This window comes from Oncorhynchus keta, chromosome 4 (assembly GCF_023373465.1).
Source record: "Oncorhynchus keta strain PuntledgeMale-10-30-2019 chromosome 4, Oket_V2, whole genome shotgun sequence".
Classification (NCBI taxonomy): Eukaryota; Metazoa; Chordata; class Actinopteri; order Salmoniformes; family Salmonidae; genus Oncorhynchus; species Oncorhynchus keta.
In genome coordinates this window covers 54,537,067-54,678,382 of record NC_068424.1, presented here as the reverse complement: position 1 = coordinate 54,678,382, position 141,316 = coordinate 54,537,067, and the positions used below count along the sequence as shown (strand labels likewise).

The following is a 141,316-nucleotide window of genomic DNA, read 5'->3' as shown; positions in this document are numbered from 1 at the left end:
GAATCGGGGCGTTCGTGAATCGGCTCTTCAAATCTAGAAATGTTCGGTCTGCCTCAGAAGACCAACAGAACTTTCTGGTGCAAGACGTCAGTACAGTTAAAGGGGCGGCCACCCGGCTGTAATCACGGATAAACCTCCGCTAAAAGTTTGCAAACCCCAGGAATCTCTGGAGCTGCAATCTCGTACCGGGCTGGACCCAATCCCGAACCTTCTCTTGGTCCATCTTGATCTCTCCCCTGGAGATGATGTACCCGAGGAAGGACGTCGTGTGGGCGTGAAAATCACACTTCTCAGCCTTCACGAACAGACGGTTCTCCAATAACTGCTGCAGGACCTGCTTGACATGCTGAACGTGGCTAGAAAGCTCCTTCGAGAAGATGAGGATATCATCCAGGTAAACGAACACAAAAATAACAATCATATCTCTCAGAACCTCATTCACCATACTTTGGAACACAGCAGGAGCGTTGGTCAGTCCAAACGGCATCACCTGGTACTCGAAATGTCCCATCGGAGTATTGAACCCAGTCAACCACTCGTCCCCCTCTTTGATCCGAACCAAATGATAAACATTATGTAAATCAAGCTTCGTAAAAACCGTAGCACCCTGTAAAGAATCGAAAGCCTCAAGGGCAGGGGATACTTGTTCTTGACCGTAATATCATTCAATACTGTTCATGGCTAACGATCCGGCAGGGAATGGATGTCAGGTCCGGGCTGATGAAGAGGAGAGATGATGATCAGGACCAGGTGTGCAGATAGCTGATGGGATACAGGTGCGGGTAATCAGAACTCCCAACTGGCTACATTGCCCGGCAACCAGACAGGGTGCGTTCCAGGACGCCAGAAAAAACACTCCAGGACAGAACAAAGGCAAAAAACAGACTCAGGAAACGGGATTTGTGACAAGGTGTGCCTTGTTAAAAGTCCATTTGTGGAATTTCTTTCCTCCTTAATGCATTTGAGCCAATCAGTTGTGTTGTGACAAGTTCGGGGTGGTATACAGAAGATGAGGACCTCCACAGGAAAGGAAAACCCAGAATGACCTCTACTGCAGACTACTGAAGAGGCTTGCTTGGGCCAATAAATACGAGCAATGGACATTAGACCGGTGGAAATCTGTCCTTTGGTCTGATGAGTCCAAATTTGAGATCTTTGGTTCCAACCGCCGTGTCTTTGTGAGACGCAGTGTGGGTGAACGGATGATCTCCGTATGTGTATTTTCCACTGTAAATCATTGAGGTGTTATGGTGTGGGACTGCTTTGCTGGTGACACGGTCTGTGATTTATTTAAAAATCAAGGCACACTTAACCAGCATGGTTACCACATCATTCTGCAGCGATACGCCATCCCATCTGGTTTGTGCTGAGTGGGACAATCATTTTCCATCAACAGGACAATGACCCAACACGCATCCAACCTGTGTAAGGGCTAAATGACCAAGTACGAGAGGGATGGAGTGCTGCATCAGATGACATGGCCTCCACAATCACCCAAACTCATCCCAAATGAGATGGTTTGGGATCAGTTGGATCGCAGAGTGAAGGAAAAGCAGCCAACAAGTGCTCAGCATATGTGGGAACTCCTTCAAGACTGTTGGAAAAGCATTTCATGTGAAGCTCGGGTTGAGAGAATGCCAAGAGTGTGCAAAGCTGTCATCAAGGCAAAGGGTGGCTACTTTGAAGAATCTCAAATATAATAAAATATATTTTGATTTGTTCACCACTTTTTTGGTTACTACATGATTCCGTATGTGTTATTTCATAGTTGTGATGTCTTCACTCTTATTCTACATGGTAGAAAATAGTGAAAATAATGAAAAACCCTTGAATGAGTAGGTTTGTCCACTATTGACTGGTACTGTATATATATTGGTTTTACAATTTATTTCATTGCAGAAGTAACTTTCTTGCTCTGTACTAAAAACAATCAATGCAGAGGATCAGTAACTTACATGAGTCTTGGTAAATGAGATCATATCCTAAGAGTATGCATGGCAGTATTGCATCCTTATATTTAGCATCTTCACAGGCTGAAAAAAAACCTCAAGAATCAAAAACGATCTGTACTGGAATGACTGTACAGACTATTTAGTCATTGAAATATCACCATTTGGCACTCTTCTGGGATAGTGTGAACCAAAAAATGAAACTTTTACTTAGTCTCACCAGTGGAATGGTTTGAATCAGACAAAAGGTAGCCTACGTCAAGACCCACTGGGCAAAAACTGGTTGAATAAACGTTGTTTCCACATAATTTCAACAACACAAATTCAGTGTGATGACGTTAAATCAACGTGGAAAACTGTTTGGATTTTCAAAAAGTCATCAACTTAAGGGATTTTCAGCTTTTTTTCACCCAACTTGCAACCTAAATCCAATTATTTATTATTTCATGTTAAATTCACGTTAGTTGACAACTCAACCAAAACTGGACGTTGAACTGAAGTCTGTGCCCAGTGGGGAGTCTGGAGTGTTTAGTGTTTTGTTCCACTCAATAACAGCTGGGGTGCAGAATATGTTGAATCCCCTCAAGTGGAATAATAATAACTCCCATAGAGAATCATACATAGCTTCAGACTTACATTTAGACGTGACTTACATTTAGACGTACATTAAAATGCAGAGAAATCAAATATATGGCAGTGATGGAATTTACTGTAAATTCTAAATGACTGCAGGGAAAGATCATTAAAAAGTTACTGCCATTCATAAAAGAGTGTGAAACATAACTTTTGACCCATACCTTCATCGAAACCACAATTTCTCTTTCCGGCTGCTGTGTAGCCTCTTTTCAGACAATCTGTAAGATTTGCATACAGGAAACTCTAATGTTTATGGCTAGCCATTACATTGCACAATAAGATGTATTGATAGTACCATAGATTCAAATGGAAATGGTCAAATCAAATGACAATGGCGATATGCATTGATCAAAGCAACCAAGAACAACGGTCATTAAAGATACAACGTGCAAAGTTCAGTGCTGTGTATGCATTTACCTGACACCTCGTCCACAGGGAAAATGCTGCCAGAGCTCTCAACAACCACCTCTGTGAACAGAAACATACACTTTTCTTGCGTTGTCTTCACATTAAAGTTACATTTCATTTCTTTGGAATGGCTGTCGATGACTCGCCAAAAGAAGAGAGTTGCATCAATGACACTGTTACAACATGAGCTGAGGTGAAGAAATGCATAATGCTCAGATGAGCACCTACCAGCTAAGACTGCCTACCAGCTAAGACTGTCATGACCACCAGTAGATAAGCACCTTTGAACATTTTTCTTGATGTCTTGTAATCCACACACACCAGAACACTTTGTAAATCCAACAATGTTAAGCTTAAAGAGGAAGTACAGTGACTCACTGGGCTACAATCTGAGTTATACTGTCAAATCAAGGTTTAAAAAATCAGTGAGTTGTGTTCAGCTCTGCCTCTACTCTCTACATACCTATGCGAGTGAAACCAAAAGCTTGTCGCTCGTCTTTTGATGGAATGTTACGTAACGTAGTCAAATGTGGGCTAAGCACAGCAGTAGTAACCTCTTCTCTTTTATTGCGCTACAAGTGGAGTACTACTTTCAACGTCAATTCAAAGGGATAGGTAGTAACTATCACGAACCACCGAGGTAAAGACAGTTTGAAGTTTGATATTCGACGGATATTCGCGCTTAGCCTCAATAGCTTTCAAACCACCTGAGCCACAGAAGCCAAATAAGTATCATGATGTTGGAAAAATTGCGCACAACATTGCACAGGTCTTATTTTCACGATTTGGACATGAATTCGCTTTCCAAAGCTAATAAACCTGTGGAAATGTGAGCTGCATTTTGTATTCCAAGTTGAATTAGTTAGGGAGTGTAAACAAAGTACAAACTATTTTTACATTCAAATTTCAACAGCTCCTTGGTCATGTGACCTACTAAATTCAAACAAGGTTCAGAATGTCCACTGCCCTTCTATACTGCACACCCTTTAGTTGGTCCATTTTCAACTCATATGACCTTACATACATTTTTCAAAATGTAAAGTTTCAATATCTCCTTGGTCGTGTGACCAAGTGACTTCAAACAAGGTTCAGAATGTCCACTCAGTGAGCCTACATATTGCACACCCTTTAGTTTGTCCATTTTCATTTCACACGGTTTACATGAATTTTTCCAAATGTAACATTTCAATAGCTCCTTGGTCATGTGACCTAGTGACTTCAAACAAGGTTCAGAATGTCCACTCAGTGGGCCTCTACATTGCACACCCTTTAGTTTGTCCATTTTCATCTCACAAGATTTTAAAATAATTTTTCAAAATGTAGAATTTCAATAGCTCCTTGGTCATGTGACCTGGTGACTTCAAACAAGTTTCAGAATGTCCACTCAGTGGCCCGACACATTGCACACCCTTAGTTTGTCTTTTTTTTTTTTTTTATCTCACAGGGTTTTACATAAATTTTTCCAAATGTAGAATTTCAATAGCTCCTTGGTCATGTGACCTGCTGAATTCAAACAAGGTTCAGAATGTCCACTGACTATACCTTCATATCGCACACTCTGATGTTTGTCTACTTTCATCTCATGCTATTAGACTTAAATCTGTAAGCTTTTCAGGCCTTCATTTTACATTGGTGATACATTTTTTAAAAATTAAGTCAACAAATAATCCATCCTCACAATAACTATCTTTCACATGGACACGGAAAAGATCCACAAATGGCTGTATGTGGTATGGATCAAGGACAGGAGAGGTGTTCATACAGAGGTACTTAAAGGAAGGTGCACAGGTAGGCCTCGTGAAAAACAGTGTTTCATATGCTCTTTTTAATCACAGTAATATGCAGTGATTTGTCAGTCACAGTGAGCTTGATAACGTGAAATAATCCTTTTCATAGCATCACTTTCATATACTGTACATTAAGACAAATCCTTCTACGTTGAGTATTAGAACGCAGTTTACGTAACCTGATAATGACTTGATATTTGAGTGCATTCACAACAAGCCACCTGCACACAACTTACAAAATGCAATAGTGCATTTGAGGGTTTGTTTTTCTGATGAAAATAGTTATTTGATGCATGGCCTACTATTTCTAACTGGGAAAATAAATTCCTATGTCTTTTGTGAGTAAAATACTTTTTCCAAAATTGATTTAGGTACATATTTATGAAGAGGTATGAGGGTTGTGATATGGGTCATTTAATAGTAATATAATTTAAGGGATCAATACATTTCTATATTGCTTCCCCAGTATCTGCATGAACCATCAGGCCAAGTGTTTTTGGTTGACCCTGCTGGACAGAAAGAGAAGGAGGAATCGGAACACGCTGCATTCAAATTCAGGTCTTAGTTATTCCATTTTATTGGATCTAATACATATTATCATTTTACATACATTCATAAGTGTAATACTCTTTTATGACATACTGTGATAAACACTCCTGGCTGCTGGCTCTGTCACTTTCAGACATACGCAGAGCAGACTTGAACCACAGGGGTTCTCTGGAAAGAGATAGTAATCCAAAAGGCACAGACACACCCCTTGACTTTCAATTGGCACCGTTGACCTATACGTATTCTCTCCTGATTGGCTCTGTGGTGCACAGTCTGGCAGTCTGACTAAAGTCTGGCAGTCTGACTAAAGTCTGGCAGTCTGACTAAAGTCTGGCAGTCTGACTAAAGTCTGGCAGTCTGACTAAAGTGCCAGAGGTATGAGGAGAGACATCATCCCTTGTATTTATGGGAACAAATATTTCCTAACACTTTGGATCCTTTTCTTGGACAGTTAGAAGACACAATGCATCAATGCAACAACAAAAAATGTATTACTAATTACTGTCCATGAGTAACCTCAACCTTGTGGGTCTATGGGTGTTTGTGCCAATAAAGTGCCAACTCAATTCTACCACTGACTAGTCTCTCATACCCATATGAATGGGGACACAGGGCAATAGTTTTTTAATTAAAAAAAAAATCTAAACCAGACCTTTTTACTGGAGCACACTAACCCCTATTTGGGTCTCTTTTCTTGACACATAGTAGCAGTTTACCAGATAAGAAGTCAAGAAGATCAAAAAAGTAGATTATTGTAAGGATGTATTACATCCTGTGCTGGCCCCATTGTCATATCCATTCTGGATTCTGAGTGCCCTCAATCTCACCCTAATTATCATGGAACCTACCAGGTACAATCCCAAATCCGTAAACTCGGGCACCCTCATAGATATCATCCTGACCAACCTGTCCTCTAAATACAACTCTGCTGTCTTCGTGGTCCTTCTGTAGCTCAGTTGGTAGAGCATGGTGCTTGTAACACCAGGGTAGTGGGTTCGATTCCCGGGACCACCCATACGTAGAATGTATGCACACATGACTGTAAGTCGCTTTGGATAAAAGCGTCTGCTAAATGGCATATATTATTATTATTATTATTCAACCAGGATCTCAGCGATCACTGCCTCATTGCCTGCATCAGTAATGGGTCCGCGGTTAAATGACCACCCCTCATCACAGTCAAACGCTCCTTAAAACACTTCTGCGAGCAGGCCTTTCTAATCGACCTGGCCCGGGTATCCTGGAAGGATATTGACCTCATTCCGTCATTAGAGGATGCCTGATTGTACTTTAAAAGTGCTTTCCTCACCATCTTAAATAAGCATGCCCCATTCAAAAAATGTTGAACTAAGAACAGATATAGCCCTTGGTTCACTCCAGACTTGCCCTGCACTAGCATCGAATAGTCCCCGCGATATGCAACTTTTCAGGGAAGTCAGGAACCGATATAAACCATCTGTTAGGGAAGCAAAGGCTAGCTTATTCAAACAAAAATTTGCATCCCGAAGCACTAATTCCAAAATGTTTTGGGACACTGTAAAGTCCATGGAGAATAAGAGCACCTCCTCCCAGCTGCCCTCTGCACTGAGGCTAGGAAACACTGTCACCACCGATAAATCCACGAGAACGTCAATAAGCATTTCTCTAGGGCTGGCCATGCTTTCCATCTGGCTACCCCAACCCCAGCCAACAGCTCTGCACCCCCCGCAGCAACTGGGCCAAGACCCCCCTCCGCTTCTCCTTCACCCAAATCCAGACAGCTGAAGTTCTCAAGACCCAAACTGTTACAGACCTATATCCATCCTACCCTGCCTTTCTAAAGTCTTCGAAAGCAAAGTTAACAAACAGATCACCGACCATTTAGAATCCCACCGTACCTTCCCTTAGGCAATCCAGTTTTCAAGCTGGTCACAGGTCCACCTCAGCCACGCTCAAGGTATCATAACCTCCATTGATAGAAGACAGTACTGTGCAGCCGTCTTCATCGACCTGGCCAAGGCTTTCGACTCTGTCAATCCTCAAATTCTTATCGGCAGACTCAACAGCCTTGGATTCTCTAATGACTGCCTCACCTGGTACACCAACTACTTCTCAGATAGAGTTCAGTATGTCAAATCGGAGGGCCTGTTGTCCAGACCTCTGGCAGTCTCTATGGGGGTGCCACAGGGTTCAATTCTCAGACCGACTCTTTTCTTTGTATATATCAACGATGTCACTCTAGTTGCAGATGACTCTCTGATCTACCTCTACGCAGGCGACACCATTCTGTATACTTTTGGCCCTTCCTTCGACACTGTGCCATACAACACTCCTTCCATGGCCTCCAACTGCTCTTAAATACTAGTAAAACTAAATGCATGCTTTTCAATCGATCACTGCCCGCACCCGCCTGCCTGACTAGCATCACTACTCTGGATGGTTCTGACTTAGAATGTGGACAACTATAAATACCTAGGTGTCTGACTAGACTGTAAACTCTCCTTCCAGACTCATATTAAGCATCTCCAATTCAAAATGAAGTCTAGAATCGGCTTCCTATTTCGCAACAAAGCCTCCTTCACTCATGCTGCCAAACATACCCTCGTAAAACTGACTATCCTACCGATCCTTGACTTCGGCGATGTCATTTACAAAATAGCCTCCAACACTCTAATCAACAAATTGGATGCAGTCTATTACAGTGCCATCCGTTTTGTCACCAAAGCCCCATACATTACCCACCACTGTGACCTGGATGCTCTCGTTGGCTACTCCTCGCTTCATATTCGTCGCCAAACCCACTAGCTCCAGATCATCGATAAGTCTCTGCTAGGTAAAGCTCCGCCTTATGTCAGCTCACTGGTCACCATAGCAACACTCATACTCGTACCACACACTCTCCAGCTGGTATATTTCACTGGTAGTCCCCAAAGCCAACACCTCCTTTGGCTGCCTTTCCTTCCAGTTCTCTGTTGCCAATGACTGGAACGAATTGAAAAAAAATCACTGAAGTTGGAGACTTATATATCCCTCACTAACTTTAAGCATCATCTGTCAGAGCAGTTTACCGATTGCTGCAACTGTACACAGCCCATCTGTAAATAGCCCATCCAACTACCTACCTCATCCCCATATTTGTTTTTCTGCTCTTTTGCACACCAGTATTTCTACTTGCACATCCTCATCTGCACATCTATCATCCTAGTGTTAATTGCTACATTGTCATTACCACTGTGGCCTATTTATTGCCTTACCTCCGTACTTCATTTGCACACACTGTACACAGATTTTTATATTGTGTTATTGACTGTACGTTTGTTTATCCCATGTGTAACTCTGTGTTGTTGTTTTTGTCGCACTGCTTTGCTTTATCTTGGCCAGGTCGCAGTTGTAAATGAGAACTTGTTCTCAACTGGCCTACCTGGTTAAATAAAGGTGAAATGTAAAAAAAATAAGGCTGTAACATGTTTTTTGGGGGAAAAAGTCAAGGGGTCTGAATACTTTCCGAATGCACGGTATACGGTGGAGCTAATGGCAGTGCTGTTGGCCTTGCAGTGGGCGAAGGAAGTCAAGCCAGACAGCAGTTATTTGCTCTGATCCATTTGCAGTGTTGATGAGTCTGCAGTCCTTAAGCTAACGTAGCAGACGATACCAGCTTTATGAAGTACTACAAACGCATGGCAGGGTTAGACAGATGGGTATACAGACCAGATTTACCTTGGTCCCAGCCCATGTGGAGGTTGAGTGGAAAGAGGCAGTTGATGTACTGGCTAAACAAGCACTTAGTAGTGGGGATGTTGATGTAAGTAGTTTCAATGAGCAAGGCAAAAAGCCTGATATGGACAGTAGTGATGCAGAGAGAGCAGGAGCGGTGGAATATAGACACTAAGGGCTGGCATGTATTCCAAGTAAAGAGGAAAGTTGGGGATGGCTGGAAGAGACAGAAAATGGGATGCTATTTTTCAAGATTCAGGGTGGGACACAGCCGGTTGAATAAGACTTTAACTGTGGTAGGAAAGCATCCAGCAGGAAAGTGTGATTACTGCCAGGAAACAGAGACCGTGGAGATTGTATTGATACGGTGAGGGCAGTATGAGAGGGAAATAGAGAGGCTGAGATCCAGTATGAGTGAGAAGGGGATAGAGGAAAAGATTTTAAAGAGTATACTGAGTAGAACATCAGTAGATACCGTCTCAAATCGGGGATGGCAGGTAGGATTTAGTTTCTCCCTGTTTCTGGCCCACACTCCAGTACTGTAGATTGCGACAATACACCATAACGCTGGATGCTAACCGCTGAAAACTCCACAGAAGAAGACGAAGACGCAGGCCTACACTCCAGCACCGTAGGTGGCGGTAATGTACCTATAACGTTAGATGCCAACTGCCGAAAATCGTGACCGAAGTAGAATAAGGAGCAGGGTTGCCATATCTGTGGTTTTCTCGGGAAATTTGGCCCGTTCGAAAATAATGTCGCGGGTGAAAATGTATTACCAGTTGTAGGTAGTCTATTTCGATTGTCATTATGGAGACAGCTATTTCCAACCTTTTTCATAAAACATATTAATTAACGCGCTAGAACTGATGCGCATCAATAAATTAGGCGACAATGCACAGGAAAACGACTTTAGGCGCATTAGATAAATCCGTTCGTAGGTGGTTTTTAAACTGCATTCTAATGTCGACATGTTTATGGAAAACCATATCAAACGAAGAGGTTTACGCATGCTCAGTTCTTTGCGTGTCGAGCGCTGCACGAGTGAACATTTGTAAATTTAAGTTATGGAACTCCCGAGGGTGCTTCTGATGTAGGGAAAAGTCCACAATGAAACGGAAATTGAATGTGGCGAATGGTACATTTGCATCTTGTGGGTCATCAAGTAGGCTATTAATTTATATGCCTGTTTCGGCTACTGTAGTAGCCCAACATTTGATACAATAAATATGTTGAAATGATATCACTGAAGTCATTGCAAACCAAGTTGTGGCACTTGTGTAACCTACCTGGAGCTGGCAAACGGATTTAAAAATAGCCTCTATACCTTCAGTTTGTTGTTGTACCATTGTGTTATTATGCAATTATTAATGGACATGTTTAGTTCATGAAACTGGAAGTTAAATTGTGATCATGGTTGTGATCATGGTCCCAGTTCTGTCGCAATTGTTGATCAACTGTTGTTATGATGCATTAGATTAAAGTAAATCAGTCAGATTAGGCTACAGGTAAAACAAATCACTGGCTGTTATTGACAAGCATGGGCATATTCAGTTCATATCTATATTATTAATATATAATTCAGTAAAATGGCGACCCCATCCTCAATAACCTACTCCAGCAGGCTATTGGGCAACAGAAGCACCTTGCTATTCATGCTAAATAAATGAGTCTGTTTGAACTAAGCAAGATATTACATTGTATATCTTCCATCTTACCTAGGCTACTGTAGGCTATCAGGGACAGTGGCGACCTGTCATGTTTTGAGCCCCACCTTTTTTAGCTTTTTGTGGTTGCCTGTTTTGCATGTTATTTGGGGATTAATCGGTGTCACATATCAGGTTGCAAACAATGTAAAAAATAAATAAATAATAATTTAGTTAATAAAGCCACATATGAAAATGTCTCTCTTTTGCTTTCTTGAGTAAGGGAGCTCCAAAATGCAAGTGTTTCAGCCTAGCTCGGTGCTTTCTGTAGTGGTGGGGCAGCCATCGGAAAATACGGAGAGTAGGGTTTGGTAATGTTCTCCAGTTGCGCCATGATTGGCTCAGTGCACTGTCACTCATGGTGACACTACATCAGCGCAAAATCTACGGGGAGAGCTTAAATCCAAGCCCCTTGGGTGCTGCCATAGAGTTACATTAGAAGTACCCACCCAAAAAGGCTCAAGGTCATTGGCCACAGATAAAATGATCTCAAATCACGTTATATCTACAGTAGCTTTGATTGGACTGATCATGTCAACATCATACTTTCAACATTTTAGCTAGCATTCATCATCATGAATCAAGTCGACAATCTACTGGCAAGTCCTTTTCAATCTTTGTCTTATGAAGACAAATTATGACGAGGAATTATAGATAAAAAGTATCGGTGCTTATCGGCCATTGGACAAACATTAAACAACAAGTTGAAAATCGCAAATTCATCAATGAGTGGTCGGGAAGGAATCAGTGGCTAACTGCAAGCATTGCAAAGCAATCACTAGCTTGCTCTTCAGTGGAGTAGATGTGTGAACCAAGGCTGTGTTTAAGGGTCTATTTTCCAGGCTTAAAAGGATAAACATTCAACATGGGCCATGCTGTCAATCCAGCATGACTTCTGCCACGTTCAAAACAACTGGAAAATCTGAACTGGGAAATCTCAGACTTCAGTAAATTCAAGACAACTTGGAACTCTGGAGAAAAAAATTGCTCCGACTGGGAAAATACATTTTGAACGGTCATCCAACTCGGAATCCAAGTCGGGAACTTGGGCCTTTTTCTAGAGCTACGACCTGAAAACAACTAACGTCATGATTCTACCCTGTTTTTTTCAGAGTTCCCAGTTGTCTTGAAAGCACCAAAAATCCAGAGAATGCCAGACCATGTGCCTCACCCTAATCATTTGGTCCCTTTTCCCTTCATAATTTAGCCTACTGTTCTAACATGGCGGTGCACATGTAGCCTATAGCCAGTAATGAAAAAAGTACCCAATTGTCATACTTGAGTAAAAGTAAAGATACCTTAATAGAAAATGACTCAAATTAAAGTGAGTCACCCTGTAAAATACTACTTGAGTAAAAGTCTAAAAGTGTGTGGTTTTAAATATACTTAAGTATCAAAAGTAAAAAATAATTTTAAATTCCTTACATTTTTAAGCAAACCAGATGGCACCATTTTCTTGTTGTTGTTGTTGTTTTTTACAAATAACCAGGGGCACACACCAACACTCAAACTTCATTTACAAATAAAGAATGTGTTCAGTGAGTCTGCCAGATCAGAGGCAGTAGTGATGACCAGGGATGTTCTCTTGATAAGTGTGTGAATTGGACCCTTTTCCTGTCCTGCTAAGCATTCAAAATGTAACGAGTACTTTTGGGTGTCAGAGAAAATGTATGGAGTATAAAGTACATTATTGTATTTAGGAATGTAGTGAAGTAAAAGTAAATAGTAAAGTACAGATACCCAAAATAAACATAATACTTTAAGGTATTTTTACTTAATCTAAATGACGGATTACCTCTTGTCCGCTCGTCATCCCATCATATGCCATAGTTTGTACATCTCAATTGTCAGTAGAAACCCAATTTGTTTAAGCAAGTCAGCCATATCAGCTATGTTTTTTTATAGGCAGTAAATTAGGCTGAAATAACAGTTTTTCTGCCAGACAAGGCTCCGCTGATAGCCATGTGTAGCAGTGGTAAGGTGTTGGGACAGCTAGCCTTTATATAGGCCCTAACCACTTGTGGGCATAGTTTGTCACTGTTATAGTTCAATTAATTAATGTATTGTAAAGTGTTGTGTTTTTGTAATGACTTTTGAGTTTGCCCCACCAAGATTTACATGCCAAAATCGCCACTGATCAGGGGCAATGGGCAACCTGCATCTAGCTAACCAAACCATGGCAAAGGTAAAATACAATCATAAATCCAGATTCGAGTCAGTAGGCCTGGGTTATGTCTATTGAAATGACAAGTCAATCACGCAAATAAGTTGTAGACTTAACATCTGGCACATAACAGAACAATTGACAGAAAATAGCCAAACATTATTTTGAAGTTCATTCAAGTGTTTCTTGCATAGAGATTTTGAGATCCTCTGTCCAACTTTCATCCCTCAAACCCTCCTGTTGGATGTACCTATAGTTAAACACATGCGTAAAATTGATTTATTTACAAGTATAATAAGGGTGAATTATCTTTTTATTTGCTACATATTCGACAGGGTAGCCTAGTGGTTAGAGAGTTGGACTAGTAACCAAAAGGTTGCAAGTTCAAATCCCTGAGCTGACAAGGTACAAATCTGTCGTTCTGCCCCTGAACAGGCAGCTAAACCCACATCATTGGAAATAAGAATGTGTTCTTAACTGACTTGCCTAGTTAAATACATTTTCAAGTCAAGTTAGCTCACAAAAATTAGGCCTATTATTTTGATGGAAAAGCGAATATTGCTCATTACGTCGATATCCACCTCAATTCGCTCGAAAACTTTATGGAAAAAGGTTTTATTGGCTAAATACAACTTCTCATGCCGTATTTATTGGTCTCGTTTTATGGCTTTGTGGGTGGGTTTCGGTTAGTTTTTTGCTATTTTATTTTTAAAGAACTGGCAACCCTGTGCAGGAGGCAAGAAAGAAAACGCTGCTTCGAAGGGAGGACATAAAGTTGGATCTATTTTTTTCCTTTGGCGTTTCGTCTCTTGGCTTATCTGCATTCTTCTCGGTTGTCGTGTAGAACAAACAGTGTTTAGTTATCGAATACTTCAATATTCGGATTTCAGCGACTTCACGGTGCGTAGCTAGCTAATGTTAGCTAGTTACTAGCTAACGTTAGCGCTTGAGCTGTTCTTGTGTTGTATTCAAGAAGGATAGCGTCGCGACGATCATTAACTAGCTAACCGGCATTGCTACAGTTTGGTTTCGGGGTATTCACTATTGCAATAGTAACGTTAATCGCCTTAGTTAACTAGCCAGCTACCATCTAGCTAAAGCTTTAGTTTAGGCAGCAATGTAGCTAGCTAACTGAACCTCGAATGATGGGTGGGTGTGCTTTTGTCCTTCCTCGTTCCATACGAAGTTCGGCTGTCTTGCTCAACGGTCTATTAGTTGGGAGTAGTGAGGTGGTATCTAGGATACTACTTAATTACTAATGTTAGCAAGAAAAAGTGTAGTCTTTCAGAAATTAGACTAGTTGGCCACTAGGTCTATATGATACTGCTGACTAATAACAGTAGCTAGTGTCACTGATAATGTGAATTTGTTAAAACTCAGTCAACATAGTTAACTAATGCTGTACATGTGTAACAGTTGAATATCTGTCTGGTCCAGTTCCCCAGATCGATCGTGTGATCGTCACGGCAGCGAACTCATGGCGGACTCGGTGGAGACGTTCCAGACACACCTCACCTCTGTCATGGACAGTTTGATCCGAGCGTCGGTGTGCGAGATCACCAAACTGTTCCAGGACACGGTGAACGACTTTCTGGTGGAAATATCTCTGAATAGGAATGAAATGGAGGCTCTGAAACTCCGACTCCGACTGACCGAGAACAAACTGAGAAATGAACGCAAGTACGGGATGGGGTGGGCAGAGAATCGCCGCAATGCTGGTTTGATAGGGTCGGAGGACGGTGGGCGGAAAAAGCGAAAAATTGAAGTGCCCCGTAAGTGTTCATATTTAGTAAGTACAGCCACAAAAGCATCACGGACCATATAGTCGTTTTTTACACATTTGTCTTGCCCTATGTATAAAACTAAAATAAAAAATGGTATTCTTCATATTATAATTGTTGAAATGATATGTAATTGCATATCAAATTAACACAAGTTGATTACTTGTGTAACATTAAGTCAAAAGCCTGTAATGCTTGTGTGAAGAGGTACTTGTTATGTTGGAAGCCATCTGGCAGAAACTGAGCCTTCTCCCTCCCTTTCCTTTCTACTCCTCTGCTCTCCCTCCCCCATCTCCTCCTCCTTCATGTTCTCTCTGTTCTTTGCCTCTCTGCTCCCTTCCTTCCTCTCCCCCTCCCTTCCTCCCTGCCCCCCTCCTCCATGCCCCCCCCCTCCTCCCTGCCTTCCTCCCTGCCCCCCCCTTCCTCCCTGCCCCCCTTCCTCCCTGCCCCCCCTTCCTCCCTGCCCCCCCCTTCCTCCCTGCCCCCTCCCTTCCTCCCTGCCCCCTCCCTTCCTCCCTGCCCCCCCTCTCTCCCTGTCCCTCCCTCTCTTCTACTCTCTCCGCTCTCCCTCTTCACTCCCACCCCCTCCTCCCTCCTTCACACTCACTCCGCCGCTTCCGCTCCCTACTCCGCCTCCTCTCCTTCATCATGCTATTTCCCTTCCCCCAACTCTTCCATTTCTGTCACGGCTCCCCTTCATCTCCTTCCCTCCTCCACTACTCCTCCACTCTCCCTCCTCCTCCTCTTCATGTCCTCTCTCTGTCCCTCACCTCCCCCACTCCTCTCTGCTCTCTCTCCCTCCATCTCTGCTCTCCTTCATAATGCCCTCTCTCCTCCCTGCCCCCACCTCCTCTACTTTTCTCTCCGCTCTCCCTCCCTCTTCACTCCCACCCCCTCCGCCCTCCCTCCCTCTTCACTCCCGCCGCCTCCTCTCTCCCGCTTCTGCTCCGTACTCTGCCTCCTCTCCTTCATCATGCTCTCTCTCCCTTCCCCCAACTCCTCAATTTCTGTCACTGCTCTCCTCTCCCTCCTCTCCTTTATGCTTTCTCCCGCTGCATGCTGTCCCTCCTCCTGCTCTCGTTCAACATGCTCTCTCTCTCTCTCCCTCCCCCCACTCTCCCCTTCCTCATGCCCTCTGCCTCTGCTCCCCCTCTCCTCTGCCTCTCTCCCACTCCCTGCCATCCCTCCCCTCCCTGCTTTCCTTCCTCTCCTTCATTTCTATCACTGCTTCCCTCTCTCTCCTCTCTCCTTCATGCTCGACCCCTCCTCCTCCTCTCACCCGATCCATTCCCTTCCTCTCTCCCCCTCCACAGGAGGAAAGCAGAAGCTGGGTCCTGCATTTGGAGGCGTGTGGGAGGAAGGAGGAGGAGCAGCCGGGGAAGTAGCAGGGGGAGGCTGGAAGGAGGCACGCCAGATGTACCTCATCCATGTCCCTGGGGACGAGGAGGAAGAAGAAGGAGAACTATTGGAGGAGGGCTGTATTTCGGGAGAGGGGGAGGAGACGGACATCATCAAAGAGGAGGTGAGGGAGAAGAGGAGTGCCAAGGAATCTGAGTGTGGCACACAGTGTCAGTGTGTCAGAGACGACTAGTTTACAAAAATAACAGTGCGTATCATCTGTGTGTGGTGAGACTGAGAATGTTGTTAAACTGCTGTTTTCTGAGTCAATGAGACACACTGCAGCAGATGGTGTGGATGGTGGAAAGCCACTGATTTGATATTCAACTGCAGAAGTAGCTCAAGCACTTGTTCAGTAGGGCAGTCAATGTTAAGTGCAGAGCGTTGTAGACACTATACATGAATAGAATTTTGGGAGCGAACACAGTTTTCTATTCTACATGACTGAGATCATGCAGTTGCGTCTATGCAATGTACAGATGACCTTTATTGTATCTCAAACTGTTTAAACTTGACACTTTTAAAGAAAATGCCCTGTGTAAAACAGGACCCTCGTTGTTTGTGGCACTTGTGAAAGTGCACTTCGCATGCACAAAAATACTGGTTGTGGTCGTGCATTCTGCATTGCATTATTGTGTAGTATATGGGGCTGTACTGGTGGGTAATGTAGTTTATTTTTGCTCTGTCTGTAGTCCGGTGATATGGTGGATGGGGGTTACCAGCCTGCGTCTCTGCGGCTGATCAAGGAAGCCCTGAAGATGGACCCACCCAACCAGAACTGCCATGGATCCAGAACCCACAGCGAAGGTACTGACTCCAGCTGAAAGCTCAGAACCAAAAACATGATGATCACACCTCCTGGATAGTGATAACCTCAATGTGAACACAGTGAAGTTTTCTTAAGTGTCTGCAGTACAATATGTTTGCATACACCCTCATAGTACTGCTCCTCTAACAGACTCTCACCCTCCTTCTCTCGGCCCAGTAGGAGACATGGAGCTCAGCCCTGTGGCCCTGAAGCGGCCCCTAGCCGTGAGGCCTGAAGAGGGGGATGAGGAGGAGTGGGACGTGGGGTCCCCTCCAACGGAGGTGTCAGAGGGGGCGCTGAGTGTGGTGGACCTGAGTGGGCTGGAGACGGCCCTGAGGGCAGAGAGGGGGCGCGAGCAGGCAGCCCTGAAGATCCCCCCCACAGCAGGCTCCAACCATGGCTCCAGGACCCCTGATCCGGAAGTAGTGGCAGACAGTGAGTTCAGCCTGGGCCAGAAGTACATTGGTCTGGATGGGCTGGAACAGAAGGGGGAGCTGGAAAGTCCCACAGCCTCAGAGAGGGACTATGGTGATGCCCTGCAGGTTCACGGTGCCCGTCTGAAGGAATTACAGGGGTCACTGCCAGTGGGGGCTGGAGGGGAGCTGCAGCCACGCTGGCCCAAGAGGCTGAGGGATGGTGAGGGGATGGGGGAGCAGGGAGGCTCAGACGAGGGCCTACATCACCTGTCTGCTCCGGGTAGCGTGGATGACAGTGGTGAGGAGGAGACAGGGGACCTGATGCATTTCTGCATGCAGTGCGGCGGGGGCTTCGCCAACGAGGCTGAGCTTGAAGAGCACCCTTGCCCCCTGGGGGACGCCCACCTGCAGGAAGGAGGGACAGAGAACACCCTGTTCCCCTGCGCCTCGTGCGGCCACGCCTTCAGCCATGCCTGGGCCCTGAAGAACCATGAGTGTGTGTGCGCAGCCGAACGGCCCCACCGCTGCGAGCTCTGTGGGAAGGGCTTCACCCACTCTCGCTCGCTGGAGAGGCACCAGGTGGTTCACACTGGAGAGAGGCAGCACTGCTGCCAGCAGTGTGGGAGGAGCTTCAGTCGCCTAGGCAACCTGGAGAGGCACCAGCGGATTCACACAGGCGAGCGTCCGTACGGATGCGAGGCGTGCGGGAAGCGCTTCAGCAGGGTAGAGTACCTGAAAAGACACCAGCTGATCCACAGTGGAGACAGAGACAAGGCCGGCAGCGCTCACCAGTGCTCCCAGTGTGGAAAGAGCTTCGGCGAACCAGAGCAGTTAAAAAACCATGAGTGCTTTTCATAACATTTTGAGACGTTTGATAATTGATATTTACCAGGATTTCTTTGGAGAGGGAAAATTGAATTTGCTGACTAGGGTAGAAGTTGCTCCCTAATCAGAGAGAAGATCAACATAAGATAATTTTAACCTAGCCTCAATCCCGAAGTTTGCCATTAGAAATCTGTAAAGCTCTGACCTTGTATCAGTTGTTGGGGACACATTCTACCTACTCCAAAAAAGTGGAACAAAGACCATGCTGGTCATCCAGGGACAGGTTGAAATGAACTGTCGTGATTGTGCACAGAGAAACCTGTGCTTTTATTTATGTTTCTCAATACATTGTATCTTTTACTATAAGAAATTAGTATCTTCACTGAACATCAATCATGACCTTGTTGATCTTGACTATCAATGATAATAACAATTTGGTATTTTGTACTATTTGTTTTTCAGTATTATCCATCAGGAATAAACATTTGACTATTCAGTGACCAATGGTCTCCTTTTATATACCGTCAAGTGCTAAGTGTTTGTTTTCAGCTAGAAAATTGTGAAGTTGAGTTATGTCTCAAACATTCACACAAGGTGTTGTCGGATTTCCAGACACATTTCTTTATTTCTGTGTACTTCGAAGTGTCTTCTACCAGAGAGGAAGAGGCGACGCCAAAAGTTTTACTCTGACAAAAATCTGTCCAAGAAGTAAGGAAGTTTTGCATGGAGGTCAATGGGTGTCAAATTTCGTACACAAAAAATGTAATTGCTCATTTGCTACATGAAGCTTATTTGATTGAATATAAGTTTCGTGGTGGTTAGGTTCTTATGAATGCACTGATGTAAGTGAACGCACAAGGCACAAAATAAGACTTAAAGAGTTGTGCCTGTTGTCATAGAGATAGATGGAGGACTCATCATGGATATAACCTGTTTTAGCACGGACATTGCCGTTGAGGTCGAGGTCTTTACCGGTCCAAAACATTGGAACCATTCCGCAGTGGGCTTGGGGCTTTCCCACCAGGATCCAATATGCATCAATTGTTTGTTTTTTTAAATATAGAATCCTGTTCTGAATGGACCCGAGGACAACTACACCTGTTCTGTATAGATCTGGTCGGATCCCGACCTGGTCCGAGTAAGGGAAGCAGCCCAGAATTATTATTATTTTTAACCTACTTTATTAACCAGAGCTGATAAAGCGCGAGAGGGAGAAAAATGGGCGGCTCTAGCTGGCAGGGTAGCGATGTACACTGGGAGGAGGGAGGAAGAGACGAGAGACCGTAACCAACCAATCAGACTCGTGCCATAAATGTCTATCTCTTTACTGCTGCAGCAGTCGTGTTTGGACCTGTACTGTTCCTTCCGGACAAGTCAGTTAAAATGACACATACTCCAGACCTGTGACAGTCAGGTTTCGGGCACAGGTGGATCCGTGAAGACCTACTTTGAGGGCTTTCACCATTTTAATGTAGTCAACTGGGTAGGACTTCCCACTTCATGTCCAACCAGGAGGGATCAGACAATCTTGAAGAAGAAAATTGAGAACTTCCAAATTGAGATGCCCATGCTGAGATGCCCACTGCCCATGCTGTCACAGACACCATGATGGCACGGATACAAAGATGAGTCCTCTATCTATCTCTAAATCAAATCAAATGTATTTATATAGCCCTTCGTACATCAGCTGATATCTCAAAGTGCTGTACAGAAACCCAGCCTAAAACCCCAAACAGCAAGCAATGAAGGTGTAGAAGCACGGTGGCTAGGAAAAACTCCCTAGAAAGGCCAAAACCTAGGAAGAAACCTAGAGAGGAACCAGGCTATGTGGGGTGGCCAGTCCTCTTCTGGCTGTGCCGGGTGGAGATTATAACAGAACATGGCCAAGATGTTCAAATGTTCATAAATGACCAGCATGGTCGAATAATAGTAAGGCAGAACAGTTGAAACTGGAGCAGCAGCATGGCCAGGTGGACTGGGGACAGCAAGGAGTCATCATGTCAGGTAGTCCTGGGGCATGGTCCTAGGGCTCAGGTCCTCCGAGAGAGAGAAAGAAAGAAGGAGAGAATTAGAGAACTGTTGGCCTGTCGTTCCCACACGTATCTGACCTCTAATTGATTAGGGGTCTGGGAGTCCTCCCCAGATTTTTGGGGGGCATCTAAAGCTCATTTCCTGCATTTCTACATAATCCAATATGACCCATGGCCATTCTAGCTGTCTGTATTTAGAACAACAAAAAGTATGCAAAAATGCCTCCAGTCATGAAGCCAGGTAAGCGATCATTGTTAAATATGTTTAAGTGATTGATAAGACGAGATCAAAGGTAATTCAGAAATCTATATTGTGTTGTACCTTTAACCAATAGTAACCAACAAATCAAACCACTCTTTAAAAAATCATGTACAAAGACTTTTGATTGCGTTTATTAAGACATCCTCTATATCAAATTTCAGCCAGACCGCCCAGCCAGCATCAGAGACCTGCACGCCCGACCCCCACCAATCTAGTCAATACCTCAACTCTCTCCCAAAACATTTTCCCCACTTAAAAAATACAAAAAAATATTCCTAAGGGAAAGGTTTGGAAACAAAAGTGGAAAAAAACAAAAACAAAAAACCACAACCACACATGTACATTAACACACAGACACAGGATATCATATAATTAATCTCATTGGCCTAATAGGACTGTAGAGCTCTTTTTACTTGCACTCAAAATAGCTAGGTTGCCCCGTCCTGTCCCTAGGGGTGAGTGGTGTGAAGTACTTAGATAAAAGTACTTTAAAGTACTACTTAAGTCATTTCTTGGGGTATCTGTACTTTACTATTTATATTTTTGACTACTTTTACTTTTATTCACTACATTCCTAAAGAAAATATTGTACTTTTTACTCCATACATTTTCCCTGACAACCAAAAGTACTCGTTACATTTTGAATGCTTAGCAGGACAGGAAATTTGTCAAATTCACTCACTTATCAAGAGAAGACTTGGTCATCCCTACTGCCTCTGGGCTGGCGGAATCACTAAACACAAATGCATTTTTTGCAAATAATGTCAGAGTATTGGAGTGTGCCCCTGGCTATCTGTACATTTTGAAAACAAGAAATTGGTGCCCTCTGCTTTGCTTAATATTTGGAATTTTAAATGATTTATACGTTTACTTTTCTTTTGATACTTAAGTATATTTTAGTATTTACATGTACTTTTGATACTTAAGTATATTTAAAACCAAATACTTTTAGACTTTTACTCAAGTAGTATTTCACTGGGTGACTTTCACTTTTACTTGAGTAACTTTCTATTAAGGTATCTATAATTTTACTCAAATATGACAATTGGGTACTATTTCCACCACTTCAAGGGGTCCACCACCATGCAGCACCCTGACCCAACACACCCCACTCAGCTTTAGGATCTTAGTGAAACATTCATTATTGGTTTTGGGTGGCATCCAGACCGTATAAATGTTGCCCAGTATACCCTTAATCTTATAATACGGCAAATATAGTGATATATAACTTGACATTTCTGCCATCCATTGTAAGAGGACAACCAACAATTTGAAATAATGGCAATGCATTTCTTAGATGCTTGGTTACATAGTTTTGTTTGATAACAGTCTCCAGTATCAACATTTCCAAGCAAACAAAAACAACAAAAACAGGGAGAATCTGACATACTCTGAAAGACATACTCTGCCAGAATTCAGCCAACCTCCACAAGACCATAAACATATGCAAATATGTCCGCTTTTGTGTTGTACACCTCCAGCAGAGGAATACAATTTCTGAGTGCATGTAATTAAGTTACACTGGTATATAAACTCAGCGAAAAAGAAAACATCCCTTTTTCAGGACCCTGTCTTTCAAAGATAATTAGTAAAAATCCAAATAACTTCACAGATCTTCATTGTAAAGGGTTAAAACACTGTTTCACATGCTTGTTCAATGAACCATTGACAATTAATGAACATGCACCTGTGAAATGATCGTTAAGACACTAACAGCTTACAGACGGTAGGCAATTAAGGTCACAGTTATGAAAACTTAGGACACTAAAAGAGGCCTTTCTACTGACTCTGAAAAACACCAAAAGAAAGATGCCCAGGGTCCCTGCTCATCTGCGTGAACGTGCCTTAGCCATGCTGCAAGGAGGCATGAGGAATGCAAATGTGGCCAGGGCAATAAATTGCAATGTCCGTACTGTGAGACGCCTAAGACAGCGCTACAGGCAGACAGGACAGACAGCTGATCGTCCTCGCAGTGGCAGCCCACGTGTAACAACACCTGCACAGCATTGGTACATCTGAACATCACACCTACGGGACAGGTACAAAATGGCAACAACAACTGCCCGAGTTACACCAGAAACACACAATCCCTCCATCAGTGCTCAGACTGTCCGCAACAGGCTGAGAGAGGCTAGACTGAGGGCTTGTAGGTCTGTTGTAAGGCAGGTCCTCACCAGACATCACCGTCAACACCGTCGCCTATGGGCACAAACCCACCGTCGCTGGACCACAAAGGACTGACAAAAGGTTCTCTTCACTGACGAATCGCGGTTTTGTCTCACCAGGGGTGATGGTCGGATTCACGTTTATCGTCGAAAGAATGAGCGTTACACCGAGGCCTGTACTCTGGAGTGGGATCGATTTGGAGGTGCAGGGCCGTCATGGTCTGGGGCGGTGTGTCACAGCATCATCGAACTGTGCTTGTTGTCATTGCAGGCAATCTTAACGCTGTGCATTACAGGGAAGATATCCTCCTCCCTCAGGTGGTACCCTTCCCCTGGGCACATCCTGACATGACCCTCCAGCATGATAATGCCACCAGCCGTACTGCTCGTTCTGTGCGTGATTTCCTGCAAGACAGGAATGTCCGTGTTCTGCCATGGCCAGCAAAGAGCCCGGATCTCAATCCCATTGAGCACATCTGGGACCTTTTGGATTGGAGGGTGAGGGCTAGGGCCATTCCCCCCCAGACATGTCCAGGAGCTTGCAGGTGCCTTGGTGGAAGAGTGGGGTAACATATCACAGCAAGAACTGGCAAATCTGGTCCGGTCCATGAGGAGGAGATGCACTGCAGTACTTAATGCAGCTGGTGGCCACACCAGATACTGACTGTTACTTTGTTCAGGGACACATTATTCCATTTCTGTTAGTCACATGTCTGTGGAACTTGTTCAGTTTATGTCTCAGTTGTTGAATCTTGTTATGGTCATACAAATATTTACAAATGTTAAGTTTGCTGAAAATTAATGCAGTTGACAGTGAGAGGACGTTTCTTTTTTTGCTGAGTTTAGTACATTACTGCAGTAATTTATGTCTGAGGTTATATGAACATGACCGGGCATTCAAACATATTCATTCATTCATTGTCACACCCTGACCATAGTTTACTTTGTATGTTTCTATGTTTTGGTTGGTCAGGGTGTGATCTGAGTGTGCATTCTATGTTGGATGTCTTGTTTGTCTATTTGTATGTCTGGCCTGATATGGTTCTCAATCAGAGGCAGGTGTTAGTCATTGTCTCTGATTGGGAACCATATTTAGGTAGCCTGGGTTTCACTGTGTGTTTGTTCCTGTCTCTGTGTTTGCTCCAGATAGGACTGTTTAGGTTTTTGCACATTTATTGTTTTGTTAGTTATTTCATGTCTAGTTCCTTTATTAAAGAACATGAATAACCACCACGCTGCATTTTGGTCCGCTTCTCCTTCACCACAGGAAAACCCTTACAATCATCAATAGCTTCTACCAGGTCCTCCTCACATTTGTTTTACATTCTTTGTGTCATCGAGAAAAGCCTTTATCAACCCTTTATCAACCCTTGTTACAGTTTGGAGGTTTGTCAGACTGCCTTAAAATAGTTTCAATATTTGAAGCATCTGGCTTGTCCTGTGTTTGCTGCACAGAGAGAATAACATGTTGTATCTGCAAAAATTCACCTCAGCTCCGTTACAGACTGGTCTTCCCTGGCTGCCTGACCCTGCTGAGACCCGTCACCATCGGATAGCTTCCCACAATAAGTTGGGTAAATTTTGGCCCATTCCTCCTGACAGAGCTGGTGTAACTGAGTCAGGGTTGTAGGCCTCCTTGCTCGCACATGCTTTTTCAGTTCTGCCCACACATTTTCTATAGGATTGAGGTCATGGCTTTGTGATAGCCACTCCAATACCTTGACTTTGTTGTCCTTAAGCCATTTTGCTTTGGAAGTATGCTTGCGGTCATTGTCCATTTGGAAGACCCATTTGCGAACCAAGCTTTAACTTCTTGACTGATGTCTTGAGATGTTGCTTCAATATATCCACATAATTTTCCCTCCTCATGACGCCATCTATTTTGTGAAGTATATCAGTCCCTCCTGCAGCAAAGCACCCCCACAACATGATGCTGCCACCCCCGTGCTTCACGGTTGAGTTGGTGTTCTTCTGCTTGCAAGCCTCCCCCTTTTTCATCCAAACATAATAATGGTCATTATGGCCAAACAATTATATTTCTGTTTCATCAGACCAGAGGACATTTCTCCAAAAAGTACGATCTTTGTCCCCATGTGCAGTTGAAAAACGTAGTCTGCCTTTTTTATGGCGGTATTGGAGCAGTGGCTTCTTTCTTGCTAAGCAGCCTTTCAGGTTATGTTGACATAGGACTCGTTTTACTGTGGATATAGATTATTTTGTACCTGTTTCCTCCAGCATCTTTACAAGGTCCTTTGCTGTTGTTCTGGGATTGATTTGCACTTTTCGCACCAAAGTATGTTCATCTCTAGGAGACACAACGCGTCTCCTTCCTGAGTGGTATGACGGTTGCGTGGTCCCATGGTGTTTATACTTGCATACTATTGTTTGTACAGATGAACGTGGTACCTTCAGGTGTTTGGAAATTGCTCCCAAGGCTGAAGCAGACTTGTGGAGGTCTACAATTTTTTTTCTGAGGTCTTGGCTGATTTCTTTTGATTTTCCCATGATGTCAAGCGAAGAGGTACTGAGTTTGAAGGTAGGCCTTGAAATATATCCACGGGTACACCTCAACTTGACTCAAATTATGTCAATTATCCTATCAGAAGCTTCTAAAGCCATGACATCATTTTCTGAACATTTCCAAGCTGTTTAAAGGCACAGTAAACTTAGTGAATGTAAACTTCTGACCCACTGGAATTGTGATACAGTGAATTATAAGTGAAATAATCTGTCTGTAAACAATTGCTGGAAAAATGACTTGTCATGCACAAAGTAGATGTCCTAACCGACTTGCCAAAACTATAGTTTGTGAACAAGAAATTTGTGGAGTGGTTGAAAAACAAGTTTTAATGACTCCAACCTAAGTGTATGTAAACTTCCGATTTGAACTGTAAGAAAGATCAGGGAATTATTTATGTATTTCTGGACAAATATTTAACCCCTTTTATAGGCACTAAATTACTTCCATACACATTGCATTCTGAAAGTATTCAGACCCCTTCACTTCTCCACATTTTGTTAAGTTACAGACTTATTCTAAAATGTATTAAATAAATGTTTTTCCTCGTCAATATACACACAATATCCAATAATAACAAAGCGAAAACCGTGAATTTGAATTTTTTTCAAATATATTAAAAACAAAAAAAAAACGTATTTACATAAGTATTCAGACCCTTTGCTATGAGACTAGAAATTAAGCTCAGGTGCATCCTGTTTCCATTGATCACCCTTGACATGTTTCTACAACTTCCACCTGTGGTAAATTCAATTGTTCTGACATGATTTGGAAAGGCACACACCTGTCTATATAAAGTCTCACAGTTAACAGTGGATGTCAGAACAAAAACCAAGCCATGAGGTCGAGGAAATTGTCCGTAGAGCTCCGAGACAGGATTGTATCGAGTCACAGATCTGGGGAAGGGTACCAAAACATTTCTGCTGCATTGAGGGTCCCCAAGAACACAGTGGCCTCCATCATTCTTAAGAATTTTGGAACCACCAAGACTCTTCCTAGAACTGGCTGCTCGGCCAAACTGTGGGGGAGAAGGGCCTTGGTCACCAAGAACCTGATGGTCACCCTGACAGAGCTCCAGAGTTCCTCTGTGGAGATGAGACAAACCTCCAGAAGGACAACCATCTCTGCAGCACTCCACCAATCAGGCATTTATGGTAGAGTGGTCAGATGATAGCCACTCGTCAAAAAGGCACATGAAAGGCACAACTCTTTGGCCTGAATGCCAAGCTTCACGTCTGGAGGAAACCTGGAACCATCCCCATGGTGAAGCATGGTGGTGGCAGCATAATGCTGTGGGGATGTTTTTCAGCGGCAGGGACTAGGTACATGACGCCCCTGGTCAAGCGTGTGGGAGTTTCAAATGGAGATCAGCCGTGTCAAGGCTGAAAACGAAGCCCTGAAGGTGAGGAAGAGACTTGCGGGACTTGCGATGCAGTGAACTTAACATCATGCCTGCAAAGTAGTTGTAACAGTGTGACCACCACCAGAGAAACTTGCAGCTCCCCACTGGGCAAGAACTGTCTCAATCAACGTTGTTTCCATGTCATTTCAACAAAAATATGAAATGTGATGATATTGAATCAATGTGGAAAACTGATTGGATTTGCAAAAAGTCATCAACATAAGGGAATTTCATCTTTTTTTCACCCAACTTTTAACCTAAATCCAATAACCTGGTGATATTTTTTGTTGACTTCACATTGAATTAACGTTAGTTGACAACTCCAAATGTAAATCGAAACTAGACAAAAAATGACGTCTGTGCTCAGTGGGTCACTTTCATGACAGAGGCTGTTCAATCAAAACGTACCTCGTACCTTGGGCCTCATGGCTACTCAAGGATGCACATGCACCAGTTTGGACGGGAGTCATCCCAATGAACCTCTAACCAATCTAGTCAAACTGATACTTTCCCCTCCTCATCTCCCTCCCTCCCTCCCTGTAGCTCAGGGGTTTCAAGGGAGCCTAGTGACAATGAACAGGTTATGGACTGCCCTCTCTTACCTCCAGCTGGATGAGAGTAAAGGAGCGTGGCATGTCATCATTAACAGAGAGGTGAGGTCATCAGGAGGGCAAGGACTGTTCCGATACCAGAATTAAAGCCTTTATGCAGAATACAGTTCCAGAGAGGTTGTGATGCAGTGTTAACTGTTGTGCTTCAGGCTGATGATGCTGAGCTCTATGAGAAGCCAACACCAGCTGAAGACTCTGCTGTGAATCATGTAGAGGAGCAGGTGAATCCAGAAGATCTGTGTAAAACACCCCTCAGGCCGTTCAGTATGTGTCAGTTGTCTCTCATTCTGTACTTGTTTGCTACTGAGAGAAGGGAGTTGGCTATCCCCCCCTGTCCAAATCAAATCAAATGTATTCATCAAATGCGCTGAATACAAGTGTAGACTTTACCATGAACTTCTTACTTACGAGTCTTTTCCCAACAATGCAGTTAAAAGTAAGAACATTTATAAATAGATCAAAAGAAAATAGTAACACAATAAAATAACTATAACGAGGCTATATACAGGCTATATACAAGGAGTACCGGTACAGAGTCAGTGTACTGGGGTATGAGGTAGTTGGTGTGGTTGATTGAGGTAATATGTACATGTAGATGTGGTTAGGTGATTGATTGAAGTACTATGTACATGTAGGTAGAAATTGACACGGACATGATGTGGATGTAGAGGGGGGTTGAAGAGCTGGGCCAGAGGAGAGGCAGGTGTCTGGATTGGGTTGGGATGGGGCATCTCTGTTCTGGCTGGGAAAACATTCCAGTCACACAGCACACACACACAGAAAGAAAGAAAGAGCCAGATCGGGCATGCTCATAAAGGACCTTGTCTCATACACTGTTGATTTGTTGTTAGAATGTTGCAGTTTTTGTATTATTATTTAAAATGTATAACGTCAGGAAGAACCAGTTGAGTGGTTAATGTTTACTCAGTTTATCTTACACCTGCAGAGCTACTCAGTTGAGTGAGTGTGCCAGTCCTGGTCTGACAACCTTAGGAAGTGCTGCCTTGACAATGGCATTTTTTTCCAGTCACAACCGGATTCCCAACAGATATATATATATATATATATATATATATATATATATATATATATATATATATATATATATATATATATATATATATATGGGAGGATTTCCCCCCCTTTCTCGAGCTCATGTCACAATTCATGTGATCAGCATTTATCAGTGACCTTGACACACAAATGCTGCACAACACGTGAGCAAGGTTTAATTTGTATTTGGAGACAATTCCGTTCACAGTTTTGGGTTTGGGAAGTTAAAATGATAGAAATCTGTTAGCAGTGTTTGGAATATGCCATTGTTATCAAAAATGTATGTATATTGTATCTAATTAAAAAGTAGCTTAAATATAACATTCTTATCCTTACAAATGGACAGTGTGAACATTAAATGTTGTGTGTGTGTAAACTTAAGGGTAGGTTGTCACAATCCATTGTGACAGATAATGAACTTTCTGGCTGTCCTATAAAGCTTGACTTTAGTGTATTGAGACTGTTGTTCTATTTCAGTCCACTGGAGGGCGCTCAAACACAATTACCCACCCTACACGTGTGTGTGCGTGTGTGTGCTTGTGCGTGCCTGTGTTTGTGTGTCTGTGTGTCTGTGTCTGTCTGTTATGACTGGTCTGCAAACTAGTTCAAATATCTTAAATCACCAAATATATTATGTTCCACTGTAAGATTTGATTTTTCACTGAACAGGGACAGCCAATACAACAACCCATTACCTAACTACCACACCTGCCCACAGACAGTGTGTGTGTGTGTGTGTGTGTGTGTGTGTGTGTGTGTGTGTGTGTGTGTGTGTGTGTGTGTGTGTGTGTGTGTGTGTGTGTGTGTGTGTGTGTGTGTGTGTGTGTGTGTGTGTGTGTGTGTGTGTGTGTGTGCTATGACTGGTCTGCAAACTAGTTCAAAGATCTTAAATCACCAAATATATTATGTTCCACTGTAGATTTTATTTTTCACTGAACAGGGACAGCCCATACAACAGCCCATTACCTAACTACCACACCTGCCTACAGACATTGATTGTGAAACAGGCTGATGTGGACGCCCAGTCTCTGCTGTAGAATAGTCTCCACGGTGTCCAGGGGCATCCGCCTCACATCATACCCCCGAACCGAGGCCTTCGCCTGGGGGTCCACCGGCACAATCTCTCCACCACTATGGCGGTCATTCCGGCCCACAGCAGCATATGATGGGAAGTAGGGTCTCTGTGAGGCGGGGAGACTAGAGTTGTAGGAGGGGCAGCAGTAGGCAGACCACATGTACTCTGGCACCGCTACCCGGTTGGCCATCCAGCGCTCAGAGAGGTATGACAGCGCCCCTGTTACCACATACGCCGGCCCAATGCAGTAGTTACCCATCCGGGCCCTCACCTCAGCCTCCAGCTGAGCCCAGGGGCCAGAGTTTGAGGCTGCCCGCTGAGGGACCACGTTGGTGAGGGTAAAAGTGGCCCGGCGGTCGTCTGGGGCCTGGTGGTGCAGGCTGGGATTGAGGTGACCCTTGGTGTATGAAGAGTTGATGTAGTCCTGGAGCACCGCCTGGCTCTCCACCACATTCTGGTCCACTGGGCCACTCCGCGGGAAACTATGCATCTCTGGACTGGCACCGGAGAACGCCAACTTAGATCACAGAGAGAGAGAGTGAACACTGAGACTATAACCGACACAGAGAGAAAGTTAGTTCAACTTACACTACCGTTCAAAAGTTTGGAGTCACTTAGAAATGTTCTTGTTTTTTAAAGAAAAGCATATTTTTTGTCTATTAAAATAACATCAAATTTATCAGAAAAACAGTGTGGACATTGTTAATGTTGTAAATGACTATTGTAGCTGAAAAAGGCTGATTTTTAATGGAATATCTACATAGGCGTACAGAGGCCCATTATCAGCAACCATCACTCCTGTGTTCCAATGGCACGTTGTGTAAGCAAATCCAAGTTGATAAGTTGTGTAAGCGAATCCAACCCACAAAACATCAGTCTCGATGTCAACAGTGGAAGAGGCGACTCCAGGATGCTTACCTGCTAGGCAGAGCTCCTCTGTCCAGTGTCTGTGTTATTTTGCCCATGTTAATCTTCTATTTTTATTGGCCAGTCTGAGATATGGATTTTTCTTTGCAACTCTGCCTAGAAGACCAGCATCCTGGAGTCGCCTCTTCACTGTTGACATTGAGACTGGTGTTTTGTGGGTACTATTTAATGAAGCTGCCAGTTGAGGACTTGTGAGGCATCTGTTTCTCAAACTAGACACTCTAATGTACTTGTCCTCTTGCTCAGTTGTGCACTGGGGCCTCCCACTCCTCTTTCTATTCTGGTTAGAGACAATTTGCGCTGTTCTGTGAAGGGAGTAGTACACAGCGTTGTAACAGATCTTCAGTTTCTTGGCAATTTCTCGCATGGAATGGTCTTCATTTCTCCGAACAAGAATAGACTGACAAGTTTCAGAAGAAAGGTCTTTGTTTCTGGCCATTTTGAGCCTGTAATCGAACCCACAAATGCTGATCCTCCAAATACTCAACAAGTCTAAAGAGGGCCAGTTTTATTGCTTCTTTAATCAGAACAACAGTTTTCAGCTGTGCTAACATAATTGCAAAAGGGATTTCTAATGATCAATTAGCCTTTTAAAATGACCGACTTGGATTAGCTACACAACATGCCATTGGAACACAGGAGTGATGGTTGCTGATAATGGGCCTCGGTAGTGTGCACTGTAGTGTAGTTTACACATGTTTCCCCCCATCTTTTTACAGTGCTTATTACAGTGCCTATTATATTGTAATAACCAATTCTACCACGGGTATTTACTCTGAGATGTTGGGTACAAGAAAATAAAAACATAAACAGAGCTTCCAAGCTTCAATTATGATCCAGTCTTTTTGTTCCTGGAAATCACAATTTAACAGAATATTTCCCAGATGACATAACTATTTCTTTGTTTTAATTGCTTTGTTTGAGAGAAGTCACGCTGCTTAACCACTTTTCTAAGGACTCCTAGCTTCACACAAACCCACATCCACACCTATACACACACACACATGCACACCATAAATAGTACTTTTTCTTGAATTGAGTGGAATAAAATGGAATAGACCCTGAATTTAATGCACAGTTACACACAGAGACATACTCCTCACCTGTGGTTCATACATCCACTTGCTCCTGGGCCGTTTGCCTCCTCCAGGGGTAAGTATGTAGGCAGAGTAGAGGGTGGCACGGCGCTGGCGCTGGTACAGGCTGGCAAAGTGGTACTGGTTCCTGTAGCGCTGGCAGATGGGCTGGTACCCCTCTCCCCCCATGCCTTTTGGGGGAGTCTCCATGTAGAAGAAACGGAGGCAAGGGGTGAAGTCACCCACCTCCCCCCAGACCAGACCTCCAAGACTGGCGAGAAGCATGAGCAGAGCCCCCCTACACGAGACAGACATCCTCCTGCTGAGCACTGGACTGTGTGTGTTATAGAGAAATGCCTGTGTATCTATCAGCCGAAACTAGTCACTGTCCAATATAGTTTAGCTCAGTCCACTCCTGCCCAACTCAGTTCAGTTCAATTCTCTACAGAGAGCCCTATTCTTCTGTTCACTGTCTGTTGAGGCACCTGTGTAATCGATGGAGAGTGGTCTTCTATCAACCTAGCTTCCAAGGTATTTTATACCCAGTGAGTAGAAACTTAGAGGGTGACACATCCATCTGACACCTCTCCTCCCCTTCTGTTTCCTTGAGATGCGACTGAACTTCCCCGTGCTGACCATCGTGTCTTCTGGGAAATACACAGCCCTTCTGGGACACACATGGTCACTACATGATAGAGGTTATCATAGGAACAGAAATTGAAAGAGCATCTGCATTAAATCTACACACTGGTCACTGAAACTGAGCTGAGTGAAACTAGAGTTACTGGCACCCAAAATGTGACAGAGAGCAGGTTTCATTTGAAGATCCATAGGTATTTCCCCATTCCCCCTTGGTGGAATGGAAAGCTGCTGACATCCTACTGATGGATATAGGTTAAGGTTCAAGTGTGTTTATGCTTTATCAGTTTCCCTTCTCCTTCCTCATAAAGTCAGAGTGCTGACTCATTTACCAGCCTCAGCTTTTCAAGGCAGTGTTCTGGAACGTTTCCAACCCTCAAGACAACACCTAGGTCACAGCCTAGTCACAGACTCCTCTGACACTCTCCGGGATGAAAGTAAGCTACTACAGCCTACCAGCCTACTGCCAAAATAAATATTGGGGGAACGCCGTAATGGTAAAACGTGAGCCTATTACAATTACCACAAAATCCCGAAAAAAATACATACATGTTATTAATCATGATTTATTTATTTTCAACAGTGGACGCGATTCAGGCTACGTGTAGGCCTAACAATCACAGATCTCATTACAATACACGTAGGTGTTTTGTAAGACATTTTTCTTTCCATTCATGGAATTGCAGTTGCACAGTGCATTGTTGGGGGTTAGATGCTGGAATTATTTTGTAAGTGGACGAATGTGCGCGGGTAGTCTACAGGTGATTGCTTAACAATCAGATGTTAACATGACTGGTTGTGTTTTTGCCACATTGGCATAGGCAGAGCGTCCATAAGGCTCGGTAGGACAAGATTTCCCTATAGTCAATTGAATTAAAACTGCCAAAATTATATAGCCTTATTAGCTTACTCCTGCCTATACACAAAACAAAATATTTTAAAATAGGCTACTATACCAGAAAGCATGATTTGGCCACAGAGGATCATTATATTCTTTAATAAAAAATAAAAATGCTGCAGAATGTATTAAAATGGCATAGCATACCGACGGAAGGGCTCGCAGTTTGGGCAACGCGGGAGGCAAATACCAAATTGCAGTTTGTTGAGCTGTGACTGTCAGTACAAATCAAAGAGACACAGACGGGCGTATCGCAATATTTAAGAATACAATTGAATACAAAAACCATTTGGAAAGTAAATTACTATTGCTGTAAAAAGAGTATCCTATTTTATTGGCACCAGTGGAAAACATCGGCCATATCCCCAGTGAGTGTGCATATTCACTGTCTTCATCATTGGGTCAGTGACACTTTAGTTTGTTTTTGGATGTCATTTTGTATTTCGCCTTGTCGGCAGAGTAGGCTACCGTATAAAGTTTGTAGTAGGCTATTAAAACATATTCTGCTAATGTCTCCATTCATGTAAAATGTTGCAGAATAGCATGGAATGTGTAGATAAAAGGCCAACAAGAAATATATCTGATAGGCCATAGCCTAGGTCTACTCTTCGCCCCTACGCATCGCAATGAATAGTATTTTTTGAGTGTTTGAGTTATATTAGCCTAAAATATGACTATCCAATCTAATCATCACATTAGGCATAGTAAACTATTTTACATAAGTATGCAAATGCGAGGATGCATGGAATGCTTTATTATAAGGGTGTTTTTTAATGGTGAAAATGAGCTTCCCCAAACTTCAAACCCACGAGCCGCGGGTGTTAAAAATGATTTGCATGTTAACGGCGATATGACTAATCTTTATTTTGCCCAGGCTACTAGGCCCAGAGATCATTTATTAAATTAATCGGGATTCTATATAAGTAATTCTATAAGATTACACTCCTAGGCTATAAAACACATGTGTGGGCGCACTTGGGGGTCCCATACCCGTAATAAATAATATCTACTTTCACCCCTGGGCACACCTACATTACAGTTACACTACATTTAGGCAACTCCTATAGCCCAGATGCTCCATTTCAACTATCCAGTCCCTTTTAGATTCATGAACGCTTGAGGAATTTATAGAAGTAGGAGCAAGGAGCCTACATGAAACTGGGCCAGAGAGAAACCTGGTTCAGTACGCGGCTAACCGCGGGATCTGTGGACTTGTAGACACACGTCTTCACACTCTTCCGTGAAATAGAGGAACTCAGACACTGTCAGGTCAGACAGACCACGCCCTCTCAAATACGGAAGAGTGAACTTTTCCGCTGCATCAACCAGCTACTTTGCTGAGCTCAACCCCCTGTCCCTTCAGTGAGCAGACGGCTCGGAATGGCTACTGATGCCAGCGCGCTTAAGGAGCTACATAGCGAGCTCAGCTGTCCGGTATGCCTCGACCTCTTCCGTGAGCCGGTGATCCTCGAGTGCGGACACCACTTCTGCCATGTATGCATTACGCAGTGCTGGGAGGCCAAGTCCGACGAGCACCCGACTTGCCCGCAGTGCCGGAAGACATGCCCTCAGAAGCTGCGCCCTAACTCGCTTCTGTGTAATGTCGTGGACAGCGTGAGGAGAGCCCGATCCATGGATTTGAAACCCGGGGACACGGAGCGCGCGCAGGAGGATACAGAAGAACGACAACGGGGGGCCAGTATGCCCAGCTCCGGTTTCAGTTTCACCGGTTCTTCTCAGCGCCACGAGCCAGACCTTTGCGAGGAGCACGAGGAGAAGCTGAAGCTATACTGTGAAGATGATCAGCTCGCGATCTGCCTGGTGTGCGGGATGTCCCGAGGCCACAAGACGCACAACGTCATCCCCATCAATGAGGCGTTCGAGAACTACAAGGTAACACTTTGGAACAATATTTAGTATTTATATATCTACCTATATAGGTGTTTTGCTATAGAAATACGGGTTAATAATACATCACTGTCACAGGGACCTGGCGCATTGGAATGCATCAGGTATGCTAAAACCTGCCCATAAATCTGAAACTGCAAAGTTGACAAAGTTACTATATTAAATCAGATATTTTTTAAAACAAGTTTGGACCCAAGCAAAGAGTGTTATTTAAACATTTTTTTGAAGACAATTGGATCTTTCACATGGTTAAGTGAAATTAGTTATTTTAATGGTCAATATCATGTTTTTCATGAAATTGGATGATATTTGAAGGAAAACAGATCAAAGTATGATGACCAACGTCTTAAAAGTTACTGTTGCTTCTACACTGATCAAGTTTGATCATGAAGTTACTGGTCCCCTCCCCATGTCAAACACTTGGATTCATTACGAAGGGGACAAGGTGACATCACCTTAACTCTCATTTTAATACACCAATGCTTTGTAACCAACATTGGAGAAGGCATGTTTGCAGAGGGGCGTGGTTTATATAGCTAGATAGCTACTCCACTGGTGCCAAAATGTGACTGTAGGGTGTCAGCAAATATAATTGAAAGTCTACCCTATTAATCTATGGCAAAGATACTTATAGGTTTCCCCTTTCATCTGTCTGGTGTTAGGTAGTTACTGGCTAGCTAGGTCTTCATCTGTCTGGTGTTAGGTAGTTTCTGGCTAGCTAGGTCTTCATCTGTCTGGTGTTAGGTAGTTACTGGCTAGCTAGGTCTTCATCTGTCTGGTGTTAGGTAGTTTCTGGCTAGCTAGGTCTTCATCTGTCTGGTCTTAGGTAGTTACTGGCTAGCTAGGTCTTCATCTGTCTGGTGTTAGGTAGTTACTGGCTAGCTAGGTCTTCATCTGTCTGGTGTTAGCTAGTTACTGGCTAGGTAGGTCTTCATCTCTCTGGTGTTAGCTAGTTACTGGCTAGCAAGGTCTTCATCTGTCTGGTGTTAGGTAGTTACTGGCTAGCAAGGTCTTCATCTGTCTGGTGTTAGGTAGTTACTGGCTAGCTAGGTCTTCATCTGTCTGGTGTTAGGTAGTTACTGGCTAGCTAGGTCTTCATCTCTCTGGTGTTAGGTAGTTACTGGCTAGCTAGGTCTTCATCTGTCTGGTGTTAGGTAGTTACTGGCTAGCTAGGTCTTCATCTCTCTGGTGTTAGGTAGTTACTGGCTAGCTAGGTCTTCATCTGTCTGGTGTTAGGTAGTTACTGGCTAGCTAGGTCTTCATCTGTCTGGTGTTAGGTAGTTACTGGCTAGCTAGGTCTTCATCTGTCTGGTGTTAGGTAGTTACTGGCTAGCAAGGTCTTCATCTGTCTGGTGTTAGGTAGTTACTGGCTAGCAAGGTCTTGAGCAAAAGGGGGGTGGCTCATTCAAAACTTTTACGCAGTTGTCATGTCAACACATCCGTCAGTGCTGCTGTGAACCGCATCACAAGAGATGCCAAAGGGAGATGTATAAAACTTTTATATGTCATGTCAACACATATAGTGCTGCTGTGAACCGCATCACAAGAGATGCCAAATGGGAGATGTATAAAAATATATATATATATATATATATATATATATATATACACACACACACACACACACACACACACACACACACACACACACACACACACACACACACACACACACACACACACACACACACACACACACACCAGTCAAAAGTTTGGACACACCTACTCATTCAAGTGATTTTCTTTATTTTTACTATTTTCTACATTGTAGAATAAAAGTGTAGAGATCAACACTATCAAATAACACATATGGAATCATGTAGTAACCAAAAAAGTGTTAAACAAATCTAAATATATTTGAGATTTTTCAAAGTAGCCATCCTTTGCCTTGCTGACAGCTTTCACACTTTTTGACTGGTACTGGTTTTAATTGATGCAATTTTAATGTTGTTTGAGTTGCTTTGTGTATCACCAAATTTGCTTGAGATGATTTTACTGCAACACTGCTCACTGCATCCAAGTTGCTTGACAAAGGCATTTCAAAGAGCTGTCAGTCAAGGCGACCTTATGAATTTAAGATCCCCGCCCACTCATCTTGTCTTTTCAAATTTCCTGGTAGTTGGCCATGAGAGAAAAAATACTTTTCAGGATGACTGTTCAGGACCTTTTAAAATCAGCCACTCAGGTCAGTGTGAGTTTATACTCGGAGAGGAATTCAGCATGCCGGTGTCAGGGCTTAGTTCCCAGACATATTAAACCTGTTTTATTTGCCGTGGATGTTTGGTGACATACCTGTCACTGTTTCTACAAATCTTTCCCATCTAAATTGTAACTTTCTTTGGGTTCATTTGGGTAACTTGTTGAAATGGGTCCAGTTAGTTGTAAATGGATCATATGAGTTACATTAAGCTTGTTGTCAGAGAGACTACAGAGGATCCAAAACAGTACATTTTATTATTGACAAGAGAGTTAGGCCTAATTCAATCTCTGTATAACGGAAACACACCCTGTTTTATGAGTCCTATTCTCTTAACTTCACTATGTCTCTCTGTGTGTGTGTGTGTGTGTGTGTGTGTGTGTGTGTGTCTTCTGCAGGACAAGCTGTCCATAGCCCTGGAGAGAGTACAGCTCCAGACAGGACAGGCTTCTCTCTATCAGGTCCAGACCAACAACAAGATCATGCTCATCAAGGTATACTGACTGCATGTGTGTGCGCCAGCGAGGGTATTCTGGTTTGCGGTTCCCCTAGTCCGAACCAGAATTTCTGTTGACCATGCAACATTCTCCTGCCTTGTCTCACCCAAGCACATGCAAATTAGTTTAATTATAAAGGCTCTATCAATATGATTATTTTGACAGGTGTCACATCAAATATTGGACTGTTGGGAATGTCTCATGCACAATGGTACTCTGAGATTATGATACAGATTATGGGATTAGTGTTCATCCATTCTTCTTCTCAGAAACATTGCAGACACACACACATATTCTCACACACCTAATGTAAGCACACACCATGAGAGTGGCATAAAATACTGGCCTTAGTTAGCACTTAGCAGTGATAAGGTCAATGCTAGACTTTAGAATGGGCCCGGAACTCCCCCTCTGTATTCTAACACAGACTTAATAATATAATATATGCCATTTAGCAGACGCTTTTATCCAAAGCGACTTACAGTCATGTGTGCATACATTCTACGTATGGGTGGTCCCGGGGATCGAACCCACTACCCTGGCGTTACAAGCGCCATGCTCTACCAACTGAGCTACAGAAGGACCAACCTCACAAGGTAACGTTTATAAGAGTGTTGTACGTGTGTCTGAGGCAGATATGGAATGTGCAGGATGTCAGGGGAGCGGTAGAGTCCTGCCTTTAAGATGAACCGAGCGCAGTCATGTGGTCCCCATTAACGAGGAATGCCCTGTATGTCTATGTGTCTGTTTGTCTGTCACACGCTGACAAACTTACTCTCCGTCATTCACTCTGTCTTTCACTTCCCTCTGTCTCTCTGTCTCTCTGTAGGGCTCAGGAAGTGAGTAAGGATGTAGGTCAACAATCTAGCCATAAAATGTGTGTGTGTGTGTGTGTGTGTGTGTGTGTGTGTGTGTGTGTGTGTGTGTGTGTGTGTGTGTGTGTGTGTGTGTGTGTGTGTGTGTGTGTGTGTGTGTGTGTGTGTGTGTGTGTGTGTGTGTTTTTGTAGTGGAGGTGGTTAGCTGTTCTTGTGATGTATGACCTTTTCTTTGGATTATTTTTCAGTAAACTGACTGAGATTTTAACGGAACACTGCGTTTCTCTCTTCCTTACATGATCAGTTATTGAAATGTTGCCACATGTGTCTGTTTTGTGCTTCATGTTGTCTTTGTTGTGTATTGTTCTATATCATTCCTGTCTCCGCCTCTGGAAAGCCCGTCATCGTAAATAGGAATTGGTTCTTAAAACCTCTCCAGGGTACGTGGGACGGTAGCGTCCCACCTGGCCAACATCCAGTGAAATTGCAGAGCGCGAAATTCAAACTACAGAATTGTACAAATTTAACGTTCTTGAAAATACACATGCAATATGTCAAATTAAAGCTTGACTTCTTGTTAATCCAGCCACGGTGTCAGGTTTCAAAAAGGCTTTACTGGGCACAGGTACAACCCTAAATCCGTAAACACGGGCACCCTCATAGATATCATCCTGACCAACCTGCCCTCTAAATACACCTCTGCAGTCCTCAACCAGGATCTCAGCGATCACTGCCTCATTGCCTGCGTCCGTAATTGGTCCGCGACCACCCCTCATCACTGTCAAACACTTCAGCAAGCAGGCCTTTCTAATCGACCTGGCCCGGGTATCCTGGAAGGATATTGACCTCATTCCGTCAGTAGAGGATCCCTGGTTATTCTTTAAAAGTGCCTTCCTCACCATCTTAAATAAGCATGCCCCATTCAAAGAATTTAGAACTAAGAATAGATATAGCCCTTGGTTCACTCCAGACCTGACTGCCCATGACCAGCACAAAAACATCCTGTGGCCTACTGCATTAGCATCGAATGGCCCCCGCGATGTGCAACTTTTCAGGGAAGTTAGGAACCAATATACACAGGCAGTTAGGAAAGCAAAGGCTAGCTTTTTCAAACAGAAATGTTCATCCTGTAGAACAAACACCAGAATGTTCTGGGACACTGTACAGTCCATGGAGAATAAGAGCAGCTCCTCCCAGCTGCCCACTACATTGAGGCCAGTAAACACTGTCACCACCGGTTAAATCCACTATAATTGAGAATTTCAATAAGCATTTTTCTATGGCTGGCCTTGCTTTCCTGGCTACCCCTACCCCTGTCAACAGCTCTGCACCCCTCACAACAACTTTCCCAAGCCTCCACCATTTCTCCTTCACCCAAATCCAGTTAGCTGATGTTCTGATATCTGGACAACTACAAATCAGCTGGGCTAGACAATCTGGAGCCTCTCTTTCTAAAATTATCTGCTGCAATTGTTGCAACCCCTATTAATAGCCTGTTCAACCTCTCTTTCTTATTGTCTGAGATTCCTAAAGATTGGAAAGCTGCCGCAGTCATCCCCCTCTTCAAAGGGGGAAATACTCTAGACCCAAACTGTTACAGACCTAAATCCATCCTACCTTGTCTTTCTAAAGTCTTTGAAAGACAAGTTAACAAACAGATCACCGACGATTTCGAATCTCACCGTACCTTCTCCGCTATGCAATCTGGTTTCCAAGCTGGTCATGGGTGCACCTCAGCCACACTCCAGGTCCTGAACGATATCATAACCTCCATCGATAAAAGACAATACTATGTAGCAGTCTTCATCGACCTGGCCAAGGCTTTTGACTCTGTCAAAACTCAACAGCTTTGGTTTCTCAAATGACTGCCTCGCCTGGTTCACTAACTACTTCTCAGATAGAGTTCAGTGTGTCAAATCGGAAGGCCCAGACCTCTGGCAGTCTCTATGGGGGTGCCTGAGGGTTCAATTCTTGGGCAGACTCTTTTCTCTGTATATATCAATGATGTCACTCTTGCTGCTGGTGAGTCTCTGATCCACCTCTACGCAGACGACACCATTCTGTATACTTCTGGCCCTTCTTTGGACACTGTGTTAACAAACCTCCAGACGAGCTTCAATGCCTTACAACTCTCCTTCCATGGCCTCCAACTGCTCTTAAATGCAAGTAAAACTAAATGCATGCTTCAACCAATCGCTGCCCGCATCTGCCCGCCCGTCTAGCATCACTACTCTGGACGGTTTTGACTTAGAATATGTGGACAACTACAAATACCTAGGTGTCTGGTTAGACTGTAAACCCTTGACTTCGGCGATGTCGTTTACAAAATAGCCTCCAACACTCTACTCAGCAAATTGGATGCAGTCTATCACAGTGCAATCCGTTTTGTCACCAAAGCCCCGTATACTACCCACCACTGCGACCTGTATGCTCTCGTTGGCTGGCCCTCGCTTCATATTCATCACCAGACCCACTGGCTCCAGGTCATCTATAAGTCTTTGCTAGGTAAAGCCCCGCCTTATCTCAGCTCACTGGTCACCATAGCAGCACCCACCCGTAGCACACGCTCCAGCAGGTATGACCAGGTTCACTGGTCATCCCAAAGCCAACTCCTCTTTGGCCGCCTTTCCTTCCAGTTCTCTGCTGCCAATGACTGGAACGAATTACAAAAATCACTGAAGCTGGAGTCTTATATCTCCCTCACTAGCTTTAAGCATCAGCTGTCAGAGCAGATCATTGTACCTGTACATAGTCCATCTGTAAATAGCCCACCCAACTACCTCATTTCCATACTGTTATTTATTTTTTGCTCCTTTGCACCCCAGTATCTCTGCTTGCACATTCATCTTCTGCACATCTATCACTCCAGTGTTTAATATCTAAATTGTAATTATTTCGCCACTATGGCCTATTTATTGCCTTACCTCCCTAATCCTATTACATTTGCACACACTGTACATAGACTTTTCTGTTGTGTTATTGACTGTACGTTTGTTTATCCCATGTCTAATTCTGTGTTGTTTGTGTCGCACTGCTTTGCTCTGTCTTGGCCAGGCCGCAGTTGTAAATGAGAACTTGTTCTCAACTGACCTACCTGGATAAATAAAGGTGATTTTTTTTTTTTAAATAACGGTCTCTTAGATGTATTCCATACCCAGTCTGTAACACCAATATCTTTCTCTGTTTCTCCCCACATCAGGAGCGAGCTGGGGACATAGAGGTGCAGGTGAGTGCAGAGTTTGGACGTCTGAGGGAGTTCCTTCTCCAGGAGGAGGAGAGAGTGAAGGAGAGACTGCAGAGGGAGAAGGAAAAGAGGCTCAACCAATTGGATGAGGCCCTCAAACGCACCACAGAGCAAATCAGCCAATTAGAGCAAACCGCCGACCAGCTTCACATCAAACTCCGAGAGGAGGAGAACCCGGCACAACTCAGGGTGAGAGGAGAGAAAGGAAGAGGAAAGGAGAGGGGGGAAGGAGATGGGAGGAAATATGGATTTTAGAGGAGGGAGGGAAAGGGGTTAAGGGTGGTGGTGGAAAAGAACCAGAGGGACTGTGGGAAAGGGAAAGAGGAGGGTAGAAGGTTTCTGAGTAGGAGAAGAAGAGCGTGTGCGTGTCTCGGCATGGCCACATACATATCTCTGTTTTTCTTTCTTACAGGGAATCAAAGATTTTATTGGAGGGTAAGTTATTAAATCCATGGTTGTTATTTGATGCTACAGCTCATAGAGCTCTGTAACATCCACATGACTCCACATGATTGAATTAAGTCTAAAAAAGGTAACCCAATGTTCCACAGTGTTTCATTCATCTTTATTTGTTCTATAAGGGTACTTTGTAAATTTGATAAAGACTCAGAAACAGGCCTTTCTAGGTAAATGAAACTCTGTCTCTCTCTTTCTTTCTCTCTATCTCTCTATCTCTCTCTCTCTCTCTCCGTCTCTCAGGACAGAGAGTGTGTTTGAGTGCCCCCCAGAGGTGAGTGTGGATCTGCAGGAGGGAGAGTTCCTGGGACCACTGCAATACCGCACCTGGAGGAGGATGAACTCTGGGCTTCAGCCAGGTATAACCACAGCCATATAGAGTTAGACAACACACACCTTACCCAAACCTGACCACATTGTAGACCACACCTGAATCCATTGGTCCACAGCTCTCACATATGTGACCACATTTCACCACCGGGTCCACCTGATTGCATTCTATCAAACCTGACTGCACTTAACAGTATCCAACCACACCTATGAGCTGGCCGCATACACCAGGATTAACACTCGACCTCACACCCAGTAACTCACACCCAATAATTTGAATGCCTCTGTCTCTCCCTAGGTGTGACAGCAGTGACTCTGGATCCAGACACAGCTTACCCCAGGCTGTGGGTGTCCCCGTGCTGCACCCAAGTCAGTGTGGGGGACATCCAGCCCAACCTGCCCAACAACCCTGAGCGCTTCACCCGCTACAACATCGTCCTGGGCAGCCAGGCCTTCACTTCAGGGCAACACTACTGGGTGGTTGAGGTGGGCACGAAGACAGCCTGGGGGCTGGGGGTGGCGACCGCTTCGGTCAACAGGAAGGACGAGATCAGCCTGTGTCCGGACGATGGCTTCTGGACCCTGGTGATGAGAGACGGGCGGGACGGGAGTGAGTACGAGGCCTGCACAAACCACGAGGAGAGCCTGCTGCACCCCCCTCGCCACCCCAGGAGGGTAGGGGTGTACCTGGACTACAGGAGGGGTGTTGTGGCGTTTTACGACGCAGGAGATATGAGTCACCTATTCACATTCTCCGACACCACATTCACAGAGCCGGTGTTCCCCTACTTCAACCCCTGGCCAATCATCAACGGGAGAAACCGGGAACCTCTTATTATTGTTAGCCCAGACCCGGAGGTGTGATAGAACTGTTAAGAATTGTTATGAATTGTCTGAGAAATAGCCGAGAACTGTTAACAAATGTCAGAGAACACTGAAAACCAAATACAAGAAAGTCGAACAAGGTTAGAAAAGCTGTGAGAAACAGCATCATACTCATAATGTACTAACAATGTTCACTGTTTTGTCATTTATGTTACCATGGATAATGTTTTGTGTTTGAAGAGAGCACATTTTAATAAAATAGTATATACTGTACATGTGAAAAGGTATTCTACTCATGTACTAACTGACTCCAATAGCAACATAATGAAAGCTGTGTGTGTGTGTGTGTGGATAACCTTCAGGGTAGGTTGTCATAATCCATTGTGACAGATAATGAACTGTCTGGCTGTTCTTTGTGACTTTGTGTGTGAGACTGTGTTCTATTTCAGTCCACTGGAGGGTGTGTGTGTGTGTGTGTGTGTGTGTGTGTGTGTGTGGATAACCTTCAGGGTAGGTTGTCATAATCCATTGTGACAGATAATGAACTGTCTGGCTGTTCTTTAGAGCTTGACTTTAGTGTATTGAGACTGTTGTTCTATTTCAGTCCACTGGAGGGTGCTCAAACACAATACCCACCCTGTGTGTGTGTGTGTGTGTGTGTGTGTGTGTGTGTGTGTGTGTGGATAACCTTCGGGGTAGGTTGTCATAATCCATTGTGAAAGATAATGAATGAACTGTCTGGCTGTTCTTTAGAGCTTGACTTTAGTGTATTGAGACTGTAGTTCTATTTCAGTCCACTGGAGGGCGCTCAGACACAATACCCACCCTATACGTGTGTGTGTGTTTGTGTGTGTTTGGGGGTAGGGTTAGAGAAAGGAATGATGCAGTAGCGTAAAGGACCTGGGGGAAACGTTGGCTGACTGTAGAATAAAAAGGTGCTGTGCTACATCCACAATGTGGTCGTTCTACAGATAGATCACACTGTTAGGTTTTAATTTTCAGAGTACAAACTCAACGGACACCATGAAAGGTTAAACCAGGTGTATTCTTAGAGGGTCAATACAGCTGCATTAGACAAAAACATGGTTTCACCTGTGGTAGTATACAGACCCCACTTTGGGTGGAGTCTCCTCCTTATCACTAAACATTGCATCGTTATTGCTAGGCAAGAAGCTGAGTGATATGGGCCTTAAACGATTCCTCCCCTTATCAGTACTGCTACATGTGATAGGTTTTCCCTGCACTCATCCCCTCCCAAGCTTACTTATTGCACCCCTCATGTCTCTATTATACCTAATGATTAATAATATGCCTAATGATAAATAATATATCTAATGATTAATAATATAGAAAGCTCAGAAACCAAATCTATCAACACACATGTCATATGTCTGGCCTGTTGTTTGGGAACATGCAGATAATGAACTGTGGCTGTTCTTTACCAGAGCTACCAGAGCTTGACTACGGTGTTTTCAGACGGTTGTTCTATTTCAGTCCAACACAACGGCCAGCCTACACGTCATTCACACACTGGTGGCAACAAAAGAGAACGAGCTTTCGATGATCAAGAGCTGCACTTCAGAAATCGCTGATTAAAATCCATGTGTCAACGTCGGGGATTTAACACCTAAAATATGGTTCATGTAGCCACACTACGCCATCTTCTTTATACACGAGGTGAGGTCCTCTGACTAATCTAAAATACACAGGTTCTTTGCATCAGGGAGTGGAGTGTATGCCCGGGATATACAAACATGCACGTTTCATTCACAATCCCAATTATTCAAGCAACTCAACGAAGGCTTCTCATGGACACCACCTTCAGCATCTTGCGCTCCGTACAATCACTGCTGACAAGCACAACCGGGTTCAATCAACCCCTGAGTTCCATCAGTACATAGGTTTTCAAACGTCTATCAATGTATTACATTTCAATCAATAGTCGTGTTATTTCTGGCCAACACACAAAATACATACCCAGGAAGGCATGCCATGGAAGAAGGGGAGCAGGTACCAGTGGTCACGGGCAACCTTGCCATGAACATACGGACAATCCATTGTCGCCACACCCATCCTCCCAAGGCACACCAACCTGCACATAGTAATAGGATCCCCGGAACAAATGAAACAGACAAACATGTATACCTTGAGCCATGCCCTTAATTGGAAATGAGACACCTGGCGCTGACAGAGGCTGCGTTCAACATTTCAACATGTTACACCTTGGCTGTGGCGCTAAATGATTAACCTACCGGACAGAAAGGGGTTCAGATTAGAGCAGAGGTTCAAGGTGGTGCTATAGTACTGAGAACACCACAGGGCCATGTGTCTTAAGTTTGTGTGTGTCTGTGTGTGAGAGTGTGCTGTGTGTGAGCGGGAACAGGTGCGGTATGCGCAGGAAGTGTGTGGTGTGTGTGGTGTTGTGTGTAGGATTATCACCGAGACATTGTTTCAACCTTCTATATCTGACACTTTCAACTTGATAAGCGAGAAGCTACCAGACTATACCACAATACAATATGAAAAAAATAAGAAAGCTGTTAAATACTAATCCCTTCTATATTTGGCCCTGGACATGTATATGCTTGTGTTTTACATCATGTATATATGTGGTATTAAAAGTCTATTGCAACATAAGACCACAGGCTATTGTATCCTCAGATGGGCACACAACTATTCTTAAAGTTGACTTAACGTGGACAGTCATTTGTTTTTACTTGTTAAGTATGTTAAGTCTACTTACAGTGCATTCAGGAAAGTATTCAGACCCCTTGACATTTTCCACATTTTGTTACATTGCAGCCTTATTCTAAAATGGATGACCTTATTTTGTTCCCTAATCAATCTACACACAATTCCTCAAAATGACAAAGCGAAAACAGGTTTTTAGACATTTTTGCAAATGTATTAAAAAATAAAAACTGAAATATCTTATTTACATAAGTATTCAGACCCTTTGAATATGAGACTCAAAATTTAGCTCAGGTGGATCCTGTTTCCATTGATTAACCTTGAGATGTTTCTGTGGTAAATTCAATTGAATGGACATGATTTGGAAAGGCACACAACTGTCTATATAAGGTCTCACATTTGACAGTGCATGTCAGAGAAAAAACCAAGCCATGAGTTCGAAGGAATTGTCCGTAGAATGATTGTGTTGAGGCACCAATTTGGGGAAGTTTTCCAAAACATTTCTGCAGCACTGAAGGTCCCCAAGAACACAGTGGCCTCCATCATTCTTAAATGGAAGAAGTTTGGAACCAACAAGATTTCTGCTAAAGCTGGCCGCCCTGCCAAACCAAGCAATCGGGGGAGAAGGGCCTTGCTCAGGGAGGTGACCAAGAACCCGATGGTCACTCTGACAGAGCTCCAGAGCTCCTCTGTGAAAATGGGAAAAACTTCCAGAAGGACAACCATCTCTGCAGCACTCCACCAATCAGGCCTTTATGGTAGAGTGGCCAGACAGAAGCCACTCTTCAGTAAAAGGCACATGACAGCCCGCTTGGAGTTTGCCAAAAGGCACTTAAACACTCTCAGACCATGAGAAACAAGAATATCTGGTATGATGAAACCAAGATTGAACTCTTTGGCCTGAATGTCAAGCGTCACGTTTGGAGGAAATCTGGCACCATCCCTACAGTGAAGCAATGTTTTTCAGCAACAGGGACTGGGAGACTAGTCAGGATCGAGGGAAAGATGAACGAAGAAAAGTACAGAGAAATACTTGATGAAAACCTGCTCCAGAGCGCTCAGGACCTCAGACTGGGGAAAAGGTTTACCTTCCAACAGGACAACGACCCTAAGAACACAGCCAAGACAATGCAGGAGTGTAATGTCTCTGAATGTCCGTGAGTGGCCCAGCCAGAGCCCCGATCGAACATCTCTGGAGAGACCTGAAAATAGCTGTGTATTGAAGCTTCCCATCCAACCTGACAGAGCTTGAGAGGATCTGCAGAGAAGAATGGGAGAAATTCCCCAAATACAGGTGTGCCAAGCTTGTAGCGTCATACCCAAGAAGACTCAAGCTTGTAATTGCTGCCAGAAGTGCTTCAACAAAGTACTGAGCAAAGGGTCTGAAAACTTGTGTAAATGTTATATATATTTTTTTTTATATACATTTGCAAAACAATTCTAAAAACCTGTTTTTGCTTTGTCATTAATGGGGTATTTTGTGTAGATTGATGTAGGATTTAAAAAATATATATATATTTCAGTAAGGCTGTAACGTAACTAAATGTGGACAAAATCAAGGTGTCTGAATACTTTCCAAATGCACTGTATCGCAAGACTGAATCGAGCCCATAGTAAGTTCATTGTCCATCCCTTCATTAACAAACAAATTAATGATGAAGGTTCTTCTAGTTCATCTGTCTATCTTATCTGTAATTAGATAGCATTACTCCAAGGCTAATCTACATCCAGTAACACAAGCCTTCCGTTTTACATTACTGTTTATCCATCCATCACCTCCCTCCCTCCTTCTCTCTCTCTCTCTGTTCAAGGAGAGATAACTCATCATAGGCATACAGGTAGATCTCTAGGAACAAGGAGAGGACTTGATTTATGATTGGACTTGTAAACAACCCTGGATTTCATTTCAGATACATTTCCCAGTGTTTCATAAACATCATTTAGTGCCTCACACCACTCCACCTGGGTCCCCTCAAACAGAGCGGCTCAAATCACCTCGCCTCTGTTTCTGGATAATCCTCCTGCCTCGGACCTACAACCCTCCAGAATTAAGATCATGGTGGTTTTCATTAGAAACCAAGTGCCACAGTCCAATCGAAATTAGATCACGCATATATAAATAAATAAATATAAATATATATATATATGGACAAAGGGTTCCTCGTTCGCAGGTTCAATGCCAGCAAATATATATATATATATATTTTAAAGTAAAGAACAGAAAGGCCTGTAATAGCATGTGTTGAAATGGGAGAACCCAGTGCCCATTTTATTCAGAGAGGTATTGGGTGAACATCCCCAGTTCATTCTGGACAGTGCTGTGGCAATATTGAAGGAAAGCTGCTGAGCGCTTTATCAACTGTTTGGTCATGTGAATAGTCTAATTAAGTTGCTATATCAGATAGTGTCACGTCCTGGCATTTGTATTTTGTGTTTTCTTTATTATTTTGGTCAGGCCAGGGTGTGACATGGGTTATTTATGTGGTGTGTTTTGTCTTGGGGTTTTTGTAGGTTATGGGATTGTGGTTAGTGGAGTTGTCTAGGAAAGTCTATGGTTGCCTAGAGTGGTTCTCAATCAGAGGCAAGTGTTTATCGTTGTCTCTGATTGGGAACCATATTTAGGCAGCCATATTCTTTGAGTGTTTGGTGGGTGATTGTTCCTGTCTCTGTTTGCTCCAGTTAGGGCTGTTTCGGGTTTTCACGGTTCCTGTGTATTGTTCATTTATCATCTTCATTAAAGATGTATAAAGATAACCATGCTGCATGTTGGTCCTCTTTCTTTTGACAGAAGAAAACCGTAACAGATAGGGAAATAATACAGCGCTATAATACAGTGGCTTGCCTATGGAAATGTTATAAAAGTCCCCTCTGGCTAGATGTAAAGGTACAGGTGGAAACGGCAATACACGCGTGGTTAAGTTTACATTCTGTAATGCTAGTATATCACTCATCTCTCAATGAGTGAAGGAGACTCCGTTACTGAATGATCAATGATAGCCTACACCCAGTTTTAAATCATTGGATAACAAATACAGGCTGTGATGATCAGTATAGAACTATTGACTATAAAAGTGTGCTGTTTTCAGACAATTGATACAGCTTGTGTCATAAGGGAGCACCAATGCAGGTTGGATTGATTTGCACACAGGGAGGGACCAGGGAACTGGTCACAATATGGAAGCAGTGGGCAGATAAGAGGCACGTTTAATTACCCTGTGTGGACACACCAAATCTTGATCAGATCATCTTGATCGGATGACGACGACCACATGTTAAGGTGTAAACATGGCTTCTGCCTCTCCCTTATCCACCTCTCTAACTATCATTCTCTTTCCGCCGGGCCCTCCTGAGTTATCCCTTTGTAAAATACACCATTCTATTTTTGACCAGTGCAACTCTGGATGTTTTTGTCGTAATGGATCTCTTTTCTCCCGGTCTGAGTTTGTGCTCCCCAATCAATAACTAATGACCAGACAGATAGGGGAGGGAGAGAGACAGGCTTAATGTGATTAATGGAAACCTCATTAGGAACTGGAGAAATGTTTGTTACCATACGCTTATCCTTCAGCTTGAATACTATCAACTTATTTTTCAGCCGGAAAGAGGTTAAGAGCTGGCTAAGAAGGGAGGGGTGAATAGAGGAGGAAAGAGGTTAAGAGCTGGCTAAGAAGGGAGGGGTGAATAGAGGAGGAAAGAGGTTAAGAGCTGGCTAAGAAGGGAGGGGTGAATAGAGGAGGAAAGAGGTTAAGAAGAGCTGGCTAAGAAGGGAGGGGTGAATAGAGGAGGAAAGAGGTTAAGAGCTGGCTAAGAAGGGAGGGGTGAATAGAGGAGGAAAGAGGTTAAGAGCTGGCTAAGAAGGGAGGGGTGAATAGAGGAGGAAAGAGGTTAAGAGCTGGCTAAGAAGGGAGGGGTGAATAGAGGAGGAAAGAGGTTAAGAGCTGGCTAAGAAGGGAGGGGTGAATAGAGGAGGAAAGAGGTTAAGAGCTGGCTAAGAAGGGAGGGGTGAATAGAGGAGGAAAGAGGTTAAGAGCTGGCTAAGAAGGGAGGGGTGAATAGAGGAGGAAAGAGGTTAAGAGCTGGCTAAGAAGGAAGGGGTGAATAGAGGAGGAAAGAGGTTAAGAGCTGGCTAAGAAGGGAGGGGTGAATAGAGGAGGAAAGAGGTTAAGAGCTGGCTAAGAAGGGAGGGGTGAATAGAGGAGGAAAGAGGTTAAGAGCTGGCTAAGAAGGGAGGGGTGAATAGAGGAGGAAAGAGGAGGGGCCAGAGGTCAAGAAAACAGTGGGGCAAATAGGATAGAATACTTTTTAATCTGTTTGGAAATGTTCCATGTGTCATTACATTACAAGCATACAGACATGGCAGACATAAAGACATACTGAGATCCAGACAGAGTTCAACCCAATTTACACATAATAGATGTAGGTGGTAATACAAAACACAGGAGGCTGCTGAGGGGAGGACGGCTCATAATAAAGTTTGGACACAGTCACTCATTAAAGGGTTTTTCTTTGTTTTTACTATTTTCTACATTGTAGAATAATAGTGAAGACATTAAAACGATGAAATAACAAATATGGAATCATGCAGTAACCAAAAAAAGTGTTAAACAAATCAAAATATATTTTAAATGCGAGATTCTTCAAATGTGCCTTGATGACAACTTTGCACACTCTTGGCATTCTCACAACCAGCTTCATGAGATAGTCACCTGGAATGCATTTGAATTAACAGATGTGCCTTGTTAAAAGTTAATTTGTGGAATTTCTTTCCTTCTTAATGTGTTTGAGCCAATCACTTGGGTTGAGACAAGGTAGGGGTGGTATACAGAAGATACCCCTATTTAGTAAAATACCATATTATGGCAAGAACAGCTCAAATAAGCAAAGAGAAACGGCAGTCCGTCATAACTTTGCGACATGAAGGTCAGTCAATTCGGAAAATGTAAATAACTTCGAAAATATCTTAAAGTGCAGTTGCAAAAACCATCAAACGCTATGATGAAACTGGCTCTTATGAGGACCGCCACAGGAAAGGAACCCAGAGTTAACCTCTGCTGCAGAGGATAAGTTCATTAGAGTTAACTGCACCTCAGATTGCAGCCCAAATAAATGCTTCACGGAGTTCAACTAACAGACATCAACTGTTCAGAGGAGACTGTGTGAATCAGGCCTTCATGGTCGAATTGCTGCAAAGAAACCACTACTAAAGGACACCAATAATAAGAAGAGACTTGCTTGGGCCAAGAAACATGAGCAATGGACATTAGACCGGTGGAAATCTGTCATTTGGTCTGATGAGTCCAAATGCGAGACTTTTGGTTCCAACCACCGTGTCTTTATGAGAAGCAGAGTATGATCTCCGCATGTATGGTTCCCACCCTGAAGCATGGAGGAGGAGGTGTGATGGTGTGGGGATGCTTTTTTGGTGATACTGTCTGTGATTTATTTTGAATTGAAGGCATACTTAACCAGCATGGCTACCACAGCCTTAAGCAGCGATACGCCATCCCATCTGGTTTGGGCTTAGTGAGACTATCATTTGTTTTTCAACAGGGCAATGACCCAACACACCTCCAGGCTGTGTAAGGGCTATTTGACCAAGGAGAGTGATGGAGTGTTGCATCAGCTGACCTGGCCTCCACAATCACCTGACCTCAACCCAATTGAGATGGTTTGGGATGAATTGGACTGCAAAGTGAAGGAAAAGCAGTCAACAAGTGCTCAGCATATGTGGGAACTCCTTCAAGACTGTTGGAAAAGCATTTGTCATGAAGCTGGTTGAGAGAATGCAAAGGCAAAGGGTGGCTACTTTGAAGAATCTCGAATATAAAATAGATTTTGATATGTTTAACACTTTTTTGGTTACTACATGATTCTATAAGTGTTATTTCATAGTTTTGATGTCTTCACTATAATTATACAATATATAAAATAGTAAAAATAAAGAAAAACCGTTGAATGAGTAGGTGTGTGTATACTTTTGACTGGTACTGTTTGTGTGTGTGTGTGTGTGTGTGTGTGTGTGTGTGTGTGTGTGTTTACACCCGCAACTGTGTTTGTGTGTGTGTTTAGTCATGCCTACATGATGTATTTATCCATGCATGCATGTTCGTGTTTGATTGTGATGACATGTCATGTTTGAATCTGTACTCATCGCCCCTTCCCTCCTCCTGAAAGGCTGACCTGAACACCTCATTGAAAATCCAATTAGCGTTCCAACAAAGGCCAGGGCCGAGGCAGACACAACTTATCACTACACAAAACAGATCACAGACAGACAACATGAGAGAGAGACAGGGAAAAGGGGGATGGACAGAGGCAAAGTGTGTGTGTGTGTGGGGGGGGGGTGATGGAGAGAGAGAGCGAGAGAGAGGAAGTGGAGAGAGAGAGAGAGAGAGAGAGAGAGAGAGAGAGAGAGAGAGAGAGAGAGAGGGGCAGGAACTCAATCCCTGAGTTGCAGGACACATGATGATAAAACCCCCCTCACCTGGACGAACAGGACGAGAGATAGAGAGAGGCACGCACTAACAACCGCTGAACAGGGATAGATAGAGACAGGGGAAAGGGAGAAAAGAGAAGGGGGGGGGAAATTAAGGGAGTACAAAGGGAGAACAATTTTATTTAGTAAAAGTTAGCTATTTTCTTATTTTAAACTTGGGAGAGAGAAAGCAAGTCAAAGCAGAATTTAGAAGAGTCCAGACAAAATTACTTTAATAGATACAGAACTAGTCAGTTGGAAGTGTCTGTAAAAATAAATCCACTCGGGAAAACTAGAGAGGAGAGGGAGGAAGTGAGAGAGAGAGTGAGAGCGAGCGAGAAAGAGAGGGAGCGAGAAAGGGAGGGGGAGAAAGAGATAGGGCGTGTAAGAAAACAACACCGAGATGTTCATGATCATTCCGAAGGATTCTTCCGCCGGAGGAGGTGGTTCAGCAGGGATGAGCTCGCCGCACGGGAAAAGCGCAAAACAGGTGTGTGTTTGTGTATGGGTGTGTTTGTGTCGGTTTGTTTTCATGTGAATTAATTACACAATGTATAATTGTTTTATCTTCTATATTTGACTAATACCTCTCTACCTCGAGTGAACAACCATAGATGTTATGAGAGGTTTTAGCATCTCTTGGAGTTTAAGATGATATTGGGTGTATATAAATGAGTGTGTGTGTGTGTGTGTGTGTGTGTGTGTGTGTGTGTGTGTGTGTGTGTGTGTGTGTGTGTGTGTGTGTGTGTGTGTGTGTGTGTGTGTGTGTGTGTGTGTGTGTGTGTGTGTGTGAGAGTGAGTGAGTGAGTGAGTGAGAGAGAGAGATCTTGTTCTTCTATCCTCGTGAAAACCTGTGTTAGGGGGAGTTGAGGGTGAAAAGATGAATGGATTGATATAGAATGGGGCGGGGATAGGGATAACCTTGCAGGTACGGTATATGAAAAAAGAGAAAATTAAGAGAAAATTATTAATTGATGGAGAATACTTGTGAATTTACCAGTGAATTTTACCTCAAACACCAATTTGTTCGTTACTCAATTATTGTTCATTTTTCAATTTGAAATAATAATATCTGATTCATTTCTTAGTTTGTTTGAAACACTTGTATGGATCTGACTCAGTTCCTGACTATCAGTAACAACATTGTTATAATTGATCTCGCACCTGTACTTTCCCCATGCAGGTAAAAGCAGCGATCAGTAAGAAGGTTCAGAAACAGCAGATTAAGCAGAGAAGGCGGTCCAGTGAGCAGAGTGGAGACTCAGAAGTGTCAGCGGCTGGAGTCAACCCCCCCCATGGTAGGAGGTACAGCCAGACACCCACCCCCTTCCCCAGAGATAGAGAGAGAGGTACAGAGGATGAAGAGGAGGCAGAGGAGGACCTGGATGTGGAGGACCTGGATGTGGCAGATATGATGAAGACGAGTGGTCAGAAGCAGGAAGAGAAGGAGTCCATAGACCTGCTCCCTATAATGGACCCAGCATTTGGACCGGTAAGAGCCAGGATGACCCGGGTCTGCCCTGAGATAGGCCTTCTTTAGCCATGTGTGTGTGTGTGTGTGTGTGTGTGTGTGTGTGTGTGTGTGTGTGTGTGTGTGTGTGTGTGTGTGTGTGTGTGTGTGTGTGTGTGTGTGTGTGTGTGTGTGTGTGTGTGTGTCCATGTCCATCCATCCAAGGCACGATTGCAATCTACCAAGGTCCTGATTGAAATTCGAAGGCCCCCTGCTCCAAATAAAAACGCTGACTCTGTCCCCATACTTTACGGTAGCTGCTTATCCTATACCCTATATCCCATGTTTAAGTGTTAGCCTTGATGCTAACAGAGTTGTGTTGTTTATCTATATGTTCAGGGTTCATGTGGTAGCGTGTGTGAGGGTTTAAGCTCCTTCATTGGTATCTGCTACATTAGGAAACTGTAATTCGTAACAGATATCATTTTAAGCCCCAGTAGTAATAAACACCAAACAGTACTCGTCCCCATCCACATTACACCGACACAACAGCACAACATCACATGGCTTCAGAGTCTTGGGGCGAGGGCAGTAGGTTTGCCCTCAGGAGTCTGGTTCCTCCCCTCTCCCCTGGTCTGGCCTGTCCTGCCTGGCCTAGCCTGTCCTGCCTGGCCTGCTCTCCCCTGTGCCCGTATTCGGCTCTGGTTCTGACTCACTGCAGAGTTCCTGTAGTTGACAAGTTGAGTCACTGGACACTAGTATCAGTATCTGACACCTGATCAGAACACAATACATCTACAGAATTACCAGCTCCTACACGCATATCACCATAGCGACCAGAGCCTTACTTCCAGTCAGGGGTAAGAGTCAGGTTACATGATGCGAGTCTACCTGAGTCTGTCTCAATACACACACACTTACCACACACTCCGTCCTCTAGGCATGCAGAGCAAACAAAGTGTGTGTGTGCGTGTGCTTGCGTGTGTGTGTGTGGTTGTGGTTGTGAGCTGACACCTGGTCGTGTCATACTGGTCGCGTGACAGAGAGGTCTAATACTGATACCTGATGCAGATCAGAACACACAGAACCAGAAACCCAACAGAGTGACATGATTAATTGACATGATCAATAATAAAATATAAATTAGATAGATAATCAGTCTTAATGGCAGTGGTTGCAACAATGTTTATCCTATCAACAGCATGAGTGTTGTTTACCAGACTTGTCCTGGGACTAGTTCTGATTTACCGTGTGTGTGTGTGTGTGTGTGTGTGTGTGTGTGTGTGTGTGTGTGTGTGTGTGTGTGTGTGTGTGTGTGTGTGTGTGTGTGTGTGTGTGTGTGTGTGTGTGTGTGTGTGTGTGTGTGTGTGAGTGAGTGAGAGAGAGAGATCTTGTTCTTCTAACCTCGTGAAAATCTGAAATCCACTAAAGGATAGTTAAAACCTCTTAAGTAATTTTCAATTTTCGCCTAAAATTACATACCCAAATCTAAATGCTTGTAGCTCAGGCCCTGAAGCAAGGATATGCAGCATTTGAAAGGAAACACTTTGTAATGTGAAATTAATGTAGGAGAAAATAACACATTAGATCTGGTAAAACATAATACAAAGGAAAAAAACATGTTTTTTTTGTATAATCTTCTTTGAAATGCAAGAGAATGGCCATAATGAATTATTCTAGCCTAGGCGCAATTTAGACGTTGGCCACTAGATGGCAGCAGTGGTTGCGCAACATTTTAGACTGATCCAATGAACTATTGCATATCTATTCAAAATGTTGTATCAAGACTGCCCAATTATGCCTAATTGGTTTATTCATACATTTTACAAGCTCATAATTGTGCACCCTCCTCAAACAATAGCATGGTATTCTTTCACTGTACTAGCTACTGTAAATTGGACAGTGCAGTTAGATTAACAAGAATTTAGACACATCAGATATATCTATGTGCTGGGAAATATTCTTGTTACTTACAACGTCATGCTAATCACATTAGCTCAACCGTCCTGAGGGTGGGACACCGATCTGTAGAGATCCTATTTATTAAACAAGGAGAATTCTCCCTTGTGGCCATATAGATCAAATACAATGTGGTTTTAAAGGAGCAATCTGCAGTTGCTACATACATTTTGTGACTTGTAAATTAATTATATATACCCATTGATTCTTGAATAATACAACTTCTAAATGCCTCATGAGCTTCAGAACCCAAAATATAAGCTTGTTTTACTCCAATGTTTGTTAACAAAGTAAATGTAAACAAACACTATATTGCCTGAAAACATGGTTAAACCAATCATTTTGATATCGTGGATGGTCAGTCCTTGCATCCATAGCTCGGTCTATGAATTTGAGAGTGGTTACATTTCTCAAGCCCCATCCCTCAGCTTTTTACCCAAACAGGACGGGGAGTACACTTTTTTTTGTTTCAGCTGCTGATTGCTGCTTTAAATTCTGCCAAATACTTATGGAACACTATATTTTGTATTATATTCTGGACAGAAGCTGTCCTCTAGTGGTATTAAATAGACACTGCAGTGTTGAACTGCCCTAGTACTTGTTAAAGATTTTTGTCATGACATGAGCCAAAATGTTCATTTGATCTAAATCAGAGTCTGTCTCCAAAAGTATAGAGGAAAAGCGGTCGGTTGATCTTGTAACAGACCTTCTGTCACTCAGTTTATCTTGGCACTCATAATTCTTATCTGCTACTATACCATACGTCTGGGTTTGAATGGGTGTAGAGAGAGAGAGAGAGAGAGAGAGAGCGAGAGAGAGCGAGAGAGAGAGAGAGAGAGAGAGAGAAACTTCTGTATGTGTAATGTTTACTGTTAATTTTTGTTGTTTTTCACTTTATATATTCACTTTGTATGTTGTCTACCTCACTTGCTTTGGCAATGTTAACACATATTTCCCATGCCAATAAAGCCCTTGAATTGAATTGAATTGAGAGAGAGAGAGACAGAGAGAGAGAGACAGACAGAGAAAGAGACAGACAGAGAGCCGGAAGGGGTAGAGAGGGACATGACCAAACCACAGTTTCAAATATTAAATAAATATTTGGCAGAATTTGAGGTAAGGTAATATCAGGTAAGCCTCATCGTTGAGTGGTCATGGAATGTCACAAAATGTATATCCTACTACAAATGTTATTTATACGACACACACATGCACACACACACACACAGACGTACACACTGATGTGTTTGACTACCCAATAGCCTGGAAGTTGCCAAAGTACTTTGTTCACAGCTGTGCATCATAACAAGTCCCAGCTGGAGGACCAGGCCTATCACAGAGTTCATCCCTCTGACCTACGAGGGTATGGAACTCTCTGGATAGTAGTTGTGGCCCGCTGGGCACCAATGGGCATAGATCTGGCATCACTTTACCTTCTCCCAATCCTAACCTTAACCATATGGGGGGGAAACACAAATCTGACCTTAGACCAGTGTCTATGGAACCTAACCCTTAGCCTTATGCCTCCAAGGTCCATCCACAATGGCTTAGAATGGTATGCATTAGTAATAAGCTAATAAGCTAGTAATAAACATCTGCCCCTGTTGACAATAAATAAATCCTAAAGGGGTCTCTCTCTCTCTCTCTCATATATATATATATACAGCATATAATTCTCATCAGTAGTCATAGTATTTATTTTGTCATTTGAGTCAGTGTTGAGTCACAGTTTAGTCACAGTCATGTCATGTGAGTCACAGTTTAAATGTTATCCTGGAGTGTCTGATATTATGTCCTGTGTCTCTGGATTAGACAGCATTACAGCTCAGATTAGCACCTCTGTAATGCTTTTATCATTCACCAATCAGAGAGAATATTACATTTGACATCCAAGGAGAGCATGAAGATGTGTTGATTGATTTTAAAAACAGACCAATTAGAGCAGTCGACTGTGATGCGCGTATTTGGTTTGGATATTATTAACACAAGCATACAGTTAATGGTGTGTGTGATTCTAACATACGCACATACACACATCTAATGGTAGTCCAAAACAGCAGCTTGCTTCCCGGCTGCTTGAGCTTCAGTCTCACTCTTGGCTCTTTTCTTCCTTGCTCATTTGTTGTTTCTTTCCCTGTTTTGCTTCTTGTCTTGTTCTCTTCCTGCTTTCCCGTAGATTTTTATCTCATGAACAGTTTGATTTTCTTTCTCCCTGTTTCTCTGAATTGTCCATCCTTTTCTCTCCATCACTCCTCCTTCTCATCCTCTCTTTTCATCTTGTATCACCTCTCTCTCCAACCTGCCCTCTAATTTCTCCCTTTCGTTGTTTCTCTCAATCTCCTTACTCTATCCGTTTCTCTTCTTACCCCTCCATCGCTCCCTTTAATCTGAAATGGAGGGATAGGGATTTTTAAATCCCTTGTGTTTGTCCCCTCTAATTCTCTCTATATCTCCTCCCTCTCTGTCTATCTGTCTCTCCCCCTCTCACTCTGTCTGTCTGCATCTCACCCCCCTACGTAGATGTAGTCATTTGAATGCTGTAACAAGCCTTGCTCTAGGGACAGAGAGGAGGAGAGAAGGAGAGGGATAGCGAGATAGGGGATTTAAGAAGGGGTCAAATTGAGAGTTGATGAGTGAGTAGGAGCGAGAGGGAGAAAGACAGAGTAATGCACGCATGAACTCTTTTCTGTTCAGACACAGAAGTGGACTAGGTTAATGTTTGTTTTAGGCGACCTTAAACGCAGATCAGGATGTTGTTTATGGGATTTTGGATCTTCTGAGTGTGGCTTAGAGGTTCTACTGTATGTTTCATCTCTGATATGAACATCACTTCAGACCACGATGTGACTGGGTGATGGGACCTCCTGGACCCCTCCTCAGAACTCTAATCTCGGGTGGGACCTTTGGAAATCCAAAGAAAGGGGGAAGAGAGAGAGAGAGAGAGAGAAAGACAGACAGAAAAAATAGGAACAAGAGAAATAGAATAGAGAGGGAGGGAAAAGAGAAGGAGGGTCAAGAGTGTTACTTCACACTCCGAGGATAGGGGATGGGAAATTGTACTAAGCCATCCATGAAAAACAAAATGAAGGTAAGAGCAGTTATTTGCTTTTTTTTAAAGATATGGGACGAGAGAAGCATTTTGCTTGCTTGCTATTTCCTTGTCTGTGTGTTTATGTGTGTAGTACCCTGGAAATATTGGCAAAATGTATTTTTTTCTGCAAAGTCCTCAATTTAGAATAGGTCCTGTGCATTTTTAAACAACATTGATCTGCAGGATTGTCACAACATTGATCTGAAACCATTCAACGTGATTATTCTGAACAACTCCAGCAGAGACAATCTATGACGTTTCTTTTTCACTTATATGCACAACGTCTCTGCATCTCTGTACAATGGAGATCTTTCTTTGATGATCTCCGAGCCTGACAAGCAGTATTTCTCCCCAGAGATCTTTATCCTTGTGTTCCCTAAAGGGCAGGCCCAACAACCAGATCAATCTGGTACCAGACGTGGATTTTGATACTACAGTTATTCTCAAGCGCATACAAACATTTTTTTTTTTTACAGATCAATGTTGTTGATTTTTAAAAAGTGACACACAATTCTGTGTCCTATTGAAAAAACAAACAGTAAATGCATTTTTTTCAAAATGTAGTTGCCTTCTCAAAACTTAAGTACATTCATCAATTCTATATGCTACCGTCACAATCGCTAATACATTACTCAAAAGAACACGACTGTCTGCAAAAAAAGATCAACACAAACGTTTATTTCTCTTGAGTCTAAGCTGACAAAACAGAAAGTTAGCGTGTGTAGTTTTTGATTCTACTGATCAAAATATTTGCTTTGCAGTCACTAAATCATGATGATCAAAACTGGAAATACAACTATCAAAAGGTGCATAATTATGGAAAATTACAATATTATTCCTGATCAAAAGGAAAATAGAAAATAAGCACACTGTGCAGGAATCCTTCATCAATATCTTCACAGTCCAATTCCATGTATTCAGTACTGTGCATAGGCTTAGACCTTCCGTCGGCTGCAGAAACACAATCCCCAATAGAAATAAAGAAGGTGAATACAATGACAACTGATATGAATGTCTAGGCCTCAATCCACACCACTGTAAAGCTCTATAATGGAAGGTCACAACCCACTGGGCATAGTTCAACATCTAGTTTTGATTCACATTTGGTTGAGCTGTCAACTAATGTGAATTCAAAGTGAAATCAACAACAAAACATTACCCTTGTCATTGGATTTAGATTCAAAGTTGGGTGAAAAAAAACTATTGGCAAATTGATTTACCACGTTGATTCCACATTGTCACATTGATTTTTTTGGGGGGGGGGTTGAAATGATGTGGAAACAATGTTGATTCAACCACTTTTTACACAGGGGGGGATGTTTAGGAGTAACCCAAAGTCACTTAGAAGTAACTCCACTTCCTTTTCTGCATGTCTGCAATGCTGTAAAAACAATCGTACAAATTTGACAGTCCCTGTTGCCTAGATCTTTCCAGATACTGTACCTTCCATTTCCAATAGTGTGTAGTAGTATTTACTGATTGCCAGAAACAGTTTGCAACCTTTTCTCTTCCGATGAAAACAACATGTTAATATTCTGTAAACAAAACACTTCGCATTGAATTTTGCATTCATTGATGACAATTGTATTTACAGTTTTGTAAAGATGGGCCTAATACAGTATATGCAATCCAGGCATAAAGACAAGAAACGTATCAGACATTCTGCAAACGTACTTAAGCATTTGATCATCGTTGGTTTGCTGTAGGTTAGTTTTACCACACTTCCAAAAAATGTTTGTAAACAGGTTGAGAAAAACTGTAAATAAACACAACTCTGGTATTATCGTATTGACGAGATGTAATCTGTAAGTGTGTTATGTAACACTGTGTTGAGTCTCTGAGTTGAGTAGAGTGTCTGAACACTTACCAGAATGAACGCCCCAATCCAACTCTGAGCCAAGACTGAGCCTCGGAAAACAGAACAGAGAAAGAGATAGATGAGAGAGAAAGAGTGAGAGATGGAGGGAAAGCATAGCTTCTTGTAACCAATACACAGACCAGCACATAAACAGACAGAGAGCTAGACTTATTAGGCTGATGGTCTGCTGGCTGATAGGGCTTGTCATGTAGATAGAGTTAAACTTCTAAAAGTCTGACAGAGATTGCCAATCCTGTCCTGTCCTGTTTGCTGATGTAACATCGGATCTCCCTGAGGACTAGTGCTGTGGACAGCTGGCTGTCAGACCTCAGCAGACAGAGAGGGAAACAGAGTGTGAAACCAACGACTGTTGGGTTCACTAGTTCTGGATGATTCTGGTTCTAAGGGGGCCGCCGGGCCCCTGGGGGGCAAGGGGGGGGCAGGGGGCCAGGAGGGGCCCCGGTCGGAGGGCGAGGAGGAACCGGGTGAGGATGAGGAGTTTAAGGCGCCACTGTCTGCACTGGTCCAGAACTGCACCGTGTTACACAGCATCGTGGGACCCGCCTGCATCTTCCTCAAACAGGGCTTTGCAAGCAGCCAGATCGTACGTACACACGCTAGTGAACACATACACACACATAATGAGACACATGCATGCAAGCGCATACTCAATCACACACACACGTACACTTACAATTACATACTAAACTATTCACACACACACACACACACACACACACACACACACACACACACACACACACACACACACACACACACACACACACACACACACACACACACACACACAATCATCTTCACGTCCTTCTCACCACATAACATTCTCTCCACAATCATTTCATTTTCATCATGGGACAACCAATCAAACATGCTATTTAAAGTACATTCTGCAGGCAGAGAGGAGTCCAACCAAACCTTGATGCGGTGTTGCACTGTGTTTATCACATACAGGGAGATTCCAAGAAGAACATCCATAGTAAAGAGAAAGACATCTACAGGGATTGTCTCTCCCTATATTTCTCTGCCATCAAACAAACTCAACCTAATGACCTACCACACAAAAACAGGCACGACCTACAGTGTGTGGACGTGTGTGTGTGTGTCTGTAAACAATTCACATTATATGTCCAAGGGTCTTACTTACAATAAACCACCTACATTTCCTAAACCCCCCGCCCCACTACCTGATAATCTGGTTACTACAGTGATTTACGTTTTGTGAAAGTATTTTACCGGGTCCAGAATACAAACATGGCTCATACAATGCAATCTGTGTAGATTTAGGTTCAGATATACAGTACCAGTCAAAAGCTTGGACACCCACCTCAAGGATTTTTCTTCATTTGTATTACTATTTTCAACATTGTCGAACTATGAAATAACACACATGGAATCATGTAGTAACCAAAAAAGTGTGAAACAAATCAAAATATATTTTACATTTCCCATTCTTCAAAGTAGCCACCCTTTGCCTTGATGACAGCTTTGCACACTCTTGGTATTCTCTCAACCAGCTTCACCTGGAATGCTTTTCCAACCATCTTGAAGGCGTTCCCATATATGCTAAGCACTTGTTGGCCGATTTTCCTTCACTATGCGGTCCAACTCATCCAAAACCATATCAATTGGGTTGAGGTCGGGTGATTGTGGAGGCCAGGTCATCTGGTGCAGCACTCTATCAATCTCCTTCTTGGTCAAATAGCCCTTACACAGCCTGAAGGTGTGTTGGGTCATTGTCCAGTTGAAAAACAAATCATAATCCCACTAAACCCAAACCAGATGGGATGGTGTATCGCTGCAACATGCTGTGGTAGCCATGCTGGTGTGCCTTCAATTCTAAATAAATCACAGACAGAGTCACCAGCAAAGAACCCCCACACCATCACACCTCTTCCTCCATGCCACACATGCGGAGATCATCCATACACCTACACTGCGTCTCACAAAGACACAGCGGTTGGAACCAAAAATCGCAAATTTGGACTCATCAGACCAAAGGACAGATTTCCACCGGTCTAATGTCCATTCATCAAGTTTCTTGACCCAAGCAGGTCTCTTCTTATTATTGGTGTCCTTTAGTAGTGGTTTCTTTGCATCAATTCGACCATTAAGGCCTGGTTCACGCAGTCTCCTCTGAACAGTTGATGTTGAGATGTATCTGTTACTTGAACTCCGTCAAGCATTTATTTAGGCTGCACATTCTGTGGCTGGTAACTCTAATGAACTTATCCTCTGCAGCAGAGGTAACTCTGGGTCTTCCTTTCCTGTGGTGGTCCTCATGAGCGCTGTCATCAAGGCAAGGGGTGTTTAAAAAAGAAAATCTCAAATAGAAAATATATTTTGATTTGTTTAACACTTCTTTGGTTACTACATGATTCCATATTTGTTATTTCATAGTGATGAGGTCTTCACTATTATTCTACAATGTAGAAAATAGTAAAGATAAAGAAAAACACTGTAATGAGTAGGTGTCCAAACCTTTGACTGATACTGTGTTATATCTTTAGAAGCAATGTACTAGATATAGATACTATTTAGTCTAACTTTGCAAAGCATCCTGGTTTACTCTTTCTAATAATGTGTGTCTACTGGCACGCTACATATCACATGTACCACCTCTGCTATTAATCATACCATAACAAAAAGATGTAGATTTTATCAAGCAAAAACAAATGGCAGAATTTCTCTCTCTTCTTTTCTCTCCTCCTTTTTCTACCTTTGGCTGATTGGTTCCCATTGTCTTTGTGATTGAGGCCCATTGTGTATTTTCTAATATCAGCGGTTGAACATTTTGTGTTTGTTGATCTTTAGATTTACATCTGTGTGTTTGGCGGCGGTTTTTGTATCCACATGAAAACATGCACGTACGTTGTTTGTCTTGTCGTGGGTACATGAGCAAACAGATTTTGTCGTCGTCGTACGTCTCGTGGGGTTGTGATGTAGCGCGTGTGTGTGTTTGTGATGCGATGTGTGTGTGTTCATGTGCCACCACCAGTCTGCTTATGTGAGTCCCTCTGCTACCTCCAACAGGACAGGGACCTACGACCAGAGGAGATTGAAGGTAGATTTTCCCTTTCTATCTCACACAGTCAGAATCGTACCATGACATGTTTTACAATCTACATTCTCCCATTCTTAACCTGTGTGTGTACTTCTATGTTTGTGTGTGTGTGCGTGCGTGCATACGCGTGTGCCTGTGTGTTTGCAGAGCTTCGCGAGGCGTTTGTGGAGTTTGATAGGAAGAAGAATGGTTATGTCAGCTACAAGGACCTGGGAGAGTGCATGAGGACCATGGGCTACATGCCCACAGAGATGGAGCTCATCGAGCTGGGCCAGTCCATCTGTGAGTTTGATGTCATCATCACGAGACAGAGGAAACCACAGAGTCATGGAATATCTGAAATATCTTGAGAGCTATGGCGGAATTTAGGTTGATTACTGCAATGAATTATGAACCAAGGAAACACAAAATCAAGGATTATTTAAGCAATGAAAGACATATTGTCCATATTGTAACCATGAGTAATAGTAGTAATGTTTTTATCTGGTCTGTAGGTGGCGGCAAACTAGACTTTGATGACTTTGTGGAGCTGATGGGCCCAAAGATGCTGGCAGAGACAGCAGACATGATCGGAGTGAAAGAACTGAGAGATGCATTCAAGGAGGTCTCTCTCTCTCTCAGATTGTGTGGTTTGAAAGCTGACAGAGATGGTTGCTGTCTTTCTCAATGTGAGTAACTGTCACTATAGCCTCCTTTCTCTCTCTGTCCTCTCTCTCTCACACACAGTTTGATGCTAACAGTGATGGTCAGATCAGTATAATGGAACTGAGGGAGGCCATGAAGAAGCTGATGGGAGAACAGCTGACCAACAGAGAGATCGACGAGATCCTCAGAGACGTGGATCTCAACCGGGACGGACTGGTCGACTTTGAGGGTGAGAGATGTGTGTGTGTGTGTGTGTGTGTGTGTGTGTGTGTGTGTGTGTGTGTGTGTGTGTGTGTGTGTGTGTGTGTGTGTGTGTGTGAAGCAGTGGCGGGTTTTCTGTCGATCTGTGTATGGGATAATCATGTCTCCTTTTCATTTAAATCTCTGTCATTATCTCTCTCTCTCTCTTTTCAAAGAATTTGTTCGAATGATGTCACGCTGAGATAACCATATGGTTGTTGTGCAACAACTGGAAAAGGTACCACTACGTTTGTAGTGAACAACTGGAGAAGGTACCACTACGTTTGTAGTGAACAACTGGAAAAGGTACCACTACGTTTGTAGTGAACAACTGGAAAAGGGACCATTACGTTTGTAGTGAACAACTGGAAAAGGGACCACTACATTTGTAGTGAACAACTGGAAAAGGGACCACTACATTTGTAGTGAACTGGAAAAGGGACCACTACATTTTTAGTGAACAACTGGAAAAGGGACCACTACATTTTTAGTGAACATTCTTGTTCTACTGACTGGACCTCGGTTTGTTATTTTTTGTTAAGCAGCACTTAAATTGAGTGAACACTTAATAGTAGTTCTACAAATCTTGTAACTCAAGCTGTGACAGTTAAATTGAACATTGATTGGTTGTAACATATCAAAATCCTAATGCTTGGCTGTCTCTTATGAGTATCTCTTGTCTTTTTTTTAAGTGAATGTTTTTACTCTGATTGTATGTGTGTTCAAAGGTTTAACCTTGTTTGTAAAATGTGACGTTATTTTCAAATAAAAAGTTGTCTGTGTTGTTTTTATGTGTTATCTTAAATGTAATAATTTCTAAGAAAATGTTCGACTAATTCATTTATTGATGATCAATTGATAATAAAATTAGACACATTTTAATGCAACGTAAGACTAAATAGGGACAGGAATTTAGTTAATGAAAATTATAATTCATGAATGAATCTTCTGTTCAAGGCAAAGAACACACGGTGGCATGGAAACGATTAGTTTCAAACAACTCAACTGAGCAATTTCATGAACTTCTATGACAATGGAAAAAAATTGAACCAAGTCAAACGTGGTTTCCATATGTTTGATAATTCCATGTATTCCATTGCAGCCATTACACAATAAGCAGTCCTCCTATAGCTCCTCCCACCAGCCTCCTCTGCTATGCATATGCAAAGACACTATGTTTATGAGCAGCACTGTGGCAAGTTTGAGTCCGGGCTGATCACCTTGAGCTGCTGGGTGTAACAGAAATAAATCAGAGAAAGGGTCGTAGTTCATATGGTGCATGGACACGAACCGAAGCGTAATTGAATGGAACCAACAGAGAGCTGAAGGTTTTCAGCCACGAAGGGAGTAGAACAGAGTTGAGTTTGGGGGTCATTTTTCTGTGTGTGGCCACTGCTCAAGCTCTCAAAATGTTGGCGCCCGGAGAATACACATTTCCAAGGTGAGCAGGATGATTATGAGATGGAGTTACGTTGGACTGCCACTGGGCCGCAAGCAAAGTCGGGAGAAGAGGAATGTTGGGACGGAGACACATAGAGATGGATTTCTGAGGAGGAATGGAGGGGAAAAAAGAGGAAGAGGAAAGTATGTATGGGGTGAAGAAGAAGAGTGGTGTCAAGTGAAAACAGATTGAGCAGTGCACCAGACCGAGTTCTGGAGGTGAAAAGGAAGTGAATGAGGGAGAGTTAAGTGAGGTAGAAGGTGTGGTGAAGAGCTCAGAACCCGAGCCTGGCAATCAATGGACATGATAAAGAAGAATCTTGTCCAGCAGGATTTACATTTTTTGAGAAAGTGTATCCTTGTCTTTTGGCAGAGCCATTTGTGGTTTCAGGGTGGGTGAGAAAGGAGTTGGGTGCAGTTGAGTCGGTGAAGGTAACCTGTAGTGGACTTGTGATATTTGTTTGTATTCTTCTGACCAGAGGGAGTGGGCGCTCCGTGTCACGCAACTTGAGTCAAGGTCTGTTTCTTTGTTTGCTCTAAGGAACAAAGCACCATTGCAATGAGTGTTTTCTGGGGTAGCATTAAGTATGGAGATGGAGCAATTGAAGTTGAAGATTCCTGGTGTTTGTGATGCCTGCCGTTTGGTGCTAAGTAGACCTGGTGGTGAGTGTGGTGAAACAGAGGAGTCACTGTCGGTCCTGTGTCAACTGTAGGGGTGCCCACGTTGCTGGGGATTAGATGTGTCCGGTGAGAGAGAGGCAGGTTGAGATGGCTAAAGTCAGAGTAGTGCAGAAGGTGACGAATGCTGAGGCAGTGAAGAAAGTAGGATGGGTCAAGGGTGAGGGATCCTGAGAGGATCCCTGTGAGTAGTAGATCTGTGCCAGCACAGAGGGATAGGCCAACAAGCGATATATGCATCAGTATGGTTGGCTTCTTAGCGTTCATAGGTTATCAACTGTAGCAGAAATGGAACGTAAATCACCGAAAATAGATGTTGTAGTGGCAGCTGCAGAGAAGTATTGGGTATACAAAATTTGATTTCAGAAAAGTTACAGGGTGTGCTGACTTGTGGTGTCCCGTACTCCCAGGCCATTGGCATGGTGCAGGAGCAGACAGGGTCAAAGTAGTGGAATGGGGTAGTGTGTTAAGGTTGGTTGTTTTATATTTGCATATATATATATATATATATATATATTTTGTGGGATTTAGTTTATTTATTTTTCCACTTTCCCCTTTTTGTATCACTAAGTAAAATGGATTTATATTATAGTCCAGTTGGGGGCGGTAATGCAACATGTTGGATGCCAACCTCCGTTTTAATCCAAAGAAGAAGAAGCATTTTCATTCAACACGTTACTAGTAATGGCGGCGCCGACGACAAAAGTGTTTTATCAAAGAAAGGCAGCGCAGAAACTGTGGTTTCACTCATTTATATGGGTCTAAACGACTGATGGATGAGAAATGCATTGTTAAAGCATACATTACCTAGACATTACCAAGACACTGGAAGCACAACGGTCAAAGCTACCGTCATACCACAATCGGGCCTCGATAACATGCAATATTTTGAAAGCCATATGTAAGATTGCATAGACATGTCACAGATCATCACATTCACAAAGCACTTCTCTCACTCATAAAGGCACTCACGGAGAAAGCTCTCTAAGAGAGAACAAACTTTAAATTCAGTTATCCATTTCCATTTGTCATTTAACTGAGTCTTGCGAAAATAAAATGACTGAAAATATATATATTTTTTAGGTATTGATAGGAAGCAAAATACAAATATAGAGTAGATCATCTCTTCATCTATTATATTGATTTTTCTACACAGCTTCTCAGTTCATACGCACTGTTTTTCATAATGTCATTATTTTCTCTCGAATCATGAAACTTCCCACCCCCTAATCCTGCGAAAAATACCTTCAGTAAGGAATCACCGAACTCTCCCAGCGAGCTCTCTAGTCACCGGCCGTTAAGTCGCCATCCATATTTGATAGTTTGATCGCTGGAGGCAGTACTTGCTGAAACGGGACTGTAATTGTAGGAACCATTTTCATTTATAAATGTCATGTTTTTCTTGTTGCAGAGCAGGCTCCAGATCTGATGTGGCGGTCCAAACCTCCTTTCTCTATGTAGGTCTTCCCACAGTCTTCACATTCGGACTTGGGCATACTGCCGTGGATGTGGGCCCTGTGCCTGCTGAGATTCCCCCTCTCTGAGAACCCCCTGCCACAGTCTGGACAGAGGTGGGGCCTTTCCCCCGAGTGGATCAGCATGTGTTTACGCATGTTCCCACTGTCGTTGAAGCGTTTGTCGCATCTGGGGCAGGGAAACGGCTTCTCCCCGCTATGAGTGCGAATGTGCCTCTCCCGGTCACGGCGGGATATGAAGGCCTTCCCGCACTCCTGGCAGGAAAAGTTTTTGGGCTTCTTTTTGGGTTCTGGAAACAAGGAGACACCACCTCTACCTCCCTCTCGAACTCTTTTGCCTCGACTTCGTGACGATGATGTTCTTTTCCTGTGCCACAGTGGGGACGCCTCTCGGAGAGCGGGGATGTCAGCATCTGGGTCGTCCTGGAGGGTCTGGGGGTCGGCAGGGGCCCAGGTGGGGTCCTCTTCACTCTCCTTGTCGTCTGACTCTGAGTCGGAGCCCAGGATGGAAGAAAGGGAGCGGCTGGCGGACTCAAAGCCCCGTCGACGCTGGGACTCACCCAGGGCCTCGTCGTCCTCCACGGGGGCTAGCCAGTTTCCAGGGCCCTGGTCCTCCTTTACCTCTGGTTCCGTCTCATCTTCCTCCCTACTCACAGGACTGGAGCCTGCAGCTGCCGAGGGCTGAGAGGGGGCCTGAAGCTTAGGGAGACAGGAATTCTTTGGATGGAACACTCCTCTGGACTTCTTCAGCTCGGCCTTCTCCTCCTCTCGGGCTGTACATGATTGGCTGGCTGGGTCGTGAAGCTCAAGTGTCATTGGTTTAGAGTCAGGAATCTCCTTGTCTTCACTCTCCTCTTTGGTAAGTAATAAAAGGGGCGTGACTGTGGTCTCATACTCCTCCTCTTTGATGTGCGTTGGCCTCAGAGGCTCAGGGTTCGTAACAAATAATTCTGCACGCTCCTGTTTGACACATGAGGTAGGGAGGGATTCCTGACCTCTGGAGACCAGTTCGACCTCGGAATGTTCCGTTTTGGGCAGAACTCTTTGGGGTGACCCTGGTCCGTGTGAGCTGTCCATCTCCCAGGCCATCACCACTAGGACAAAACAAATGGTATTAGAACACATGACATAAGCATCTTGTTTACATTTCATAACCACAATCAGCGGTCAATCTTTTTATTTATTTAACCTTTATTCAAATGGTGGAGCTCAGTTTGTTTTGCATGGCCAGATTACCAGGTTGGGTGGAGATTTCACTTAAAGGCCAATGGAATGGTCCCACACGGGACAGGGCCTGCAAAACAAACTCTACCTTTGTAGAAAACCTGTGGTAGCACCAAGTATGTATATAAACCAGTGGAGGCTGCTGAGGGGAGAACAGCCCATATTAATAGCCGGAACAGAGTAACGGCATCAAACACCTGGAAACCATGTGTTTTATGTATTTGATACCATTCCACTGATTCCGCTCGAGTCCTTATCACAAGCCCGTTCTCCCCAATTAAAGTGCCACCAACCTCCTGTGATATAAACCAGTGTTGGGTTCAAGACCACCTAAAACCAAGACCGGAGCGAATCAAGACCGAGACTTGGAGGGGGACGAGAGGTTTGAGACAGTCAAGACCAGAAAACCGTGAGTTCAATTCAAGACCATGACTGTAATTTTGTCAAAAGCATTTGACATTCAACATTTTAGAGTGACAGTTGAATCAACCAATTACATTGTACATGGGATGATTTTACAAAACGTATGGAAGGCCAAAAGGTCACTGTGCAATAGCAAGCAGTGGTTTTACCACGGTCTAGCTAGCTAGCTTTTGTTGTAGGATAGTTTGCAGCGGCTGCAGCAGGTGTTATCGAAGAGAATGTTGTTGTTAATTTGTTAGCTTCCCCCTTTAAAATAATAACTTTCAACATGAAGTTAAATTTGAAATGATCATCTGGTGAGTGGAACTGTGTTTTTTATTGCAGCGCGCTTGCTGTTAGCCATCTCGTGAAACATTGTTTCATTTAAACTTTAGATCACGGGTTACTTTGTGTGCCGAGCGTGAAATGTTTTTTTTTGCAATGGTAAGTAATAGTTGTAAATTTCGATTGGGAAATGCTTAGCCTAATGGTTTTGTTTTTGTATTCTTATGATTGGGACCTACTGGCTTAATATGTCAGAGTGAATGGACTGGTGTCTTTCCATCGGCCCTATGTAGTGGTGCCTGACGAAGTGGGTCCTGTGTGACAGAATTGCACCACTTTGTTAAATATCTAAAATCACACTTTAAATACATTTAAAAAAGGACATGTGATGTTCTAAGTCCACAACAATGCTTAAACCACATCAGGAGACTATTTTTAGGTCTGGGAAAATCTACAAAATATATTGTTTCCCTTTAAATCAATTGAGCAAAACAAATGCTTTCCCCATTGATACAAAATCAGCATTACATAATTTTGTCAGGTAGGCAAGTTAACATTTAATTGGAAAGCTTTTTTGGGAAAGCTTTTATAAATGTTCATGCAAACAGTGTATGATGACTGAATTGCGCATCGTAAATAGCTCACTAACCAAGACTAAGGACCAAACCTTTTTCAATACCTGGTTTGCATACTCATTGTTGCCTTAGTGAGCACTTACTGCTAGATATCATGAACTTAAATGTCTTTCCTACCCTACCGGCTACCAATGTAATTATTCTGTGAGCTGCTCCATGCAAAAACGAGTTGGGAGCTGTGCGCTCTTGCTGCCTGCTGATTATATTCTGCTGAAACTAGGATATGTGTAATGCGCGCATGTGCATGCATTTCACATGCTTTGCGATTGTGTAGGCAATTTTGTGCATGATTTCTCTATTGTACTACATAATTAATACGCTGTATACCTCCAGTACACTACTTTGATATGCAACCAAAGGGATTAAGAAGTGAGTTTAGGCAATGCCCACTGAAAACCCCTTACAAAATGATTGCAGTTTTGAAACTGCGGTCAACTGTGGTATTTTGGACACAGTAATTGCAGAATAACTGCAGTTATACTGCACTCTGACTGCAATATTTTTTCCTAAGGGACAAAGTTGGTATAGGGCGTATACCTGCATATAGCCTCCACTACATCATTGGCCCTTTGTGTTTGACAAAAGTGCACTCTCCTACATGAGTGACCTGGTATTACGGTTGTTGTCCTTCCAGCATCACCAGCCTGTCACACACTGAAGGCCTAGGGGTCCAATAGGTTTACTCCACTCTTCCCGACCAGAGTCAAGGAAATCCAGACAAACTTTGAGGATATTTTTCAATGCAAGTAAAGTACAGTAATGTTACAAGTAAAGTAGGAATCCCAGGTTTCAATAGGCAACAAGATATTGTTTCAAAAAAGGAGTGTATATATTTGGCCTGGCAAAGCGTTTTAATGCGCTGACTGAATGGAAGCTGTCAATGGTGGTCTTTTTACTCCGCTGGTCTGAAATTACAAGTCCTCATTGTCCGAGACCAGGTAAAAATGTATCTGACAACTAGACAAGACCAAGACACTCAATGTGTAGTACTACAACACTGATATAAACCCTGGACTGCTGATTAAATGTATTGTCCAATGAGAGGCTTTGAAGACACCGGTCGGCCATATTGTCACTCTCAGAAGGAGTGGTCCTCCATCGGAATGAATGGAACTCAGTACAGTATTTCAATTAAATGTTTCAAGGACAAAATTACATGTATACTGAACAAAAAAAATAAACAAAACATGCAACAATTTCAAAGATTTTATAGAGTTACAGTTCATATGAGGAAATCAGTCAATTGATTAGGCTCTAATCTATGGATTTCACATGACTAGGAATACAGATCTGTTGGTCACATAAACCTTGCAATTGTGTTTGTTGTCCGTAGTTTATGCCTACACATACCACAACCCCACCACCACGGGGGCAGCAAAGCGCTCGCCCACAGGACTCCATAAACATGGTCTGAGGTTGTAAGGCCGGTTGGAGGTACTGCCAAATTCTCTAAAATGACGTTAGCTGTGGCTTATGGTAGAGAAATGAACATTAAATGATCTGGCAACAGTTCTGGTGGACATCCTTGCAGTCAGGATGCAAATTGTACACTCCCTCAACTTGAGACATTTGTGGCCTTGTGTTGTGTGACAACACCGCACATTTTAGAGGCCTTATTGTCCCCAGCACAAGGTGCACCTGTGTAATGATTATGCTGTTTAATCAGCTTCTTGATATGCCACACCTGTCAGGTGGATGGATTATCTTGGCAAATGATAAATGCTCACTAACTGGGATGCAAACAAATTTGTGCATACATTTGAGAGAAATACGTTTTTTGTGCATTTAGAACATTTCTGGGATCTTTTTTCAGCTCATTGGACCAACAATTTAAATGTTGCGTTTATATTTTTGTTCAGTGTATTTAAGTATTTTTGTTGTTGTAGTGGGGACATTAACATTAGTAATCAATAAAAAATGTGCTCATATAAAATAATGTACAATTATGCATTAAGGTGTCTGTAATATAAAAACGAATGTAGACGTTAATAATATGTTTTACAATGGTGAGGAAGTGCGAAAAGGGAGGCACGCACGTTGGCTTGAACACAGTGCCCCCAATCAGTATTCTAGTGTATATGTAAATATTTGGGTGAGACTCACATGGTTCTGGCTTCAAGTGGACTAGTTGTGAATTATAGAAAACGCACTTTCTCCACGTCTTGCTGAGGCTGCCGAGAGAGGGCGGGGTCTTCTAACAACATCCAAATTGCGTGGAACTGCGCGGAAAAGTAGTAAAGTTGTAAACTACTATTATCGCGCATGTACTTAATTTACTAATACGACAGAAAGCCATAACCGTTGTATATTTGTCATAATGTCGCTTAGCTAAATGTTTAGAAACTGCTAGTAAAATAGTTTATTCTCGACTCACCGCATCGTCAATTGACCTTGTTTTGATCAGCTGGAAGATAGTCTGTTGACTTGTTAGTTGCTGGCTAGCTCGATTGCAAAAAAAGTCCACACGGGAAGCATCAAGCGTAAATAAAACTGACCAGATCCGCATGACGAAACCACTTGTCAAAGTTGATTGTTATTGTTTCCAGTGAATGGTTAGCTATCAAATTCCAGGATTTCTGAACCTTCCGAAGCCATGAACATTCCGGAAACGATACTGTTTGGTGGGTGGACACGAACCAGAGAGGAAGAGGAAGAGGCCCAACTCCGCAAAAAAAAAAAAGTCTCCCTCCAGCAGGTAGCGTTGTTTCGCCCACCAAGCAAGGAGTTTTTGTGTGGAGTGTCGAATTCGCCATCAACAACAAAATAATGGCTTATTTTCTACTTGAGGTTTATTTGATTGGATTAGAAGTTAGTAATGTTTAAATTGCTACGAGTGTACTGATATAAATATGACATGTGACAAACCGGCAACTGAGAAAAAAAACTATTTCGTAGTTGTCTCGAGATGGTTATTCATGTGATGAGGCTAGTAGCATCTCTCTCTATTGAATACAAGAGTTTGACGTGGAACAACCTCATCGAATATTCAAAAATATTTACAATAATGAGATGTATCCACCAATCCTAAGAAAGGATGGGTGGGAGCTAGACAACCCGCTGTGCCCTTTTGTGGACAACGTCTCCCATTGTTAGGGCGGAGAGACATGTATCTTGTCAGTATATCCAACATCTTTCCTGGGCTTTCTTCATCTTTGGTATCATGGCGTTCGCTCACTTTGTTTGTGCATGCCGCCACCTACTGTACGGTAGTGTGTGGTCGATCACGTTACATTTTGTGACGCAACAATTTAAAAGGAAGGGGGAAAGGACAAAATCGCACCACCAACTAACTCAATGTCTATATATCAATATTTTAATAAATAATACGAAGAGCCCCACCTATTTTGAGTACCACCTTTGTTGTAATGTAATGTTATTTTGGCATTAATACATGTCACATATTAAAAATGTAATCTAGAATCGGCTTCCTATTTCGCAACAAAGCATCCTTCACTCGTGCTGCCAAACATACCCTCATAAAACTGACGATCCACGACTTCGGCGATGTCATTTACAAAATAGCCTCCAACACATTACTCAACAAATTGGATGCAGTCTATCACAGTGACATCCGTTTTGTCACCAAAGCCCCATAAACTACCCACCACTGCGACTTGTACACTCTCGTTGGCTGGCCCTCGCTTCAGATTCGTCGCCAAACCCACTTGCTCCAGGTCATCTACAAGTCTATGCTAGGTAAAGCCCCGTCTTATCTCATCTCACTGGTCACCATAGCAGCACCCACCCATAGCACGCGCTCCAGGAGGTACAGTGGAGCTAAAAAGTATTTAGGCAGCCACCAATTGTGCAAGTTCTCCCACTTAAAAAGGTGAGAGAGGCCTGTAATTGTCATCATAGGTACACTTCAACTATGACAGACAAAATGAGGGGGGAAAACCCAGAAAATCACATTGTAGGATTTTTAATTAATTTATTTGCAAATTATGGTGGAAAATAAGTATATCTCACTGGTCACCCCCAAAGCCAATTCTTCCTTTGGCTGCCTCTCCTGGAACGAACTGCAAAAATCACTAAAGCTGAAGACCCTTACCTCCCTCACTATCTTTAGGCACCAGCTGTCAGAGCAGCTCACAGATCACTGCACCTGTACATAGCTCATCTGTAAATAGCCCATCCAATCTACCTCATCTCCATACTATTTATTTATTTATCTTGCTCCTTTGCACCCCAGTATCTCTACTTGCACATTCATCTTCTGCACATTCCACCATTCCAGTGTTTAATTGCTATATTGTAATTACTTCGTCACCATGGCCTATTTATTGCCTACCTCTCTTATCCTACCTCATTTGCACATGCTGTACATAGACTTTTCTACTGTATTATTGATTGTATGTTTTTTTATTCCATGTGTAACTCTGTTGTTGTATGTGTCGAACTGCTTTGCTTTATCTTGGCCAGGTCACAGATGCAAATGAGAAATTGTTCTCAACTAGCCTACCTGGTTAAATAAAGGTGAAATAAAAATAAATAAATATCAGTTTGCAAACAATGTAAAAAAAAATTGAGTTAATAAAGACCATACAAACATGGTCTCTTTTTTGCTTTCTTGAGTAAGGCAGCTCCAAAATGAAGGTGTTTCAGTCTACAGTAGCTCAGTGCTTTCTGCGGTGGTGGGGTAGCCAGCGGAAAATACGGAGTGTAGGGGTTGGTAATGTGCTCTAGTTGCACCATGGTGTGGTCCTTCTGTAGCTCAGTTGGTAGAGCATGGCGCTTGTAACGCCAGGGTAGTGGGTTCGGGTAGTGGGTTCGATTCCCGGGACCACCCATACGTAGAATGTATGCACACATGACTGTAAGTCGCTTTGGATAAAAGCGTCTGCTAAATGGCATATATTATATATTATGATTGGCTCAGTGTTCTGTCACTCATGGGGACACTATGTCACTGCCAAATCTAAGGGTAGAGCTCAAATTCAAGCCACTTGGGTGCTACCATAGAGTTACATTAGAAGTGCTCATTCAAGAAGGCTCAAGGTCATTGGCCACAGATAAAATTATGTCAAATCACATTATATTTACTGTAGCTTTGATTGGACTGATCATGTCAACATCATACTTTCAAAATCTTTGCAAGAAATCTCACAGTCATCATCATCATGAATCAAGTCGACAATCTACTGGCAAATCCTTTTCCATCCTTGTCATATGAAGAGAAATTATAGATAAAACATCGGTGATCATTGGCCATTGGACATAAGCATTACACAACAAGTTAGAAACCGCAAATTCAACAATGAGTGGTTTGGAAGGAATCAGTAGCTAACTGCTAGCATTGCAAAGCAATCACTAGCCTACTATTCAGTGGAATGGGTGTGTGGTCCAAGTCTGGGTTTAAGGGTCTCTTTTCCAAGCTTAAAAGGATAAATGTTCAACATTGGCCATGCTGTCAATACAGCATGACGTCTGTCACATTCAAAAGAACGGGAATCTCGGAACTGGGAAATCTCAGACTTCAGAGGTTGTTTTTTCCAGAGTTCATAATCTCAGACTGGGAATATACGTTTTAAACTGTCATCCAACTCAGAATTGCAAGTCGGGAACTTGGGCCTCTTTCTAGAACTCCGTCCTGAAGATCACTGACATCATGATTCAACCTTGTTTTTTCCCCCAGTTGCCTTGAAAGCACCATAAATCCAAAGAATGATAGTTTGATGACAACATTTCCCCGTGAAGGACCACCGCGTCACCTTGTTCAAGTGAGCACAGCACAACAAGGTGAGTCCAGAAATCTCTTGTATGCGGCTGCATAAATTCAACAACAGATTTCAGCTGTGCTAACATAATTGCAAAGGTTTTTCAAATGATCAATTAGCCTTTTATTAAAATAATACATTTGGATTAGCTAACACAACGTGCCATTGGAACACAGGAGTGATGGTTGCTGATAATGGGCCTCTTTACGCCTATGTAGATATTCCATAAAAAATCAGCCGTTTCCAGCTACAATAGTCATTTACAACATTACCAATGTCTACACTGTATTTCTGATCAATTTGATGTTATTTTAATGGACAAAAAATGTGCTTTTCTTTAAAAAACAAGGACATTTTTACGTGCCCCCAAACTTTTGAACGGTATGTCCTTTATTGTTACAATACATCTTAACATATGTGTTAACATATACAATAACAATCAAAGTTTGGAAACACCTTATGCCAGGCCCCCCTCTCAATTTTCTAAATTTTTGAATAATAGTAAAGACATCAAAACTATGAAATAACACATATTATTTTTTTATTTATTTTTTTTAACCTTTATTTAATATGGAAGTAACCAAAAAAGTGTTTAGCAAATCAAAATATATTTGACATTTTTCAAAGTAACCACCCTTTGCCTGGAGAGTTTTGCATACGCTTAGCATTCTCTCAACCAGCTTCATGAGGTAGTCACCTGGAATGCATTTCCATTAACAGGTGTCCCTTGTTAAAAGTTAATTTGTGAAATTTCTTTCCTTCTTTTAATGCGTTTGAGCCAATCATTTGTATTGTGACAAGGTATGGTTGGTATACAGAAGATAGTCCTGTTTGGTAAAAGACCAAGTACATATTATGGCAAGAACAGCTCAAATAAGCAAAGTGAAATGACAGTCAATCTGGAACATTTCAAGAACTTGTGTCGTCGCAAAAACCATCAAGCGCTATGATTAAACTGTCTCTCAAGAGGACCGCCACAGGAAAGGAAGACCCAGAGTTACCTCTGCTGCAGAGGACAAGTTCATTAGAGTTAACTGCACCTCAGAATGCAGCCCAAATAAATGCTCTATAGAGTTCAAGTAACAGACACATCTCAACATCAACTATTCAGAGGAGACTGCGTGAATTAGGCCTTCATGGTCAAATTGCTGCAAATAAACAACTACTAAAGGACACCAATAAGAAGAAGAGTCTTGTTTGGGCCAAGAAACACGAGCAATGGACATTAGACCGGTGGAAATCTGTCCTTTGGTCTGATGAGTCCACATTTTTGGTTCCAACCGTTATGTCTTTATGAGAAGCAGAGTAGGTGAATAGATGATATTCGCATGTGTTATTCCCACCGTGAAGCATGGAGGAGGAGGTGTGATGGTGTGGGGGTACTTTGCTGGTGACTTGGTCAGTGAGTTATTTAGAATTCAAAGCACACTTAACCAGCATGGCTAGCAAAGCATTCTGCAGTGATATGCCATCCCATCTGATTTGCACTTAGTGGGACTATCATGTTTTTCAACAGGACAATGACCCAAAACACACCTCCAGGCTGTGTAAGGTCTATTTGACCAAGAAGGAGAGTGATGGAGTGCTGCGTTAGATGACCTGGCCTTCACAATCCAATTGAGATGGTTTGGGATGAGTTGGACCACAGAGTGAAGGAAAAGTAGCCAACAAGTGCTCAGCATATGTGGGAACTCCTTCAAGACGTTTGGAAAAGCATTCCTCATGAAGCTGGTTGAGAGAATGCCAAGAGTGTGCAAAGCTGTCATCAAGGCAAAGGGTGGCTTTGGAAATTATCTGCAGTGCTCAACTCTGACTTCATATTCTCCTATTGATATGTGTATTTTGATTACCTTTTCATCAAGATTGACTAGTCTGTACTGATATGATTTTCATGTTATGACCTGTTATAGCACTTTTATTTATACAGTGTCATCTTGGTCATGAGGGTTATCGGTCACAATGCAAAGACAACGTTTTGAAATCAAGATTTTCATTTTTATTGAAAAGTTGGCCAGGATTCTGTACAGCAGAGAGAGTGTGCGATACACAGGGTTAGGAAGTGGGGGGTGGATATTGAAACTTCTTTTCCCATGGTGCATCATACCCTGAGCCGAGAATCATGTGTAAAACAGCAAGATATTTCTCGTTCCCTCTTTGGTGCTGCAATGGACTGCAGGGGAAAGGAATGGGGGACGAAAAAGGAAGGGGGGTGTAGGAGGGAAGGGGGGTGAAGGAGGGAAAAGCTAAGGTCGGATCACAGGAGAGAAAGAGAAGAGTAGAGAGAGAGTGATGGAGGGGTTGTCTGATTTTCAGGTGTTCTGTAGCCAGGTGGTCCTTCAATTGAGGTTTCAAAGAGTGGGGGATTTTTAATGTCACCACTCTCCCTTGCTGTTTCAGATGGTAAGCTTCAGCCAGGGGTTCGGCAAGACCTCAGACATCTCTCCCCCTCTCTCTCTTCCTCCGCCCCTCTCCCTCTCTTCCGCTCTTTCTCTTTCTCTCCTTCCCTGAGCCTCACTTGCTGGCCATGGTGTAGCATCCCTGCTGGTGCCACTGCATGTCGCGGATACGCCTCACGGACTGGAACTGGGGGTGACGGGCGCCGTACTCATTGAAGTGTTTGAACTCGCCCTTCTCCAGAAGGTACTGGGAGCCACGGTATCCGGGGAACTGGTAGCCCACCCAGCTGAGGGGAAAAAGGAGAAGACCAAATTATGTCACTAGGCAAGTCACTACGTATGTCACTAAAATATCAGCCGTTCTCCTACAATCTTTTCATTCTAGATCTATGTGTTCTTAGTTGTGAGTTTAACTCTGTCAATTCCTTTTTCCATCTCCATAGCAACACTTACGTTCCACAGCTGACCATTATGCTGCCGACCCTGTCGGTGAAGCCGTAGGAGAACAGAGACGGAACGTCATCGTCCATGATCTCCATCTTACGGCCCTTGAATTCCCCAACCTCGTACAGGCAGATCTTGTGCTTCTCGGGGTCCTGAAAGAGAGGGGAAAGGAGAGAGGTGTGTGAGAATGAGGGAGATGTTCAGAAGGAGAGAAATGTACAGGAGAGAGACAAAAATGGAGAGAGAGTAAAGAAAGACAGAGTGAGAGATCAGGGGGTAGGTAGCAAGTCACAAAGAGAGAGGATGTGTATAAGTGAGAAAAATTAGAGAACAGATGACAGAGAGAGATGGTGAAAGACGAGAGGAGTGTCCCCACCATGCGGACGGGCCTGAAAGACAACAGGTAGTCATTCTTCTGGCAGTTGCTCCAAGAGTCCCAACGGGGGAACTCTCCCTTCTCCAGAATGTAGTGTTCGCCACAGAAGTTCATCTGCTCGAAGCCCACAAAGCTATACAGGATAGAAAGGCAGCGTTACTTTATTATACAGCTGTGTTGACATATCTAATTCAGATTTTTTTTTTTTTTACTGTAAATGATACTGCTACATCTACCATTATCCTACAAATCTACAGGGATAGCAGGATATGAATAGACACTAATATATAGTTAAAAAAACTGGAGAGGTTGACTTACGGTCCACACTCAATGCGGAGGGAGCGGACGCGGTCCATGCCCATCTCACACACGTTCATGCACTCGTTGCTGATCTCGACCATGCGACCCTGGAAGTTCTCCTGGTCGAACACGAACATCTGAGGGGCAAACAGAGAAGGAGAAACAGACATAAGTACATCATCAACACAGATAGTGTCTGGCCGTATCAGTGAGCCGATGATATTCCATTAGATTGGAGCCAGGAGACGTCCTGTTAGTTGAGGACTACTTGCCTTGTAGGACATCATGCCCATCTCAGACTTCTTGCTCTGAGCAGCCTTCCCGTCGGTCTGGGAAGCAGCCTTGGACTTATCACTGGACATGATGACTGGAAGGGAGAGAGAGGGTTGAGAATGAAACAGTCTCAAAACAGTCAAGAAAACACATCCAAGGTGTTGGGAATAAATATAATGTATGGAAATACAATACGGGATGAAGATGGAGTGAATGGATGCTATCAGGGGAAGAGTGGTATTTGGGCTTGGGGCTGCAGTCTACATGTGTAATATAGTGATGCACAATATGAATGTTACATGTATTATTATAGCGACTTCTAATTACTGATTTCAAAGTCAGACTGCTGCTGAACAGCTGCTACTCCTCTTTCTCCCCCTCCTCCCTTTACCTGTGTATGCAGGTGCCAGCATGTGTGTCGTGTGTGTCTGCCGCTCTTACCTGTGTGTGTGTGATCTGCCTCACTCGGAGAGTGTTTGTGACTCAGAGTGCGCCCCGCCCTTTTATATGCTGGCGCCCAGAGGAGGAGGATTAGAGACAGAGAAACAAACCTGCTGAGGTCAGAACCACGAGACAATAGAACCACCGCTTCATCAGAGGGGGACAGCCAGAGAGGGGGGCAGCCACGGGGACCAATGAGATCCATGGTTCATTGAGAAGGATTGGAGGGGGGTTGATAGTGGAATACTGTACATGATGATAGGGTCTAACCACAAACAGATACAGTATCTGAGCGATAACACTGTACCAGTATCTGTGATAAGCAACTAATTACGTTTTTCACACTCTGGTATAACCTGTGACAAATACCTGTACATATATTGTGTTCATGATCATAATAATATTGATCCTATGTCATTTTGAGGAGCACATTTCCCACGCTCAATGTGCATAAGGTAGACAACTAAAGAATAACAGCAACAATACCTAAAAGAGTAGAACAAACTATCACAATACATAAAACCATTACCTACTAATGTCAAAATATATTGTTTTTAAGGGAGCAAACATTAAAATCTAGCTTGAATAGGTGGAAGGATAGTTACTGAATAGGCTCACTATTTACATGAGAGGACATGTGACGTGCGCTAATCACCTGCTCATAATCAGTACCAACTTCTATTACAAACAGAACATTTCTGGTCTTGTCTTCTCTCTGAGTCTCATCTCATCACCATCGGTTTTGAAACAGTTGAATGGGAGCTCAAGCCTGAAGCAAGTCATTAACACATACTTTTTAATTGATGCATTATTGGACCTCACATTATTAAACTACATGGCTTTGATTAAGAGAGTGTTAAGTCTATAAAAGGTGTCAGTACGATTTCGTTGAGGTGTGAGGAGTGTGGTGCAATTTTTTTTTTTTTTTTTGGGGGACTTTAGTGTGCTTAAGGGGCCAGGGTACCATGTATATGACTCAAGAATGGATGGGATGGCATGATTTAGGTGTGTTTGTGTGTGCTACCCATGGCATCTCTGTGTTGTCCTATGTGTTTAGTGACTAAGGAGATACTATTACATATAGATGTCAAACACTTTCTCATTCTCAAATGTTTCTATCCTGTCCATATTCTATGATAAAAATATTTGTATTTGTATACTGACTTTTTCTCTCTACCCAAACGGTGCACGTGCCCCTTTAATCTCCACATTCTCCACCTCTATCCCGGCCTTTGTGACTGCCGCACACCGGACTGCTGACCAGCACGAACTGACCGGGACGTTATTGTTTCTCTCCCATTCAGGGCAAACCCCGAACGCTGTGCACAGAGAGGACTGGCGTTCCATAGTATATGCTGAGCTGGCGTATCGCGCAGTTTCGACGGAATGACCGGAAAGAACAGGAGCGCGCTGTTGGCCAGTGTTTTAGGTGGGAAAAAGTTATTGTGCGCGTACCAAAGGCCTGCGCCATGGACGCGCTCCAGGGGGGGGGGCGCTTCTCTTCACTCCGTATAAAACTGAAGCGCCAGGATCTCTTGAAGCTCAACGCGAGATAGCGTTAGGCGCGTGCCACTACCGAGCTCATCACGAATAAGTGCCAAACTAGGTAAGGTGCCAACTCCGTAACGCATTTAATGCAAATTATAGGGACAGTCAGTCAGATAGGCCATTGCAGGCTTATTCAAGACGCGTTTACACATTAATTTAAAACTCACCAAAAAGCACTAACCCTGAAACAACACGTTAACCTGAGGTGCACATTGCATATATTGGCTACATAATGTATAGACTCGTTTAACTGATCCGTGTCTCCATATTGCCTATTCTGGTGTAGCCTACAAACTTGGATGGACAATAAACGATGATGTTTTACCGTTAGTTCACAATAATTTCGATTTGTTGCGTATTATTTGTTTAATACGATTGGCTAAAACAGGGAGCGAGCTTGTTAGATACAATATCGTGTAGCTTTATCATAGATTAATTGATCGGCATTAGTATGAATTCAGCTCATTAGAGACTGTGCAGTGACATTTTTTCCCAAATAGTGCATAGCGAATAGGAGAAGTATTAAACGGGAAACATTTTAGAGAGGTTGTTTTCCAAGGCATGTTCACTTGAATACCAGTGTGAAGCCTTGATTATAGAATAACATAGAATGTAATAAAATATAATAGAATGTTACTCTGTCTGTGTGGATTGTTGGCGTTGAGGTGACTTATAGAGTGTAGGAGAGTTGAGGAGATTGTGTAACGGAACGTTTGACTCCTGCCTCTTAGGTGTAAAGATGTACAGAACCACTAGATCACCAATGATGCAATCCCTTGTCAACTCGGGAATGGGCGTGGCTCCTTTCTTCAAGGTAACACACCTTAGAGGAGCCACATACCTTTGCATAAGTGGGATGGGCTCTGTCACCTTAAATGTCCCTCTTCTCATCTTCCATTTATTCTCCCTCTCCCCACCCATCTCTCTCTGTAGGTGACTGTGTTCGAGCAGGAGCACTTCCAGGGCAAGTGCCAGGAGTTCACCTCTGAGTGCTGCAACATCCACGAGTGTGGTCTAGACATCATCCGCTCCATCAGAGTGGAGAGTGGAGCGTGAGTTTCACACTGTGTGTTTACACCATCTGTTCAGTGGGAATGTTTATTTATGGACAGAGGAATCCAGGTGTGTAATCTGTCTGTCTGTGCGGATGAGCAAGTTATTTTGTTTATAGTGGCTGGTTCAATGTGGGTGTATAAGATGATAGTTCAACGTGTAAAATATCCCCCCCACCCCCCCTGTAGCTGGGTGGGCTTTGAGCACCATGACTTCCAGGGCCAGCAGTTCATCCTGGAGAGAGGAGAGTACCCCCACTGGGACGCCTACAGCGGTTCCCTGTCCTACCACGTGGAGCGCCTCATGTCCCTGCGTCCCATCTACTGTGCTGTGAGTACCACAGTGTGTGAGATAGAGAAAGAGGAGATGTGAAAGAGAATCAATGCCGTTTTTTTTATGTCTGCCAAACGGATACATTCTATTAAGGCCTTCCTTGAGAAACTCCCAAATTCTTGGAATGTGGTCATATTTATGTGTGTGTATGTGTAACCTTCCTCTATTTCTCTCAGTCCCACATGAGCAGTCGTATGATGATCTTTGAGAGAGAGAACTTCATGGGCCGCAGTGTTGAGCTGTGTGACGACTACCCCTCCCTGCAGGCTATGGGCTGGTCCATGCCCGAGGTCGGCTCCATGCACGTGCAGTGTGGCGCGTAAGTTAACCTCTATTATTCACTACACACACACGCTACGTGTTAGCAAACAGCTGTGCACACACGATCGATATACTAAACCTCAGTGTTAAATTAATATCCCCTATCGCTATCCCCCAGCTTTGTGTGCTACCAGTACCCCGGCTACAGGGGCCAGCAGTACATCATGGAGTGTGAGAGACACAGTGGAGACTACCAGCACTGGAAGAACTGGGGCTCCCACTCCCAGACCCCCCAGATCCAGTCTATCCGCCGTATCCAGCATTAAGAGGGGCTAGAGGCTGAGGCCCAAGAACCGCAATCCCCAGCCCAGATGCTGCTCTACCCCTTACCCCCCCAATGGAAGACCAGCTGCCCCTAACTACTGACTCACCACATAACACTGACACACACAGCCGCTCCGAGGTACAATGAGACTATATCGCACCGGTAAAGCACAGGAACACACACACACTGACATGACTGACATAACCCAGTTAATTTTTTTATCAGGGTAGAGCACCCACACACAGACACACACCTGCTCTGTACTAACTGAACCCCTGTCCAGGTCACCTGGGCTGAGCAGGGAGCCACACATCCTGCTCAAACCAGAGGTCAACGCATCAACAGGCACCAGTTTCAAGATGGCCACCACCATAGTGCAGCCTTAATGTGATGTGTGTAGGAGGTTGAACCAAAGGTTAACTAATAAACTCATGTTCACTTCAGTCGCTCAGGCCTGTCTTATCATTATGCGGTGTGTGTGTAGGATAATCTATAATAAATACCATATGGGATTCAACATAGCAGCGTCTCAAGATGTGCTATTTGGGTCCAATGTAATAAGCCGCTTGTACACTGCATGTCAAACCCTCTGATAAACATAGATATAACTGAAAAACGACTTCAAATAAACCTGTTGCTTTTTTACAAAAAAATGAATAGCCTTGCTGTATCCACTCAGATTACTGTCACCGCTTAAAGACACTACAACACCATGATAAACATCTCAGCTATTTAGGCTGCACTTAAAATATATTCACACAAGGACACGTTAAGAACATCTTTAATCTGTTTTTTAAACAGAAAACAGTCAAACACCTGGGGAGAACAGTAATAATGACAAACATGATGTGATTCCATTCTAGAACAATCCAAAGCAGAATCGGAAGATGTAGGCCTGTGATGATTGACACTCAACCAATGAAAGTCGTAAATTCCTGTGAAACTGAACTAACAAGCAGTGTAAAACCTGATTTGTTGGCAACTCACAATGAAACGTTTGGTATATGAATGAACCCAAACTCCTCTGCACAAAAGGCAAATATAGCTGGTGTTTTTCTACACGGGTCATTGAAAGCTTTAACACAATGATGTTGTAAAGGTCTGGGCAGTGAGATGTAGACTTAAACAGAGCACAACTGACCCACAGTGTAAAACACGTTCATATTTGACGATCTAAGTGCTGAAAACTACAACTCAAGCACAGAGCTCTAAAGACAAGGTGAGGTAGAAAAAAGGTACAACAAAAACGTCCCAAATTTTTAAAAAACATCCATTCATCCTCTTTTGATTAACAATTGGTAACTTGGAGGAACTCAACCACACAATCATGCTTCTCCATCAAGCAGAAATCTGTACATTCCTTGTCGTTATGCCACGGCTGTCTATGTGGCAGCCCCTCATTGATTCTGTACTGTGAGATGGTCCACATACAGCAGTTTGTCCATATCCCAGTCTCCTAGCAGGGGGAAGATGTTGGTCACACTAGGGAAACAGGGATAGGAGGGACATGGTCATAGTTAGTGTAAAAGCAAAGAAACCTCAGATTAGAGTAGAGTGTGATAATCTGATTGATAATGTAGGCTACCGTGTGTATGCACTCAGTACGAGCAGAGATTAAATAAAAGGGGTGTGGTCCAACTCTCCTCCAATGACATCAATCTCCTCTTCCTCCTCAGAACCAAGCCCCTCCCCCCAGGAGCCAGGCAGTATGATAGGAGGGACAGGGGAGGCGCTAAAGCCCCCCAACACATCCACTTCCTCCTCTTCCTCCCAGCTTCCTGTTGACCCTTCGATGTCCACCTCTCGGATGGAACGTGAAGGATGGGAGACTGGAGGCTTTACTATCCCAGAATGCATCTGAACCGTGACCTTCCATTCTCCGATTTGGATTGGTGGGTTGTGGAGTTCGGTCTGTTTTTCTGCTCTGTCTGTCATCCATTCTTCTCCATCTCCATCTATGTCAATATTTTCATCAGAATTATCTATCGCTCTGATGTCTTCAACATCTATTTTGTCCATCCGTGTCTCCCTCTCTTCTGTCTGATCGGTCTTTTGTGGTTTAAAAATGGCCCATCCCGTTTCCTCTCCATCTTTCATTCTGCAGTGTCTGCAGGACTTCCCTAGTCTTCTGGAAGGCTGAGGAGGTTGTCACTTCTTTCCCAGACTCCTCTCTGTCCTCAGGGTGTACCTGCTCTCCACAGGCTGGGGATTCTGGAACGGAGATGGGAGGGTGAGGTTCTGAGAGCGTTTGGACCAGTGGGACTACTTCTACTTCTGGACCTGCACACTTGGTCTCTCTGTCTCCTTCCTTCCCTTCCACCTTTCCTCCTCTGACTCCTTTACTCTCCTACTCTTCTCTCTTGTCCTTGCTGGGTCTGATCCTTTCTCCCACTCCAGCTGAGGCTTCTTCCCTCCTCCTCTTCTTTGTTTCTGCCCCTCGGCTTGTCTGTTCTGGTGGAACTGGAGCAGTTGTAACCTTTGCACACACACCATTGACGTTTCTCTTTCTGGGTGGTCTGCCTCTCCCTCTCTTCACAATAGCCACTGCCCCAGACACTCCCCACACAACCTCCTCGCTCTGTCTGATTGGCTGAGCACTCTGACCTCTGAGCTTCTCTGTGGTTCTGATTAGGCTGATCGGGGGATTGGGTAGGGGTGGGGTTTTCTTGGTAGTGTCAGACTGCTGCTGGCCGGGCCTTGGTCTGAGAGATGACAACACTGACTATAAGTAGACCACTCAGCCATTAAACACCTATACAAATTATACACGGCTAACAATTTACTGAAGAATGCATGAAGTATACTGAGTAAATAGTAGCAGATGTTTCATAACATCAAATGTTGAGCATAGTCTCTCACCTGAGATTTTATCTTCTCAGCCGACCGACCTGATTGGGCAGTTTGCTGGGGGGTAGGCGTTTCCCTGGCAGCATCCTCGGGTTGGCATAGCTCCTCGCCTGTACGGACAGACACACCCAGCAACACATCATCCACATCCAGCAGTTCCTCGTATTCATGGAGTACCCTTTCTTTATCCTCTTCCTCTTCTTGATTAGTAGTCTGGTCCTGTCTATGTTCCTCTCCCCATGACGTTTCTTGGGCCTGACTATAGGTTGGATGTTGATCTCGCCTCGCAACCGTCTTCTGGTCATCACCCTCCTCACTTCCCCTGGGCTAGGTGGCAGACTGGTAGGGGGTAGAGCTGAGGTGGGCTGGACACTGTTAGGAGTTGAGTATGGAAGAGGTGATGTGTGAGAGAGAGGGAGGTGTGTGTTTGCGGGGTGTGTGACTGTGATACACTGCTCTATGTGGGCTGTGTGTGTGTAGCTGGGTTCTGGTTGAGGGATGTATACCTGGGCCACGTGTGTGTTACTCTGCCCAGCGTAAGAGGGGTGTGTATAGGCTGTGTGTGTGTAGCTCTGCTCTTCTCTGACTTGAGTGCTCTGAGTTCTGTGTTCAGCTGTGCTGGTCACCATCTGGGCTCCACTATAGTTCCTGAGAGCGGTGTAAGGCTCCGAGAGGCTGGCTGTGCTCCGAGACCCCTCTCCCTCTCCCTGTGCCACTGGGTTGGATGCTGCCACCTGCTGCTCAAACGACCTAAGGAAGTGGTCCTGGATGTCACTCAGCTCACCCTCCACATGCTGCTGCAGCCCCACTTCTGAAGAAGACTTGGCACTTCCAGAACGGTCACCCGCACCGGTCACCTCAGTAACAGCGTCCATGGCGCTAGGAGCTGATCCTGGCAACCACCACAGGCGAAGTCTAGGCCCATCATGATGTCCTCCAGCAGGCGGTCAAACTGCTCGGCAGAGTCCTCCTGGGGAGGGGGGCAGTGTGGACGAGGGACGGGGAAAGGGTCAGGTTAGGGGCAGGGGAGGGGGCGGGAGATGGGGAAGAAGGGGACGAAGGCTCGGACCCACTACTTCCAGTCTTGCTCTCTGGGACACCTCCATCACCCCCTGCTCAACCCCAGACCCCTTCTTCAGGACTCCTCTCACTCTACTACCTCCTTCTCTCAGCCTCCTGGCTCTCCTCTCAGTTCCCCCCCTCTTAGATCCCCCCCCACCCGCCTCCTCCGGCCCCGCCTCCCTCTCAGGTTCTCCTCCTGTGGTTGGGAGGGATCGAGGAAGTAACTGATGAATCCAGCGATGTTTCCCTCGAAGCGTTCAAATCCCGCTTTCTGATCTCCACCAGTCCTTGGATGCCCAGCCTAGTAGCAGCAGAAATCACTTCCTGTCTCTCCGCCTCCCTCTCTCCCACCATCTCCCCAGAATACAGCAGACCTACCAGCCTCCCAGGGTGCATGCCCCAAAAACCTGGAAATCCAGTAGGTGGCTCTGCCCAGAGGGAGGTGCCGGTGCGGTGGACAGGGCACATGACAGCTGGGGGCTTAGGGCGGACAGGATGTAACTGTGGGCTGGTACTGACACCCCTGATAAGAGGGGGAGAGAGAGATGATCAGGATGGTGTGCATGTTTACATTATAAGTGTGTGTGTGTCTCCGTACCCTCTGCTCGGAGCACCGTGTCACAGAACTGTCCTCCGCTGCCTCTGAAGCTCTGTCAGGAGTAAGGCCTTGAGCCCTGGCCTCTGATACCGCCACATTCCCACATCCACTAAAAGAGAGAGGAGAGTCGATGGAAGGATGAATGGTAGAAGGGTGGGATATAGGTTGTGAGATGAAAGGATGATGTACTACAATAGGCCTATTCAATTGAATTTGTTAATTAGGCTACATCAGATGACACATTTGCCAATCAGCTGTTAAAAAAATTAATAAAAAAGCATTTCTCTGAGTTCAAATTAAAGGCATAATAACTTAATAAAAGTAAAAAATGTAGGCCACAATCACATTTTCTGTTATGGGAAAATATTAAGGCATCGATTGTCGATTGTCAGCTGAATCTACTTAATTGGTCGCACACCAATGACAGTCAAATTAGAACGTTAACTGGCTAGCTGTACACCATCTACCAACACTCGACTCAAGCAATGAGTATATAGATATTATTTGAAGTGGTGAAAATAGTTTGTTGAAATGCACCCTCCATTAGCATGATATAAATAACGGATGCTTAGCCGTGTGGTTAGCTAACTAGTAAACGTGAATTAAAAGACAACATATTGCAACAGCGGCTAACGTTAGCTATGCGAGCTAGTTAGTTTACAGAAATAAAATCTTGCATCACTTTACTCACCTTTATCGAGTCATTTGATGTGCCCTCTTTCTTAAATTAAATCAAACTTCAAAGCATCGACAATGCTAAGTGCATAAAAGTTTAAAACAATTTGTTTTTAAAAAGAGGATTTTTTTTTTATATTTAACTCTTAATTGTCCGAAGGCTAGCCTCCTTGTCACGGACAATTTGCAGAGGTCACAGATTTGACGCTAAATAGCAAAATTGCATTGTTACGAGTTGCATTGTTGTTGTTATAATGTAGAATAGTCTGTATACATACAAGAAGTACACAAATAGACAATGATAACATATGCTAGGGGGTACAACAAATGACAGATTATACAAAGACCTTAAAAGAAACACACATATTGATTGTTTTAACAGCTTTCTTATTCGAAGAATGTTGAATGGTCTTAATGTACTACTAGAATTCCTTATAGAAAACATGGAAGAGTGTTTTTTTAATTAGTGAATTTACATTTCTGAATATGAAATTTTGCCATTAGCACAATTAGATTTGAGGTACAATAGTTTTTCTTTATCTTTATTATGGTTAAGGAAATCCGAGCAGCACATTCTCCCATAAAAAAAAACAAAAGTCATCAAGAATATTAACAATTGTAAAACTGTGAATATCTTTCCATAATTGGTTTACATGTAGACAATGCCAAAATAAATGTGAAACTGTTTCTGGATGCTCAACACAAAAAGTACAATCAATGTTAATGTCTTTTTTGAGTTTCTTCAGGTAATGATTCGCAGGGTTATACTTATGGATCATTCTGAAAGAGACCTCTTCGACCTTGTTAACAAGCAAGTATTTGTGTATTAATAACAACCAGACTTTTTTCCAACAGATATTAGTGACCAATGTATTCCAGTAACTTGTGACATAAGGAATGGATACAATATCCTTTTGAAATAAAGCACGTATAGATCTGCTGTTCTGAGGGAGCAAGGAGAAACATAATTTCCCCATTGGATTAAGCGAGGGTAGGTCAAGAAGGTGAGGTCTGGACACACCTCTAAATAACATGAGTTCCAGATGGAATAGCATCGAAGACTATGGCGAACTCTCTTGGTGTCACAGGGATATTGTAACGAGATAAAAAATAATACTCATAATTGAGTAACAATCCTGCATTAAAAGGTTGACTCAGGACACCAGTTCTTAAAAAAATAGATACTTGTTTCTATACAAAATGTCCTTATTGTTCCAAATGAAATACCTATGCAGGGGGGAAAAAATCATGTTTAAATATTAACGACCACGCTAAGAATACTTGTCTATGAAAAGCAGATAATGTTGCAGGAATCTTGTCAATGTTATAGTTACAAAGTAACATAAAATTGAGGCCACCAAAACGGGAGAAGATATGAGGGATGAAATTCCAATTTGAAGTTGGAATCGTTAAAACATGTTTAGCCCAATTTATCTTAAAACTATTATTCAAAGTGGGAAAATTTAAAAAAAATGGAGACCACCATATTCATGTGAGTTCATAAAGACAGATTTCCTAATATAATGTGTACGATATAGGGACTGGGCTGCATAAATACATCTGGAGATACCTTCAGTTTTAGAAAGCAACACTCTATCTTTCAAGGATAAATCCCTCTGCATCCAATGGTTCAACTTCTTTTTTTCTTCTTTCAATAATAGGTATAAAATATAATGAGCATCTTTCTTGTTGATCCTTAGATATATGGTAATCCCAGGGTATGTTACTTTTTCCTTGACTGGAATATTGCATATAGAGGGTATCACACAGTTTTTAACAGCAAATAATTCACACTTATTAAGGTTTAGGCAAAGACCAGATGCTTTGGAAAATATATTTATCACATCGAGTGTGTAGTACTGTTGAGGATGCTGCAGCTCAGCGGAGCCACGTCAGTCAGGGTTAACAGCGCGGGCGCACATCATGACAAGTGACGTGAGATTCAACAAGGAACAGCAGCACTAGCTAGCTAGCTTTATAATTCTGTAAGTCCTACCAATCATTACAGCAAGGAAGAGAAATCCATTACATCCAACAGTTTAAGAAAGAGGATCCATCAATGTGCTTTCTATCTTGAGCACGTAGCAAGCAGACTAACAGATTTAACACGCTAGTTTGCTGTCTAGACACGATTCTACTGTCAGAATGCCAGGTAAATGGGCGAACATTTTGCAAAAACTAGGAAATAGAAATGGGTATAATGTAATGTATTAGCATCGTGGGAGATGACAGAAAAGGTTGTAGGTATTGCAGATGAAACATGCGAGCCCAACAACCCGATCTTATTTCTCATTCACAAACGGAGAAACAAGAGACATGCTGCTCCATTTTCTAATGCAAGAACATTGTTTGATTCGGGAACTACATTTGTATGAGAATAACAGTTAAACAATCATCCTTACAGATCGCTGCACATTTTGCATGCCACTCCATCATTGCAACTAGATCACATGGGATGCATTGAAGACATCGCAAAGAAAGGAATCAATTTCCCCAGAACAAAATGCACAGCGCTCATGAATTAAGTTATAGGGCCCGCAGTGCATGAGGAACTAATAAATCAAATTGTGTCTTACTCGTTGATTATTGATCAAAGTACAGACGTCACAACCAAGAAGCAACTGCAGCTTCTATGGGGATCACCAACATGTACCTCCTTTGGCCCCTCACTGGCAGGAACCCTGTTTCTGAGTGTCCCATAAAGTCCAAGAAATGGCTTCAACCTGGTAGTGGGGCTCCTGGTTGGCCTAACCCAGCACTATCTGTCTGTTCCTCTACTCTCTGTAGAGCAACATATGGGTAATGGCAGCAGCACCAACTTGTGTGGGGATCACTTCATCCTAGATGGATGGCTACTACCAAACTAGTACTACTGTTTTGGTGTACTTATCTCTACACATTCATTTTAATTTATTATGAAATAAAATCCCAAAAGCAAACTGTTGGGGATTTTAGTTTTTCATACTCCAGTTTAAAGGAATACAATTATTTTAGAGCAATGTGACTTGTATTAACACTATTTCACAATGATTAACATTGTGTTAACACCATTTCACAAGAATTTTTTCTGAAAAAAACCCATACCTCTTAACCATTCACTATCAATCATTTCAATAGTTCAGATTAAATCATTTAATGTGATGAACCAATAAAAAGGGAAAAATGCAGAAAAGCAATTTGACCATAAGTATTTAGATTGCACATTTATACAATAGTTGTCTCCATAATGACAAACTCTTCTAGCTGCTGAAAAAAAAAAGTTGGGCAAGTTTTCAGGCCTTTTGGGTGGGTTTTGAGTAGTCATTGGATTACAAATTTTAGCTTGACCTGGCAACACTGCTAAATGGGTTGCCACAAATGCATCTGTAGAGAAAATCCATACGGTCTATGAAAAATCTTTGTGTAGTGTGTACTGGACTGTAAACTGTACAGACGAGTACATTTTTTTGAAACCAAAACTTTATTCCCCCTCAATTTGCATTTTTCTCCCAAATTACAATTATTGTATTAATCTAAAACAATTAACTGTAGATCTAGGCCAGATCTACTGGAATTTAAATCATTAAATACATTCACCGTCACTGACAGACACAGTTATACAGGGCTAATAAATATAGATTAAGACATTAGAGCATTGTAGACTAATTATAGCCTAGTAATGGTCCAGACTCCAGGTTCTCATAATCTGCACATTATATATACATAGCCCAAGTGGCTGTTGAATAGAACAGACATAGGGACACAATTGAGTCAAAGACAGAAGCCCCTGGGAGTCACATGCAGATCTAATCATGATCTGATAATGAACCTCACCGCAAATTCCACAGGGAGATTCTAAAAACCTTTGATCCACCTTCAAATAGAATCCTATGGCACAGGCAGAATTCATCCGAATTCCACGACTCAAGTTCAAAGGGTTCCATTCCCAGTGTATTCCATAGGGTCAGTGAAAAGGACTGGGTTTGAGGGTGAGGTATCCTTGTGCGGTTTGGGTCTAGGCCAACGTTCCTCGAATTTCTCAAAGAAGAGTGGATCGGTGAATGGCCCAGAGTAGATAATGTGCTGGATTAGGTAGATGATTGCCACGACCATTGCACTGATCAGAAAGAACGGTATGAGCGGCCGCAGGTGAGCCCATACGACCCCCACCTCATATACCAACGATCCCAACCCACCTTGGTTACCAGTGTGAGTGGTGCGGCGAGACGAGTCTGGGAACATGGTGGGTGAACCATCCTGCGTGTTGGAAGACGGGGAAGAGAGGTTATCCATAGTGGAGTAGTAGAATGAAGAGTGATGCAAAACTCTTTCAATATTTAAGTTATTTTTAGCCTGTGATGTCTCCAGTTAGGCTAATCATCCATGGAAAAAATAAATGCAAAGAACATTCTGTAGTTCGAGTCACTAATCTCTTGCACCACACACTTCCTGTGCTCAGTAGCTGTTGCTCTCTCACACAGACACTAGTTACCCCCAGTGCTTGTCAATAGTCCATGGCTGGTAAGGTTTTGCTCTTTGCTCCAAGTTTGACTTGAAGACTTGAATCTTCATGGGTCTGAAGTCAACATGTTTAAATCCTTACTAACATGCCATCTGGAGCAGGTGGTGTTCCCTCTTTCTCAATCTGTTCTTTAGTTTTCCTTCTCCTGCCCTGCTGTGTGGATTCTGGAGAAACATGACACTGCGCATGATTGAGAGAGCAAATGAGGGAGAGTGGCGTCTTTAAATAGCTCTAGTACCAAGTGACAGGAGAGTGTGCAACAGGGGAGCAAGGAGAGAGAATCTGCTGTATTAAGTGCCCTCAAATTTCAGGAGAGACACATAGGCTACATGCATACCGTACACACACTAACACTTATTCGCCCTTCTACGCTCATACAGGGGCAGACCTAATGATTGAGGCCCTAGGGGGAAGAATAATTTTAGGAACCATGTCGGTATATTAAAAAACATTTGATTAAACATAGATTTTGGCCTTACTGCTAGTCAAAAGGAAGTGTTTAGAAGTGTCCTATACCCGAGATATAAGATCAGAATATTTTTTTTATGCCATGGAATTAGCTGTATACCTTTGACAGGGAAATGCCCTATACACTTCCATTCATTTTTCGGCCCGGTACTGGGTTACCTTCAGACAAGCCCCATGACACTTGTTGGAGTCGTAGAGCAAAACGGAGAACACCAGTATTCACGAGTTTCAATTTCTAAGCCAAACCGTTCAAACGCTACAGACGTTTTCGTGATGTCTCCTGGTCTGACAAACATGGCTGTAGCGCTGACGTCGACAGATGGTGGATTGAGACGCAGCCCATGTTAAAAAAAACATCTCTATTTTAAACAGATTAAGGGGCTCGAGCTGAGAATGGTTCTATGCCCAGCTCATGAGGCCCCCTCCGCCTAATGGTACGTCTGCCAGTGAACCCACACACACTTGAGGCTTCATGATCCATCCTACAGCTGTAGTTAAACTGCATAAGCTGTAAGGAAAAGAGATGTCTGGAATACTGATAAGGGTTTACGAGGGGACATTGAGACACTTTAAAAGCACTCATGTTCATTGGTCACATACACTCTGGTATCGTCTCACAGCATGAGACATGAGTCAAAGGCTGAGCACATATTGAACACTCAAATTTCATCAGTGGTCAAAATGTTCCCCAGGGTCACGTTAGCCTGTTAGGTCACATTCAGCAATGTCTAGGACTTACTGGCCAAGGAGTAGACTCAAAAACAAATGCAGAGGGGTAGAAACACCTTTCATGCATCTCAAATATAGTGGATGCATATTAACTGTGAGTGGGGCACAAGACTGAGCAGACCACCCCTAGCTCAAGCCTTCATGGTTATTAAGGCGTGAATGTGTGTGTTTGAGTTAGGGTGTCTGGTTACCCAGATAAACTACAGAGTACTCCCTTAATTAGACGTGTTTATCCCAAGTTCATCTAGCTGTTACACATGCACACAAATCTAATCTGGTCTGAGAAAAGATCTTTATTTTATAAAACAGTATTGCCAGTTACATATTCTTAGTGAAAAAGAAACTTTTCAGAGCCAAGGCAGGTATGTTCATCATCATTGTACATGAATAGGCAATAATAACAAGAAATTATGCATGTGGAATTGGTCTCTTGCCATTCAAAGAAAGTGGTAAAAACTGAATAAAAACTATAACAGGTTGCATATGCTTCACCCATCACTCAACAACCATTCCCAAATCAGAAAACAAAATATTAAAAACACAGGCACAAAATTAAGTCAAAAGCACAAAGAACAGATCTTCTATACCAAAATGTGCTTTTAGTGTTTTCCCCTTAGCCTGATCCCGCTGTGTCTACACCCGAGTCACCTCTGAGGAAACCAATACTCTCAATACGTAACAAATGTCATTTATAGAGAAGACCGACATCATTCTCCTTTTCAACCATTGTCATTGGTCCATATCAGCGGCACATTGCTCTGTCCGGTGTAACAGTAAGTACTGACTGTGCGATTAGCGTTATAGGTGGTTCAGAGAACTGTCTTTTATTAAAACAGACACTAATAATGTCTAACATGCAGAATAAAGAATCGTGTGAGTTCTATGCAATACATTTCTAACAACCCATCCGATTGAATAAGCCCCAGGTCTGTAGTGGGGTTCTGTATATTAGTGTGGGGAATGAGTTCAGAGTGTTGTAGTTTAGTGTTGGAACGTTATCTAGTGTATGGGCAATGTAGGACTAAGAGCTGTGGTGCTTTTTAACAAGTGTGTGAACTGTAGTATTCCAGCTACCTGCACAGCAGAAGCTAAATCCACACAGCCATAGTTAACATTTCAGGAGGGTAAGACGGCAGTCTAACGGTCATATCTTTACATTAGGGGAAACAGACACGGGGAAAAAAAATAAGGTCATCACTCAACAAAAGATGCAGTTGGTAAATCTGTAAAAGCCACAATTGAAAAGAACAGACAAATAAAATAAATATTTGCCACAGGAGTAGAAAAACACATGAAAGCACAAAATGAAATCCTTTAAAATAAACGGTCATATGGGGTTTGTTCGTTAACGAAGCTCTCACAAACATCCATCTCACACAGAGCTCCTGTATGGCACTCACACACAAACACAGACCTTAAACTCTCCCAACTAACCCAAAACCAACCAGACGAAGATAACTAGAAGAGATTAAAATAACTCCTATAGAAACATTCTGAATCTATGAGGCCGAGCCCCATTGGTCCACCAGTCACTTCCCACTCACCAATCCCAATCTGGGCACTATTTAAATTAAAATCAACCTTGAAGGCAGACACCTCCCTTACCAATCAAACATGTCCTCTTTTTATATACATACCCTACAGATATTTAAAAATAAATTCATCTCAGGATGCAGGTGATGGCAGCAATCTGATTCACGACAAAACACATGGATGAGTATGAGGACGATAAATCTAACGAACGACAGGGAACGCTCACTGAGCCAAATGTTGGATGTAAGTAACCATAGAAACAGAAATAAACAATGATTGTCAAACAAAGATTGCCTAGAAAATACAATTTTAGATATATTTCTGATGCTACTATGATCCGTGTGTATGTGTGTGTGGTGTCAGTTTGAGTGTTAGATTTCTGATTGCAACACAACTGCTTTCTTTGGATCCCAACCCTCATCTTCATAACCACAGACTTGTGATGGAAGGAGCGAAAGATGAGAGCAAGTCTGTGGGTCTCTCCTCAGTAGCAGTGGTAGGGCAGGGGCAGCTCACTCTGGGTGATGCACACTATCAGTTTTTCTGGAGGGAGAAGAGAATGATAGGCAATACATTTGATTAGTGCATGTGTTTATACTTCAAAGAGTAAAATGCAAACAGTACACTGAAGTGGACTCTGTGGTGCAAGTATGTGAGTATACACAATATGCCAAAATGCAAGTGCCTACGGTATATTGTTTAGGTATATGATACAGAGTAATACACAAGTCCACATAGCATACCAGTGTGAAAGCCTCTTGGGTATTCAATGTTTCCCCTGTATTCATCATTGCGCCAAATAGTATACACTGAGTGTACAAAACTTTAAGAACACCTTCCTAATATGGAGTTCCACCTCCCCCTTTTGCCCTCAGAAAAGCCTCAATTCGTCAGGGCATGGACTCAACAAGGTGTCAAAAGCGTTCCACAGGGATAGTTGCCCATGTTGACTCCAATGCTTCCCACAGTTTTCAAGTTGGCTGGCTATCCTTTGGGTGGTGGACCATTCTTGATACACACAGGAAACAGTTGAGCATGAAAAACCCAGCAGTGTTGCAGTTCTTGACACTCAAACCAGTGTGCCTGGAACCTACTGCCATACCCTGTTCAAAGGCACTTAAATATTTTGTCTTGCCCATTCACCAATACACAATCCATGTCTCAAGGCTTAAAATCCTTCTTTAACCAGTCTCCTCCACTTAAATTACACTGGTCGAAGTGGATTTAACAGGTGACATCAATAAGGGACATCATAACTCACCTGGTCAGGCTCATGAAAGAGAAGGTGTTCCTAAGGTCTTGTACATCGAGATATATACACACATACATATACACACACACACACACCGAGATATATACACACACATACATATACACACACACACACCGAGATATATACACACAAAAACAAATAAACACAACATGCAACAATTTCAAAGAATCTGAGTTAGTTCATCAGTCAATTTAAATAAATTCATTATGACCTAACCTATGGATTTCACATGACTAAGCAGGGGTGCAGCCAGCCAATCAGAATGAGTTTCTCCCCACAAGAGAGCTTTATTACAGACAGAAATACTCAGTTTCATCAGCTGCGGTTGTGAGATTATGGTAGAGAAATTAACATTAAATTCTCTGGAAACAGTTCTGGTGGACATCCTTGCAGTCAGGATGCGAATTGTACACTCCCTCAACTGGAGACATGTGGCATTGTGTGTGACAACACCGCACATTTTAGAGAGGCCTTATTGTCCCCAGCACAAGGTACACCTGTGTAATGATCATAAGGTTTAATCAGCTTCTTGATATGCCACACCTGTCAGGTGGATGGATTATCTTGGCAAAGGAGAAATGCTCACTAATAGGGAAGTAAACATGATTTCTCTCAAATTTGGTGCACACATATTTTTGTGCATATGGAACATTTTGGGGATCTTGTATTTCAGCTTATGAAACCAACACTTTAAATCTTACATTATATTTTTGTTCAACGTGTGTGTAATATCTAGTGTCAAGCAAAGGTATCTGAACCCTTTGGAATTACCTGGATTTCTGCATAAATTGGTCATCCAATTTGATCTGTGATCATCTAAGTCACAACAATAGACAACTAATAACCCAAATAATTGTATTTGTCTTGTCTATTGAATAGATAATTTAAACATTCACAGTGTAGGTTGGAAAAAGTATGTGAACCCCTAGGCTAATTAATGACTTCTCCAAAAGCTCATTAAAAAAAAACTCACAATTGGAGTTTGCTATTCACAAGAAGCATTGGCTGATGTGAATCATGCCGCAATCAAGAGATCTCAGAAGACCTAAGATTAAGAATTGTTGACTTGCATAAAGCTGGAAAGGGTTACAAAAGTATCTCTAAAAGCCTTCATGTTCATCAGGCCAGGGAAAGCCAAATTGTCTGTAAATGGAGAAAGTTCAGCACTGTTGCTACTCTCCATAGTAGTGGCCGTCCTGCAAAGATGACTGCAAGAGCACAGCGCAGAATGCTCAATGAGGTTAAGAAGAATCCTAGAGTGTCAGCTAAAGACTTACAGAAATCTCTGGAACATGCTAACATCTCTGTTGACGAGTCTACAATACATAAAACACTAAACAAGAATGGTGTTCATGGGAGAACACCACGGAAGAAGCCACTACTGTCCAAAAAAACATTGCTACACGTATGAAGTTCGCAAAAGTACACCTTGATGTTCCACAGCGGTACTGGCAAAATATTCTTTGGACAGATGAAACTATAGAGAGTTGTTTGAAAAAAAAAAAAAATAAGCACAGCACACCAACATAAAAACCTCATGCCACCTGTAAAGTATGGTGGAGGGAGCATCATGGTTAGGAATGCTTTGCTGCCGCAGGGCATGGATAGCTTATCGTTGACGGAAAAATGAATTCCCAAGTTCACCAAGACATTTTGCAGGAAGAAGAAAATACGCCTTCTGGAGTGGCCCAGTCAGTTCTGCCCTCAACCAGATTGAGATGCTGTGGCATTACCTCAAGAGAACAGTTCAGACATACCAAGAATATTGCTGAACTGAAATGGTTTTGTAAAGAGGAATGGTTCAAAATTCCTCCTGACCATTGTGCAGGTCTGATCTGCAACTACAGAAAACATTAGGTTGATGTTATTGCTGCCAAAGGAGAGTCAACCAGCTAAATCCAAGGTTCATACTTTTTCCACCCTGCACTGTGAATGTTTACACGGTGTGTTCAATAAAGACATGAAAACATAAAATTGTTTGTGTGTTAAAGCAGACGGTATATTGTTGTGACCTAGATGAAGATCAGATACCTGATTTTCTGAATAAATTGGTCATAAATGTATTTCCAAAGGGCTCAAACGTTCTTGCCACTGTATGCATGTACAGTTGAAGTGGGAAGTTTACATACCCCTGAGCCAAATACATTTAAACTCAGTTTCACTATTCCTGACATTTACTCCTAGTAAAATTGCAATTAGGTCAGTTATGATCACAACTTTATTTTAAGAATGTGAAATGTCAGAATAATAGTAGAGAATGATCTATTTCAGCTTTAATGTCTTTCATCACATTCCCAGTGGGTCAGAAGTTTACATACAATCAATTAGTATTTGGTAGCATTGCCTTTAAATAGTTTAACTTCGGTCAAATGTTTCAGGTAGCCTTCCACAAGCTTCCCACAATAAGTTGGGTGAATTTTGTCCCATTCCTTCTGACAGAGCTAGCGTAACCGAGTCAGGTTTGTAGCCCTCCTTGCTCGCACACGCGTTTTCAGTTCTTCCCACATTTTCTATAGGATTGAGGTCAGGGCTTTGTGATTGCCACTCCAATACCTTGACTTTGTTGTCCTTAAGTCATTTTGCCACAACTTTGGAAGTATGCTTGTGGTCATTGTCCATTTGGAAGACCCATTTGCGACCAAGCTTGAACTTCCTGACTGATGTCTTGATGTTGCTTCAATATATCCACATAATTTCCCTCCTCATGACACCATCTATTTTGTGAAGTACACCAGTCCCTCCTGTAGCAAAGCACCCCCACAACATGATGCTGCCACCCCCATGCTTCACAGTTGGGATGTTCTTCAGCTTGCAAGCCTCCCCCTTCTTCCTCCAAACATAACAATGGTCATTATGTCCAAACAGTTCTATTTTTGTTTTTAATCACACCAGAGGACATTTCTCAAAAAAGTACGATCTTAGTCCCCATGTAGTAGTGTGGCTTTTTTGTGGCTTCTTCCTTGCTGAGCGGCCTTTCAGGTTGTGTTGATATAGGACTTGTTTTACTGTGGATACAGATACTTTTGTACCCATTACCTCAACCATCTTCACACGGTCATTTGCTGTTGTTCTGGGATTAATTTGCGCGTTCATCTCTGGGAGACAGAACGCATCATTCCTGAGCGGTATGACGGCTGCGTGGTCCCATGGTGTTAATATTTGCGTACTATTGTTTGTATAGATGAACGTAGTACCTTCAGGCATTTGGAAATTGCTCCCAAGGATGAACCAGGACTTGGATGCCCACTATTTTGTTTCTGAGGTCTTGGCTGATTTCTTTTGATTTTCCCATGATGTCAAGCAAAGAGGCACTGAGTTTGAAGGTAGGCCTTGAAATACATCCACAGGTATACCTCAACTTGACTCAAATTATGTCAATTATCTTATCAGAAGCTTTAAAGAAATTACATCATTTTATGGAATTTTCCAAGCAGTTTCAAGGCACAGTCAACTTAGTGTATGTACACTGACCCACTGGAATTGTGATAGTGAATTATAAGTGAAATAATCTGTCAGTAAACAATTGTTGGAAAGATTACTTGTCATGCACGAAGTGCATGCCCTAACCTACTTGCCAAAACTATAGTTTGTTAACAAGAAATTTGTGGAGTGGTTGAAAAACGAGTTGACTAACCTAAGTGTATGTAAACTTCCGACTTCAACTGTGTGTGTGTATGTGAGATATATAATGTATGTGGACATCTGCATGTCGAACATTTCATTCCAAAATCATGGGCATTAATATGGAGTTGGTCCCCCTTTATTCTATAACATCCTGCATCCTTCTGGGTCGGCTTTCCACTAAATGTTGGAACATTGCTGCAGGGACTTGCTTCCATTCAGCCAAAAGATCATTCGGGAAATGGGCACTGATGGGCAATTAGGCCTGGCTCGCAGTTGGCGTTCCAATTCATCCAAAAGGTGCTCGATGGGGTAGAGGTCAGGGATATTTTTTGGGCATTACTGACAGGGCACATGCCCATTGCTTTTGTTACGCTTGAGCATAAGAACACAAAATGGCCATGGCAAAATGTGCAGAATTGGAAATAGGAAATTAACTTTCACACAGCAATATTCTCTCTCAGCGCCATGGGAAAATGTATACAATTAGAGAATATTTTATTTACTTTTTAAACTAGGGGAAACACTGATGGTATTGTATACAACTAGAGTATTCATACCGCTGAACTTCAGTTTTCACTGCACACTATACTGTCTACAAAACCAAGGTACTGAAATAATACAATATTGACAAAGTGTTACAGCAAAGGTAGGTAATAGGTATCGGAGACAAAGGATGGCGATAGAGTCCATGCAGGACAAGAGGTGAAACGTACCATGCTGATACATGCAGAGGGGGAGAGGGGGGCTAACCATCGTAGGAGTCCAACAGAGGCAGTGAACCCTTTCTGCCTCCATACACCCCACGCTGGGACAGAACGAGAAAGACAGAAAGAGCGGGAGATTGTGAAAGTGAGAAAGATACCGTGAGTAGAGACGGTGGTCGTCAACCAAAAGAAAATAGAGACGTTTTAAAAAAGGTGTGAAGGAGAGAGAACGGATTAAAAGACAAGTGTGTTTAAGTTCAAGAAACAATGTGTACAGGGCAGGGGTGTGTCTTACCTGTAAAGTGTCTGTGGCGTTGAGGGAGTTGTCCAGAGTGTGTCTCCTCTCCCTCTGGTCCAGTGTAGAGTAGGCTTCTAAGATGTAGGGAGGAAGAGCATAAATCACTGATATAAAAAAAAAAAGTATGAGCTGGACTTAACTTTGTCAGGGTTTTTATGGATCCTCACCAGGCCCTAGGTCATTCAGTGGAATCATGTCCCTCTTCTCCCCTGTAGAAAAAAACAAAAGCCATTACATTCTATTTGCTTCCCTAAAATTCCTACATTTTATGTCTAGCTTTAACTTGCTGTTAAGGTGCAAGTCTGGTGCAAATACAAACTCTATTCCAAGAGTCACCTCTGTCTAGCAGTGGCATGGTAGTGTCCTCGTAGGTCCCATTGGTGCGTGTAGAGGGGCCGTTGGCGGGGGGGTTGAGGTTCACCATGAAGTCGGTCTTCTTCCAGCCGTCCTTCTCCAGGGGGCGCCGCAGATCCTTGTGCCCCCAGACCAGCTGTAACACCTGGCCTGCCCCACGCACCTCCCGCTCAGACCGCTTACTGCAGGACCAAGAGACATACACCCCGTTAGACATGTAATGTATGAACACTGACCTATCAGTCACAAACGGCAACAATATAACATGTTAATGAGCAGCTCAGTTCCACACGCAAACACACTCTCACCCATCCTTGTTGATGAGTACCAGTCTCTCGATGCCTTGGGAGGCCCTAAGGGTCTTGGCGGCCTCCAGGCTGTTGCCCAGCACCTCAGTGAGCGTGCTCAGTACAGACACCACCGTCTCCTCAGACAGAGGTCGTGCCGACTGGCTCTGGCCACCCGGCAGGTCTGCCACCAGGTGGGGCACAGCGTGCTTACCTAGGGGAGGGCAATACATCCACTCTTTAGTGTATCTGGGGAAAAATTATAAATTCTATCTGCTGATGAAAAACGTATTTCCTCATGAAATTGTCATAACATATGATATCTGATACACCAACTTACCGAGCAGCTCGCGGTTGCGATTGTCGATGGCCAGGTTCCTCAGGGCTCCCGACATGGCTCTGACCACGCGGTCGTTCCCATGAGCCAGCAGCTCTGCCATCATGGGCAGGCCCTTCTCCAGACGCACCGTGGCCCGGATATAGCGACCATACTGAGGGACAGAGAGGGAGGGAGAGGGAGTAATCTGCGACCAACGCCATTGGGGTCATGCTATGGATCAGAAAATTATAGGCAAGACAAGGAGATTCAGGGAAAGGTGAGAGGTCAAAGGCTGTCCACTCACAGTCCAGCGTCCGGCACACAGGTTCTGTACAGCCCCGGCTGCGGCCTCCAGCACTGAGGGGTTCTGGCTCTCTCTCAGCAGCGACGTGTACACCCGCACCACCTCTGGCTGGAACAGCAGCTCATAGCCTGGTAGGAAGAGGGATTTCAGTAACTGATTCTGTGTCCACTGTGTTTTCGTATGGTGTTTTGACTTACCTTTGGCAGGCATTGTCCTCTTTGGAATATCAACCTGGTCCACACTCCCGTCATCCGCATCCTTCTTACCTGGAGAGAGAGAGGATGAGTGGGGATGAGGAGAGGACAACACAATCTCGAGCTCATTCTGATTGAGGTAGATGTAAAAATACATTTTATGCGCATTTGAATCTGTTCCACCTCAGCCCTTTCGAATAGATGCAGAGTCTCCTCAGAACGACATCATGGTATCATGCACTAGTTGAACAGCATGCACTCCATTTGTCACGTCCCATTTACAGTAAAGGCAATGTTAAGACCAGCCAGCGTTAGGAAAAGCTCTTATTTAGCCACAGTACAATAGAGCACCAAGAAGGCTGCGTTTACGGCAGCACAATTCTGATATTTTTGACCAATCACATCAGATATTTTTCAGCGCTGATCTGATTGGTCAAAAGACCAATTAGTGAAAAACAAGATCAGAATCGGGCAACCTGCATAAACGCAGCTGAAGAGAATCTTACCTTTGGAAAACCACTCATCTAAACAGGACAGGAACACAAGAAGAGAATGGGTGGAGGACAGAGGGAGGGAAGGAGAGAGTAAAAAACTGAAATAGTAACCCAGCCACCAACAAGCACAAACCCATCAGCACCACAAGAGCAAAACCCAGCCCATGGCACCCATTCATCACATACAAAGTAGGATTATGTTTCCACTAACCACAGATCTAAGGTCAGTCTAAATCTCACACCCCTTTTAATGAGTAAGGAATGGGGAGAGGGTGATCTGATCCTAGATCTGGAGGTAAGGGAAATGTTCTACCTCTAGCCACAGAGAACTATGGCCTTTAACCCATAAGAGTTTAAGCCCTGCTCATAGAACATGTCATTCCAAAATCATGGACATTAATATGGAGCTGGTCCCCCCTTTACTTTTTTGGGAAGGCTTTCCACTAGATGTTGGCACATTACTGCGGGGTCTTGCTTCCATTCAGCCACAAGATCATTAGTGAGGTCGGGCACCGATGTTGGGCGATTAGGCCTGGCTCCCAGTCGGCATTCCAATTCATCTCAAAGGTGTTTGATGGAGTTGAGGTCAGGGCTCTGTGCAGGCCAGTCAAGTTGTTCCACACAGATGGACAAACCATTTCAATACGGACCTTGCTTTGTGCACGGGGCATTGTCATGCTGAAATAGGAAAGGACCTTCCACAAACTGTAGCCACAAAGTTGGAAGCACAGAATCGTCTAGAATATTGTATGCTGTAATGTTACAATTTCCCTTCACTGGAACGAAGGGGCCCAGCCCGAACCATGAAAAATAGTGTATTTAAACCCTTATTTTTGTCATTAGAGAACAGTCTCCATATATACTGACATCAGTGGTACTGGGGGCCTTCAGACGAGTCTCGAGGCCTGTGGGCATCCTAGAGATAAACGACCAACATTTTCATGAGTCTCACCTTTAAACTGTTGGACGCTTACAGACAGAATTTGACAGATCTTCTGTATCGACTGACTTCAGACGAGTCCCAAGATGCTTGTGGGGGTTTGGCCGCTACAGACGATTTTGTGAAAAGACCGGTCTGACAAGCTCTAGCTCTGATTGAGATGCATCCAATGGGGGAAAAAAACAGATCTCTCTAACTTAAATAGATGTGTTTATTATGCTAATAAGATCTCCGGGGTGGGGGGGGACATCGACCTTTTGGGGTTACAGGCCGGTTACTGACCTTTGCCCTTCCGTGAGCCGAAGCAGCCGGCCTTGTTGGAGCCGGTGGCGGGGCCCTGGTTTAGAGGTGCGGCCTCCTGGTAGCGCTCGCAGCCGGGAACCTCTCTGTGAACCTGATAGGACAGATTCCTCAGCAGACAAACGCTGTTCTCCACCAACTGCACAGAGACAGGGAGATGGGAGGTTTCAAAGGGTCATTACTCCAGTAAGTCAAATTCATCAGCAATCGATTAGAAGCTATGGGTTGGGTTAAACACCTTGTTGTCCACATCTTTGCGGTTGATCTGTGATTGGACAATGTACATCAGTGAGTCCACCAATCCTGCGCACTCTCTCAGCTTCCGCCTGGCCTCACTACGTTCTGAGCTCACGTTTCTGAACAAAACAAAAAATATATAGTTACAATGTTTAGGGTTCAACATCCCCAATACATACTCCCTTTGTCCAGTCATCTCCTGCTATCCGCTTCCTCCACGTACCTCAGACAGCCAGCTGTGTTGGTGAGGGCCGTCTCCCACTCCAGGTGGCGTGGTTTGAGGCTCTCCTCCCCTCCGTCACTCCCTCTCTCCCAGCCAGAGTGTGGCACCATCACCTCATCTGAGAGGGCATGTAAAGCGTGGTCCACGATCTCCATCTTCACCGAGTCGTGAGACGATAGGTTCCACAATGTGCCTGAGGAAGAAGAGGGAAATGCGTCCATCATCTTCATGACTCAGTTCTCTGGTTGGGACCAATAATAAGGAATTATAGTAGAGGTTGTAAGGCTGAAGTAGAGTTGGAATAATACACAGTATTGTTTTACTGTCCCATAACTAGTACTGTAACAGAGTAGTCAGTCCCTCCAGAATTCCATGATTACAATTTTGGGGCCAAATCAAATTCCTGCATATTACGAGGGCTATTTCCACATAAAAAGTCACATCTTAATATTAACACATAAAAACGGAGCCATCACCGCAGTAGACAAAGAGTACTCATAATTTCAACTCTTCACCGCCGCATATGGTTCAAATCAAGCCACAAGTCAAACTTTGCCGTCTATGCATTTTTTAATTGGTAAAAAATCATTGCATCATTGCATATATGCAAAATTACAGAATTGCCGCAGCAAAATCAAGCATTTTTGCAAGCATACAGCACAAAATAATCCCTTTGAAATCTTGGAGAGACTGAACAGTAGTATTTACCTGTAATGGTGTCAGTGAGGTCTTGGTCTCTGGCCTTCCTCAGTAGCCGGACTAAGGCGGGGATGCCGTCACAGTTCTTGATGGCGATCTTGTTGTCGTGGTCTGGTCCGTACGAGATGTTCTTGAGCGCCCCGCAAGCAGAGTGGTGTACATCCCTCTTGGGGTTGTCCAGCAACGAGACCAAAGAAGGGATCCCCTTTAAACGACGCACCTCCGATTTCACCTACATAACCAACATGGTCACACACCAAACCCATCCTAAAACACTGATAGCAGTACATTAACACTTAATATTTCAATACAAATCCGTGTGTTTGCCGGTATACAAGGTTTGTGTGTGTGTGTGTGTGTGTGTGTGTGTTACCTTGTCGTTCTTGAAGGTGAGGTGCTGGAGGAAGGCAGCAGCGTTGGTTTTGACCGGGTCCAGCCTGTAGTTCAACATGGCGATGACCTCAGGGAGCTCTGGCTGTCTCCAGGTTGTGGGCGGACCCTTCCTCAGGGTGCTGTCCAATGACGCCATACTTCCTCTCTCCATGTTGACGCCCCAGGTGTAGGTGTCGACTCCTCCCATGTCCCCTTCCAAAGTGTCCTCACAACTCCTAAGGGACAATTGGACAAATTAGATGCAAATTAATTGGTGTGTGTGTGTGTGTGTGTGTCGTACATACATATCCGAGTGGTGTGTGTCTACCTGAGCCTGCGTCTGTCCAGTCCTCCTGGGCCTAGTCGTGGCATGGTGCCGTATCCTGGATGCATGGTGGGAGGAGCCATACTGTACTCCACATCATCATATCCCAGACTCCTCTGGTCATCCTCCATGCCATAGTGGCCCTGGTGGGCGTAGCGCATGCCCCCCAGCTCCAGGGCACTTCCCATGCCCCTCACCCCTCGCCCCACCTGGGGCTGGGCTGCGTAGGGGTCCAGCTGCTGTCTACTGGGGGCACGGTACCCAGAGTCAAGTGTCCTGTACCCATCCGCAGGTCTGGAGAGAGACAGAATATCAACTATACCAAAGATAGGAAATCTTCAAAAGAATACTAGCATTTTTCTTTCTTTACAGTGCTCTTCGGCATTTTCACAAACTTTAACGACAGTGGCAGTGGTCTGACCTGTAGCGGTCGTCCATGCGTGTGCCTCTGCTCAGGCTAGCGTAGGCCTCAGAAGGCGGAGCGCTCCTGTAGTCGTCGTAACCCCCCGCGGGACCGTAGTGGTAGTTCCTGGGGACCGTGGCTGTGGGGTAGTCCCCCCCTCCACTCTGCCTGTAGGAGCGGTCCAGAGTGGCACTGTAACCGCCCATGCCCGAGACGGACACTCCCCCGTCAATGGACATCGAATCAGAGGGCAGGACAGTACGTGAGGTGATCACCTTCATCTGCAGAAGAGGAAGTACATCACCATGAGACAGGAAGTTGTAGATAATTGTCATCCATGGAGGAAATTATTTTCAGTTACAGTACAAAGTGTGTTTATACCGCATTCCCTACCCGCCGTCCATTGGTTCCATCGTCTGAGAAGGCGGAGTGTACTTCCTGGGAATCACCTTCTGGTGTGTAGCTCTCGTCTAGAGAGCCATGTGCTGGGTCCACCATCATGTACTGTTAACACAGAGCGTCACACACAGAGCGTCACACACAGAGCGTCACACACAGAGCGTCACACACAGAGCGTCACACACAGAGCGTCACACACAGAGCGTCACACACAGAGCGGCACACACAGAGCGGCACACACAAAGCGTCACACACAGACCTGTGTCCCGTTAATGTATCCCTCACTCAGTTTCAGTCGTTCTATGTCCGCATCCCCCAGACGCCCGTTCTGAGGAGGAGAGAGAGAAACCGTCAACCAAGAGAACACTCATATCCACAGGCGTCTTTAGAGACATTATAGAGGATCCAACTGGGTTGTAGTCTAGGCTACAACATCTCCCTACAACCACTCGAACACTGCTGGAGTCATGACAACCAAAGAGACCATGTTCTCTCAATACCTCAGTCATCTACCACATTCAAATACTTTGAAAATGTATCCTTCCTTTCCTTCTCCCTTTGACGTAATCAATGACCAAACCATTGCTTCTTCCACAACTCATTTCACGTTAGATCACTTCAATGAAGGATGGATGGAGGACAAAAAGAGGTGGGTCCATCGCTGTAGTGCAGGCAGACTCACTCATTATTTTATAACTAACCCAAGATAGACCCCAATGTCGTTTCCAATGGGAGCAAATTAATCAGTGGGTAAGGAGTTGGGCAGAGCCAAGCACAAGCTAATGAGATTATATTGGCTCGTTCTAGCATGCATTTGCATATTTCTGTTGGACAACACCTACTCTGTGAAGTGAGCTTGTGCAATAACTCAATTCACCCGTGCACTCAAACTTAGTCAACTGTTTGTAACAGATCAAGTTCAAAAAGAAAATGAGCAAAAAGCCAGCCAAAATCCATCTTGCTCCATCCAACTGCCGGCCACTGGGCTTCCCCTCACCACCTTATTTGGTAGTGAGTGAAACACCAAGCGGATGCTTCACATTTATACATCCGATGAAATATCTACCTCATTGTTCCATCTGTGCTATAGCTGTGTGGCTGTGTGTAGTGCCTACTCTGTCCTCAAGGGGTCAGGCATGTTCATCCACGGTTACAGGAGGAAATGCATATTTCCCTTCACATTCTAAAGCGGTTGTTAACTAGTTAAAAGTAAATGTGTTAAGCACCAAGTTTTTGTCCAAATGTGGCATTATACTTAAATTAGATAAACAAAGACACCTGAACCGGGAAAGGCAAAACCCACCCAGTGACAGTCATGAAACATTGCTTAACACACGGACTAAGCATGGTAGAGAATGACAGGACAACCTTAAACAAATTAGCCCTGCTAGGATGATTTATAAAAATAGGCAACCACTTCACCTTCCCAATCAGTCTGTTTACACAGTAAAATAAAATAAATAAATACATATAAAAAAGGCTTCTCCACATCCCATCACAGCTCTAAATTCATGATAAAGCATAGTGACTTCACTGCTGTGGACAAACACATGATTACATAACATAGGACATAATCATATTCGGCGTTCTTGAAGCAGTTCCTCTTTTAGTTGATACAGTGTATCGTTTAGAATGATGATCTTAGTGGTAGTATGAGGCTGCATGCATGAGAACTGACTGCAGCATTTCAGCTGCAGTTCTGACCACAACATGCTGGGGCAAAGATGAGAATAGCTGTAATTACATGACAGAGGCCTGCAAAAGGTATGCACGGGTGGTATGAAGGTTTTGTGTGAATGTGTGGGGGTGCATTAAGTGTGGTGGTGAGTGACGGCGTTATGCAGAGGTACGTGATGGAAAATGCATGGCCTGTTAAAGCTGTAGAGATATGTAAACACACACAGTGTGTTAAAGGATAAGGGCTGAAATGCAATGCACAGGTACCACACAATTCACGGCGCCAGTGGAGGAACGGAGGGATGGATTATGGGGTTGGATGCGATGGATGGATGGAGGGTGATAACAGCAATCACTGGATGATGGCGGGATGGATAGAAGGAAAGATGAGGGATGCCTGGTCTTTTCGCCTGCATCTAGAAACAGCCCCAGGAAATCTCCCCTGGGGAGACGTGGATGGGGGCTGGGCTGTTACCTGTGTGTGGGGGAGGGGGCGGGACGGGGGGCTGAGCAGGCTCACTCTCCTCCTCTCCTCCTCCAGCGCTCTGGTCAGCTGTTCAAACTGCACCTCCTGCTCCCTCACCGACTCCAGGAGAGCCGCAGCGCTCTCACACTGTTCCATACACTCTACAGAGAGAGCATATACACACACTGTTCCATACACTCTACAGAGAGAGCACACACACACTGCTCCATACACACTACTAGGCTTGGGCAGTATACCGGGGTATTTTTCAATACCGTCAAAACTATTAAAAAGTTTAAAAGTTTCTCAATACATGTTTATATTTGCAACTAGTTAAGTAAATGCCTGCAGACAACTTGTGCAATTCGTTAGGAGATAAGGCAGATTTATTTCTTCATGTCATCCGTCACATTGTACATTAAGATTACAGTAGTTCCCCAGAACAGTCACGCATGTGTTTGTAAATAGCACCACGGGGAAAAGGGGAAGCTGTGTATTGACACAGGTCACATTTTATATTGAAAGTCAGTGTTATGCTTCAATAAAGTGATCAGGGACGGGCAACTATAGTTTTCCTTTCGGCAGAAAATAGCTTCATTTTCAGAGGACAACGGAAGTGGAACTATTTGGCTGGCAGCCACTCAAGTAAATGAGCTTACAATGAAAAAGCAAAGGTCTTTTTAGCAAAAACTATGCATGGCCATATTTCTAATGTTTATCATAGGAAATATAGCTGGCTATATTCTAATGTCATACTTAAAATGAATCTGGTATTTTACTGGTGAAAAGTAGGCTGGCTGTACATGGACAAAAGAAGCTACACAGTCAGAGAAATTCCGCTGATAGAATGCCGGTTGGTGAATTCTCAGAGTAGAGAAGTGCAGCTGAAGCACAAAATGAGTGATGCCGAACAGAAATTAAAATAAGGATTTTAGATCAGTGTTCACAAAAACGCAGCAAGATATTTCTTATGCATTCTTTTTCCTGTGTGAAAAAAACAGAGTTTGGAGTTAACTCAACGCCTAAGTTTAACTTGCTCTTATCTAATTAAGTGGAATAATTAATAAGGTGTATGTATATGTATACATAAGGTGTATGTATATGTAATATGTATCACTTTAGTTTTTTAAAAATTTGCACTCATTACCATATTTAGCTAGTAGCCTCCATGCTAATTCACTACTACTTATGGTCATTTTGTCAGCATTCTGTAATAGATGTTTTTGGCACCCCCTTGAGTACTAAGCCAGTAATACCGTAACTTCCGGGATGAGAAAAGGACAGCATGAAGATATCTGGATACTGCCCAAACATTTTCCGACACTCTACAGAGAGCCATGTTACACACTAAAGAGAACCCCACACACACACACACCCTCCATAGTAGTATGAAAAGCACTAAAGCAAAGAGCAGGAAAACTCACATCTCATGAAATCCCCAAGGTTTGACCAGCTGTCAAAGGTAAGCATGGTGTCATGATAACAGAACTTCAAAACCAGGTTTATCACTATACGCGATTCCAAAACAATGTATGAGCCCGTCACAGAATAGCATTTCAGCCAGAGAGAAACACAGCTACTGCTCTGTTCAATCACTGGGCATCTTTTGAGTTCAATATCATCACAATTGAAAAATGTTAAGTCAATAGTTTAAAGACAGTCATTTATGAATCAATCATACAATCATAATCAATTTGACTTCGGTAAAAACAAACGGTAATAATTTGAATGGTAAATCTATTGATAAACTGGGTAAATCAAGATGTAGCCTAGATCTATTCACAATATAGTTGATTGCATATTATTCAACAGTAGTGTGTGCATGCACTGAGTTGAACTTATTTTAGCTGATTTCATGGGGCTAGAGAGGGATTTTTATTGGCAACTGATCAACAACATTTGTATAGAAGAAACAATTTTATAATAAAGTAATGTAATTTGTGAGTGAGAATATGACTGGCTATGAATCTAGTGGAACCCAGATGGGAGGGAGACTAAGTGAATTAGTAACATTGTTGGTGACAATCAGTTTTAAAAAGCTGCATATGTTGCATTATTGTTTGCATATTATCACAAACAAAGTACTAGGTCAGTGAATTGATGTTTGCGACAGCTGTAAGCTAGCAGGGAAAGTTAGCCTAGTACAATTATAGCTGGAAGATACTGGTATCATCTTGCATTGTAAAGTATTCTCGCCTGTATGGACGTGGTATTGCGAACAGTAATGAACATTTTCAACATTTCGTGTTGCATTAATCAAGTGTGTTAACTTCAGTGCAGCATGCGTGGGGTGCCAACAAAGCAGGCCAGACAGCTCGAGCAATGAATGAGTAAGTGGAGCAGGTACTTTCCTCTTCGTGCTATAAAAGGGGCTGCACTGAAAACACTCACATTAAATACATTTGACAGAAGTACCGAACGTAACAAATTCTAGTAACGAACAGGAGGCTTTTTTTGTATCGAAAAAGTAGAGGATTCTCAGTATTTCTGTGCAACACTAAATAGAAAGAGCAAAAAAGCAGAGATATACACACCTTCGCCAAGGGGTGTGGCTTGGGAGAAGAGGTGAGAGGTCAGGCCAAGGTCAAAGGTGGAGCCCTATTTGCAGGGGCTCATGGGTAGAGTAGATTAAGTTTGCCAACCCACAAGGCCCAGAAAGAGGAAGGTGGATAAGGCAAAAGATACTGCAGAGGGGGACAGAGAGAAACAAAGGAAACAGTGAAAATGCAGATTTAAAAGTTTAAGAAAGAAGGAAGATGATCGCTAAACACTTGAGTATGTAGAATTGAACATGCACGTTGTCAAAGTTAGCATGCATACCTATATAACGTAATGACGCCACGTAACATTGTGCTATATGTGCAACACAGCATTCCTAACCTAGCCCACAATGTCTGCTGTGTGGCTCGAGCAGTCAACAAGTCTAGCAGTCATTTGAAAGAGTAACAGCGAGACAACTCATAGGTGAAACCCATCAACCCCGAGATAATGGAATTCATTGCACTTGACAATCAACTGTTCTCTGTCATGGGTGATGTTGGCTTTCGCGACTGGTCAAGCATCGGTACACACTAACGTTACCAAATGCACCATTGTTCAGATGTTGCCCTACCGTAGTTACACAGAAATAGCGTCACTGCTATTAGCTTCACAACATACTATGGAACACCGTTTGGGTCTTTGTGTGTCAAAAAAGATTGACAATAACACTAAGTGTTCTTTGACCTATGACACGTTAAATAAGCTTTTAATTTGAAACGTTAAATAACAGTTCTATTATAAAATGTTGTGTGTTCTGAATTTGCACATGGAAGCCTAGCGCTACACTATCAGTAGCACTGTCGAAGCTGTACAAAAAAAGTCAGCAAACAAGCAAAAACCAGCCACGAACTGTGTGTTTATAATACCGCGTTGGTAATAAAGCATTATTTGTTCTACCGCAACTTCTGGGGTAGATAGCTAGCTTAGTACAAAGCTAGCGCCAATACAACCAGCCTGAAAAGAAGAAACTGCAGTCATTTTCACTATTCTTAGCAATGATTTAGTAATCCTTGCTAGTAACTATTAGCTAGGTAGCAAATTGTTGCCTATTGAAATTGAACTTCAGTTCATGAAAATAAATAGCAAGCCAGCTACTTATTAACCCTGTTGCCCAAAGCTAACATTATAAACAGGCAGCTAGTGTCACCTGGCTAGTGAGGCTCGACTTGACCGGGTTGAGTAGCAAGCCACAATAAGGATTAGGCACAATAGTGCACTTTGCGGTTAGCCTTAAAAATAAAAGTACCTCTTTGAAAGTGATGTAGAAGGTTACAATTGGTGGAATCATGCCATATTTAGACTAGATAATGTTAAACAGGGTTGGAATGTGAAGCAATGAAATGGGGTATCAGTTAGAGGTCAACTGATTAGATCGGAATGGCCGATTAATTAGGGCAAATTTCAAGTTCTCATACCAATCGGTAATCGGCATTTTTGGACACAGATTTGCCGATTTTTATTTAACTAGGTAAGTCAGTTAAGAATACATTCTTATTTTCAATGACGGCCTAGGAACAGTGGGTTAACTGCCTTGTTCAGGGGCAGAACGACAGATTTTTACCGTGTCAACTCAGGGGATTCAATCTTGCAACCTTACAGTTAACTAGTCCAACGCTCTAACCACCTGATTACATTGCACTCCACGAGGAGCCTGCAGGGCAGGCTGACTACCTGTTACACAAGGGCAGCAAAAAACCATGGTAAGTTGCTAGCTAGCATTAAACTTATCTTATAAAAAACAATCAATCTTAACACAATCACTAGTTAACAACTACACATGGTTGATGATATTACCAGTTTATATCTAGCGTGTCCTGCGTTGCATATAATCGATGCGGTGCCTGTTAATTTCTCATTAAATCACAGCCCACTTCGACAAACGGGTGATGATTTAACAAGCACATTTGCGAAAAAAGTACTGTCATTGTACCAATGTACCTAACCATAAACATCAATGCCTTTCTTTAAAATCAATACACAAGTATATATTTTTAAACATGCATATTTAGTTAATATTGCCTGCTAACATGAAGTTCGTATAACTAGGCAAATTGTGTCACTTCTCTTGCGTTCCATGTAAGCAGTCAGGGTATATGCAGCAGTTTGGGCCGACTGGCTCATTGCAAACTGTGTGAAGTCCATTTATTTCTAACAAAGGCCGTATTTAATTTGCCAGAATTGTACATAATTATGACATAACATTGAAGGTTGTACAACGTAACAGCAATATTTAGACTTAGGGATGTCATCCATTAGATAAAATACGAAACGGTGCTGTATATCACTAAAAGAATAAACTTTGTTTTCAAAAATGATAGTTTCCGGATTCTACCATTTTAATGACCAATGTATTTGTGTGTTATGTTATAATAAAGTCTATGATTTGATAGAGCAGTCTGACTGAGCGATGGTAGGAACCAGCTGACTCGAAAGCATTCATTCAAACAGCAATTTCATGCGTTTGCTAGCAGCTCTTCGCAATGCTTCAAGCATTGCACTGTTTATGACTTCAAGCCTATCAACTCCCGAGATTGGGCTGGTGTAACCAATGTGAAATGGCTAGCTAGTTAGCGGGGTGCGCGCTAATAGCATTTCAAACATCACTCGCTCTGAGACTTGGAGTAGTTGTTCCCCTTGCTCTGCATGGGTAACGCTGCGTCGAGGGTGGCTGTTGTCAATGTGTTTCTGGTTCGAGCCCAGGTAGGAGCGAGGAGAGGGACGGAAGCTATACTGTTACACTGGCAATACTAAAGTGCCTATAAGAACATCCAATAGTCAAAGGTTTACGAAATACAAATCGTTTTGAGAGAAATTGTCCTAGAATTCCGATAATAACTACAACCTAAAACTTCTTACCTGGGAATATTGAATACTCCTGTTAAAAGGAACAACCAGCTTTCATATGTTCTCATGTTCTGAGCAAGGATCTGAAACGTTAGCTTTTTTACATGGCAAATATTGCACTTTTACTTTCTTCTCCAACACTTTGTTTTTGCATTATTTAAACCAAATTGAACATGTTTCATTATTTATTTGAGGCTAAAATGATTTTATTGATGTATTATATGAAGTTAAAATAAGTGTTCATTCAGTATTGTTGTAATTACCATTATTACAAATACATTTTAAAATCTCAATATTTTCTTTATAAATTCATTTTTAAAAATCAAATAAAATCGGTATCGGCATGGGAAATTCATAAGTCGGTCAACCTCTAATATCAGTCTACTGTGACACACAGAACACAACTGAAGAGTTAAACCAAATATTAGCGTTGTTGCTCTTACCGCAGGACTGCGACTGTGAAATAACCTCCCCAGTCAGCCTGTTGTGTGTATTAACATTCATATTGCACTGTACAGCTTTACCTAAGGATTGGAGATCAATAAAATAAGCTAACAGTCTTCTCAATATCCAATATATTTTTTCCACCCCAATGTCCTCAGAGTTATCAGACTCCAAAACAAAACATTGATTTAACTAGGCAAGTCAGTTAAGAACAAACAATAAATGTGGCTCAATTCATAGTTGTTTGAGGCACGCAATAAGAGCTACAATGCTAATTTTCTCTGGGTGTCACTGAGTAGACATACCATGTCAATGACCAACAATCCATAGGTAAGGCTGTACAGTGAAATAAGTACGCCCCAATGCAATTTTAAAGTATAATACATCAAGTGCGACTTCAGATGTCAAATTAACTAATTGTCTTTGGTTGATTTTTATATAACATCTCAACCTCGATTAGCATGATCTATTCAATTACGGCATAAATCTACTATTTGTATTAATTTGCATCACTGTCAATAACATACTTTAATTTTGTAGGCTAACTACAAAGTCCACTTATTTACAATGACGCCTACCCTGTCCAAACCCAGACGATGATGGGCCAATTGTGCGCCTCCCTATGGGACTCCCAATCACAGCTGGCTGTGACACAGCTTGGATTCGAACAAGGGATGGTAGTGACGCCTCTTGCACTGAGACGCAGTGCCTTAGACCTCTGCGTCCATGTGCGTTAACTGTACTAGAATTCTTAAAAAAGGCTGCAAAATGTTTAAATATATCAGGTTTTTTGGCAAGGAAACTATTAGATATTGTATTGGCCAAAAATGTCATATTGGCGCATCACTAATTTATTTCTTAATTCCATTCATTTACTTGTATATATGTGTGTGAATTGTTTTTAGATAATACTGCACTGTTGGAGCTAGGAACACAAGCATTTCTCTACACCCGCAATAACATCTGCATGTGACCAATAAAATGTGATTTCTGTTCATTTGTAGAAAAAGCCCAGTGGCTATCCTGCCAGACAATACACACACCTATTTTACACTAGCTTTAACAGTACAGTAGCTGTGGCTCAGTTGAGACTGCAGCTTGTCTGGGCCAGGCGAAACACACCGTCAGCAGAGAGACAAGAACACCAACTCCCAGGATCCATCTCCTCTCCTTTGTTTAATGCCCTCCAGTACTGTCCGTCCATCCCTCCCCCAGCCCATTTCTCACTCACTCTCCCAACCTCACCTTAAGCCCCTTCGCTCCTTTTTCTCTCTACCAATCTCTATCCATCCTCTCCCCCTCTGTCAACGTCCCCTCTTTCATCCCTCTCCCTCACTGTTTTTCATTCCAGCCTCTTCAGAGCACACAATAGAACGGAATACAGTATTATCAGAGCCAGACAAACAGGCTCAGACAGTAGTAATTACTCTTATCTGCTGATAAAACATTCATCCACCCATTGGTTCCTGGTTTAAAAAAAGGTTACTATACCAAGGCTCCACACACAAACAAGCACAGACATACACCTGTCAAACCGGTTATGCTAGGGAGGGGCATGGGGAGAGACGGAGGAGACCACATTTCTTTGTCTTTCAGTCTGACACAAACAGACACAGGACTCTTGGTATACTAGTGCCTCTCTCAACAGCTACTGAAAACCAGGAGTAAGAGCTGTGGTTTAAGGGTCAGCCATATCGGGAAATCTGACTGCCGATGGGTACTTAGCACCTGTACCCAGAGAGCCGTCAGTTAACAGTTAACTCCGATTTGCTTCTTTTAAATACTCAAGGCCACAAGGTGGCAGTAGCTTGTTTGACTTGTGCCTGATGCAGCTAATGTACGCTAACTGGCAAGTTACACTAACGTTGCTAGCTAGCCATTTTGTAATAAGCCGTTGTTGACACTAACCAGATAGCCACAACTAGATAACTAGCAACATCATTAAAACACAATGGATTTGTAAAACATTTAAAAATTAATAAAGCAGCTACCAGTTAGCTGTCGAGAGTCAATGGAGTAGCTAGCTAGCTATGTTGTACAAAATGGCTATTCTAACCATTTAGCTAACATTAGATAGCAAGAGAAATAGCAGTTTGGGATAATGGAGAGTGAATTAAATTATTTCTTCATCTTGAGATGGCTAGCTTGGTAGAGCATTTAGTGTTGTGTGCATTGTACTTCCTGGCTCAGTAAGAAAGCTAATGTTAACTAGCTAAGTAATGAAAAGGTGCACATTAACAACCTAACAAAATTCCTTCTATGACAAAACTCCTTAGCTAGAAGTAAAGATTTGCTTTAGAAAAAAAAATGCAACTTTGTTATAGTTTGAACAATTGATGAAAAGGGAGTGGTTTACACTGAGAAAAGTGCCCTCTGTCACTTCTGTCAGCGCATACACTGATTGACTCAAAGTCAAATTCTCGGCCATGTTTAGGCCACTGACGAGCATTGAGATTCTACAAGTAGAAACAGCAGGGGTGTAATCAATACGCAGATTGTGTTGCTAAACATTTTACAACAGACACCATTTAATCCAAAAGAAAAACGCAACCAAGAGTTTTGCCAAATTACCGTACGACAGGTCACGTATTCACCCTGCACACCCTAACTAATAAACAAAACAGCAATATCTTCATGCTTGGATTAAAAAATATATATATTTAAAAAGGCTGATTCAATTTGGCCCTGTGGTCTTTCCACAGGACCAGGTGGTGAGACAGGGATTAAGCCCCACCCTCAACATATATCAAAGAATTGGAGGGCACAAGAACAGTCAGCAGCACCCAGCCTCACCCTACTAGAATCTGAAGTCAAACGTCTGTTCGCTGATGATCTGGTGCTTCTGTCCCCAACCAAGGAGGGCCTACACAGCACCTATATCTTCTGCATAGATTCAGTCAGACCTTGCATAGATGGGCCATGACCATAAATCTCAAAAATGGTGTTCCAAAAAAATAAAAGCCATCACCTACAGAGAAATGAACCTGGAGAAGAGAACCCTAAGGAAGCTGGTCCAAGAGCTCTGTTCACAAACAGAACCAAAAGAGATCCAGGAACGCAAAACACAATTAGACCCAACCAAAATCAGGAGAAACAAAAAGATAATTACTTGACACATTGGAAAGCATTTACCAAAAAAACAGAGCAAACTAGAATGCTATTTGGCCCTAAACAGAGAGTACACAGGGGCAGAATACCTGACCACTGGGACTGACCCAAACTTAAGGAAAGCTTTGACTATGTACAGACTCAGTGAACATAGCCTAGCAATTGAGAAAGGCTGCTGAAGGCAGACATGGCTCTCAAGAGAAGACAGGCTATGTGCCCACTGCCCACAAAATGAGTTGAAACTGAGCTGCACTTCCTAACCCCCTGCCAAATGTATGGCCATAGAGACACATATTTCCCTCAGATTACACAGACCCACAAATAAATTAAACAAATCCAATATCTATTGGATGAAATACCAGAGTGTACAATCACAGCAGCAAGATTTGTGACCTGTTGCCTCAAGAAAAGGGCAACCAGTGAAGAACAAACCATTGTAAATACAACCTGTTTATTTTCCCTTTTGCACATCATGACAACGCTGTATATAGACATGACATTTGAAATGTCTTTTCTTATGAAACTTGTGTAATGTTTACTGTTAATTTATAGCTTATTTCACTTTTGTGTTATCCAATTCACTTGCTTGGCAATTTAAACATTGTTTCCCATGCCAATAAAGCCCGAACAGAGGTGTATTGTGAAATGGGAGGGGTGGGGGGGGCTGACTCACAGTTTCACCTGTGGGGGACTGAGTGTGTGAGAACGAGAAAGAAGCGGAATGAGAGAAAAATAGTGAGAGAAAGTGTCCGAGCCACAGAGAGCAAGGGTAGAGATCAGGCCAGCATGGAATGTGATGACATCACTGAGTAGAACTGCCCTTTAAACAATAGAAATAGTACCTCTAGCTGCCTCGTCGGCTCCCGTCTGATGACTCACCACACACACAAATCCCATTCCACATCTATTACAGGCAGATTCCCACTTCCTTGTTGCTTTTTGCTCTGCTTCTCCAGAAGAAGAATGGTGGAGGTGAAAAAAAATAAATATATATATATATATATATATAAAAAAAGGAGGTAGGATGGATGACAGACAGGGGCAGAAAAGGCAGCTAGAGATACAATTTCTATTGTTTAAAAAAGGGATGAATATTTCAAGCGGGTTGCTTTATTTTGGAATAGAGGGGTTCAGGAATCAGAGATGAGGGGTGTGATGAGGATGGATGACATCATTTTAACAAACACACAGCCAAAGGCCACTGCCCACCTGCACAAACTCTTGTCCAGTAACACATGCCCTTATATGGGAAGACGCAGTACAACAGCACGGAACTGTTGTTATCTACCCTACAGCCAGGAGAGAAAGAGGGGAGGAGGAGAGAGAAGATAAGGAGTGCGGAATAAAATAAAGTGAAGCTTACATTCCTCAGACTGTGTCGGCTCAAATCGCTACTAAAGTCCCTAGTTAAGACACAACAAACCGTAGTAGGAGAACTGTGGGTTCAATATGGAGACAGTAACATCTCAAGGCAAGCCTGGGTCACAGTGACCCATTCACAAAGCGAGCAAAACCAAGTCTGGCATTCCACACAGTCTCATTCATTTAGTGAAACCTATCATTACCACTCAAATCCAAATGTTTGTCATCATTTACAAATAAGGAATGTGCGAGTGTTTGAGCATGTTTTTTTTTTGTTCATTGGTGTGTGGGTCTGCGTGTCTGAGTGTAAACCACAGAGAGTGGGGAATTCGCAGCTGTTGGTTTGAGAGGCCACTGGAACAATGAGAAGTTTGTGTGAGTGAGCACAAGCGTGAAAGCGTTAGAGTGCGGTTTAGGCTGTGTGTGTTTAAGGGGGGCTGAACTTACTGATTTTGCCTCTGCTTCAATCATCCATCATGTTGCACACCTTTCAGTTCCCCTTAAATGTTTTCAATATTTGTATTGAATTTATAAAATGTTGTGCAATTGTTCAATATTTTCCCTTGTAGAGGCCAGATTTAGACATAACACCAAGTTTATGTAGCTGAAGAAAGGGATGCAAACTGGTGAGGGCCCAAAAAGGCAACACTGTTGCACCAAAACATGCAAAAACAATCCCTGTTTGGGGGAAATGCAGGTTAACTAATTAAACAAGAAAAATATCAAGTGGTTCATGGGAACCTAACTCAGAGTTTAAAAAATGTAAAGAGAGCAATCCAATGTTATTAGTTGCCTAGACTTTACTTCAAATGACAATTAAGTAGAGGAAAAAACCCATTAATATTGCAATTAGCCATGACAGCCTTTATAATAGAACGCTTGTGACCACACACACCAACCTAAATATTGCACTTGGGAAAAAACATCTTAAAGTAGAAATATAATTAAACAAAAGGGCATTCTTTTTGCTCTATTATAATGGCCACTATAGTAGACGATCAAGTGCACAAGGCTACATGTGTGCAAAAACAATGACTGATTAAAAAAAAAAGAAGAGTAATAATCCCCCCTCACTCACACGTGTTACCGTCAAGTGCAACACGACAAGCCATATCTTTGCCTGTGGACATCTGTTCTACAATGTGCCAGCAGAGCATGATACACTTTGTTGGCATAATTGATCTCTTTCAGGCAGAGTACACCTAGCATACACCTTTTCATCCACTGTATTGAAAAAGTGAGAAATAGGGAAGGTATGTGGTGTTCCTTTCACCTCTATAACTCATGAGGTGCTGATGCTGTAACTAGCACAGTGGTTGTCTATTTGCTCTTCAGTAGTGTGCTGCATTCAGTTATATGAACGACTGGCTGAGCCTTGGATACAGCCAGTATTTTTCCAAACGCACAGCACTCGTTTGCTTACAGCCAGAAGTGTGATTCAAAGCCAAGCCCCCTGCCCAAACTTCTCATCAGATCTACACTAATCACATAGGTTAATGACGCACTGATATGACATTTTTGGCAGATGCCCCATATTTTCTTTAGAAAGAGTTTCCAGCTGTTTTTTTGAAAACATTAGCCAGAAACTGTAGTTTTTCTAGGTGGCTCCCATTTTGGCTGTAGTGTTTCCAAGCGCATGGAAGAGAGCGCGTTCTTTGGTATTTTTCTCCGGGAAAGACCATAACGATTCTCCGTCTTAAATTTGATTGTTTATTTACGTATTACGGTACCTAAGGTTTGATTATAAACATTGTTTGGAAAAGTTTATTAGTAACATTTTGGATGAATGGGAAACTTGGTCGATTATTGACTGAAGCGCGCCAGCTGAACTGAGTTTGTATGGATATAAAGAAGGACATTATCAAACAAAAGGACCATTTGTGATGTAACTGGGACCTTTTGGAGTGCCAACAGAAGAAGATCAAAGGTAAGTCTTTTTTTATATTGTTATTTCTGGCTTTTGTGAAGTTTCTAAAACTTTTGATACATGTCTGAGTATAACAGAACTTACTTAGCAGGCGAAACCCTGAGGACAAACCATTCAGATTTTTGGGGGGGTCACTGTCTCTTCAGTGAGTTTTCATGGGGAATCCAGATTTCTAATCAACTTTCCTGCAGTTCCTACCACTTCCACTGGATGTCACCAGTCTGTAGAAACTGGTTGAGGTTTTTCCTTTGTGCATTGAAGAAGTAGCACAGCTCAGAACGAGAGTCAATTCATGTGTAATTTTTGATCGAGGCGCGTGACCAGAAAAGCGTCAGTTTGGTTTCCTCCTGTATTGAACACAGATCATCCAGTCTTCAATTTGATCGATTGTTTACGTTTAAAAATACCTAAAGTTGTATTACAAAAGTAGTTTGAAATGTTTTGGCATAGTTTACAGGTAACTTGAGATATTTTGTAGTCACGTTGCGCAAGTTGGAACCAGTGTTTTTCTGGATCAAACGCGCCAAATAAAATGGAAATCTTGGATATATATATATAGACAGAATTAATCAAACAAAAAGGACCATTTGTGATGTTTGGGACATTTTGGAGTGCCAACAAAAGAAGTTCATCAAAGGTAAGGCATGAATAATATTTTTATTTCTGTGTTTTGTGTCGCGCCTGCAGGGTTGAAATATGCTACTCTCAATGTTTACTGTTATGCTATCATCAGATAACAGCATTTTATACTTTCACCGAAAAGCCTTTTTTGAAATCGGACATGTTGGCTGGATTCACAAAGAGTGTAGCTTTAATTTGCTATCTTGCATGTGTGATTTACTGAAAGTTTGATTTTTATAGTATTTTATTTGAATTTGGCAATATTTTCCCTGGCTATTGGCCAGGTGGGACGATTGCATCCCACCTATCCCAGAGAGGTTAATTAACAAGAAGTAAAGCTTAATTTTGATGTATTACACTTGTGATTTTATGAAAGTTAAATATTTATAATACTGTCGTTTGAATTTCGCGCTCTGCAATTTCACCGGATGTTGGCCAGGTGGGACGGTGCCCATCGCAATTCAACAGCTCAGACACAAGAGGTATGTGGCAGGGTCTACAGTCAATCAAGCATTACAAAAAGAAAACCAGCATCGTAGCGGAACAGGATGTCTTGCTCCCAGACAGACTAAAGAACTTCTTTGCTCGCTTTGAGGACTATACAAATACAGTGCCACGGCCCGCTACCAAAACCTGCAGACTCTCCTTCACTACAGCCGACGTGAGTAAAACATTTAAACGTGTTAACCCTCGCAAGGCTGCAGGCCCAGACGGCATCGCCAGCCGCTTCCTCAGAGCATGCGCAGACCAGCTGGCTGGTGTGTTTACGGACATATTCAATCAATCCTTATTCCAATCTGCTGCTCCCACATGCTTCAAGAGGGCCACCATTGTTCCTGTTCCCAAGAAAGCTAAGGTAACGGAGCTAAACAACTACTGCGTGTAGCACTCACTTCCGTCATCATGAAGTGCTTTGAGAGACTAGTCAAGGACCATATCACCTCCACCCTACCTGATACCCTAGACCCACCCCAACCCACCCCAATTCACAACAGAACAAAGGAGACGATTGTGGACTTCAGGAAACAGCAGAGGGAGCACCCCCCTATCCACATTGACGGGACAGTAGGAGAGTAGTAACTTTTAAGTTCCTCGGTGTACACATCACGGACAAACTGAATTGGTCCACCCACACAGACAGCGTGGTGAAGCGAGCCTCTTCAACCTCAGGAGGCTGAAGAAATTCGGCTTGTCACCAAAAGCACTCACAAACTTCAACAGATGCACAATCGAGAGCATCCTGTCGGGCTGCATCACCTCCTGGTACGGCAGCTGCTCCGCCCAGAACCGTAAGGCTCTCTAGAGGGTAGTGAGGTCTGCACAACGCATCACCGGGGGCAAACTACCTGCCCTCCAGGACACCTACATCACCCGATGTCACAGGAAGGCCATAAAGATCATCAAGGACGACAACCACCCGAGCCACTGCCTGTTCACCCCGCTATCATCCAGAAGGCGAGGTCAGTACAGGTGCATCAAAGCAGGGACCGAGAGACTGAAAAACAGCTTCCATCTCAAGGCCATCAGGCTGTTAAACAGCCACCACTAACATCAAGTGGCTGCTGCCATACATGTTAAAAAAAATGCATCCCTAGCCACTTAATAATGTTTACATACCCATCTCATGTATATACTGTACTCTATACCACCTACTGCATCTTGCCTATGCCGTTCTGTACCATCACTCATTCATATATCTTTATGTACATATTCTTCATCCCATTACACTTGTGTGTATAACGTAGCTGTTGTGAAATTGTTAGGTTAGATTACTCGTTGGTTATTACTGCATTGTCGGAACTAGAAGCACAAGCATTTTGCTACACTCGCATTAACATCTGCTAACTATGTGTATGTGACAAATAAAATTTGAGTTGAGAAGTTAATGGTGTCCGGACCCATCTATGTGAAACTATCCACAATAAGGATAAGCCACAATAGTGGACTTTGCGGTTAGCCTTCAAAATAAAAGGTATGGCAATTTTACTATTTGTGTTAATTTGCATCACTGTCAATTACATAGTTGTATTTTAAAAGCTAACCGCAAAGTCAGCTATTGTGGCTAGCTTCGCAACACATAACCCAGTCAGGTTGAGCCTCACTAGCCAGATGAAGCAAGCTGGCTGCTTATAACATTCATGAGGTAGGAAAATGATGTGGATATATTGAAGCAACATGTGAAGACATCAATCAGGAAGTTAAAGCTTGGTCGCAAATTGGTCTTCCAAATGGACAATGACCCCATGCATACTTCCAAAGTTTTGGCAAAATGGCTTACGGACAACAAAGTCAAGGTATTGGAGTGGCCATCACAAAACCCTGACTCAATCCTATAGAAAACATTTGACCCAACAATTTAAAAGGCAATGCTACCAAATACTAATTGAGTGTATGTAAACTTCTGACCCACTGGGAATGTGATGAAATAAATAATTCTACTATTATTCTGACATTTTACATTCTTAAAATAAAGTGGTGATCCTAACAGACCTAAGACAGAGAATATTTACCAGGACTTAATATCAGGAATTGTGAAAACTGAATTTAAATGTATTTGGCTAAAGTGTATGTAAACTTCCGACTTCATCTGTAGATAAAAAAAATGTTTTAAAACATCTCTATGTCGCTTTAAGCAGATTCCTAGTCGACTTACCGCTGCATCATACCCTTTCCAAGTAAGTAGTAAGATATTTTAGCCTTAAAGCCTATCGGAAGTCAGCTGTGAGTATCGCTGAACAATAACATTGCTGCCCCCCCCCACCATTCCCTTCCTAAGAAACAGGATGTTATGGATTCTCCTTTAGGGATGAATGAATACATGAGTGGTATTCACTGAAGATAAGCAGCAGAGTGCGCACAAGCCTTTGTTCCACACCCGATTCAGCTCTTCAAGCTAAGTTCTCTTAATTCACTGACCTTGGCTGGACTATGGGGTATAGCAACAGTACAAAGTTGCCACTAATCTCGCTGCCACTACCTGTGGTCACTGTTCTTTCGCTTCCATCTATGATTTTGAGGCTTCTACCTTCACCCCTAACCGCCCTCCCACTCGTGTTGAGGAAGTAAACTAATCAATAAAACCTGTAAGAGGAAGAAAAAGCAGATGCTACTGCAACAACCAACCATTACCTCAACTGCACTGACGTCAATATCTCTAGGTCACCATGTCAGCAGATAAAAGCAGAGCGCCTTAGGCTCAATGATAAAGAATACATGTGCACTCCGACGCACATAGGCCTGATACAACACTGACACATCACGGGTCATATCATCCTGTCTGATTCTGCAGCAGTCAATGTGACTCACCCTAGCCAGGAGACATCAGAATACAGCGTAGCATTCATGCATTAGTTATTAACCCGAAATCTTGGTTACTTTTTGGGTGAAACAACTAACTAGCCTGACGTCCATTTAATTATTTGATTTCCATTTTGCTCTCGTTTTTTTCTGTGTGATCAATGCACAGTTTCTGTAGAGATCTCACATTTCAGGCTTGATCTGATTGATGTAGTAGTTTCCATCATGCAAATTCTCTACAATTAATTACCATGTAATTACCACGATTACAGCTGTGAGTCTTTCTGGGTACGTCTCCTAGAGCTTTCCACAACACGATTGTGCAACATTAGCCTTTTTTATTTACAAAATTCTGGTTATAGATCATTGCTAAACCATCATTTTCGGGTCTTTCCATAGATTTAAGTCAAAACTAACTTGGCCACTCAGGAACATTCACTGTCTTGCTAAGCAACTAGTGTAGATTTGACATTGTGTTTTAGGTTATTGTCCTGCTGAAAAACGTGAACAACATCTCCCAGTGTTTGGTGGAAAGCAGACAACCAGGTTATCCTCTAGGGTTCTGCCAGCGCTTAGCGCCATTCCGTTTCTTCTTTATCCTAAGAAACTCCCAAGTCCTTAACGATTACAAGCATACATGTAACATGAAGTCGCTACTACAGTGCCTTCGCACGAATAGGTATTCAGACACCTTCCCATTTCTCACATTTCTTACATTAGTCTTATTCTAAAATGGATTTTAATTCTCAAACTACACACAATAGCCCATACTGAGAAAGTGAAAACAGGTTTAGAAATGTTTGCAAATGTATTAAAAATAAACACCTTATTTACATAAGCATTCATATCCTTTGCTAAGGTGCATCCGGTTTCCATTGATCATCTTTGAGATGTTTCTACAACTTGACTGGAGTCCACCTGTGGTATATTCAAATGATTGGACATGATTTGGAAAGGCACACACCTGTCTATATAAGGTCCCACAGTTGACAGTGCATGTCAGAGCAAAAGCCAAGCAATGAGGTCGAAGGAATAGTCCGTAGAGCTCCGAGACAGGATTGTGTCGAGGCACAGATCTGGGGAAGGGCACAAAAACATGTCTGCAGCATTAAAGGTCCCAAAGAACAGTGGTTTCCATCCCTACAATGAAGCATGGTGGTGGCAGCATCATGCTGTGGGGATGTTTTTTCAGGGACTGGGAGACAAGTCAGGATCGCGGGAATTATTAGACAAAGTCGGCGAGCATCGAGACCTCCATTGCCCTCTGATTTGTAACTGAACTGTAATGTCCTGTTTCTCGTAGTCGTGGCTGAACATGGACATTATACACCTCACTGGCTTTTCCATGCATCGTTAAGATCAGACGGCAGCCTCGGGTAAGATGAGTGGTACGTCTCTTTTACCAACAGCTGGTGCAAAATCTCTAAATGTTAAAGTCCCAAGTTGCACACCTCAGAATACCTCAAACTGCAGATCAGACTATGTAACAGAAGTGTTCTATATTTTTCTGTATAGGGCCATTAGCAAACAAGAAAATGCACATCCAGAGGCAGCATTTCTCATGGCAAGTGATTTTAATGTAGAGAAACAAATCCGTTTGACCTCATTTTTACCAGCATGTCACCTGTGTAACTAGATGCCAAAAAAATATTTACTCTATGTCACCTTTACTCCACACACAGAAACCCATACAAATCTGACCATAACGTGATTCCTGTTCACAAGCAAAATAACTCACAACAGGAAGTACACGCTCAATTACAGAAGTGATCCAATGAAGCACAGACTGGAATATGTTTACATGTTTCACATCAGTCACCAGCTTCATTAATAAGTGCATCGACGACATCGTCCCCACAGTGACTGTACGTACATATCCAAACCAGAAGCTATGGAGGAAACAGCCACACTGAGAGCTGCCGCTTTCAAGGAGTGGTATACTAATCCGGACGTGTAAGAGAAATCCCGCCGTGACCTCATCAAACAGGCAAAGCTTCAATAAAGGAGTAAGATCGAATCGTACTGCGCCGACTGACGCTCGAAAGTGGTAAAATTTGCAAACTATCACAGAATAGAAAAACGATACCCAGCCTCAGGCTGCCCTACCAGACGAGCTAAATGCCTTCCATGCTCACTGCGAGGCAAGCGACACTGAACCACGCATGAGAGCACCAGCAGTAGCGGACAACTGATCGCGCTTTACGTAGCCAATGTGAATAAGACCTTTAACCTTTTCCCACGTGAGTTTCAACTATCTTTACCGGTCACCCCAGCGTGAGTTTTGTTATGCGCTTGATGTCAGAATGCACTCAATGTTCCAAAATGTGATTGTTACAGGACAGTTAACCCATGCTGCCCTCAAACCTGGGCATGCTGCCTGCAAATTATAGGCTGTTTCAACTTGTCAATATCAAATTATTTTTAACCAGTTTTATTTTCTACCAACAGTTTGAATTGAGGTATGTTCTGCTGATGCGGACCATTTACATTTGAGGCGTTACTGAACCGGACAAACCTCTATTCGACGAGAGCCCAAGAACAAACTTTCCCTCCCTGGCACATTTTCCGGCTGGCGCCTGCATTGCCTTCACTACTAACAACTTTGGACATGTTTGAGTTCCTATCAAAGTAAGTTCCTTATCACGTTACCATTATAGTTTCTGTATATAGTGTCGTCATTTCTACTGTAGCACACAGTATGCATGTATGGAGCATTATGTATTTACTGTTATATTCACATTTTCAAGTACTGGTGACAAGTCATACATTGCATAGATTGTAATGGACACGTGTGTAAAATACTTTTTTGAAGGTTGTACTGATTATGATGAGCTAATACTAAGCTAATTGTCAGCTATGTTTTTTGATATCATGAAATGCATTCTGGTTGTCACACCTGTTAGACCAAAGACGTAATAACAAAACGAGGGTTACACTTTCAGAAATGAATGATGGTAGATCACACACCCATTCAACATGCATCCTGCAAACAGACCCAAATCATCTTGTAACCTTTCCATAATCGCTTGACACTAAAAAAAAACACGCTGCGGCACAAACAAATACCCATCGTCTGTTAACTTACTGTAATTGCTATAAGCTAATTAATATCATGGTTTCTGTCAGCCAAGAGTTAACTAAATATGACCGCTTGTATTAGGTCATGCTTTCCTCAGTTAGTGGTACATTTTGCAATGTAGCCTACATTTTCCCGGTTTGGATGAGAATGGTGTTATGCTGTCGCTACTTCTGTGAATGTCTGAACATTGCATACCAAAACAAAGCTGCTCACATTGATGACATTACATTTTAAAAACTGTTGGTGCAAAATGCTTGTGAAAAAAAAAAGGGTGGCCAGCTCAAACGCTGACTGTTGCCTCAATCCTAAAAGGACATTCTAAATAAGTGTTCTAATCACACCGGTTTGAGCGCACAAGGCCAGGACCACTGCAAAATGATCACACCCATGTGTTCATACATGTCAAAGGGTTAAAACAAGTAAACATTCCACAAGGCTGCAGTGCCAGACTGATTACCAGGACACGTACTCCAAGCATGCAATGACAGTCTGGTGGGTGTCTTCACTCTTCCTCAACATCAGCAAGACAAAGGAGCTGATTGTGGACTACAGGAAACGGAAGGACGAGCACACCCCATCCACATCGATGGGGCTGTAGGAGAGCAGGTTGAGAGCTTTAAAAACTCAGTCCACATCACTAAGGAATAAAAATGGTGCACACACACCTTCGAGAAGGTACGGCAACACGCTTCACCCTCAGGAGGCTGAAAAGACTTGGCATTGGCCCTCAGATCTTCAAAAAGTTCTCCAGCTGCACCATTGAGAGCATGTTGACTGGCTGCGTCAAAACTTGATATGGCAACTACTTGACATCCGACCGCAGGGCGCTACAGAGGGTACAGCGTACGGTCCAGTACATCATTGGGCCAATCTCCCTGCCACCCAGGACCACTATACCAGGTGTCAGAGGATGGCCCTAAAAATGGTCAGACTCCAGCCACCCAAGTAATAGACTGTTCTCTCTGCTACTGCACAGCACCGATGCACCAATTCTGGAACCAACAGGACCCTCTACAGCTCCTACCACCAAGTGTAAGACTACTAAATAGTTAACCAAATAGCTACCCGGACTACCTGCATTGACCCTCTTTGCACTAACACTTGACTCGCCACATTCGCTGCTGCTACTGTTCATTATCTATCCTGTTGCTTGGTCATTTTACCCCTACCCTATCTATATGTACATATCTACCTCGTACCCTATCTATATGTACATATCTACCTCGTACCCCTTCACATCGACTCAGTACTGGTCACCCATGTTTAAAGCCAAGTTATCATCATTCATTGTGTATTTATTCTTTATGTTATTATTTTTCACATATTTCTTTGTGTTGGGCTCGTAAGTAACCATTTAACTGTTCGTCTACACCCGTTTACGAAGCATTGACAAATATAATTTGATTGCTTTAAAGACTATAACCTCTAGACAACTCATCTGGTCACACAAACATCGCCTGTAGAATATCAACCTCAGCTACTTCACAACAACTAAAACATGGTCTGTTAGAGTACACATACACACTCGGTGCTCTCCTGTTCCACCTGCACTGCATCACAGTGACAGTCTCAGGGAGTTCCCTTGTTGACTGTTATCAGACTGTGAAACACCTGCACCAGACTTGACTGATATACCCAAATTAATTCCAACATCACCTCACATGAACAAGCAACAAACAGTGACTTAAATGGCTTCCTTGGCTAGACATGAAATACAAATGCCAATAATTACAACCCAATTAGATCCTTGGGGTTGGATCCTTCTTATTCGAAGCACATGTCGACAGTTCATCCCGCCCAACCTTTTCCCTAACAAAACAAGTCCACTCAGGAACCACCAGAACAGGTTAGCTGACAGGGGGAAAACACCTGTTGGGGAATTCAACTTGAAGACCACCCGAACCACTACAACAGTTATATGCAGCCATACACATTGTATAAATAACTGTTAATGACAAAAACAACCAAAGGCAATAGCAAACATCTAATTAAATATGGTCGAGGGAGAACTTGTTCTTAGTTCAGGCTTTGGTTTATCTTATAATCCTTCACATGGGGAGAAAATATGGGACAACTCAACCACCCTTACCTGTGTCAGGTGTAGTCAATACTGTATGCTTGCTTGTCCCCTCGTTTGAAGTGGGGCTGTTGTCACCACACTTCAGACACTAAAACGACAAGAACATAGAAGTTACCGCGAAGGTTTAACAGTGAAAATTTTAAGTTAAACACTCCAGTCTTGCATAGTGACTAGTAAAATTAATGAGTTGGACAAACCAAAAAGGTATTTTTGACCAACCAGACATAGAAACACGAAAAACACTTCGCTAGCCATTATTGTTAGTCAGCAAGGACATTCATATGGCAATCGTGCCAAAATAAGTGTTTAGATTTTTTTTGTACCTACAAAATGTTATTTTGCTTAAATTGATAGGTTTAACAGCCAGTTAAATTAGGTCGATTGAGGCCAGGATTATGTAAAATTCAAACAAAAGATCACTCGGTGCATGGGCATTCGGGGAACGATGGCGACCTGGATTTTCAGATGGGTTTTCTTCCAAACATATCTAGTTCACAGTAACTAGCTACGTTGAGCTAATAAAAACAATGGAATACCGTCAGCTAGCTAGTTATGAATTAACGTTACAAGGATGCAGCAAGTTTATTTCTAAAACTCGCGGCTAGTTCGTTTAGTTGACCAGTTAGCTAACAAGAGGATTAGCTAACAAAGTTATCGTTAGCTGGCTAGCTTGTTTGACTAGCTAACCAGTTTACTAACCATCCATGGTGTGCCTAGATTAGCAGAAACTAACTGGCAAGCTAACGTTAGTTGCTAACACACCGAGCAGTCTTGAGTTTGAATTTAAACGAACCTTTGCACGCTGGTTAAAATGTTTGGTAACTAGCTAGATAATAGGTCCTCCGCCTCCACTTGTGGTAGACACTGGCCTCCTAGACAGACTTCAAGCTGGCTATCCGTGTAGAGCGGAATTTGGGCGTTTTAACCCCAATCACGGGCATTGGAAAAGTCGTGCTTATCTGTGCCCCAGTGACCACTCCTTGACGACACTGCGGTTTGCGAAGTAAAACACTGCCAAACGATCCATTCAATAGGCTTGTATATTTTTTTTAACTTACATATCCGTCTCGTATTCTCGGCCTCTTCCTAACGTATTTATTTTATCCCCGTTTCTTTTTCTTCTTCTTTCCTGGTTTCTCGGTCAAACTCGGTCGGAGCAAAGCAACGGGACGAATACATAGGGGCTAGAGGGCGGGCATAACAGATAGATTTTTTTTATATACCGTAAATACGGATAACAGTTGGCCGAACAAGATTCCGCCCAAGTAATGGTGTCACAGGTTGCAGAATGAACAGTCAGGAGCACAAAGCACACTAGAAATCTCCACAAATATCCAACTGAATGGACATTAAACATTTTTATTTATTTATATATATATATATATATATATATATATATATATATATAGGACATTGGGACATTCCTTACATTGTTGGGGGGTGAGTCTCGGACATTTCACAATTTCAACATCAAGTTTTGAACCCATCCCAATTGAAAAATATATATACATACAGTGGGGTAAAAAGGTATTTAGTGAGCCACCAATTGTGCAAGTTCTCCCACTTACAAAGATGAGAGAGGCCTGTAATTTTCATCATAGGTACACTTCAACTATGACAGACAACATGAGGGAAAAAAATCCAGAAAATCACATTGTAGGATTTTTAATGAATTTATTTGCAAATTATGGTGGAAAATAAGTATTTGGTCAATAACAAAAGTGTATCTCAATACTTTGTTATATACCCTTTGTTGGCAATGACAGAGGTCACAAAGTTTTCACACACTGTTGCTGGTATTTTGGCCCATTCCTCCATGCAGATCTCCTCTGGAGCAGTGATGTTTTGGGGCTGTTGCTGGGCAACACGGACTTTCAACTCCTTCCAAAGATTGTCTATGGGGTTGAGATCTGGAGACTGGCTAGGCCACTCCAGGACATTGAAATGCTTCTTACGAAGCCACTCCTTCGTTGCCCGGGCGGTGTGTTTGGGATCATTGTCATGCTGAAAGACCCAGCCACGTTTCATCTTCAATGCCCTTGCTGATGGAAGGAGGTTTCCACTCAAAATCTCACGATACATGGCCCCATTCATTCTTTCCTTTACACAGATCAGTCATCCTGGTCCCTTTGCAGAAAAACAGCCCCAAAGCATGATGTTTCCACCCCCATGTTTCACAGTAGGTATGGTGTTCTTTGGATGTAACTCAGCATTCTTTGTCCTCCAAACACGACGAGTTGAGTTTTTACCAAAAAGTTATATTTTGGTTTCATCTGACCATATGACATTCTCCCAATCTTCTTCTGGATCATCCAAATGCTCTCTAGCAAACTTCAGACGGGCCTGGACATGTACTGGCTTAAGCAGGGGGACACGTCTGGCACTGCAGGATTTGAGTCCCTGGCGGCGTAGTGTGTTACTCACCGGCTTTGTTACTTTGGTCCCAGCTCTCTGCAGGTCATTCACTAGGTCCCCCCGTGTGGTTCTGGGATTTTTGCTCACCGTTCTTGTGATCATTTTGAACCCACGGGGTGAGATCTTGCGTGGAGCCCCAGATCTAGGGAGATTATCAGTGGTCTTGTATGTCTTCCATTTCCTAATAATTGCTCCGACAGTTGATTTCTTCAAACCAAGCTGCTTACCTATTGCAGATTCAGTCTTCCCAGCCTGGTGCAGGTCTACAATTTTGTTTCTGGTGTCCTTTGACAGCTCTTTGGTCTTAGCCATAGTGGAGTTTGGAGTGTGACTGTTTGAGGTTGTGGACAGGTGTCTTTTATACTGATACAAGTTCAAACAGGTGCCATTAATACAGGTAACGAGTGGAGGACAGAGGAGCCTCTTAAAGAATAGGTTACAGGTCTGTGAGAGCCAGAAATCTTGCTTGTTTGTAGGTGACCAAATACTTATTTTCTACCATAATTTGCAAATAAATTCATTAAAAATCCTACAATGTGATTTTCTGGATTTGTTTTCTAATTTTGTCTGTCATAGTTGAAGTGTACCTATGATGAAAATTACAGGCCCCTCTCATCTTTTTAAATGGGAGAACTTGCACAATTGGTGGCTGACTAAATACTTTTTTGCCCCACTGTATATATATATTTTTTTCAATTGGGATGGGTTCAAAACTTGATGTTGAAATTGTGAAATGTCCGAGACTCACCCCCCAACAATGTAAGGAATGTCCCAATTTCCTGAAGATTCCTGAAGAGACCCCCATGATGGTGAAGAGTCTCTAGGCTAAAAACCACAGTACAAAATTGCTAAAAGGAGGCAATTCTGCACTCTAGAGGTAAAACTACAAACAACTGTTTACTGTTATATAAAGTGACTACGGAAAGAATTCAGCAGACAGCTTGATTTCCGCATCTTGTTACTTACTCTAAAATTAAATGTTTAAAAAATCCTCAGCAATCTACACACAAAACCCCATAATGATGTTTTTGTAAATGTTTTAAAAATAAAACATTAAAACATACCTTATTTACATAAATGTTCAGACCCTTTGTTATGAGACTCAAAATTGAGCTCAGGTGCATCCTGTTTCCATTGACAATCCTTGAACTGTTTCTACAACTTGATTGGAGCCCACCTGTGGTATACTCAATTGATTGGACATGATTTGGAAAGGCACACAGCTGTCTATATAAAGTTCCACAGTTGACAGTGCATGTCAGAGCAAAAACCAAGCCATGTGATCGAAGGAATTGTCCATAGAGCTCTGGGACAGGATTGTGTCAAGGCACAGATCTGGGCAAGGGTACCAAAACATTTCTGCAGCATTGAAGATCTAAGAACACAGTGGCCTCCATAATTCTTTAATGGAAGAAGTTTGGAACCACCAAGACTCTTCCTAGAGCTGGCCGCTCGGCCAAACTGAGCAATCGGGGAAGACGGGCCTTGGTCAGGGAGGTGCCCGAGAACCTGATGGTCACTCTGACAGAGCTCTAAAGTTCCTCTCTGGAGATGGGAGAACCTTCCAGAAGGACAAACATCTCTGCAGCAATCCACCAATCAGGGTTGTATGGTAAAGTGGTCAGACGGAAGCCACTCCTCAGTAAAAGGCACATGACAGCCCACTTGGAGTTTGCCAAAAGGCACCCAAAGGACTGTAAGACCATGAGAAACAAGATTCTCTGGTCTGATAAAACCAAGATTGGCCTGAATGCCAAGCGTCACGACAGGAGGAAAGCTGGCACTATCCCTACAGTAAAGCATGGTGGTGGCAACATCATGCTGTGGGGATGTTTTTCAGCTGCAGGGACTGGGAGACTAGTCAGGATCGAGGGGAAAGATGAACAGTGCAAAGTACAGAGAAATCCTTGATGAAAGCCTACTCCAGAGCGCTCAGGACCTCAGACTGGGGTGAAGGTTCACCTTACAACAGATCAACGACCCTAAGCACACAGCCAAGACAACGCAGGAGTGGCTTTGGGACAAGTCTCAATGACCTTGAGTGACCTAGCCAGAGGCCGGACTTGAACCCAATCGAACATCTCTGAAGAGACCTGAAAATAGCTGTGCAGCGATGCTCCCCATCCAACCTGACAGAGCTTGAGAGGATCTGCAGAGAAAAATGTGAGAATCTCCCGAAATACAGGTGTGCCAAGCTTGTAGCGTCATATCCAAGAAGGCTCAATGCTGTAATCGCTGCTAAAGTTGCTTTTTAACAAGGTACTGAGTATAGGGTCTGAATACTTAAATAACTGATATCAGTTTTTAATAAATTAGGACAATTTTCTAAAAACCTGTTTTTGCTTTATCACTGTGGGGTATTGTGTGCAGATGGGGGGAAATCTAATGAATTTTAGAATAAGGCTGTAACATAACAATGTGGAAAAAGTCAAGGGGTCTGAATACTTTCCGAAGGCACTATATATAGGAGTATTGGCTTAGTAGTGCAGCCACTGAGTCAGAAAAAAAGCATTTGCTCATTCATTCCTTCATATCAAAACACACTGTTTATTTATTTCGGCCAGAGTAGGTTACTTACTAAAATCTACTCATACAGTAACTTTATGTAGTATGTGCATTAAATCAGAGACAGACAACAGAGTATAAATCAGGGAGATGGGAAGAATAAGAGCGACGGGACAGATGTGGGTTCCAGTCTGGGGCGGGAAGTGTGAGAGAATGTATTAATTGTTTTTGTTGATATAAACTGAACAAAAATATAAACGCAACGTGTAAAGTGTTGGTCCTATGTTTCATGAGCTGAAATAAAAGATCCCAGAAACTTTCCATATGCAAAAGAATCTTATTCTCAATGTTGTGCACAAATTTGCTTACATCCCTGTTAGTGAGCATTTATCCTTTGCCAAGATAATCCATCCATCTGACAGGTGTGGCATATTAAGAAGCTGATTAAACAACATGATCTGGGGACAATAAGGCCAATCTAAAATGTGCAGTTTTGTCACACAACACAATGTTACAGATGTCTCCAGTTGAGGGAGCATTGGAATGCTGACTGCAGGAATGTCCACCATAGCTGTTCCCAGAGAATGTAATGTTAATGTCAAAGAATGTAATGTAAATTTCTCCACCATAAGCTGCCTCCAACGTCGTTTTAGAGAATTTGGCAGTACGTCCAACCGGCCTCACAACCGCAGACCACATTGTGAACCACGCCAGCCCAGGACCTCTGGCTTCTTCACCTGCGGCATGGTCTGAGACCAGCCACCCGGACAGCTGATGAAACTGTGGGTTTGCACAACTGAAGAATTTCTGCAAACTGTCAGAAACAGTCTCAGTGAAGCTCGTTGTCCTCACCAGGGTCTCAACCTGACTGCAATTCGGAGTCGTAACCGACTTCAGTGGGAAAATGCTCACCTTCGATGGCCAGTGGCACGTTGGAGAAGTGTGCTCTTCATGGATGAATCCCAGTTTGAACTGTACCGGGCAGATGACAGACAGCATGTATGGCTTGTGTGGGTGAGAAGTTTGCTGATTTCAACATTGTGAACAGAGTGCCCCATGGTGACGGTGGGGTTATGGTATGCGCAGACATAAGCTACGGACAACAAACACAATTGCATTTTATCGATGGCAATTTGAATGTGCAGAGATACCGTGACGAGATCCTGGAGGCCCATTGTCGTGCAATTCATCTACCACCATCACTTCATGTTTCAGCATGATAATGCACGGCCCCATGTCACATGGATCTGAACACAATTCCTGGAAGCTAAAAATGTCCCAGTTCTTCCATGGCCTGCATATTCACCAGACATGTCACCCATTGAGCATGTTTGGGATGCTCTGGATCGACATTGTCGACAGCATGTTCCAGTTCCCGCCAATATGCAGCAACTTCGCACAGCCATTGAAGAGGAGTGGGACAACATTCCACAAGCCACAATCAACAGCCTGATCAACTCTATGCAAAGGAGGATTTGCACTGTTTGAGGCAAATGGTGGTCACACCAGATACTGGCTAGTTTTTTGATCCACACCACGCCCTACTTAAAAAAAAAAAATCTGTGACCAACAGATGTATATCTGCATTCCCAGTCATGTGAAATCCATAGATTAAGGCATAATGGATTTATTTCAATTGACTGATTTCCTTATATGAACTATAACTCAGTAAAATCTTAGAAATTGTTGCATGTTGCGTTTATATTTTTGTTCACTGTATATGATTATTTTTGCTCAAAAACGTTGTTAATTTATGTAATACTTCATATACTTTGCTTTGGCCACAGTGGCAACAACCCATTTATGCCAATAAAGCATATATGGAATTGAATGAGAACAAGAATGAGAGAATGCTGAAGAAAAATAAAGAACCTAAAGCCCCACTGGCCACCGGTGAGTTTGGGTGTCAGAGTGTCAGCGTCCCTGCCTGCTCTGGGTGTGTGACCATGTGTCTGCGCAGGTTGCTGGGGTTGTTGAAAGAGGCTCCACAGTGGGAGCAGCTGTAGGGTTTCTCCCCAGAGTGGGTCCTCAGATGGATGGTCAGGCTGCCATTCTGGGTGAAACCCTTCCCACACAGGGAGCACATGTAAGGTTTCTCCCCTGTATGAATACGCATGTGGACCCTCAGTGTCGTCTTGTTGACAAACGAGTTCCCACAGAGGTTGCATATGACAGGCTTCTCTCCTGTGTGGACCGCTCTGTGGCGGATCAAGTCAAGCCGGCGAGAGAAGCGCTTCCCACAGTCGCTACAGAATAACGGCTTGGTACCATGGGGGACATGGTGGCGCTGGAACTGGTTTACAAGACTAGGGCGCCTCACAGTCACACTCCCTGTTACCATGGTTGTTGTTGGGGTCGTTGGGGTGGTTTCTAGGGAAGCTACCTGTACGATTTTCAGACCCCGTCCTCCTGTATCCCCTCTCGGCAGACTCCCTCTGTCACTCTGCAAGCCCCTCATTTGGGGGTTGCCTTGCAGTGGTTCCCCAATAGAATGAGTGTTCAGCTGTATCTGATGGCAGATTGTGTGGTTCGGCAGCAGACCAGAGTGTGAGGGCAAACTCTGAGGTAGTTCTGGGGCTCTGAAGAAAGGGTAGTTCTCAGTACTGGTCACGCTGCACAGCGCTCCTTCACCTTGACCATGACCGTGAGGGTCATTCATGCTGTATGGTCCCTCATCGTGACCTAGTCTCTGGGTGGCATGTTCCGGCTGTGGTGTCACCATGGTAACATTCTCACCACAAATATCGTCATGACCTACAGGAAACAAAACGATAATATCATCTGGTAGTTATCTGGCTGTCAATTGTCTATATACCATCCCATCATTTTCTTCCTTCTCTTCTTCGTCCTCTACACACCTGCATCTGGCCCACATCCTCCAAAGTCATCGTCAGGACCCTCCTCATCTTTTATCAAGATGACATCTGGACTCTCCACATCTGCACACTGAACCATAAACACACACATTTACACAGACATGTAAATATTTCTAGAGTAGTAGTAGCCTATGTCAGAAATGTGTGATGAGTTAATATTGCCACTCACCTCTTTTTTGACTGTGGATGGTATCTCCTCTTCCCCTATTGTAATTGGGGCATCATCCCTGCTGTAAATGGATGTCTGGTGCTCAGGTGTCTTATCTATGAGGGAGAGCAAAGGTCAAAAACCATTCCTCTTCCAACATATTATGTTCAATTGACTGGAGGGTATTCATTAGTCGGATTCAGTTGCAAAACCTGTTGTCCTAGAGAAAACAGTTTACTTTAGGAAGCAAATGGAAGAAAACTGAACAAAACGAGAAGGGTCCAAACTAAATTTGGCCAATATAAACGGTTGTTTATGTTGCAAAATGTTTTTCGTTTGAAGTAAACGGAATCCAACGGAATCCACCCAGAGATGATGAGGCGATGCAAGAGGGATAACTTGGCCCAAAATCTGTATTTTCCAGCAGGTGGCGATTTTTTCTCACCAAGCGAAGTCTTTGTATGGAGGTGAATGAAAGTGTCGAATTTGGTTAACAATTTTTTTTTTCTTATTTGCTATGTGTGGCTTATTTGATCGAATATAAGTGTTGTAATGACTCGGTTGTTTGGAGTGTACGAATATAAGTAGGTCACGTGACATCCCGGCAACTTTGAGAAAAAACACTTTATATCAGAGTTGTGCCTGGTCGTCACTAGTTACCTCAGACAAAGTCCTAAACCCCGCCCATTTCTACAACCTATCTTCTTAAAATGTTATTTTAAACCAACCCCTAACCAAATGTATAACATTAAATTAAGACCAAATAGCAAATGTTTGTTTTCATGAATTTTTATGATGTAGCCTTTTTTGATTTAGTGACTTTGTGCCCGTTGTTCACATGCGTATCTGCCCTCTCGTTGGCTAGAACGGTCCCACCTGACAGAGTCTCCTCCCGAATGCCTTCCATTTTTTAAGACGTTTTGTTAGACCGGCCACTCGAGTCTCTGGTTAATATAATGGATCATCTGTGATACACCCATGTCTCCCAGATAGCAGTGTGAGAGCCTCAACCAACCTGCGAGTTTCCCCCGAGGCCTGCATAAAGTTCTGCTGAAAGAAAAGCGACTGCCCCGCGGTGTACTCGCCCTTTGTAGTCGCAGGGTGAAAAGCTCGTTCTTCATCACCTTCATCCTCATTTTCAGAGCTTCGTTTTCTTTGTAGCTGCGAGAAATCTCCAACTGCAAATCAGCCGAGCTTTCGGAAAATAGTTGACTTATCTCGTCAACGGCTGCTCTAGCAAGCACGTCCATTATCGAGGCAAGTTGTGTCTGTACAGACAGATGAGCCTGCATGTTTGTTGACATCGATAGCTGGCGAGATTAACGAAAGAGGGAGAAATTGGAAAAGATCAGACAAACTGTGACGCGTCTGTCTGTGTACACAAAACGACTTCCGGTGAATAACGCAGCTCACCGTAATTATACGAAGATGTCCGCTGACTTTTTTGGGAGTAGCAAATATGGTGTACTAAATCACCACAGGATCGTTGGAATGAAAGATCATTGATTAGTGACATTGGTGGGGAAAGTACTCAATTGTCATATTTGAGTAAAAGATAACTTAATAGAAAATGACTGAAGTGATAGTCATCCAGTAAAATACTACATGAGTTAAAGTCT

At 43.0% G+C, this 141,316-nt stretch overlaps 10 protein-coding genes and 1 long non-coding RNA gene across 32 annotated transcripts in view; 4 read left to right on the top strand and 7 right to left on the bottom strand.

Annotated features, from left to right (window-relative positions):
* Positions 1 to 13,585: 13,585 nt before the first annotated feature.
* On the top strand, positions 13,586 to 18,614 carry LOC118378393 (zinc finger and SCAN domain-containing protein 22-like). Of its 4 annotated transcripts, none has more exons than XM_035765386.2 (5): positions 13,586 to 13,792; positions 14,330 to 14,664; positions 15,987 to 16,195; positions 16,764 to 16,878; positions 17,057 to 18,614. In XM_035765386.2, exons 2-5 carry the CDS (start codon positions 14,370 to 14,372, stop codon positions 18,151 to 18,153), a joined length of 1,716 nt encoding a protein of 571 aa, XP_035621279.1. In that variant the 5' UTR covers positions 13,586 to 13,792; positions 14,330 to 14,369; the 3' UTR covers positions 18,154 to 18,614. The 4 variants fall into 4 exon arrangements, with proteins under 4 accessions (XP_035621279.1, XP_035621284.1, XP_035621272.2 ...); XM_035765391.2 differs by lacking the exon at positions 13,586 to 13,792 and adding an exon at positions 13,812 to 14,041; XM_035765379.2 differs by lacking the exons at positions 13,586 to 13,792; positions 14,330 to 14,664 and having other exon boundaries at positions 15,240 to 16,195; positions 17,060 to 18,614.
* Positions 18,615 to 29,074: 10,460 nt separating this feature from the next.
* LOC118378382 (endonuclease domain-containing 1 protein-like) lies at positions 29,075 to 33,687 on the bottom strand. Its single transcript, XM_035765363.2, has 2 exons — positions 31,267 to 33,687; positions 29,075 to 29,753 (listed from the first exon to the last, which is right to left on the bottom strand). Exons 1-2 carry the CDS (start codon positions 31,552 to 31,554, stop codon positions 29,145 to 29,147), a joined length of 897 nt encoding a protein of 298 aa, XP_035621256.1. The 5' UTR covers positions 31,555 to 33,687; the 3' UTR covers positions 29,075 to 29,144.
* A 335-nt stretch (positions 33,688 to 34,022) lies between these two features.
* LOC118378373 (zinc-binding protein A33-like) lies at positions 34,023 to 43,321 on the top strand. Its single transcript, XM_035765351.2, has 6 exons — positions 34,023 to 34,669; positions 37,280 to 37,375; positions 41,393 to 41,626; positions 41,850 to 41,872; positions 42,137 to 42,252; positions 42,522 to 43,321. Exons 1-6 carry the CDS (start codon positions 34,157 to 34,159, stop codon positions 43,085 to 43,087), a joined length of 1,548 nt encoding a protein of 515 aa, XP_035621244.1. The 5' UTR covers positions 34,023 to 34,156; the 3' UTR covers positions 43,088 to 43,321.
* A 9,240-nt stretch (positions 43,322 to 52,561) lies between these two features.
* LOC118378349 (calcium-binding protein 2-like) lies at positions 52,562 to 65,330 on the top strand. Of its 3 annotated transcripts, XM_052510351.1 has the most exons (7): positions 52,562 to 52,704; positions 53,398 to 53,706; positions 63,624 to 63,654; positions 63,802 to 63,936; positions 64,149 to 64,258; positions 64,381 to 64,528; positions 64,716 to 65,330. In XM_052510351.1, exons 1-7 carry the CDS (start codon positions 52,618 to 52,620, stop codon positions 64,739 to 64,741), a joined length of 846 nt encoding a protein of 281 aa, XP_052366311.1. In that variant the 5' UTR covers positions 52,562 to 52,617; the 3' UTR covers positions 64,742 to 65,330. The 3 variants fall into 3 exon arrangements, with proteins under 3 accessions (XP_052366311.1, XP_052366289.1, XP_052366300.1); XM_052510329.1 differs by having other exon boundaries at positions 63,624 to 63,936; XM_052510340.1 differs by lacking the exon at positions 64,716 to 65,330 and having other exon boundaries at positions 63,624 to 63,936; positions 64,149 to 64,455.
* Positions 65,331 to 67,393: 2,063 nt separating this feature from the next.
* On the bottom strand, positions 67,394 to 73,616 carry LOC118378327 (zinc finger and SCAN domain-containing protein 21-like). 3 transcript variants are annotated; one of them, XM_035765315.2, is made up of 3 exons: positions 73,053 to 73,614; positions 72,782 to 72,897; positions 67,394 to 69,226 (listed from the first exon to the last, which is right to left on the bottom strand). In XM_035765315.2, the coding sequence occupies exon 3, from the start codon at positions 69,219 to 69,221 to the stop codon at positions 68,049 to 68,051; it is 1,173 nt and encodes a 390-aa protein (XP_035621208.1). In that variant the 5' UTR covers positions 69,222 to 69,226; positions 72,782 to 72,897; positions 73,053 to 73,614; the 3' UTR covers positions 67,394 to 68,048. The 3 variants fall into 3 exon arrangements, with proteins under 3 accessions (XP_035621208.1, XP_035621213.1, XP_035621199.1); XM_035765320.2 differs by lacking the exon at positions 72,782 to 72,897 and having other exon boundaries at positions 73,174 to 73,616; XM_035765306.2 differs by lacking the exon at positions 72,782 to 72,897 and having other exon boundaries at positions 73,053 to 73,612.
* A 4,752-nt stretch (positions 73,617 to 78,368) lies between these two features.
* On the bottom strand, positions 78,369 to 80,749 carry LOC118383931 (beta-crystallin B1-like). The gene is made up of 6 exons (XM_035770313.2): positions 80,626 to 80,749; positions 80,184 to 80,278; positions 79,930 to 80,048; positions 79,612 to 79,744; positions 79,245 to 79,387; positions 78,369 to 79,078 (listed from the first exon to the last, which is right to left on the bottom strand). Exons 2-6 carry the CDS (start codon positions 80,271 to 80,273, stop codon positions 78,907 to 78,909), a joined length of 657 nt encoding a protein of 218 aa, XP_035626206.1. The 5' UTR covers positions 80,274 to 80,278; positions 80,626 to 80,749; the 3' UTR covers positions 78,369 to 78,906.
* Positions 80,750 to 82,106: 1,357 nt separating this feature from the next.
* On the top strand, positions 82,107 to 84,588 carry LOC118378314 (beta-crystallin A1-2-like). Its single transcript, XM_035765296.2, has 6 exons — positions 82,107 to 82,231; positions 82,905 to 82,987; positions 83,107 to 83,225; positions 83,415 to 83,556; positions 83,736 to 83,878; positions 83,999 to 84,588. Exons 2-6 carry the CDS (start codon positions 82,913 to 82,915, stop codon positions 84,144 to 84,146), a joined length of 627 nt encoding a protein of 208 aa, XP_035621189.1. The 5' UTR covers positions 82,107 to 82,231; positions 82,905 to 82,912; the 3' UTR covers positions 84,147 to 84,588.
* A 322-nt stretch (positions 84,589 to 84,910) lies between these two features.
* On the bottom strand, positions 84,911 to 87,969 carry LOC118378301 (uncharacterized). 3 transcript variants are annotated; one of them, XR_004824416.2, is made up of 3 exons: positions 87,005 to 87,969; positions 85,731 to 86,847; positions 84,911 to 85,627 (listed from the first exon to the last, which is right to left on the bottom strand). XR_004824416.2 is itself a non-coding variant. In XM_035765282.2 (2 exons), the coding sequence occupies exon 1, from the start codon at positions 87,865 to 87,867 to the stop codon at positions 87,013 to 87,015; it is 855 nt and encodes a 284-aa protein (XP_035621175.1). In that variant the 5' UTR covers positions 87,868 to 87,969; the 3' UTR covers positions 84,911 to 86,847; positions 87,005 to 87,012. The 3 variants fall into 3 exon arrangements, 1 of the variants encoding a protein (XP_035621175.1); XR_004824417.2 differs by having other exon boundaries at positions 85,731 to 86,356; XM_035765282.2 differs by having other exon boundaries at positions 84,911 to 86,847.
* Position 87,970: 1 nt separating this feature from the next.
* Positions 87,971 to 93,985, bottom strand: LOC118383924 (uncharacterized). Its single transcript, XR_008120966.1, has 3 exons — positions 90,898 to 93,985; positions 88,653 to 88,761; positions 87,971 to 88,577 (listed from the first exon to the last, which is right to left on the bottom strand). It is a non-coding gene; the product is annotated as an uncharacterized LOC118383924 (long non-coding RNA).
* Positions 93,986 to 95,300: 1,315 nt separating this feature from the next.
* On the bottom strand, positions 95,301 to 132,968 carry LOC118378218 (catenin delta-1-like). 13 transcript variants are annotated; one of them, XM_035765186.2, is made up of 23 exons: positions 132,812 to 132,968; positions 131,763 to 131,841; positions 112,985 to 113,134; positions 110,460 to 110,611; positions 108,567 to 108,635; positions 108,290 to 108,412; positions 107,927 to 108,189; positions 107,509 to 107,799; positions 107,182 to 107,416; positions 106,818 to 107,040; positions 106,110 to 106,302; positions 105,888 to 106,005; positions 105,632 to 105,788; positions 104,422 to 104,439; positions 103,919 to 103,987; positions 103,722 to 103,849; positions 103,439 to 103,589; positions 103,120 to 103,312; positions 102,794 to 102,993; positions 102,625 to 102,666; positions 102,455 to 102,531; positions 102,169 to 102,260; positions 95,301 to 97,101 (listed from the first exon to the last, which is right to left on the bottom strand). In XM_035765186.2, the coding sequence occupies exons 4-22, from the start codon at positions 110,604 to 110,606 to the stop codon at positions 102,201 to 102,203; spliced, it is 2,757 nt and encodes a 918-aa protein (XP_035621079.2). In that variant the 5' UTR covers positions 110,607 to 110,611; positions 112,985 to 113,134; positions 131,763 to 131,841; positions 132,812 to 132,968; the 3' UTR covers positions 95,301 to 97,101; positions 102,169 to 102,200. The 13 variants fall into 13 exon arrangements, with proteins under 13 accessions (XP_035621079.2, XP_035621109.2, XP_035621093.2 ...); XM_035765216.2 differs by having other exon boundaries at positions 108,302 to 108,412; XM_035765200.2 differs by lacking the exon at positions 132,812 to 132,968 and adding an exon at positions 132,547 to 132,787.
* A 3,723-nt stretch (positions 132,969 to 136,691) lies between these two features.
* Positions 136,692 to 141,316, bottom strand: part of LOC118378211 (zinc finger protein 252-like) — a 6,493-nt gene continuing 1,868 nt past the window's right edge. The window contains exons 1-4 of the mRNA XM_035765175.2: positions 140,713 to 141,316; positions 139,719 to 139,813; positions 139,532 to 139,619; positions 136,692 to 139,427 (exon numbers count right to left, since the gene is read on the bottom strand). The exon at positions 140,713 to 141,316 is cut by the window's right edge and continues 1,868 nt beyond it. Coding sequence (XP_035621068.1) covers positions 138,580 to 139,427; positions 139,532 to 139,619; positions 139,719 to 139,813; positions 140,713 to 141,001 — 1,320 coding nt within the window. The 5' untranslated portion in view covers positions 141,002 to 141,316 and the 3' untranslated portion in view covers positions 136,692 to 138,579. The remainder of the gene's footprint in view (positions 139,428 to 139,531; positions 139,620 to 139,718; positions 139,814 to 140,712) is intronic.

What these genes read in the sequence shown, in the direction of transcription:
- LOC118378393 (XM_035765374.2), top strand. Translation starts at nt 15,422, where the DNA reads ATGTCCTCTCTCTGTCCCTCACCTCCCCCACTCCTCTCTGCTCTCTCT. An exon ending in CGGACATCATCAAAGAGGAG is followed by an intron (nt 16,196 to 16,763) that starts GTGAGGGAGAAG and finishes CTCTGTCTGTAG; the next exon opens with TCCGGTGATATGGTGGATGG. An exon ending in ATCCAGAACCCACAGCGAAG is followed by an intron (nt 16,879 to 17,056) that starts GTACTGACTCCA and finishes CTCTCGGCCCAG; the next exon opens with TAGGAGACATGGAGCTCAGC.
- LOC118378382 (XM_035765363.2), bottom strand. Translation starts at nt 31,554, where the DNA reads ATGTCTGTCTCGTGTAGGGGGGCTCTGCTCATGCTTCTCGCCAGTCTT. An exon ending in AGTGGATGTATGAACCACAG is followed by an intron (nt 29,754 to 31,266) that starts GTGAGGAGTATG and finishes CTGTGATCTAAG; the next exon opens with TTGGCGTTCTCCGGTGCCAG.
- LOC118378373 (XM_035765351.2), top strand. Translation starts at nt 34,157, where the DNA reads ATGGCTACTGATGCCAGCGCGCTTAAGGAGCTACATAGCGAGCTCAGC. An exon ending in ACAAGATCATGCTCATCAAG is followed by an intron (nt 37,376 to 41,392) that starts GTATACTGACTG and finishes TCCCCACATCAG; the next exon opens with GAGCGAGCTGGGGACATAGA. An exon ending in AGAACCCGGCACAACTCAGG is followed by an intron (nt 41,627 to 41,849) that starts GTGAGAGGAGAG and finishes TCTTTCTTACAG; the next exon opens with GGAATCAAAGATTTTATTGG.
- LOC118378349 (XM_052510329.1), top strand. Translation starts at nt 52,618, where the DNA reads ATGTTCATGATCATTCCGAAGGATTCTTCCGCCGGAGGAGGTGGTTCA. An exon ending in ACGGGAAAAGCGCAAAACAG is followed by an intron (nt 52,705 to 53,397) that starts GTGTGTGTTTGT and finishes TTCCCCATGCAG; the next exon opens with GTAAAAGCAGCGATCAGTAA. An exon ending in TGGACCCAGCATTTGGACCG is followed by an intron (nt 53,707 to 63,623) that starts GTAAGAGCCAGG and finishes TACCTCCAACAG; the next exon opens with GACAGGGACCTACGACCAGA.
- LOC118378327 (XM_035765320.2), bottom strand. Translation starts at nt 69,221, where the DNA reads ATGGCCTGGGAGATGGACAGCTCACACGGACCAGGGTCACCCCAAAGA.
- LOC118383931 (XM_035770313.2), bottom strand. Translation starts at nt 80,273, where the DNA reads ATGTCCAGTGATAAGTCCAAGGCTGCTTCCCAGACCGACGGGAAGGCT. An exon ending in CTCCGCATTGAGTGTGGACC is followed by an intron (nt 79,745 to 79,929) that starts GTAAGTCAACCT and finishes TATCCTGTATAG; the next exon opens with CTTTGTGGGCTTCGAGCAGA. An exon ending in CTTTCAGGCCCGTCCGCATG is followed by an intron (nt 79,388 to 79,611) that starts GTGGGGACACTC and finishes CCTCTCTTTCAG; the next exon opens with GACCCCGAGAAGCACAAGAT.
- LOC118378314 (XM_035765296.2), top strand. Translation starts at nt 82,913, where the DNA reads ATGTACAGAACCACTAGATCACCAATGATGCAATCCCTTGTCAACTCG. An exon ending in GCGTGGCTCCTTTCTTCAAG is followed by an intron (nt 82,988 to 83,106) that starts GTAACACACCTT and finishes CTCTCTCTGTAG; the next exon opens with GTGACTGTGTTCGAGCAGGA. An exon ending in ATGCACGTGCAGTGTGGCGC is followed by an intron (nt 83,879 to 83,998) that starts GTAAGTTAACCT and finishes GCTATCCCCCAG; the next exon opens with CTTTGTGTGCTACCAGTACC.
- LOC118378301 (XM_035765282.2), bottom strand. Translation starts at nt 87,867, where the DNA reads ATGGACGCTGTTACTGAGGTGACCGGTGCGGGTGACCGTTCTGGAAGT.
- LOC118378218 (XM_035765186.2), bottom strand. Translation starts at nt 110,606, where the DNA reads ATGGAACAGTGTGAGAGCGCTGCGGCTCTCCTGGAGTCGGTGAGGGAG. An exon ending in TCACCTTCAAGAACGACAAG is followed by an intron (nt 107,041 to 107,181) that starts GTAACACACACA and finishes TTGGTTATGTAG; the next exon opens with GTGAAATCGGAGGTGCGTCG. An exon ending in CATGCCACTGCTAGACAGAG is followed by an intron (nt 102,667 to 102,793) that starts GTGACTCTTGGA and finishes TTTTTTCTACAG; the next exon opens with GGGAGAAGAGGGACATGATT.